At 32.7% G+C, this 123580-nt stretch overlaps 1 protein-coding gene across 1 annotated transcript; it reads left to right on the top strand.

Moving 5' to 3' along the window:
• Window positions 1–4677: 4677 nt before the first annotated feature.
• Window positions 4678–94452, top strand: LOC129226690 (uncharacterized). Its single transcript, XM_054861320.1, has 29 exons — window positions 4678–4785; window positions 13097–13153; window positions 16360–16494; window positions 17648–17728; window positions 17820–17929; window positions 21484–21610; window positions 25140–25349; window positions 25435–25527; window positions 28079–28125; window positions 31342–31778; window positions 32471–32523; window positions 33629–33696; window positions 35850–36026; window positions 36299–36421; window positions 38325–39750; window positions 53865–53957; window positions 60638–60786; window positions 71409–71657; window positions 72633–72729; window positions 76469–76572; window positions 79438–79540; window positions 79882–79995; window positions 82568–82970; window positions 83197–83240; window positions 83319–83366; window positions 87318–87379; window positions 88500–88641; window positions 89414–89671; window positions 94277–94452. Exons 1-29 carry the CDS (start codon window positions 4678–4680, stop codon window positions 94364–94366), a joined length of 5208 nt encoding a protein of 1735 aa, XP_054717295.1. The 3' UTR covers window positions 94367–94452.
• Window positions 94453–123580: the final 29128 nt, after the last annotated feature.

Here is a 123580-nt window from a genome sequence, read left to right as displayed (position 1 = left end):
TTAGTTTAAGGGGTTTTAATAATCTTACCATAATAACGCGCGTAGAAAAAGAGCTTGATTTTTAAAAATCTGTACTTCCTAAGAAAAACAATTCAGTAATTTGATTTTTTCATGATTGTAAATCCATATATCAGTAAACAATTTAGCGTACTTAGATTAGTTTTAAATAAATTATTGTCTTTAAAATAGAAAAATCTGAATGCCTTTTTTTGAAACTGATTGTTTCACTCCACGTATTATGCTGAGCTAAGTAATAGGCTGTTTACAAGAAAGGTCTTAAATTGCACAAATTTATCATAATCAAATACTATACACCTTTTCTTAAAAATATCTAACTTTTTTAATTTTTTTGAACTTATAAAACCTAAAATTTCTTTAAAAACTGAGAATTGAGGGTAAAAATTGTCATAAAAATTTTTTTTCATGTATTTTAAGTCAAATTGCTGTATAAGTTTTAAAATAAGTTACAAATACAAATGTGACGATCAGCAACAGGCTCTGGGCCCAGCTAAGCTGGTCCTAGTCCCCAATGAAGATCAACGGCCCTCTTAAAGCTATCCACCCCCTTGCTCATTACCGCCTCTTCCGGTAAGCTGTTCCAAGTGAATACGACCCTGCTAAAGTAGTAGTTTTTCCTAATTTCCAAGTTAACCTGAGATTTAAAAAACATTTACAGAAAATTTCAAAGCAATAGAACAACAAGTTTTTGAAATGTAATACGCGAAACTTCAAATTTTGCGTTTTGAGAAAAATGCGTTTGAAGTGCCCGTGGCTGTATCCTGTCAAACGCTAATTCTGGAAGTAAGCAAATATATTTTATATTTTATCTCGAGAAGTTTTTCTCATCAATAAAAACTTGGTACTAAAATGTTCAGAATAAGTGGCAGTACAACATTTTTTTTTTTTTCAAAAAATCGATTTTTTTGATTAACACTACTTAGACCCCTAAAATTTAGTTGTGTTGAGTATGTGAATTGTTATCTGTATTTGCATTGGTGCACTTTTCTATTGTAAAGAGAATTCATCTGGGGGGGGGGGGGGGGAACAGCAAACAGATTTATGTCCTTTTTGTAAATTAAAAATAAGTTTTCTCTAAAAAATTTTTTAGAAGAAATCTTGGGGAATTGGGTTTGTTTATTAACTTAGATTGCAAATTAACAAACTTTTTGCAAAATTATACTCTATAAATGACCTTCACAAAATTCTGAATTCTAAAAATGGGATAAAGGGATATCTGTTGCTAAAATATTTTTGGTTTTGTCAGTTAAATTTGCTTGCAATTATAATAACTTTAGTATTGGACCTCCTTTTCAGCAACTACAGGACCAGTACAGTAACAAACATTGAAATAAGCTGATATTTTTATTGCTACTGAAAATTTCAACAGAGCAGACATATAAACTTACCAGATGGTCGCCCTAACAGCTGTTTTAGACAGTTTATAAACTTGTATGGAAGTTATTATATTGCTCATTATATTGCCTGCAGTATGGTGGTACACTCAAATATGGTGTAGGAGAAAATAAAAGTTTTATACAATTCTTAATTGATTCATTCAATAGATGCAAAAAATATATTATGTTACGTTTACTGGTTGATTTTTGTAGATTAAATCATTAGTGTGTATTTAAAGTTTGAAAATTTTTCTTCTGCATTATGAAATTTTAATGACGTCTTACTATTGATTGCATTGTTAATGCATCACAATGCACCTTAAATGTAAATTACTTTACAGGGGTTATACGATAAAAAGGAGCAACAAATTAGATTTTAAATTAATATCGCAAGCAGGGCTCGTACGCTCCGGGAATTCCGGGAAAACCGGGAATTGTCAGGGAAAATGACACTGTCAAAAATGTCAGGGAAAAGTCAGGGAGATTTCAAATTTTGTCCTCCAAAAAATTTTTTTTCCCAAGGAATTAAGTACCATGTGGTCTAGTCTTCGTTTTTATTGTGATTTCACGAAAAAAATTGTAAATTTTTATCTAAACCGACTGGCACTTAAAAACTGCAATCGAAAAATGAACGTTTTTTTCACAACGAAAAATGCGCCAAAAGAGCGAAGATTTTCTTGCATGGAGTCAGTGAGGGGAACGCATTTCTTTCTACTGCCTAAAGTTATAGATGGGTTGCCACAACATTCTATTCGGTTCAGGGTTCGTACGCTTCGGGAAAACTTAAAATTATCATTTAAAATGACATAGTAAAAAATGTCAGGGAATTTTCCAAATGTGTCCCCAAAATTTTTCTTTTCCCAATTTTTCCCCAGGGAATTTGGTTTTATGAGATCTAATCTTCATTTTTATCGATGTATTAAAAAAAATTGTAACAATTTTATAGCAATGAAAAAAGTGGCGACCCAAAAAATCTTCAGCAGCCGCCATTTTTGGCTCTCAGTAGTTCCCAAGGGGAAAAAAAATCAGGTGAACAGCAATTATGCACAAACTCAAAAGGAGAGAAGACAATTTACTGCTTCGGAAGCACAACCTGTAGATGGGAGGGTCGATCGGGGAAAATCGTTTTTATTTATTTTTTTTGATCGAAAATCATTTCAGCTACGTGTGAAACGTAGTCGCCATCTTTGGTCATTCACAAGATGGAAGTAGATACGACCCTAAAATGCCTAAGTTTCTAAAAACAAAGCAGAATTGGATGTTTTCTTTAATTGAAAACTGATGAAAATAACAAAAAATGGTCCACAAATTGTTTTTCTATAGTTATTTAAAATAATTTTCTTGAGAAATGAAAAATTTTGTTCTTAAAACTTAATCTTATCCTCACTGCCTCGGACGCAAATGTGATAAAAACTTTTCAATGAATTGTAGTTTCATGAAGATTTATTATTTTTTAATTGTCTTCATGCGACAAATTAAAAAAGCTATTTCTTATTTTTGGGCATAGCCGCCATATTTGGTCATTCCCAAGATGGAAGTACACAAGACTTTTTAAGTGCCTAAGTTCCCGAAAACGGCATTGGATGTTAATTGCAATGCAAACGAAAACAACACAAATTGTGCCTTTTTTTTCCGGATAATTTGTAATCATTTTCTGGAAAAATGCAAAATTTAATCTTCATAACATTTTTTGTTTTAATTGATTTAGACTCTTATGTGCTAAATACTGACTATTTTGCTTTTATTGTAGCTTTTTAAGGATTATTAATTATTTATTACTACTTTTATACTACAAATCCAAAAATCTACTTATTATTTTAAATTTTTCACTTTGTCGCCATATTTGATCGTTTGCACAATGGAAGTAGACTTAAACTTCCAGAAACAGAATTGGATGTTTATATCAATGAGTAACATTGAAAATAACATTAAATGTGCAAAAAGTTATGAATTTTTGGAAATTAACTATTACTTTCTGGAAAAGAAAATTTGAAATTTTAATGTAAGCGTCCTTTAATATGTGAAAAAAAAAAAAAAAAAAAGATTATTGGCATTGGCCTATGATCGGCGGATGTTGATTTTTGTTACTATGCATTACATGGTATGCCGATTGATACAACAAGTTAACCATATTTATACTGAAATTTAGCTTTGCATTTTGCTCAATATGTTTTGTGTAACCTACTTATAAGAAAATAAAAAGTATTGTAAACCAAAAGCGGATGCTAAAAGGTTGCTGCAGGACTACAGCAAAACGCTATAATATTACGCGTGACATCAAAGAAACGCTAAAATAAGTTGAAAGTACTCTGTTTTCAACAAATAGTAAACAAATTAAAACAATTTTGAACAAAATGTTTAAAGAAAACTTAAAATTTTGACAGAGAAAACAAAGGAAAAAAATTCTTTTTTTTTTTTTAATCTAAGGGGAGAAGTTTCAGTTCTTCTGCATTGCTACTTTAAACAATTTTAATTATTTTGAAAATATTACTATTTAAACTTAAATTTTGAATGAAGCGAGTAACCTGGAATTTTCTAAAAAACAACCTGGAAAACCTGGAAAAGTCAGGGAACTTTTTTTAACCAAAAGTGTATGAACCCTGGCAAGGTGCTGCCCCAGGCACCTCACTTGACCTGAATCTATGTGACTTTTTCTTATTTCTGTGACCGAGAAGGGCAGAAAAGAGCATCCATCGATTTGACAACATTGAAGAGGTCAAAAAAGCACAGAGAAGGAGCTGTCGGCCATTTCTAAAGATGGCTTCGAAAATTGATTTGAACTGTGGAAGCACTGGTGGAAAAGTTGTAATAGTTGTGATGGAGAGTGTTTTAAATGGGATAAGATTGTTTTGTAAATAATTTGAAAATATATTTCTTTAAAAAAGTAATTCCCACCAATTATATTTTTTTCTGTCATAATAGTAAGAACTTACTTCAGTTAGATTTATAATTGTTCACTAAATGCAGAAATGTTTCTTCTGGGCTTTATTAATTTATTTTTTACCTTGCCATTACAGCAATCAAGTTAAAAATGAAAAAGTTATCAATTTTTCTTCCATTATTTCAGTCATTTTGTTAATTCAAGCAGTTGCTTGTTAAAAATCTTTTTTTTTACATAGTTTAAAACAAACATCTTTAATGAGAAAAATCTTGGGTAGATTCATCTTATTTTTAAATTTGTTGTTTTAGATAAAAATGACTACAGATAAAGATACTGAAGAAGAGAAGCCTAAAGATATTAATATTACTAAAAATGAAACAACAGTTACCACTAATGTTCAAGATGAAAAAAAAACTGAAGATTGTTGACAGCAAAGAAGAAGTTAAACCTATGACTGATGTTAGAGAGAAAAGCAATAAAAAAAATGATAAAAAGCTTAACACAGTACAGGTACTCACCAATTTTTGAAGTTTTTTTCCTTCCTTTTATAGCTGTAGTGCATTAATGCGACTTGCTTTATACTTGGTAATCATTAACAGATGTTTTTATAAGAACTGGGCAGAAATGGGGTGTTAAGATACACACCATTTTTGCTTTTGTTAACATTTTTCTGGTGAATTCTTAAGATTCCAGAAGACACATTATTTTTTTTTTCCCTCTTACATTTTTTGGGGGGATCTGTAAAAATTCTTTAAGTGGGGTTAAAAGTTAGTCATCTATCTCTTTAAGATGGAAAAAACACCAAACAATGTACCTATAATAGGAAAAATTATAAATTTTTCTGGTCTATTTTATTTACTTGGTGCAATTTTCACATTTTGAGGGAACTTTTAGATACAGTGCCAAGATTTTGGAAAGCTCACCACCCAACACTCAACTCTAACCCTATCCAAGTTTCCTATGTCATTTCAACTTATAACCAAAAGTTCTTTGCATGTGTTACTGCCATTATGCTCTTGAGTATTTTCCTTAGGCCAGTCCATGCAACTATTTTATTGCATTTGGCGATGATTGAATTTGGTTTTACATTTAGTTTGGCTTTCAGTTAGATGCTTATTTCTGTGGTCAGCATTACATTTAGATCTCCTTTTATTTGACTGAAGAAAGGTTGTAGTCATCAAGAGAGTCATCTTTTGATCATTATAATTATTTATTGCAGCTCTATTAAAAATTTAGGTTAAGGTTGAAAAAACGTGCGCTACTATTCAAACCATAATCGGAAATTTTCAGTTGCCGTTTTTTTGCATTTAACTGTTGCCATTCAACAAAAAACAAAGTTCACACAAGTTAGGGAAAACCTGGAATTGCCAAAGACTTTTGTTTTGACCAAAGAAGTCTTACAGAAGTCAGGAAAAATCATTATTTTGTCAGAAAAATGGAAAATTATGAAAACTATCTGAATTATTCTTCTGCATTATGAACTGCTGCAGTAAGTAGGTTATTACGTCTTTACCCACTATTTTGAAAGAATGAATATACTTCAGTAAGTTACCGCCCTATAGCCAGGGCTAAGGCAGAAATACGTGAAATACACCGCCAGCTCAGTCATTTCCAGCCGAGGACTGCAGTTTCGTGCTTATTAGCACTCATCAGCCCGGCATAGGAAAGTGACTGAGCTGGAGATGGAAAACCTCTTAAGGAAGCCAAGAGTGCCAAACAAACTGGTAGCAAATATAGAATTAGCGCAAACCAGACGAGTGACCGAAACAATGGTTCGGTTCAACTCGAATTTTGAAGGCAAGGCAGGTATATTCAGTAAGTTACCGCCCTATAGCCAGGGCTAAGGCAGAAATACAAATTGCTTTTTCTCAAATTAGTTGTTCAGAACAAAATGAAAATTTGCAATTTTTCTCATACACCATGACAAATATGTCAAGAAAAGTAATTGTTCAACATATTATTTTACACTAAACATGTAAATGATGATGGAAACCTTATCTTTTAGCAAAGCGTAAAACAAAATCACATCTTCTCTAAACATTATAACATATTGATAAATCTTTGAAAAATATTGAATATTTAAAGTACTTTTCCTATTTAAGTCAGCTGAATGGATTCATTAGTTCAGATAGCTTTATTATCAAGGTTTTTTTTGCCTTCTTCATTCGAACTTAAAATTTGAATCAATTTAAGATCTTTTGTTGACTCTCTCTAAGCTGATAAACATAGAAAATTGCCAAATTTTAGGAATCTTTTTTTCTAAAAAGTATGAAAATTATAATTCTAGGAAATAGTTGTACTACTGTTTCCTAGAATTATAGTTGAAGGATTGGTGGTTGTAGCTGGGGTGGGGGGGGGGCATTAAATTTAATTTGAATCATGCATTTGTGTTAAAACTGGTCTACTTAAACTATTATTAAAAAGTAGTTACTGCATGAAAGGAAAATAGCTAAAAAGTTGCTTTTTCATCTATAGTATGAAATATATTATATTAATAAATGTAAAGTAATTAATACCCACAAATTTTTGAAGAATTTAAAAAAATCTGATTTAAATTTAAAAAAAAAATCAAATTTGATTAAAAAAAAAACTTTTTTTTTTTTTTGAAAAATTAAAAAATCACGAACCCTGGTCTAAAGTGAGTATGCCAGTGTATTTCATTATGTTTTAGAAGCAGTATCAAATATGTGACAATCGGATTATAAATGAAATGGAAGTTCAGGGTTCGTACGCCCTTGAAAAACCTTGAAAAGTGCTTGAAAAAAGAAAAATCATTTTCAAGTGCTTGAAAACCTTGAAAAAGTTTTAAAACCTTGAAAAAGTTTCTTAGTGCTTAAATTCTCTCAAAAATCAACGAATTGTGCTTAGAAGTTTTAAAAAAGTATTTCACCAATGCAATTTTCTGAACATGTGTTCAGTATGCAGCATCGCGAAAAATTGCTTCCGTGTTTGGGATTTCAATCCTTTTGCATCTTGTAAATATTTTGATGTTTTTTACAACCGAAAGATATTTTGACATATGGTACCTTAGATTAGTTTATTTTTTGTTTAATTTCATTAATTAACACAGAAATTAATTTCGAAACCATGACAACATTGAACTTACTCGGGTTTCGCGGAAAATTGCTCTTGTGTTTGAAATTTCAATCTTTTTGCATCTTGCAAATATTTAAATATTTTGGCTAATCAAATGTTAGTTTCGCATATGCTACCTTAGATTAGTATATTTTTTGTTTAATTTTAATGAAAAACAAATAAATTTATTTCATGGGAAACATGCCACGTCGAACGAACTCAGACTTTGCGAAAAATTGCTTCTCGTGTTTGAAATTTCAATCTTTTTGCATCTTGCAAATATTTAAATATATTCACTAATCGGATGTTATTTTCATATTTGCTACCGTAGATTAGCATATTTTATGTTTAATTTCAGTAAAATATAAGTTTATTTTATGGGAAACATGACAACATTAAACTTAATTCGCGAAAATTTGCTTCCCTTGTTTGAGATTTCAATCCTTTTGCATTTTGTAAATATTTTTATATTTTTGGCAATTAGTAGTTATTTTGACACTGCTACATCAGATTAGCTTATTTTATTTTTTTTATTTTAATAACTAAAGAGTTAAAGAATTTATTGCCTTGGTCTTGTTTAATTATTTGCTTATTTATTTTTGCAATTTTGAATGATTATCTTTACCTAATTTTTGGTCATAACAGATTTTTTTTTTAAAAAATTTAAATTTCAGCAGTTGAGCACCTAACAAATTAACTTAAAGTTTGTATTTTAAATATAAAGTTGATTTATATAATTTTATTTATAAGTACATCATTTTTTTATGTCTGCTAAAATAAATAAGGTGTATAACAGGGGTGGTTGTGTTATGATTATTCACTTGAAATCCAGTAGTGTTCGTTTTTATGCTTTTACCTCCTTATATCTCCAATTTTCCAGTTTTCCTCAAATGTTCAAAATTACTACTTTATTATGGTTGTGGGTACTTGGAGCTTACTGAAAGAGGCTTTAATCAGCAAAGGGGTAGATAGCTTAAGGAGGGTCTTTCATCTTCATTTGGATCTAATAAATTGACCAGTACCAGCCTAGCTAGGCCCAGTGCCTGTTGCTGGTTATCAACAGGCACTGGGCATGGTATTTCTATGCAGAATATTTTGACTTAATAAACTATTTTATGAATTGTATGCATAGCAAAAGTTATTGTTGTACATGTGTATATTCAAGTCATAGGGGTCTTAGTTTTAAAAATTATTCCCCCCCCCCCCCCCCCCGCCCCATTTTGCTCTTTGAAACTTTCAGGTAATTTTTTATGAACTCACAAATCACAATTACACCTGAATATTATTGCCTTTCTGAATTTAAATTCTAATTTCGACAATAACCCATTTTTTCCCAAAATAAAACTACTTTTGTCATAATACATGTCAACTTCTTTTAAATCTTTTCGATTCCGAAATATGGCTCTATAAATCTGAACTTGCACATTTATTGTCTATTGCAAGTTAATCAATGAAAGCTGAATAGGCTCAAGTTTGCATTCAGAGTATTTATCACTGCTTAAGCTGCTTTTGTATATTTTGAGGTGTAGAGACTGGACTGTGGACTTTCATAAACTTTTCTTACTTCCTAATTTTTAAATTTACTCGAGGACAGTTGAAATGCCTTATTGGCTGAACAGCTAATAAAAACATACGAATAATTGATTTGAATACTTATAAATGATTTGCAAACCTAATATTTTTAGAACTTAATAGTGCTAACTGAAATAACTTTCTGGGTAGTTTTTTTGTCCTAACCACCCTTATATTGTAATAAACCACTGTATGGTACTGGAAATAAATGTTGAAACCGGGGGGGGGGGGGGGGGGGGGGAAGTGACTTCAAAAACTCCTCTCTGGCAATGCCATTGAACTTGGGTATTTTAGTTTCTTCCCATAAAAGTTAAAAACACTTATGAAAGGGTTTTTTAAGTGTTAATTTGCTGATTCTAGAAAATGTACAAACCTCTGACTGCTGCAACCTTTGAAAAACCTCAAAATTAAACCTCTTGGTATCTGCTTCTCTTTATGACCGAACTTTTCAAACATTTTCAGAAAGACTTTCAACGCAGTAGATCTTTCATCAAAGCGTCTCTTGTTGTAGAAAAAACAATTTTGTTTTCCTATACTTTTTTGTATTATTGCCTTATTTCTATGTATTTGTAGTAAATGAAATCTGCATACAATATTTTTAGTACAAATTTATGATATTGCCTTGAAAACAAAATTTTTTACCTTGAAAAGTACTTGAAAAGTGCTTGAATTTTTTTCTGCCTAAAGGGTATGAACCCTGAAGTTCTTTTTCTCAATTTTTCTTTAAATTGAGCAAGCGTACAACAATCAGTTTTGTTTCAGAAATTTCAGCTTCTGTTTTGCTTTGAATTCAGCAGGTAAATGTGCTAGCTGAATTTGTAGGAAATATTTTTATAGCTTAAGGAAAATACTTTTCATTGCATCTATTATGGTTTCTATTAATCATGAGCTTTTCTGTGTTCCAAAATGATTTAATGTAAATGTAGATTGAAATTGAATAGCTTTTCATGAGGGCAGATCAAATATAACCCGGAATTTGACTCCAACGCTGTTGTCAGCAATACATCTGAGGTGGTGCTTTGCCAATATGTTGGTAGACGTTTGAAGGGTTTTTGTGCTTATACACGCATTGGAGATATGGGTTGCTTCAGTATGCCATGACCCACGAGTGAGCAAGGGTTGGATTATCATTATTAAATTCTCTCAAAAGAGGACACCAAACCTGAGACTGCTTTACACACAGTTTGTAGAAAAAACACTTTGCACACTTGAGTGTATGAGTAGTATTAAAAAAAAAAATACGGGAAATACGGGAGATAGAGAAGCTGTTAAAAACGAACCTGATGAAAGGAGAACCACAGACAAGATTCACTGTGGACAACATTAGTGCCTAAGGTAAAGATTTCCTGCAGCATCTGCAGAAATAAGATATATCTGCTTTGCATGAACTCCAATTTATTTCGGGAAAGAAAAACTAGTAATTTTATGAAATTCTCTTTTAATTATCATAGTTTACTAAGGCGTTTACTAAGTTTACATAGTTTACTAAGTTTATTTTAGGATTTTCTCCAACTTCGAATTTTTTGCATTATTAAACTTTTTGCATATTGAAACTTAGCAGCACTTCCTGTGACTTCATTTGAAGTTAAAGGTAAAGCAGGGGAAAAAATTTCTGGTTTGGTTCACATGCATTTTACTACTATTATATATGCGGAAGTTTGTCTGTATGGATGTATGGATGTTTGTTACTCTTTCACGCGAAAACCACTGAATGGATTTTGATGAAGCTTTACAATAAAATAGTTTATGCATCAGAATAACACATAGGCAAAACCCCCTAGGGGGCAATAAAACCCAATTTTCGTATAAATTCTCTAATATGAGGATGAAAAAATACATGCACATATTAACATTATATGTCCATCAAAAGCTCTGATTTTTCTGCTGAAGATGGCACCTGTTCCAAATTTCCAAGTAGAATAAAAAACAAGTTATGAGCTTTTTAGTTCCATGTTCGAAGGCTTTCCTCAACACAATATAGTATTTACGGTATCATCTCAACTCCCTGTCGATAGCGACAATTGTTGTATTGTTGACTATTTTTGCTTTTCGTCTGACTGTTCAAGGCTTTTCTCAAGTCAAATTTTAAAGTAAGGTTTTTTGCACAAGATAGGCAAATAATACATGGATTTGGCTGATTATTTTCCAGTTTTACGCAAATTTGAGGTCATTAATGTTTTTTTTAAATTAATTTATTTGTGTTGACTGGGTGCTTGATCGACCAGCAGGAATCTCACCAAACTTTTTTTGCGGCATCATTTCAATAGCTAAGGCATGTGGCAATTTTTTAAATTGTCGCTGTTTTTGAAGCTAAAAACTACGCGAATACTGTTTCTTGGTTTTCCCCATGTAACCAAAATATTGCCATTTCTTTGAATATTTCTTTCTTTATATCATTTGTTAACATGTAAAATGATCCGCCAGCTAAATTAATCAAATCTATAAACAGCACAAGTTTGCGCACAGTTTCAAACACAATTGCCAAACTTTGCTACTTATTTTGGAAACATTTCGGATGGCGTCATTTCATGGTCACCGGAACATTAAAACTGCTATTAAAATGTAAATTAATCCGCCAAATCCATTTTTTATCTCCAGTCTCACCAGACCACTACGTTGGCACATTGGCGAATTTTTTAAAATTTTAATGAAACTTTTAATTTTCTTTCTTTTTTTTTTTTTTGTGTGTGTGTTTTTAAGGATTAATGGTGCTAATTAGAATTTTGTGGAATTAATATCTTTTTTTTTTAATAGCGACAATAGAGAGTCTTGTTCTTTCTTTCTTTTTTTTTTTTAAATTTGTTTTTGATATTATCGGACCTGTACTGATGAAGATTTTTGGAATTAATCATGAAGGAGATCTTCAGAGGGAGATGTTATTTGAAAATGCTGATATCACCATTCCAATAGAGACTTTAAGGAATGTTTCTCCTTCCGAAATGAGAAGTTTTTTGTACTATTGTCCTCATTTAAATGGGAACTTTAAAAAAAAATGTTGTGCTTACTCTGATTTTAATGGTATTTTTACTCTGAACTTTTTTGATATTTTAACCAGGACTGTTTACGTTGTTAGGAAACAGTTGATTTCCTCCACGTGGGGGATTTAAAGGTTTGATGTTCTCACTCGAAAGGGACATTATTAGAATCTGGATTTGTAGTGATTGTTGACCTTATTTTGAGACGATTTCTCCGGTAAGAAGCTATACAATAATTTAGATAGAAGGTGTAGTACTGGACACCATTTGATGGGGATTATAAAGGAAATGGTTGACTTTATTTAAGAATTGTTGACCTCACTCGAATTGGAATTTTTGAGAATTACCCAAATCAATTTCTTTACAACTACTGAACGTTTTCCTGATTTATGTTGTGATTTTTTGGGTGTCTTCCCAGTTTCGCTGACATTTCATTTACCCCTCCCCCCCTCCCTTGATTTTCAGTTTTCAACATATCTTTTGATATATTGAAGGGGAAGAGGGTATTTTAAATGTCAGTGAAACTGGGGAGAAACCATTTTTTGGTAACTATTTGACCTGTCCCTGTGTTGACCATTAACTTGAATCCATGGAAAAAAACTACATCAACGTGAGCGAAGCCGCGGGTAAAAGCTAGTATGAAATATGTCTTAACATGTGCTAGTTAATGATGTTTCATTTATTTGAAAATATATTTTGTACTGTGGCTATATATGAAAGATCTTCTGAAGTTTACTGTATTTGTTCTGCAAGAAAACTGACCTAGAGGCTATCCCCCCCCTCCCATAAAAAATGCACTATGAAATGTTTGGCTTGTAATGTACACTTGACTTGCTTTTTTTTTTTAATTTGGGGGTGTGAAAAAAAGTTTTAGAAATTCATAATATAAACTCTGTATTACTTGTAAGCAGTATGCACTTGCACATGGTACTGAATGTGCTAAAACATATGCACAGGGGAACAAATGTATTTCATACAAAAACTCAAGAACTGAAAAAATAAATGCCCAAGAAACTTTTTAGCAGTCAAGACTTCTGGAATTAAAATTGATATGATACTTTCAAGAATAAAATGTAATAACGTACCTCTCTGGTTTTGCTATGCATTTAGTGGCATTGTGTATTACAGTATTTCGTTTCAAAAACAATTGTAGAGACCCAAACTGTTTATATTTATTAATTATTGAATTCTCATTTCAGGCACAAAATTCAACTAGTAGTTTTAAGAAAAAATCAACACCTCCCAAGGCTGTTGATGTAAGTATTACCAGTTTAGTCAATATTGACAATTTCCTTTCCCCTCCCCTCTTCTTATGTGTATTCCTCCTTAAACATGGTTTAATCTCTTTAAAAAAATTTACATTATTTTTAAAATGAACTGTCTATTCCTAAACCAATGAAGTTAGTACAAAAAGGTTTGTTAGAAAATGTTGATTGTACTAACATAAGAGCATATATAGTATTTGGAGGCTCCCTTTACGATCTTTTGTTAAATTCAGAAAATCATTATCTATGTATTTGTATTTAAAATCGTATGAATTCATTAAACAGCACTGAATGGAAATTGATTAAAAAATTTAGCACTTTTTTTTTTAAATTCTTTAATTAGTACATTTTAACACTAGAATTACGGAAGGGGTCATTTTGACCTCAAGCAAACTTTTTTTGCTAACTGCTCTTCTATATTTTTACTAAATTCTTGATCCTTTCTTGACTTTTCCTAAATCATTATGCTGTGTAAAATTATATAGATTTCAAGAAAATGAAGTTTTTTTTTTTGAGCCCCAATCGGAAGGTTATACCTAGATTTACGGGAGGTGCCATTTTGACCCTTTTGAGAAAAAGGAAATGCTAATGCATTTCATCGTAGTATATTTTTGCTCTGTAAGTAATATTTGTTAGTAATACTGTAGTAATATTTGTTTTTGCCAACTGAGAAACGAACAAAAAATAATAACGGTGTCTGCATAACATCATACCTGCTTGTCACTTGATTTGTAATGCTAGAAATATACTTTCTAAAGGAAAGAGAACAGTGAAAAGATGAATGATTGTAGGTTCTGCTAGACAATTTGATTTTTATTCATTTTTGATAAACTAGTTTATTTTGTTTATGTGACTTTTTGTTTTTGTAAAAGCATATTATTGTCTCGTAAAAGAGGGCTAAGGCAAGACGAAATTGTAAAAATGCTGCAAGAACTAGACGTTCTAGATCAAATGGGAAGGAAATATTCCCTGAAATTCCCTCATGCCTCTGGCCAGTATATTATATTTCTTCCACAGTATTTTGGACTGAGCAGCTATAAATGCCTGAATTTTGTTTAGGACATGTACAGAAGAAAGTATCAGCGGTTTAATTTTTTAATTAGGTTTAGCAGAAGAACTCAGAGGAGCACATGCCAAGTATAAACAAAATTTTTCTAGCTGTAAGTAAATTTATGCACGTGCAAGATTCAGTGGAGTAAAAAAAAAGAAATGTCAACGAAGGATTGTAAGGGTAAAAAAAAACTTAACATTGTGCTACAGTAAGATATCTGTATGTCGATTTTGTGTATAGAAAATTAGAAAGATTAACTCTTGCAAAAAATGCTGCGCAGACGAATAATTTTGTAAGTACATTGAAACCTGTGTAAGTTGACCACTTGCGGTGCACTACTTTGGTGGTCAACTTATAGAGGGTAGTAATGAAAACTTTTTTTTTTTGTCATTTCTTGTCCCATGCATTCATTTTTTAACTAATTGGTATACTTTGGAACTCACTGTCATTGTTTAACATTACTTCAAAACAATAAGAAAAAAATGTTGTTTAAATATTTTTAGAGATTATTTACCAGAATGATGCGTAAAGTATACAAATTTAAAATTTCTGTGAATCGATCAAAAAAAAAGGCCTCATTGCTTATGAAAAACTACTTACTTGATATTTACAATTCCTAAAAAATCATAACAAGTGAAAAGTGACTCAAATTCTTCATTTGATTTTTTCATTGTACATTTTTAACCATGGTAATCTACTTTTCAACAAAATACCTCCTTATTGAATTTTGGTGCATTTTCTGGGACTTAAGATGAGCCCAATATTTTTCAATGGAAACATAAATATTTATAGGCTTTTCTAAAATGTCTGATTACTTATTTGAGGCACAACTGATGAAACTTTTAGTACAATCTAATGCTTTTGCCTAGCGATGAACTTAGTTTTTTACAATACTCCAAACCAAAGCTGGTGTATATTAGTGGTCAAGATAGACAGGTGGTCAAGATAGAGAGGTGGTCAAGTTACAGAGGTTTTCCTTCATTATATAAGATAGGACTAATTCCGTTCCTGACAAAAGCAGTCAACTTAGACAGGTGGTCAACTTACAAAGTTGGTCAACTTTACAGGTTTTACTGTACTATTATTTGTTATTTTCACTTTTAGTTTTAAAAAAAATCGTCTACTTAAATATTTGGGTTCAAATCTGTTTTCTGCAAAATTTGATGATAAATTATTCACTTAATTTATTGTAGATTTCTAAAATGTTCTTAATGAAACCGAAACACAACGCTAGATATTTCAATCTAACTTTAAAAATTTTTTTTTAAACATTTCATTATATAGATTTAAAACTTCTCTATCCCAAGAAAAAAAGTAATTATAAATTAGGTTATTTTAAATTCATTTAAAAAAAATATGACATTATGTAGAAAACTACGCCGATTTCTTTAGTGGGGGTCAAAGTGACCCCCACCGTATTTCTTGGGGTACAAAAACTGCCGTAATTCTAGTGTTAAATAGTGTCGTGCAATTTTATCCTTGTTGGAATAAAATGTATTTAGTTGTTGTTCTGTTTTTATTCAAAATAGAATATAAAATATTTTGGAAAGCAGGGTATACATGAAATAAAGCTCTAGATTAGCAGTTGCCAACGGCTGACCATTTCATTGAAAGTGGTTACCAAAATAAGTCTGTCCCCATAAGTGGCTACTGTGTGTTTCTTGATTTGGTAAAAATCGCATTGCATATCGAGCGAAGACAACAAAACTTCTCTTCCTGAGACATTCAATTGCATCAATCGACTCCTCCTTAGCAACATAATTTGAAGCAAATACTCTTAGTCACATATTTTTTGCACTGAATACATACATATATCTTTAAATGGCTGCCAAAAGTGGCTACCATTTTTTGTGACTCTGTTTGCCAGTGGCTGCTTTTCAAAATTCCTAGTCTAGAGACTTAACATGCAGCAATTGGTGTTCACTATTCTAAGAAAGGCAATTTCATTTAAGATTTATAGAGTAAATGTATATTTCTACAGACGGGAGGAGGACAGACCAAAATTGAAACCTTTACTTTTCATGGTTGTATTAAAGTTTTGGGTTCAAACACGGCAAAGAAAAAAAAATGGTTCTTTACTTTGCTAAAATGCCTTTAAAAATGTATTTCATTTTTGCTTATGTGTTTGTTTATTATTTTATTTTAGGGCAACATTGAGAACAAAAAAGCTAAAGTTCATTCCCTCTTAAAAGATGGTTCAGAAGTTCTTGTAAATGGTTGTGGTTATTTATCTTCTCGTTACTTTCAAGAAGCTTTATGTCTGATTAAAGAATCTCCACAGGTAAGTACGATGTGTAACTGTATAAGCAGCAGCAGTCCATAAAAGATTCTTTCTCCCCTCTTGATATGATAGCTGTTTCAAAACATTTTGTTTTACAACATAGTAGGGCGAAAACTATATATGAATATGCAACATAAAAATATGCGGTATGACTCCAATTATCCAAACTCCAACTGCCTAAAATCGCTTTCAGAATTCCAAGAAAAAATTTTAAGGTGAAAATGTACCACAATTTTCAAAATAATGATTGTGTCTACTTGCGGGTGTTATCTTTTGCCTCACAAAGTTAATTTAACAGCTAACTTTGACCGAGATGTTCAGCAAGCAATGGGATTCATTTACAGTACCATAGTACATACTGTTCTGGTGGGCTGTGCCGCCGGAAGTTGTTTTTGCTCTCCAGGGGAAACTAAAATAGACTCCCTTTACAAAACTTTGGCAAAGACTTCATTAAAAGAAAAGTATTTTCTTGAGTTTTCATGCCTTAGTAGTTGCATGGTTTTAACAAAATGAATGAAATTCCTAAATGGAAAAAAAAAAAGCAAAAGCAAATGCTGCAGTTGGATCACGTGGCCATGATGTAATGACCATCATAAATTGAAGATTGCTAAAACTTTCGCTATGCTTGGAAGTCGCGTCATGCTCCGCATTAAATAGTTTAAAAAAACTATTGTGTATTTTTGAAAACTTTTTTTTCTGAAGAGTGTGAAATGTTTTTACTATTAGATAGTCAAATTTTAGAAAAAAGGCCTTTATACTTTTTGCGGGATGAATTTAGAAAAAATTTATCTCAGGATAAATGCAAAATAAAGGTTTTTTCTTTCAAAAATTCATAAAAATACAAAAATTGCTCTATCTGCAGAAATTTTTTTTTCACCATACTTAAAATTAAATTTCCTACATTTTAGTACAAAAAAAAAAAATGTCGCAATTGGTTCGTTGGGTAAAATATACTAAAAACTGCTAAAAATCACATAAAACATCACATAAAACAGTGTAAGTTATCCTCTAGAGGGGGGAAGGGAATGTGCTATAAAAGGTTGGGAACCACTAGTTAAAAACATCTAATTTGAAAGGCTCTATACTTTAAATGTACTAAAAAAAGTTCTATGTATTAATGCTAATTTATTTTTTGCTTTTATATATATATTAGATTTATGGATTTCAAGAATGTGACATTGTATGCATTAAGTATGCTTATGCAACAGCATTTTATTCATCTGGAGAATATTCTGTAAGTGGAATTTTGATATAAATATTTACTTTCAACTTTGTTTTCAACCCTTTGAATATTTGCTCTTAAATTGAGTTTTCTCTCTTTTAAGGATTTGCTGAAAAGTATAGAAATTCTTCAAGAAATTTATCAAGAACACGAAAATGTTTCATTCCCTATTGTCTACTACGGTCTTGCCATGGCCTTCTTGAAATTAAATCGGTATTGTATAATTTTACTTTGAGAATAAGTTAAAAAGCTTTGTCCGATGATATTAGTTTTTTCAAAACCTGCATCTATTAATTAATCTGTGTTCTTATTCTTCAATTTGTTGATTTATAAAATGTATACTATCTTGTTACTTTCTAACGATAGTGAAGAAGTTCTGCACTGTATTGGCAGTTTAAGAATTTTTTTTTTTTTTTGTAATAACTCATGGCAAATTCTGTTTTTAAGTAAATTATCCTTATTTTTCTTTTTTCCCCAAATTACTTTCTAAAATGTATTTATTTTTCCAATGTATTCATTATTGAGTTTTGTTAGTAGAGTTGACAGTAATTTTCCCGAGTTGACAGAAAAACCCTGTTAACAAAATTTCTCTGTCATGACCGTTTCTGAAAGTGACTTAAACTTACTTGTTAAAACTCACTTAAGACTTTAAAACATGATTTGGAAATTTATTAAAATGAGTGACATCATTGCTAACATAAGTTGTCTTTACTGGTAGTTCATTAGAAAACAACTTTTAGAAGTTATTCTTAATAGTGATGCACCAAATAATCTGCAGTAATTTCGGTTTATATAATAATTGGCCAGTTTTTACTGATTAATTGGTAGAAAATTTTGAACTTAAATTTGTTTTAATTGTTCCTAGAGTGAGAAACTATGCTGAATAAGGTTTTCAATGTATTTTAAGTAAATGTTTTTTTCCAGCAGTAGACAACATGTAATTATAAATTAAAAATATATATTTGAAAAAGAAAAACTAAACCCTTCATTTTGTAAAAATACTTAATTCTACTGCATATATTAAAAAAAAGGTTACATTTTACTATTTTCTTAAAATCATCCCTGTTTCATTCAATAGAATTTTACGCAAAATGAAACATGTTTTGATTTTTTTTCCTTCAAAAACTGATGTCTGAAGCAATGTTAATTTTTAATTTAATTTTTCTGTTTCATATTGATCTGCACATATATACAATGTTACACACATCTCATGCATTAATACTTTGCTCCACACCTTACTTTAGTATTAGAGTTGGACCAATTATTCATTGGTAATCAGCAATCTGCCTTTTTGCCAATTATTTATAATCTGCTAATTTTCAACAATTAATCGATGGAAAAGTTATTGAGCACAAAACCATGCTAAATGAATTTATAAACAATAAATGAAATTTTCTGCAACAAAAGTTATTATGTAGTTATAAATTAAAAATAATAAAATAAAAGTATAAAAAAAATTTTTCTTGCTTGAGTTTTTCTTACAGAAGTTATAGGTGCATGTAATTTGAGTCTGCTGTGCATCAAAATAAACATTAAAGAATTAGAGCTATATGCCGGATGCCAAAACAAAATATCTAAACAAAATATCTAAAAAAAATATTTGCCATTATATTTGAGTTACTTTCTCTTGAGTGTAAGCTGCAAATTTTTAGTGTTTTCAATTAATTATATTTCAACTAGTACTAGTGAAAGTGTATTTTTTGCAAGGGTATGAAATTTTATTCAAAATTTCCAATTTGCAAATTGTATTTGGTTGTCTTTTTTTTTTTAATGTGTCAAAAAGTCTTTTTTTTTTTTTATTTATTTATTTATTTTTTTTAAACAATAACAAGATAAGTTTCTCAGTTTAAATTTTGAAACAATATATTTTTTAGAAAAATTGAAAATGGAGGAAAATAAATCGTCACTCACAGAAGTTAGAAGAAAAAAAAAATATTAACTAATTATAAAAAGTCGTTATAGTAAAAAAGAATTAAAAAAAACTTTTTGAGATATAGTAGTATTGAAAATCAGTATCAGTATAAATATTCAGACCATTATCTTTTACCGATGAAGCATTCAATTTTTTTTTTTTTTTTTTAATAATTTGTACAGTCTTGTTAGACACCCGGAACAAATGGAAAAAAACAATAGCTCTTTATTTTCCTTCCCTAAAGTTAGGAAATGTTTAAATAAAGAGTGCCAAAAAGAGGAAGGTCAAGGTTAAACTAGCCTTTGCTGAGTCCTTTTAGTATGGTAATTTGGAGGCCACTCTTGCCCTTCTGTTTTGCAAGATATAAAGTTCCTCTTTTACTCTGCTATGAGGATAATATATAAAATTATTAGCAAGCACTAAAATAGGGTGATATTATAAAAATTGTTAAATTACAATACGTTCAGGTAGTTATTTTAATTATTGCAGAACAATCAAGAAAGGACCCCTTTGAAAGGTGTGAGATTCTCCTTTGTCTTTCTATTAGTGAATATTTCTTGTCTATAAAATTAAAATAAAAGCAGTATTCATTTTATGTCAAACTAATTAGTATGTGTGACTTTTAATGGACATGATATGGCCAAGTATCTAACAAATTTAGAGTTCTGTGGAAAAAAAAAAAAAAAAACATAAAAAATGGTAAAAACGTTCTTGAAATATTTCTCATTCTGTTACATTTAATGTTTATATGTATTGAATCTTTATGGTGAAATTTATTTTAAATTATGTAATGGATTTAGATGATTGAAAAAAAAATAAGTACAATGTGTGTATGTATGCATCTATTATATATACAAGGTCTGTTCAGAAAATAATCGAACATTTTGAATTATGGGCCGATGGGGATATTTAGCGTTGTATGGTTGGCTGCATACTACTCTGCTTCATTTCCTTTGTAAACATGTGTTCTTGAATTATTGATATCTTGTTTACTTTTCTTGTTGTGTTTTTAGTGCGACATGTTTAAGTGCTAGTGACATTTTTTGTTATGTGCCATATTTGTGAGCAAAGATGCAACATGAAATTTTACAAAAGATCATAATGTGAAAAGCTGGCTATATGCTATTACATTGAGACAAAAGTGCAATCTTCACAATGGATTGTCAAATGATACCCACTTCCCAAGAAAGCACATCTGTCTCAATCCAATGTCAAATTGATGCTCACTTCATTTTTCACTTTCAACAGCATTATGCATTTTTAACTCTTGCCTCAAGGTGAAGCAGTAAACCCTGTGTACTATCTTGGAGTTTTACAACGGTTACCTGAAATAATTCGAAAAATGTGGCGGGAGTTGTGACTTGACAATTCATTGTTCCACCACTACAACAATGCACCCAAACATTCAGTTTTGTCTGTTCGTCAGTTTTGTGCCAAAAATCAGACGACTGCTCCTTCAGCCTCTGTACTTGCCAGATCTGATTGCTTGCATTTTTTTTAATGAAAAATTGTTGAGGAAAGGATTCCTTTTTGTGATTGTTTATGAAATTAAAGATAGCTTTGGGCTTCAAGGTCTGTGACATATTATCTAGAACTGTTTTGTGAAGTGGAAACATCTTCGGGAAAAGTGTGAATAGTGGAAGGGAGTACTTTGAAGAGGATAAGGATGAATAATCTGTAAAATTAATAATAGAGATTTAAACCCAAAGGTTTAGTTATTTTTGGAACAGACCTCATATATATGCATTTCTATGAGTGTGTGTGTGTGTGTGTACATACACAAACTCATAGAAATGAATATATATGAGGTGTGTGTGTGTACATACACACACCCATGCAAGCATATTTATTTTAGATTTAAAGATAGTTTAAGGTTCGCAAAGATGGTGCAAGATTTTTTGAACAAAGGCTTTCGTTTGAAAGTATACACTTGGCCTGGACTAACCACACCTATTCCTGAAACTAAAGCAGAAATTCTGAAAGTAAGATTTTTTTTTACTAATCATTCGTTGTAGCAAAATTTTGGTATACCTAAATTACTGTAACCTTATGTCAATATAATTTGGGGGTTTCAAGATTTACAACATAATTTTTACTATAAGGTTTCGAGTTTAGTTCGTTACAACAAAGAGTTTTGTCGCAACATAATTTTTACTATAATAGTTTTCGCTGAAGCGTGATTCAACTGTATTAATTTTTAAGAACTTCATTTTCTTTGAATCAAAATGTTTAGTGTTTTCAATATATTTATTAAACTACTTTGATAAAAAGTGCTTTGTTAATTGCTTTGTACATGTAAAATCTTTAACTGTTAAATTTATATGCAAATTAATATTACCGGAGCACAAATTACGAAAAAAAGAAAGGCATATACTTGTTCCAGAGTGTTCTATGTATTTTTTTAAAGATCAAAGATAAAGTTTGAAGAATATATCGAGCTGAGGAAACTAAACAATGAAACAGATAATGTAAAATAGAAATTTATAATCCCCAATGCAATATTTGTTCATATTATAACGTATGGATTTTTGCAAGTTTTAAGCTAAATGTTTTGTTTAAAAATTTTTTTAGTTCATTTACAAGTGTTTGAAAGTTTGTTAGCTACTATATTTTTCAACTTGATGTTTTCTTAAAACATCTTTGATTTTTAACAAAAGATAGAAATAATCAATTTTTTGAATAAAAACTAAAAATATTTTTCCTTGTGCGGGGTATTGAAATATTTTTAATTTGGATCAATGTTTTTATGGTACATGGAGAGATATAGGGGCAACTTTTTATCAACCTGTAATTTCGGAACCATTTTTTTCCGATTAGGCATAGTACACTAGTACTGGTTTCATAATTTGAGCATGAGTTCCTGATCTCCAAATCAGATGATTTTTTTAGAATTGTTTTGATCTAAATAGGAGAAACTTAAGAGGGTATGCAAAAAAAGAAAAAAAAAAAACTTGGAACACACTCTAATGTGCATTGTGCGTACAACATTTCTTGGAATTTGTACCGTAACAATATTGAGTTTGCTGCTTGTTTTTACATGAACACTTACTTAAGGTAACAAATAGTTTGTCTGGAATATCACAATTGACATTAATGTTATGGTAAGATTTCCCATCATTAGATGGCCAAACCCTTATTCTATCTCCCCCCCCCCCAGCTCTTTGCAGAATTTAGGTGACTTAGAAGCTGCTTTAACTTATGAATTTTAAGTGTTTAAATTATAATAAATTAATAATACATAGTAATAACTGTATTACTCAAAAGCATGCAAATCAAACTGCATGCACATGGTTCCAGGTTCTGAGGAACCTTTTCGTCAATCGAAAGATGTGAGTGGAACATCAGGAATCTAAGAATAAGAACTTCATATATCTTTTTTTTTTATTGCTGAGAAAGAAAATAGTGTGCATTATATATAAGATATTTTTGCATTAACAAATGAGATTCTTGTAAACTCGAACATCTGTATGCAGTTGCATTTTCATGCTTGTTTATTATAACATCGTAATTAGTTATTTATCGCACAAAAGCAACCATTTTATTTCTTCATAATGCTTTTTAAATTTACATACATTCAGATTATTAGGTAGGAAATTGATGTGTTAAAATCATATTGATGGTATATGTTCTTTGATTTTAAAGTTCTTCAATTTCAAGTTTTCTGTCCACATTACGGTGCAACCTCTTTAATCTGACCTATATTTGGGACCAGAGAATATTTAGGCTATCAAGCCATTTGGATGGCAGAACATCTGCTCTCCACATAGGCTGTATGTCACAACAGCAAGAACATGGCTAAAATGGATCATAAATATTACAGAAAAGGGAAAAGTGCTTTGCAATGTAAATTATTGTTTATTTTGTTGATGGGTCATTTCACTGTATTTTAGACATTTATGTGGAGTCCGTAACATGACCTTTTTTCACCATAACTTTTTAATTTACTGTTTGATTTGTAAACTATTTTAATTTGAGTTGGTGTGTCGGTAGGAAAAGCTCGAAATAAAATAATTTGCAAATCAAACAGTAAATTAAAAAGTTATGGCAAAAATAGGTCATTTTACGTACTCTACATGAATTTGTAAAATACCATGAAATGACCCTAATATTATACACAGAATGAAAGCGGTATTAAAGTTAAAAAAATATCAATAAGCATAGGATCCAGTATAGTACTGCACTACTATGAACTAATGTGCTAATTAGACAAAGTTTTCAATTTTTGAAATGTCACTCATTTTCTTCTGATGAAGTGCATTTTTTGGCTGTTAAGTTTTGAACTTGTTTCAAGACAAACTTCTCAGCATCATTTAGATTAGTGGACATTCGGGTTATGAGGGTTCAGATTATTGAGGTTCTAATGTATGAAGGCTAGTCAAAAAGTTAGTTGCGCTGTTGAAAAACACAAAACGGGATTGAAATTTTACAATAAGTTTTTTGGTATCTTAAAGTTCTATTCAAAATCTACTTTTCAGTGTAACGACCTCCATTATTTAAGCATTTGGCGATGCCTGGTACAAGTTTTTTGATGCTTTCTGCAAAGAAATCCTTTCCAATGTCAGATAACCATTGTTGGACTGCAGCTTTCTCTTTATCATCCGAATGGCATTGTTGCTTTAAAAGTTCTTGTTTCATGGGACCAAAATCATGGAAGTCATGGAGGGTGATCCCACACTTCCCAACTAAACTTTTTCAGAAGTCTGCACATTTGTTTTGCTGCATAGGGTCTTGCATTGTTATGCAGAAGCAAAATGCCTTTCGACAGTTTACCTGGTCGTTGATTTATAAGTGATTGTCGCAATTGCTTTAGTGTTTTGTAATGCATCATATAGTGCCATATGAAACACTAAAACAACCTTCTTTGTTGAATAGTTTTATGCACTCTTCCATGAGAAATATCCAGTTCATTTGCGAGATTTCGTCGATCTTCTGTTTGCAAGAATACATTCATTCACATTCACTTGATCAGCGATTTTCAAATTTGTTGCAGTTGATGGTTTTCCCTCATGCTCATCGTTATCAATATCTGTATGTCCGTTCTCAAAAATGTTGCACCATTTTGTGATTGATTTACATGACATTGAATTTTCACCATACACTTCATGCAATTGCCCATAAATTTCAGCGCAATTGCACCTTCTTGCCCACAAAACAACCAATCATTGCACACATTTTTTTTCAATGCTACTTGCAGCTGTCAAGGCATGTTTGCCACTGATTATCAGAAAAACTAAACTTTCCTCAGGGAAGCCACTACATCACAGGATAAAAGTAAATACTTGAAGTGTTGCCACACAGTGTCATCAAAATCGTCTTTGACAGAACGCATTTACGAAGTAGTGCGACTAACCTTCTGACTGACCTACGTATTTTCTTATAAATTGTCCATGATAGATGGTAAGACTATTCCACTATTTTAAGAATTTCTGCTCTTGGTAGGGTATTTCAAGTTTCAAAATTGATTACCAATCAAAACTATCCCACCTTTTTAATAGTTAACAATTTTTTCAGAAATATATAAAAGATCTTATTGAAGAATGTGAGAATCCGCCTAAACCTGTTGCAGTTTGTCGTCTTGAAAATTGCTCTCAACCACATATCTATTATTCTGACCCTGATTTCAAGGGCTTTATTTGCATTTCCTGCTCTGAGCAGTGTTCGCTTCAGTACCATGTACCATGTTGGAGAACTATGAAGACGGATTTGTCTTTATCAGATAAGGTAATTTGTCACATATTTTGTTTCACCAGAACACGATGGCTTTTTTCTCGATAGAAATTCATTCAATGCAATTTTATATTTGTAGGATTTCCTTAGTAAAAATTGTTTAACACCAGATTGTTCTGGATCAATCGCTGAAGTGAAGAATATTGATAAACAAGGCAATATTGGGAAAGTGGTAAGTATTTAAGTGATTTTTGGTCATGATAAACTAAGCTCATTTCAAGTCAACTGAAGTCTGTCTTTTCAAAAAACAAACTCCTTCCCTTTCCTTTCAAAATGCAATTTGTCTTTGAATTTGCCTTATGACCTCTTTTATATTCATTTGTATTTTTTTAAATTATTTTTTTTCCTTTAAAATATGAATGTGTTGTGCACACCCCTACCATTGTAAATTTTGAATCAAATGAGGCCTTAGAGCTGGAGTTAGAAACTATTGACGTGTGTAAATTTCTATTTACGGTCCTTTTTCAGGAAAATTGAAAAATTCAACAAATTATGAAAAATGATGGCTTAAGAAATGCAAATAGTTGAAAAGAAAATTATTGTCAGCCCTGCTTTAAACGAAAACTGTCAGTTCCAGCATATATTATTCGATTAAGTGGATTATGTGGGGAAATATTCTTTACCTCACCAAACTGATAACACTTGTCTGAATGTAATAATGCAACATAGTAGCTATTTTAAAGAAGTAACGTTGGTGGCAAAAGGTTTTTCAATTAAGGCTTGATAAACAACAAAATAACATAATGATTTAATATTTATATTCTACTTCATTTCCAGAAAATTTCTTCGTTTTGTCACCATTTTCCTTACATTACTTCCTGAAAAAGTCCGTGGTAAAGGATTGCTTGCTCCAACTGTTTTAAGAACATTTTTGTATGTCCTTTTCTTAACCACAAAAGCATTATTATCCACACTTAATCCTTGGTCAAGGGGACTACTAGCTACTTTAGCTATTTGTTTGCTGCTAGAAATATCACCTTCACATTGGAAAACTTTACTTTTTGAGCTCAGAACATTTTTGTTTAAATATAAATAAATTTTGAAATAAAACATTATGTTTTGTCATTTCATGTTTAAATTCTTTTTCACTTTATTCAAAAATTTTCTCAGCAAAATTATTTACAAAAGCTGAGCTGGCTTATTAGATTATCAGGGGGAAATTATTCGGTTGAACTAGAATCTTTAATATTGCTTCTATGGGGAAAAGATTCAGTTCCAGGAGGTTTTATTCTTAAGTGCAGTTTTTTTTTTTTTTTTTTTTTTTTTTATTTACCTGATTGAGAATGACTGAAAGTATTTACTTAAAAAACAGGATGGTAACACAACCTGGAAAACCTGAAAATCAGAGAATTCTCAGGGAAATTTTAATTTCTGGAAAAAATCAAGGTATTTTCAAAAGTTCTCAAAATATCAGGGAAAATTATAATTTTCAATCTCCAAACCTCTTGATAGTTTTCCATCCTGAAATTTCTTTTCATTTAGACACAAAAGATTTTTTTTTTTCTTTTTCCCAAATGAAACTTGCTAAACATTCAAAAAATGTTATTAAAAACTGCTACAAATCAATGAAACCTTGAGGTCAAACCCGACAAAAAATGATAAAATTTTTAAAAAAATTACCTCAAACCAGATATGTTTCTTCATTTAAAAAAAAATTACTCTGATTTCTTAAGTTCTGATAATCATGTCAGTTATTAATAATAATAATATTTTAATTTCTTTGGTTCATACAGCTGATGATCTCAATATTTATGCATCTGTGTTTGGAATTGTATATATTTTTTTTTTACACTTTCGGTTATTATTAAAAGGCTTGTGAATGAAATTTGTTTACTTTTTATTGTTAAAACTTGAATTCAGAAATGTTGAATTGAAATTCTGTGATCATTTTGAGTGCAAAGTTTCAAATGTCACAAACAAAAATGTTAAATATTGAACCGAACAAAATTTAATTGAAAAAAAGCTTAGTCTTAAAGTATTTTGAATGTTAATCTTACTGCTTTCTCTTTTGTTTTCTAACCTAAAAATTCACTGATTTTTGCATTAGAAACTTGCTTAAACTATTTTTCAAACTAAAATCTACTGTTCATGTTTCTTGCAACAATTGCAGGTATGCAAAATTAATGTGGTTTTATCTTTTAGATATATGTGTGATACCCACGATTTTAAAATCAGAGAAATTTTTGGAGCTAAATCAGGGAATCATCAGGGAACTTCTTTTCCAGGATTTTGTTACCAGCATGTACTTTTGTGCATAAGCATACATATATACGTATGTACATGTACATAAGGGTGCACACTTGTAATATACATGCCTATACATACAGTACATATTCATACTTACATATGTAAGCATACTTACGTGCGTAACCGCACTTACATGTATGAACATACAATGATGCGTGCTAATGCATAGTTACGTGCATACGTAAGCATATTTGCGTGCATAAGGATACTTGAGTGCATAAGAATGGTTGTGTGCGTAAGCATGGTTGCGTGCGTAGACCTGGTACCCATGATTTTAAAATCAGGGAATTTTTTTTAGCTATATCATGGAATTATCGGGGAACTCTTTTTCCAGGATTTTGTTACCACCATGAAAAATTTTGTTCATTTAAGAAATAGAAGTATACATCAATTAATATATTTCAATGGATTTATTGCTTTGAGCTATGATATATTTGCATTATATTCTCTAAATGTTGCTTATGGTTTTTGTATAGTTTGCTATAAGTGAATCCAAGAAGCCTCAAAAACAGAAAAAGTCAAAGTAAGTTTCAAAACTATTTATCATGACTAATTAGATGGAAAGATTAAACTCACTGTCAATGTTAGTAATTCAATCTTAACATATATATAATTATGTCTATTTTAATACAATTTCTTCCCTTTGTATCTTCATATAATAACCCCTCGTTTCATCGCACCTCGTTATATCGCTCATTTGAATATGTCGCTCTTTTCTTTTGTACTCTGAAAAGATATACTTTGAAAATTTTGCTTTTCATTTCACATCACAGAAGAAAATAATTGTTGTAATTTCTCAGAAGAAGATTTTTCCCTTTTAAAGCAATGAACAAATCTGGTATGTTTTCCATACATCTAAGTTCCTTGTGTTGGCCCTAAACCAACTGGGAAAAAAATTAGGTGGAGTGATCTGCCTGGGGGGAGAAAAGAAATAGATACTCATTTTCAAACAAATAACAATTTATTCAAACTGGAGTGTAAGTATAAATAGGAAAAACAAGTACTGAAATACTCACTGAGACCATCACTGATAAATATTACAAGGTTTTGTTTCGTGAGATATCAGACCTAAAATGTTCATTATAATTTAAATAGGTTCACCCTGAAAGATGCCACTACGTTGGTACTGTCCAGAAAAAACTATTTAGAAATGTTCTCACCACTTGCAGTCCACACCTTAAAACTTTGCATACAATGAAAAACACGAAGGCAACATCCAGGGTTGCCAACTGCTCCGCATTTTGCGGAGTTGCTCCGCAAAAAAAGCAAAGCTCCGCAGCTCTCCGCAAAGAAGTTATTTTGCTCCACATTTCCCGCTTGTTCTTTATTCTGACCAGGCTAACAAAGCATTTAATAAAATTTAGTTTATTTTTATTATCTTTTGCTATTTTACTAGGCATGTAAATATGAAAATTAAACTCTTATATTCAAAGCATGACATAGTGTTTACAGTGCGTGAAACGTGTTTAAAGCTAAATAATTAAAATGGTTAAAGTGTTATTAATTTAAAAATAATCATTCTTATGCCAGTGCTTTAAATGATTATTAGAGCTTAAAAACTTTTAGGTAAGAGGGTTTTTTTTTAATTTCTACTATTGATTTTTATATAAAATACCGAACTGCTCCTCAAAATTTCAAAATTCTTCTTAAAATCACCACAGATGCTCCTCATATTGTTTCTCTAAGGTTGGCAATCCTGGCAACATCTGCCGGTCAGATGTTCAAATGGGTTGGAAACACTCGCTCCTTCCACTTGCTCACGGCAGGCCATATCAATTCCATGGTAATTCTATCTCAGCAAAACCCGAGCAACAGCTCAGGACGCCTCACCATATTCTGCAAAGGTAAGCTACACTACTTCCAGGCAAAACAGGAACCATTCAGTTGCAGAGGACACCTCGCCATAAACTGAATCCAGTCTGACCGGCTCTGTAATCGGTTACCTTCCGAACCGGCCCTGTTAGGCCTAGCACACAAAACACAACTCTTCAAATTTTATTTCAGTTTTAAAAAACTCCTTCGTTACTTTAGAACTACCACTGCACTTTTAGGCTAACAAATCTTCTAGCTTTTCACGTATCTCAAAAAAATTTCCACGTCCTCTGCATGGACAAATCAATGTTCTGAACCCATGTGCTCACATCAAAACAAACAGTCTACAGAACGGAACCAAATGATAAGAGAAGGATTGGTTGATTGACTTTTAATTTAAGCACGTTAAAACCATATGCAACGACATGACACCAAAAAAATTTGCATATGATGCATCCCATAGCAAACTCAACTCAGTTAACTTTTGAGTGTTTACAATTTTAAATTTGTTTTCTGCTATGCAGCCAGCCAAAAGCTCCTCAACTTTTGAGCTCTGATGTCATGTTTGCTATGTTGGGCAAACAGGTGATTGACTGTTGAGTTTTTATACACTTTAGGGGGTTTCGCTCACCGGTCATCATATTTAAAACAGGAATCTTTTTCCACATAGTTTGAATCAACAATCAAGTTTACATATTTTAAAAACTTTCTAGCTTTTTCTGAAATTGCTCCAAGAAAACTCTTTCTAATTACACCCCACCCAACCCCCGTACCCTAAATTTTTCAATGATGCAACTGCTACCGTGGATCATATTCCCCCAAATTTCCATCAAAAGACATATTTCTTTGGGTAGACAGGCTGATCACTTTACTAGTAAGCTATGAATACGTGAGATTACAGCTATAAATTTGTTGGACACATTTACATACACATTTTACAGCATACACAACATATGGTTTGAAGTGGAAGAGTGCTTTGACAAATATTGAACTCAGAGGTGATTGTTTATTTGAAAATGAAATAGCCCAGTAAACAAACCCATATATATTCTTTGAACTATGATGTGCTGAGAAGAAATCCCTTCCAGAACAAAGCAAAAAAAGGTCCACATTAATTCCATGCCCTAGTTTTTCGGATCTAAAAATTTGACGCTTGATAATAATCATAATATCAATCATAATATCATAATAATCAATCTTGTCACTGGGGTCAGCTGACCTTTTGACCCTCCCCTGAATCTGCCCTTGCCTGTGAACATAGGTGGTTTTCCACCAATAAGCTCTGAGTGCAACACTGGGAAAGATTTTTTTATGCTTAAATATTAGAGACGTATTCATATAAAAGGTCATTCCTTCTCCTTTCAGAGAAAAAATCGGAAGTTTGTTGAATTCAGTACTTTCAGAAGAAATGAACAATGTTTTACAATTTTTGGAAATAAACATTATTGAAGAAAAAATGGGAACTGAAATTTACAATACAAAATCGGTGGACCCCCCCCCCCCCCCCCCCCCCCCGCATTGGTTCTTGTGTAGGTTTAATTTTGCAATCAAGAATTTCGGTAGGCGGCTTGTGTTTGCAATTTTGATTTTCGTTAGTTACTACTTTTATCCTGATTAAATGTCGAAAAAATTGTGCTTTTTAATTTTTTGTAGCTTTATTGGGTCATAATTTTTAAAATGGGCGAAAATTTCCACGCAATTATACGTAAGATGTAATTTTTTCAAACTACAATATAACATTGCTGTAACAATACCCAATTTAACTATTTCCTCAATTTAAAGATACATTTCACTGGTTCGGATTTGACTGCATTGAATGTCTGCTCCATGATTTAACGATATCCTTGATTTAATAACTTTTTCCAAACCCTTGACAATCGTTAAATCAGAGTTATACTGTACAATAATTTTCAAAAAATCTTTTTAGACTGGAAAAGAAAAGTGATGCCAAAGAAGAAAAAAGAAAGAGACGAAGACATAGTAGTAGTATATGTGAATCTATATCTTCTGCATCTGAAGCACCTTCACATGAAGATTTAAATCCATCAAACTCCTCTTCTAAATTATCGCAAAATGAAACCGAGACTGAAGTTTCATCTTCGGCTCATGTTGAAGACTTGGACAATCCTGAAGCTGTATCGGTTTCTTCAAGGTCATTGAGTGAAGAGAGGACTAATAACAAGACTTGGAAAATGTCTTGTGCAGCGACTGAAAAGAACAGTGATCTTCCACAAATATCTCCTTCTGCAGTGAGAAATGTTAAAACTACACTAACCACTACGACAAATGAACCTCGTGTTGAAATTGCAGGCTGTGCAACTGAAGTGTCAAGCAACTCCTTAACACAACAATCTACATTTTATAGTTAGTGTTTAAATTTTTATTGTGATTATTTCCTTTATAGTTGTGTTTTTATTTTATTTGCAATGAAATCAGAATCCTGGTTGTTGTTTTTTTACTTTAAAAATAGTTCTTATTTATACTTCAGTAAAATTTGAAAAGTAAGCACTGCAGAAAGATCTGCATAGCTTATGCATATCCTAAGCACAGCATTATGATGTTTCCAGTTTAGGTTTGCCCCCAATTATAGTGTCTACCTTAGTAGATAAGTTTGGATACCATATAGAAGAAACAGTTGTCTATTTTATCTTCTATACACATGCAATTTTAAATGTAGTGTTTAAGCAAGCTAAAAATATGTTCCCAGCATAGAGTATGTTCTAATATTTTTCTTGCTTATTGTCTCTAATTCTTAATAAATTTCCTTTTTAAATTATCTTGAGGATGATATTAATTTCACATGCAAGTTAAAACTGCTCATTGTTCGATTAATCACATTAATGTCTCAGCTCATTGATAGCGTCTAAATTGTGCTATAAGTTTTCAAACATGTTTTAGTATTGATTGAGCTGATGCTAACTTCAGAGATCAAAAGTATTTAAACCATTCTACTAATATTTCTGTTTTCAGTATTTTCCACTTTTATAATTTAAATTAATATTGCTTGTTCTTATAAACTGTAAGAAACTTAATTTTCTTTTGAATTCTTAATGTAGCGGACGCTGATCCTTTCCATGGAGCAAAAGGGAATGCACCGCCTGACAATAGCGTATGTATTTATTTAATAACATCCGGTGTAGAATTAAACCCCCATTCATCACAATTTTAATGGAAACTTACCAATTAGCTACGCTCAGTGTAGGTTTTAAGGACTCTTTTTACTTCATAAAAAAGTAACCTTTTGGAAATAGTAGTTCATTTTGAAATATATAACGTATAAAAGACACACTAAAGTGCATATATTCTAATTTTTCAGAATTTGATCAGATTTTCCAGAAATAAGATCAGTTTATTAATTTATGGACTTGCAATCTTACCTGCAAAATGCCTACACTGCTTTATGATTTTCACTCTTTCAAATTTTTAATGACTTTGTTTTTCCTTTTTGTATTTTAATTAATGACATTAAATCTTTAATGTTTTTAATGAAAATATGCTAAATTTACATTATAGCAAGTAATATTAACCATCCGTATAGTGTAAGCTTTATTTTCACTTGGCCACTTTGTAATCTGAAATATTTTATTTTTTGAAATTGATGGGGTTTTCATTTTTTATTTTCACTATTCCTATATATTATGGGCACATCAATAGCTAAAATGCCAAAGAAATACTCTGGTAGTGTTTTCTGTTATATTTGCAATGGTTAGTTGAAATGTAACACTTTTCCTTCTCCAAGCAAGAACTGGTTTTGTCCAATTAGAAGTTTTTAAAGATAGTCTCTAATGTGGGAGATAAAATTTTCATTTTTCGTTCCGCCAAATCTTGAAATTCACTAATATTTTTTTCGGTTGGTCAATGTAAAGAAATCATTAATTTTATAACAAATAGCAAGAAGTAAAAAAATGGCTGCATGCTCACATAGGTAAGAGTACTAGGCTCTGGTGCCATGTACCCTGGCTCGAATCCTGCCAGTGCATTATGGCACATCTTCCAGTCATATCCAAACCATTTTAAGCTGTATATTAAAGATATACTAGAGGCACTTTGTGTTCTGCTTGATTGACCAAATAAGTGTAAAATTAGTCTGTTACAATTGAAATACTAAAGAACTAAAAAATAGTATTGAAAATATTAACTATAGCAATGAAATTTGTTATGAGATACATTTTTATGTTATGGGATAATATTGTAACAATTTCTTTTCCTTTTAGAAAAATGCAGAGATAATGATAACCAAGTCAAGACCTGTTTCAAAATTCAAGGGAAAGACATTGAAGTGGTATGAATTTGCTGAAAAATCTTTTGTTGGCAGGTAGTTGTGTAAATTTATATTTTCCACAAAACTGCTGGTGGCTGTGGAAGAAGCTTTGCATGAGCATATATGCATGTATAGTATACATCTGCAGCTGCTTTTCTGAAAGTATCTGTTTTTTTTTCTTTACGTTGCTTATATTTGGTATCCAATTTATTAAGAGGCCCTTGGAGCAGTGTTTCAGCATAAATTTTCTTCATTTTTTGTGTTGTATATGTGAAAGTTGTGACTCACTAAAGTTGGAAGAACAAATAGAAATAATGTATATGTGTTACTGTGAACAATACTGCATAATGTTGATTGTCATCGGTGATTCACCAAAAATATTTTATTTTTCACCAATGTCTTTAGTGTGTGAATGTTGATATCAACTGGTTAATACAGTAAAACCTCTGCGCGGCCACCCCTCCGTTCCACAAAAGTTCGGCCATTGAGGGGACCTCTTTGAAGGGTTTTTGTCACAGTTGCAATATAATTTCTATAATCTATATAAATAAAACAAAGAAGATGTGTGTATATATTTATGTTCCTCATACAAATCCAGTGTTCGTCGGATCTGAACCAAATTTGGCAGGGAGGTACTTAGGCACCCAAGAAGGAACGTGGGAGGATTTTCAAATGCCAAAAACGTACCGAACTGTTCAAATTTTAATTTTAAGACCCGAAAATGGCATTTTCTACCCGAAATAATTATTCTATTGCTTGTATTACATCATTAAAATTGCATTATTTTGTGAGGAAAAATGAATGCTCCTGAATTACAAAGAGTAGCATTCACAATGAATTAACCATGACTTAGGGTTTATCCCAAAACTTTTTAGAAGAAACTGCAATAGAAAAGAAAGATATAATAATGAAACAAATAATCTGGAACAGTATGAGAATTTCCCTTACTTACATCTGGATATTTAAAATTTAGATGAGTTTTTGCCGCCCTGCTTTTACTGAATTAGTGCTGTTTTATAGCTTGATTAATTGACATGCATGGTTTGTTCGCATTTAATAAACCTCGGGAATTGCTTGAAATAAAAAAAATTTCATGCTTCGCCAAAAATCCCATGCAGTGTATAAGATTTCAGTCTTTTTGCATCTAGTAAAATTTTCAACTATTTTAAATGTTGAAAGCTTTCTTAACATATGCATTTATTTTATTTTTTATTTTAAGCATTTTTTAAAAATTTGATTTAAGTTAGTTAAATAATTGACCGCAGCAATTACATGGTTTGTATTAGTTAAATAATCGACCACACGCTCACATGGTTTGTACACTTGTAAAAAACATAAAGCTACTTGGAAGGAAAGAAAACCTCATTTTCAAGTTGTTGAAAACCTTGAAAAATGTTAAAATGTATTTTTAGTCTTTGAATTTTGTGCTTCATTAAAAAAAAGGTACACTAAAAGAATTCGTTTAAGAAAAATTTGCTACAGTTTTTCGCTTAGCTTCTACACTTTTATTTGTATACTCCAGGAAATCTGTTTTCTAAATTTAGAAAACAGATTTATGAAGGAATTGACTTATTTAAGACTTTGCAATTAATAACTCATTTAATAAAAATCTTAATGTTGGAAACTTTCCAACACCAAGCTCGTGCTTCATGTTGGAAAGCTTGTGCTGAAAATTTTATTCAGCATATGAGATTTCAATTGTTTTGCATCTTGTAAATCAGTGGTTGATACCATATCCAGAGCCTCTCATACCTACCACTATTTGTGGTTTAATCACTTGGAAGGTGTGCCCAACCTACTGATTTTTAAAAAATTATGGATTGTATTACACTAGTCATTTATTTTAAATGCTAAGCTTTTATTGTTATTTTAGGTCATTAGTAGAAAATCTGATCCTTACTGCTACTATTGTTGGTTGATTTTGAAGCTTTTATAGTATAATGAAAAAAGTTTTGTCTGATGCTGCATCTTTTACATGATCTGAAACAAAAGCAGCACATATTACATTAGTATTGTAAAAAAGTTTGGACATTTAAATAGTCCTAGTTCATGAAAAAGCTCATTTTGCCATTGAATAATCCTTGGAAAAAATTTCAAACTATGTATGAACCATGGCATGCTAAAAAATATTTCTTCTTTTCTTTCCCTAAATAATATTTTTATTTTCTTTCTAGCGATGCAGCAGAAACATCTAACAAAATGAATTCCTATGTTCCTAATGAAATACATTCCCGTGTTCCTAATGTTGTATATTCCCGTGTTCCTAATGAAGCAGATTCTATTGTTCCTAATGCAACAAATTCCCGTGTTCAATACAGTGATGCTTTCTGGTCAACGCATGAAGCAGAAGAGTTAGTATTTTCTTTTATGTTATATTTGATTTCTTTTGTATAATTCAAAAGCAAAAATTTCTGAAAATTTTGCTAAAATTCTAAGGTTCTTTCTCATTTTGTTATTTATTTATTTTAAAATTTTGTATTATATTGTACTTAAAGGATCTTTTAAAACATTATTATCTTGTCCTTATATAGAATCTTCATTTAAAATGTATTGCAGGCTTTAATATAAGTTCTGTTTTTGTGTTTGAAAATTGGACTTAAAACATTATTGGTTATCTCCATAGTTTTCCACCTCTTCCTGCTTCTGAAAATTCCTCACATTATGCTGTTGAGTGCCAAAGTTTGAATAAAGATGTGTCAACACCTCCTGATTATTTAGAAGAAGTGCTTGAAAAAAATATATTTACGTAAGTAAATATTCTTACTTTCATTATTGTTTTTCTTTTTTTAGCAATCAAGAAGATTGCTTTTTGATCTTGCTTTGACCTCAGACGCCGTAAGTAGCAAACTATTTTCATGTTGTGGGTCCAGCCTGTCACATGGCCCTTTTCCTTGAATATCTGCTTCAAAAATAATCACATCAACTTGATTTTTACTAGAGATGCGACATCGATGGCAAAACATTGATGTTAGAAATTAAAAAATCGATGCTATTGATACATCGAACCAAAAAACATCAATGTTTTAGAACATCGATCTTTTTATCAATGTATAACATACATATTTTATCAATGTATATTTTGGCAATTTCATAAGTTAACTTAATTACCTAGCTAGAAAATTGGAGCAAATTTTATGATAATTTTCTATTAAAATGCAAAAATGCAACATCGAAACCAAAACGTTGATGGTCCAAAAACATCGAGAGTAAAACATCGATGTTTCCAAAACATAGACATCAATGTCGCACCCCTAATTTTTACGTTACAATTCATTAAAAATTAAGCCCTATTTTTCACAAAAGAGTTAAAATTCTATCGAGAATTTCAATGATTTTTCTAAAAATTTGTTCTAATAATCGGAATTTTCCATTTAACGGGATTAAAATAATAAACAACTACGGTTTGGTACATTGAAAATGTATTACATTAAGCGAGCTATTCTTTTAAATGATATTCTAATAAGCGGGCTTGACTGTAAATAATTTTGTTATTCATATTTCAGTCAAGCTCTTTTTTCTCTTCTAATGGAAATGGGGTTTTTATTTTGTTCTGATCATAGCTTATATTTTAATCAATCTTATTAGCAGACAGTTTAACTTTTAACGAACCAAATGAGATTGCAAAGCCAGCATCAAGGGTTGGTAAGCTGCAGAGAGCAGAGCACCCTAATATTTTTTTTTTTAATTTAGGTGACCACAACCTCATTAGCTGATTTTATTGCTATAGTTGGGACAAACCTAACCTAGCAGCATTGTAATGCTGTGATTAGGATCAGTGTAGCCTTCCCAACGCAGCCAGGTTATCATACCTGCCAAACCTTCCGGATTTCCCAGTAGTTTTACGAATTTTCATGTCCTTTTCCGTTTTTCTGCTTATGAGCAAAATCTTCCGGATTTTTCTCGTTTTGTAGGGAAGAAATTGTCTTGCCAATTTTGGCACTAACAATAATTTTTTGGAACGTGGCACCGCGTTTTAGGACAAGTAGTCAAGGAAAGGTTGCTGTAGGAGAATGGCACAAGAAGTGAGGTAAGATTATGACGTCACTGAGTGATACAGCTCATGACTTCATCGGGATCCAATCAAAGCAACCGTTGCAGTGGGCAACTAGGGGCACAATTTCGGCGCCGATTATCTTCTCGTTCTCTCAGTTCGAGCTGTTTTTGCTTCATTCTTTTTTTAAGATGAGTACGAGTAAATGTTATTTCCAAACTTTAAAAAAAAAACAAAACAAGTAACATTTACTAAACGAAAGTAAGTTCAATTGATATGAAATTCATAACTAATATATTGTTAAATGTAAAAAGGGTAGGTTTCCTGTTTGATTTTATTTTGCGCTAAAATCTTGTGAATAAAAATTAAAACATCTTTCGGATTTTTTTTTCTCAGAGGTTGACAGGTATGGATTATGTTTGCCCCAACTATAGACTATATCTGTTTGAAAAAATTCTTCAAATTGGTGACGTAATTGCTAGATTGTTCATAATAGCCTATTTTTGATGATTTTGTTTTTGAACTAAACTCTCATTCCATATTGTACTTGACTGTTTTATCTCTTCACAGCTTTTATAAAGTTATTTAAATTTATTTTTGATTTTTGCCTTATCTAAGCATTGTATTTCTCAAAAGTTGCATTTTGAATTTATTACAGGTATTTAGAAGACTTTTTAAGCTTTCATGGGCCTCTGAAAATTGATGATCCTATTTTGATTGAAGCATTAAGTGAATTTCCAACACAAGCTAATGTTCTGATAGCTGATTGTGGTGGCATATCGGAATTTTTGAAAAAAAATATTCATTTTGCTGTTGTTGGAGAGTCGTATGTTTGTGTTGTGAAAGATATTGGTTCTGCATATAATTTAGTTAGTCGTAGGTCTTTAGCTCAAGAATCTGACTGCCATGATCTTCTTAATACTGTTTGTGACTTTTCCAACGGTACAGCTGTTAAAAACTCCAACTTTCCAACATATCTGAATCCAGATGCAATGGAATACCAGCCTTTCTATCCTACTGGAACTAAATGTGGTGATTATGCCCAAAACGATGTTAGCCGTAAAGCGAGCGAACATGATTCTGAATCGTTAATGTCTGTTATTAGTAGATTAAGACAACCTCTGTGTGTTGATGAAGATAATGTAGTAATGAATTCCAGCTGTGATAATGTTTCAACACTCGATGCCCAGAGCTTAAATTCAGACATTTCAAGGACTGCTCAGGTAGCTACTAGACCACATCCTAAAAAAGTTGTTACTACTAAGTGTGCCAATGCAAGTGCAATTGTCTCGGATGTTGATGGAGTTGCAGAAGAAGAGGTAGTTTTAAATGGGACACTAGGAGAAGGAAGTATTTCTGACGAAGTTGTAAAAGAAGGAATTTCTAGTGAAATTGTGAAAGAAAGGATTTCAACTGGAACAGCTCAAAAAGTTCTTTCTGATGAAACTGTGGAGAGGAGCATCCCCAAAGAAACTGTGTTGGGTCGAATTTTCAGTAACTCTGTGGAAGACGGAATTTCTGAAGGAAAAGTGGAGGAAAATATTTATGATAAAACAGTGCATGTAAAGAATTTGGAAGAAACAGTAATGGAGAGGAATCTCGAGAAAACCACAAGGGAAAGGAATCTCAAAGAAAGGGTACAGAAAAAAGGTCTTAGAGAAGTAGTGCAAGGAATTTTGGAAGAGGAAAAGAATTTTGAAGGAGCAGTGCAAGAAAGAATTTCTAATGAAACAATGCAATTGGGAATTTCTGATGGAACTGTGCTCAAGATCTCTCAAAAGTTGACTAATGAAGCCATCAGCAATGCTGCAATTAAAGATAGTGCCTTAAGAACTGCCTTAAGTGAGACCTTAAATACTGCTTTAGTCAGGGCATTGTTAAGAGCTTCTGATGAAGAAAATGATATTCAAAATGAAAAAATGGGAAATGTATGCATTGGAGCAATGGAAAACAAAGCTCCATGCAAATCAATGAAAGTTTCTGAAAACTCTTTTCAGAATCAAATATTAGTCAAAGAAAATCAGAATTGTGGACACAGAATTCCTGAAACAGTCGCCAAGGCTAGTCAAACTGAAAATGCTCAGGTAAATTGTTCATATTTTTTTTATTCATATCATTATTTAATCATAAATGTAATGTTTTTTGTTTCTTACTTTTTTTTAATGCTTGAAGAGTAAACAAGACTGCCACAAGCTACTCAAATGCAACTGTTTTTTATGCAACTTTTTTAATCAATTCAAGTCAAAAAGACAACCCTTTTCACTTGAATTACTTTTTTGCTGATGCATGCTTTCATACAAAAATTCATGCCATTCCATTTAAGATAGTATTGAAGATATTAGGCTCATGCACCTAATTTTAAAATTAAGAAACATTTACATAAGTTACAAATTTAGGCCCACGTGATTTATGTGATTAATGGCGACAATTCAAAGATGTCTCAGCCATTTTTTATCAGGGCTGCAGAGTTGGAAGGAAAATGTCAGACTCCTGGATTTTGAAGCCTCCGACTCAGACTCCAGCTTTATTTGTTTATTTTATTTTATTTTTCCGATTCCCACCTCATGGGAAGGGGGAAAAACCTCTAAACAGAGATTGAGGTATTAATTCCTTTTTATAAAATTACTCTTTTTTTTTTTCTTGTAAAATTATGAAGCATACAACGTTAGAAATTCAATTTGAAAATCATTTTTTCTAATAGTTACAATTTCAAAAGTGAGATTTTTTAAAAATCAAATTTAATAAGAAATGAAAAGGAAAAATTTGCTTCCCTTTAATGTTTAACAAATAGATGTTGATCAAATCGTATGCTTTCAATTTTTGAAAACTAACTTGAGCGAACAAAAGCATTTTTGCCAAGTCGGAAAATCTTTCTTTTGAGCCCATCTGGTGGGTGACACCCCAAGTTAATTTCAGAGTTTCTAAAAAATGTACTCTTTAATTCTGAAAAATTTCCCCGATAAGTCTTAAATTATATTTCATTTGTAAAATTTTGTATGAAAATAAGGCACTATTTTGCATAGAGAGGCCAGATACATGTACGGTTGGAGCAAATTTTACTCAAAATGCAGCTGTGTACAGCTTTGTCCGAATAGCTTTTGCTACACCTATGTATGTGTATTTATTTCTTCTTCGCTCAATTTTTAATGTAATTTTTTTTTGGCTGCTTTAGAATTAACCTTAATATGAAGATTTTAAGATAAACTGCAATTGTTGAGTGTTGTAACCAAGAAATCATACACTTATTTTAGTTCACACTTTTTAGCGGGAACCAAGCTTATAGATAAAATCTTTAGATTTAAAAACAGATATATTTTATTGGATCTTTTGGATTTGTGCTTTCGAGCCAACACTTATTTGAATTTACTGAATACCCTCAGAAGTTTCCTCCCAAGCTATGGGCTCCGACTTGCTCAAGAGATACATTCCTTTTACTATTTTATAACTGAGGTAGAAGTAAAAAATAGATTATTATTTTTATTTGAGAGTGATTACTCAGAAAATGTTAAGCAGCAAAACCGTTTGCTGACAATTGCTATTAGTTAAAGAAAGTTAAAAAACAGTTAAATTAGGTGACTGGGTAGGTAGCAAAAAATTTGTTAAGCAATAAAGCCAGTTGGTGGCCTATGACAGTTATTATCTTATTAGTAGGCTTTATACATACAATTGAACCAATTGGTAGTCAATTTTTTTAAAAATGCTAGGAGAGCCAGTGAATGTTAAGGAAAAAAAGGTCGGTGTTGGTGTCTGGCTGTTTTTTAAGGACTCTGACTCCTTTACCCCAAAATCAGTCAGACTCCGACTCCACAGCCCTGCATTTTAGTACTTGCTATGAAAACAGAAAAAGTAAACCATTTGCCCCATAATAGCATGGACTGGGCCCGTCATTTGGATGATCAGGAGTGGGGGTCAATTGACCCTTCATGACGAGTAAAAATGATGGAGCAAATTAGCAGCTGAATATTACTTTTAAAAAAAATGATAAAATTCAACATCATTAAAGCACAAATTTGCAAAAATATTTCATACATATAGCATCCTTTTTTAAAGCATGCAAAGTTTTGAGCTTCTGGTGGCTGAGTAGAGGTGTAGACTAGTATTTTTCTTTGGTAGCCAGTGGCTACCAACACCAAAAACTTTGGTAGCCACTTCAAATTTTTGGTAGCCAAACATACACCCACACATATATATATACAGAAAAGCACCGTTTATACATTTCTCTTTGGTACGTTTTTTGAATTGGTCCCTGCAGAATCCAATACATTTTAATGCATACCCATTGTACGTTTTTCCCCTTATACACTTTTTTTCATACAGTCCCTTTAAAAACGTATAAACTCTGCTTCACTGTACATATATTTTATATATCTATGTATTAAAAATCTTAGCACAGTAAAAATCAGTACCAGTGAAGATTGGTAAGTATTTTCCTTCTCTCATTGAAGAAATCTGAGAATGATTTGGGATTGAAATAGGATGGAGGAACACATTAAGTTTAAAATCTAATATTTGTTTGACCTACTGGTTTCACTTTTCATGGAATCCCCCTAGCCAACATATTTGCAAATTTAAATTTGTAGGACCAAATTTTAAAATTCAAAACCACATAATAAAAACAAACTAGAAAAATATTTGTAGTTTGCGAACAAATGGTTATTTTAAAAGTCTGAATTAGAATTGAACTAATAATAAAGTAGCTATCCACTACTCTAGAAATCTGCCTATCAACATACGACATTTAGTATCGTTTATAGAAATAATACATTTCAAATTCAACAGCAAAAAAAAAATAAGTTTAGATTTAATATTTTAGGATAAAATTAAATTGATTAAAATAAAGCCTGTAAAAATAAATATATGAACAGGATTTATTACTTTTTAGTTATTAAAATATAACTTTCAATTATCAAAACTTCTGAAGTATTTAAAAAATGCAAAAAGATTAGCAAAACTGGTGTGCAATGTCGGCACGTTTCCCGAAAATAATTGCATTTATTATTTATTTAAAAAAAAACTTAAAATAAATCTGACAACTTCCGACTGCCAAAAAAATTAAAATATGTTGGTACAAGATGCAAAAGGAAATCTAAAGCACAAGATGCAATTATCCTCAAAGTGCGATTCCAAAGTTAGCATGACTCCAAAAATAAATTCTTTTATTAAAATGGAACATGAAACAAGCTAATCTAAGGTAGCACACATCAAAATACCTTTTGCTTATAAAAAATATGTAGACAATTGTACAAGATGCAAAAGGATTGAAAATTCAACCACGAGGTGCAGCTCCCCGCGAAGTGCGGTTACAAAGGAAGCATGGCTTCAAAAATAAATTGTTTTATAAAAATAGAACATAAAACAACTATTATAAGGTTGCATTTGTCTAAATAACTTTCGTCTGTCAAAAATATTAAGATATGTATAAGATGCAAAAGGATTTAAAACTCAACCACGTGGTTATAGTTATCCGCAAAGTACGATTATAAAGAAAGCACAATTCCAAAAATAAATCAAGTCTTTAAAATAAACATAAAAATAAGCTAATTTAAGGCAGCCTGTGCCAAAATAACTTCCGATTATCAAAAATATTAAAATCTGTACAAGATCCAAAGGGATTGAAAACTCAACCACGAGGTGCAATTCCCCGCAAAGTACGATTACAAAGGAAGCGTGGCTTCAAAATTAATTCTTTTATTAAAATGGAACATAGACCAAGCTAATCTAAGGTAGTATACGTCAAAATAACTTTCATTTGTCAAAAATATTAAGAAATGAACAAGATGCAAAACTATTGAAAACTCAACCACGAGGTGCAGTTCCCCGCGAAGTACGATTACAAAGGAAGCATGGATCCAAAAATAAATCCATTCATTAAAATCAAACACGAAATAAGCTAATTAAATTTAGCTTGCGCAAAATAACTTCCGATTTTAAGAAATATTTTTAATATTTACAAGGTGTAAAAGGATTGAAATCTAAATCACGAAGTGCAATTTTTCGCACGAAGTACGATTTCAAATTTAATATGGCTCCCTAAATAAAGTCATGAAAATTAAACATTAAATAAGCTAATTTAACGCTGCATCTGTCAAAATATTTTCAGATTGAAAAAAAAAAATAATATATTAAAATATTTGCAAGATGTAAAAGGAACAAGGGAAGCAGATTTTCGCGAAGCAAGTCGAGAAAAGTTTCATGACACCGGTGTAAGTCGGCCACTTTAAAGTAATTTGGTACTTCTAAAAATTGATTTTTAAATCAATAGCGTATTATACAGCAGAAAAATAATGTATTTGATGCCATGTTTAGTTTGTCACACTCGTTACAGTAATCTTTCCAAAAAAAAAAAATTTTTTTTTTTCTATAATAATGAAAAATGAACTGACTTGATGCTGGTTGTCTTCGTTTTGAAGAACTGAAATCAAGTCTGCAGATGCTGCGGTGTTGACCTTAATTGGGTTCGGGGATCATATCTGCTGGACCGCGGGGGGGGGGGCAGTTCCACCCCCCCCCTCCCCGATCAATGCTCTAAGCCCCTAACGCAGTGTAGGTGTAGCAAACGGGAAGTGGTCAACGAATCAGCGAGGAGAGGGGCAACATTTCAACTTTTCTTGAAGGTCAGTAAGTGACGTCGCGTCTAGACGTGCTGGCCTTTGAAAGGGGCACTTTTTAAAAAAGGGCACTATTTCAACGCGGTGTCCCCCCCCCTCCCCATCCAAGACCAATGATGCACCACTCAAAAAGAACTGAGCGCCCCTCAACCCTCCCCCCCCCCAAAAAAAAATTAAGAGGAGAAATAACACTTAAAACACCTTGCAAAAATTCAAACAGTCTAGTCTGCACCATGACCTCCTCCCCCCCCCCCCCCCACCTTGATCGCCGTCACCACTGACTTTAGTATTAAATGTGATTTCATCCTGAAAACGCACTTGTGTTCAGAATAGGGTTAGCTCACCCCCCCCCCCCCCTCCACACACAAATGCCAACTAAGCTAAGCACATTTTCCACACTCCATAGGAACATTTAGCTAATGCTGAAACTTGGCTTTGGGTGTTTTTCAACACTTTTCAGGCCATAATTTTAACTACCTATAAGAGTAAAAAAAAAAAAAATTCTAGGCATTTCAAAACCCTTTGAATTTTAATTTAAGAAGAACAGTATTTAATAACTGATCCCCCCCCCCTTCCTACCAAAGAAACTGCCTAGTAATGTGTATTGTGCCATTAAGTATTTTAGTAGACATCAAAATTGTGATGAGTATAAATTCTTCTTTTTTAAATATATTACACTTCAAATAGAATAATTAACTTAAAATACTGTGTGCAGTGCTTCAAAAATGCAGTGGTAGCAAGTTGCAAAACTAAAAAGATTTTATTTGAGTTCTATTTCCTAGTCTTGGAGTTGTTCAAATTCATAATACAAATGTGTTCGCAGATGTATGCGCTCCTAAATGCAATGCATAAACAGCTTGGGCCAAGTTAAGATTTTAATCTCAGACAATTTTTGTGAAAATTTAATATTTTGCCATTTTAATTTTGTGATTTTTTTAAAAATCAGTTGTATAATATTTATGAATGAAAAAGAAACAGTGCAAGATTATTTCAGTTAGAAAAAAGCACAAATAAGTCAAAAGTATGCTTTTTATTATGCCAATAAGTGTTTTAAATAATCTGTTGTATGAATCATATACAAAGATAATTAAAATACTTAGCAAAAAGGAAAGAATTGAATGAACGTCCTGTCAATGCGATGTTTCCATTTCAAACGGTTTTGGGGGGGGGGATGGGGTTAAAAATCCGAGATGTTAAAAAAATACCCTTGTATTTTAGTCCAGTAAGCTTTGTACTATGTTCTTCTTAGGAAACAATCAGAAAGTTAACTTTCCAGAAACAGATGTTAAAAGATTGCTACACAATCACTAGCAATGCGCTATAATTAGCTAAGCCTAATTTCCACGTGCAGACGAAAAACGGACACAAAGGGCTGAAATGTTAGGAAATTGTCCTATTCCCTTTCTCATTGTTGATTCTCAGAAGATCAAGGATGGGAAGGAATGAAGCAAAGATCTCTCCCTTCCCAGAAGACCCCACTCCTTCCCACAACCTTACAAAAACAAGCCCTCAGTAGAAGGGAAGAACATGCCTTTGTTTCCTACTGATAAGCCTCTTTGAATTCTGAGAATCTCATCCCTTCTTCCCCTAGGTATTTGCTTCCCCTTTTGTTTATGGGGCCGTTTTCAAGGTGAAATTCTGGGAACAAGGATAAGACATTGGCGTTTTTGCAGACGATCGCTGGACAAATAAAATTGCCCCGATATCGCGGCAGGTCGAAACGATGGTTGAGGCATTTTTTAAAAACAAAAGGTGCAATTTCTTATTTTTGAAAAGGGTAGGGCGCATTTCGCGATCTAAAAGAAGGGCATGGCGCTGCGCCCTTCAAAAACGGCCTAGCGGGAACACTAGTGATTACCACAGCATGAAAAACTGGATCCGAAAGCAGTGCAATCGATAAATTCAACTTGGGGGGATTTTTTTTCCCCTTTGGTCACCCGGTGGCGATCGGCGCTGAAATCTTTGGTAGCCATTGAAAATTTTTGGTCGCCAATTGGCGAGTGGCGACCGCTAATCTGCGCCTCTATGGCTGAGCAGTCATAGAAGAAACTGCTAGCATCAGAAACTCAAAATATTTTTTTTTTTGAAAAAAAATTTACTATTTCTCTTTGAATCATGTGTATGCAATATTTTTGCAGTTTTATGTTTCAATAAAATTATTTCTTTTTTCTATGAAGTTCTTACCGTATATACTCGCGTACAAGTCAATCTCACATATAAGTAGACCCCCCCCCCCCCCCACCTTCAGAGAAAAAAATCGGAAAAAATTTGAAACCAAAGCATAAGTCAATCCCCAACTTCCGAAAGAAAATCCCAAAATATTTTCAAATAAATTCAAACATAAAAACACATTTATTTACAAAAGAAAAAACAGCAAAATATAAAAATCTATCAAAAGCCTTCAAACTCAGATTCCGAGTCAGATGCACAGTAAAGTTCGCGGAAATCCTTCTCTGTCATCGTATTATCATAAACATCGTCCGTGGCAGCGTCGGAATCTAACTCCGTGTCGCAAAGTGTTGCCACTAACAAAGCAAAAAAGTATTGTTCACTTATTTACAAGGGGCGATTACAGAGGACGTGATTGTTCACAAAATATTTTTTGATACGTTGATTGAAAATAAATATTTAAAAAATAATGAAAGAGAAATGTAAAATTTTCATACATCTGTAAGGAAAGTTTTCCGTGTCAACAAACGTGTTTTCGTATTTTTAATTACAATTTCTCTTAATTGTTGATTTTATTCTTAATGAATATAAAAAAAATTTCTTGTTTTGTGAACATTTTTTAGGTTTGTTTTATTATTATTATTTATTAAATCCGTTTAATTTGTCACACGATCAACATTGCGACTCATACCTGTAACCACACGTCGCCGTTTCGCATTGTGTTTTGCTCGTAAAAAAATTTCGGAAATTTTTACTCGTGCATAAGTCGATCCCCCCATCTCAAGGCTTATTTTTGGGACAAAATTTCTCTACTTATATGCGAGTGTATACGGTAAATAAATCGGGGTTCCCACGTGCTCTCAAAAGCCCCTATAAAGGCCCTATTTGTAAATATTGTTTGTAGGGGTCCCTTTAAAGGTCATATTTAGTAGTCAAAAGCCCTAAAAATAAATCAAAGGCCCTTTTTAGGATTTGTGACATTCCATGTCAAATCAAAAGAAAAAAAAAATCAACCTGACTTCTCAGATTTTCATGAGTCTTTTAGAAACTTTACTTTTTGATGTCTTGAATTTATGTATATTTTTATTATTTTAAAAATATATCATTCACTTAAGTGATCTGTAATTAATTTTTGGAATGTGTTAAAAGAACTTTTAACTTACCAGCAGTAATTAAAGTGTTTAAATCAAGTTCTATGGGAGCAATGGAGTTATATAATACCTCTTTTTAAAGGTAACTAGCAAAAATACCCGGCATTGCCTGGGTTAGTAATAGTTATGAGAAACAATCGTTACTTGCCCTTGTTTTCTGTTTTAAGCGAAAGAATTTAAAACAAACCTTTTTGACATGATTAAAAATCGAGCTTTTTCCTTACTCATAAAACTAAAATAGCAATATGTATAAAGAACAAAATAGTATTCATTTAGAAACGAAAGCACGACATTTAAGCGTACACAAATTTGAAGAATTTCCGAAATATGAAATTAAACTTTACATGTTTAAAAAGATTTATCTGTTAGTACTTTTTTTTTACATCTAAAACCTTCTCTGTATGTCTATTGATATACGAACTGTTTTAAAAAATGTAGCCGCCCGTGTTCCCCTTACACTTGCTTTAGTTTTTTTTGGGGGGAAATTTCAATTATTGTGGGCACTTAGTGCGGTTTAAAATGTTACCAAATTTGCGAGAATCATTTTGTGACACCTTCGGTAATACTCCCCCCTCTTACTAGTTTTTATTATTGAAATATTGTTGTCAGATGCTGAGATACTTTTGGTCAAAATAAAATGGCGCTAAATGGTTTCATTCGAAATGTTTCCAAAATGAGTGAAATTTGGCAATTGTTTGAAATTGTGCAAAAATAAAAATTTATGGAAGTTTTTTTGCTCTTTATGGATTTGTCTAATTTAGTTGCTGGATTATTTTACACAGTAGAAAAAGTTTTTAAAAAGATATTTTGATTGGCAATATTTTGTTTACATGATGTAAGCTGAGAAACATTAGTACGTAGCCTTTGGCTTCAAAAACAGCGACAGTTGAAAAAACTACCAATTGCATCAGCTACTGAAATCTTTCTGCAAAAATGATATATTTCGGCGATACTTCTGCTGGTTGATTGGATAGTGAGTAAGTGTCCAATCCGCATAAATAATAATAAAAAAAACGTTAATTACATTTAAGTTCCGTTTAAATGGAAAATGATCAGCCAAATCCATTTATTTTTAACCAATCTTGTGGGAAAACGTTACTTTAAGATTTGACTTGAGAAAAGCCTCAAAAAGTCAGACGAAACGCAAAAATATTCAACAATACAACAATTCTAGCTATTGATTGGGAGTTGAGATGATACATTAAGTAATGAATTGGATTGAGGAAAGCCTTCAAACAGGGAACAAAAAAGCTTAGAACTCGTTTTTTATACAACTTAAAAACTTCGAACAGATGCTATCTTCAGCAGAAAAGTTAGCGCTTTCGATGGACACATAATTTTAATATGAGCATGTTTTTTTCCACCCTTATATTGGGGCATTCATGCGAAAATTAGGACTAAAATTGGAATAAAAAAGGAACTATCAATCGGATTTTTTTCGAACTGGTCTATAAACCTTCCTAGTACCAAAATGAACTAATGATGAAAGTTTCAGCCAAATCTGCCGCGTAGTTTCTGAGATCTTAGGGAACAAATTTACCAACATCCATTTATATATATATAGATTACATGCATTTAAATTTTATGTATAGTTAAATAATTTTCAAGAAAAAACTTTTGAAAAAAATATGATCTTAAATGTATTTTAATGAATACATCGTAAAATTTTTCAGAGTGGGATTATGAATGACTTAGTAGTTAGTGCAAAAAAAGGTGGGGGGGCGGGCAATTTTTGCTAAATTTTATTTTTAAATGTTATAGCTGATATTTTATAAAAGCAACAGAGTTCAGCTCAACAGGTAATAGCTCATTTTGAAGAGAAGTAAGCACTTTAGTTTGTAACATGAATAATTTTTTAGAAAAAATGTTTTCCACAAAATTTTTATACATAAAAATTCAAGAGGAGTGAGGGTAGTGCCCTTTAAATTTTTTAAAAATACTATTTGATTTTTAATGTATATTTATAAAAACGTCTGAAATTTTTCTGAGATGGACCGTGAAGGGGTCAGTAGTTACTAAAAAATTTTAGCAAAAATTGCAGTAATGTGTCCTACATTATTTGTCATAACTGATGATCCTTTCATGGTCCCACTCTGACATTCTCTGTACTCAGTAAAATACAATTTTAAAAAAAATGTTTTTTCCAAAAATTTCAACTCTTTTTAAAATTTTTGAACTTAACATTTCATGAAAAAAATTCTCGTCAATTATTCAATTGCATAAACATATTAAATTAATGTGCATGTAATTGTCTTTAAAATGAGCTATTATACAAATCTGTTGCTCCCATAGAACTTTAGTTATAACATTTTAGAGCACTGTTGTCAAGTAAAAAAAAAGGGCTTTTTAACAAATTTCAAAATTGCTCTTCAGAATAATAGATTAAAAAAATAATAATAATAAATTAAAGACATTAAAGAGAATTGGTGTGCACCATTGATGTGAAGTGGTCCTATATAGTTGAAAATGTACTAGAAAAAGGCCATATAAAGGCCCTATTTTTTAATCTGCTGGAAGAGTGGGAACTCTGTAAATGATTCATTTTTCAATAATATATGTAAATTTTTCATACATTAAACATCAGCAAAGGTACTTTTCTCCGCACACACCCCACCTCTTAGCCGTGGGCCTTAGGTTCCATCTCACGGGGTGGGGGGGGCCGCGTAGCGGGCCCCCCGCGGGACTGAGTGCGGCGGTCGACAGTCGTCTGTGCTACAGACGGGCTTGATGCTTATTGCGCCGGGGAAGGTCACCATACTGAGCTTCCGCTCAGCTGGGTGTTTACCCCTTAATGTGTGGGTCTTGCTCACCGTGAGATACGGTATATCTCCTCGTACCTCGTTAATCAGCAAAGGTACTGGTGCAGCTGTCCAAACCCATCCCTTCAAATTTTTCTTGGGGACAAAAAGTACTTACTCAATGCAAAACGGGGGGGGAGGGGAGCGTTCCCACTTATGCATATAATACATTAATTCTTAAAGCCGAGGGAGGGGAACATTGCCTCTCCTCACCCCTCCAAATGATGGCCTGCATGCAGTCCTTCATTAATGCACCTGTAAGGTCAAAGGCTTTTCTCTAAAAAAGGTTGTGCTATGCCAACTTAGGGCTTACACAGGGTTCGTACGCTCCGGGAAAACCGGGAATTGTCAGGGAAAATGACACTGTCAAAAATGTCAGGGAAAAGTCAGGGAGTTTTCAAATTTTGTCCTCCAAAAATTTTTTTCCCAAGGAATTAAGTACTATGAGATCTAGTTTTCGTTTTTATTGTGATTTCACGAAAAAATTGTAAATTTTTATCTAAACCGACGCTGACACTTAAAAACTGCAATCGAAAAATGAACGTTTTTTTTTCACAACGAAAAATGCGCCAAAGGAGCGAAGATTTTCTTGCATGGAGGCAGTGAGGGGAACGCATTTCTTTCTACTGCCTAAAGTTTTAGATGGGTTGCCACAACATTCTGTTCGGTTCAGGGTTCGTACGCTCCGGGAAAACTTGGAATTATCAGGGAAAATGACTTAGTCAAAAATGTCAAGGAATTTTCCAAATGTGTCCCCAAAATTTTTCTTTTCCCAATTTTTTCCCAGGGAATTTCGTTTTATAAGATCTAATCTTCATTTTTATCGATGTATTTAAAAAAAATTGTAACAATTTTAAAGCAATGAAAAAAGTGGCGACCCAAAAATTCTTCAGCAGCCACCATTTTTGGCTCTCAGTAGTTCCCAAGGGAAAAAAAATCAGGTGAACAACAATTATGCACAAACTCAACAGGAGAGAAGACAATTTACTGCTTCGGAAGCACAACCTGTAGATGGGAGGGTCGATCGGGGGGAAATCGTTTTTTTTTTTTTTTTTTTTGATCGGAAAATCATTTCAGCTACGTGTGAAACGTAGTCGCCATCTTTGGTCATTCACAAGATGGAAGTAGATACGATCCAAAAATGCCTAAGTTTCTAAAAACAAAACAGAATTGGATGTTTTCTTTAATTGAAAACTGATGAAAACAACAAAAAATGGTCTGCAAATTGTTTTTCTATTATTATTTGTAATAATTTTCTTGAGAAATGAAAAATTTTGTTCTTAAAACTTAATTTTATCCTCACTGCCTCGGACGCAAATGTGATAAAAACTTTTCAATGAATTGTAGTTTCATGAAGATTTATTATTTTTTAATTGTCTTCATGCAACAAATTAAAAAAAAGTTATTTCTTATTTTTCGGCATAGCCGCCATATTTGGTCATTCCCAAGATGGAAGTACACAAGACTTTTTCAAGTGCCTAAGTTCCCGAAAACGGCATTGGATGTTAATTGCAATGCAAACTATTGAAAACAACACAAATTGTGCCATTTTTTCCGGATAATTTGTAATTATTTCCTGGAAAAATGCAAAATTTAATCTTCATACCATTTTTTTTGTTTTAATTGATTTAGACTCTTATGTGCTAAATACTGACTATTTTGCTTTTATTGTAGTTTTTTAAGGATTATTAATTATTTATTATTACTTTTATACTACAAATCCAAAAATCTACTTATTATTTTAAATTTCACTTTGTCGCCATATTTGATCGTTTGCACAATGGAAGTAGACTTAAACTTCCAGAAACAGAATTGGACGTTTATATTGATGTGTAATATTGAAAATAACATTAAATGTGCAAAAAGTTATGAATTTTTGAAAATTAACTATTACTTTCTGGAAAAGAAAGTTTGAAATTTTAATGTAAGCGTCCTTTAATATGTGGAAAAAAAAAGATTATTGGCATTTGCCTATGTTTGGCGGAGTTGATTTTTGTTACTATGCATTACATGGTATGCCGATTGATGCAACAAGTTAATCATATTTATACTGAAATTTAGCATTGCATTTTGCTCAATATGTTTCGTGTAACCTACTTATAAGAAAATAAAAAGTATTGTAAACCAAAAGCGGATGCTAAAAGGTTGCTGCAGGACTACAGCAAAATGCTATAATATTACGCGTGACATCAAAGAAACGCTAAAATAAGTGGAAAGTACTCTGTTTTCAACAAATAGTAAACAAAATAAAACAATTTTGAACAAAATGTTTTAAAAAAACTTAAAATTTTGACAGAGAAAACAAACAAAAAAAAAAAGTTTTTTTTTCTAAGGGGAGAAGTTTCAGTTCTTCTGCATCGCTACTTTAAACAATTTTAATTATTTTGAAAATATTACTATTTAAACTTAAAATTTGAATGAAGCGAGTAACCTGGAATTTTCTAAAAAACAACCTGGAAAACCTGGAAAAGTCAGGGAACTTTTTTTAACCAAAAGTGTATGAACCCTCTTACAGACACTTTATGTTGACAGGATTTAGCCTTTCAAAATGGACACAAAATGGTTCAGTCAGCTCTGTCATGACTTCACGAATAGAAAAAAAAAATATATTTGGATGCATGTATTTGATTTATTAAAAATGGCACCTAGGTTGCTCATTTTGATGCCAGAAACTTTGAGGGGCAGCTTGGCACCATCATGTTGCCTGGATTTAAATTCTTATTTCCAACACTGAGTAGAGTTTGTTGTTAAGTAGAGCTTTGTTAAACATATAACCAACTGTATTATTGTTTATCTTTAGAACTTTGCAGCATAGCTAGTAACAAAGCCAATAAGATGCTTGGGTTTATCAACAGATCTATTTCAAACAAATATAAAGAAGTTCTTCCTCCCTTACTTAGAAGTTTGGTAAGACCTCATTTGGAGTATGCTGTTCAGTTTTGGTCTTTATCTTAAAAAAGATATTAATGTTTTGGAAAGGGTTCAAAGGCAGGCTACAAGGCTAATAAATGAACTTTCTCATTTAGACTATGATTCCAGGCTTAGAAGGCTAAAAATGTACAGTCTTGAGCAAAGAAGGGACCGAGGGGACATGATTCAGTTGTTAAAATTTATTAAAATGAAAGATGTTACGGGGCTAAAATTTAGCACTGAAAACAGGACAAGAGGTCATTGTTTTAAGCTATTTAAATCTCAGGCTAACATGGATATTAGGAAAAATTATTTTAGCAGGGTAGTGGAACAGCTTACCGGAAGACGTGGTAATGAGCAAGGGAGTAGATAGTTTTAAGAGGGCCATTGATCTTCACTGAGGATTGTAAATTGACTAGGACAGCCTAGCTGGGTCCAGAGCCTGTTGCTGGTCGTCACTTTTGTATTTGTATTCATAGAATGGGAGATAACATGCATTGAATGTAGTAAAATAATTTTGTTTAGTTTTGTAGATTCTGATGTCTATATAATTTTCTTTTAGCAAGGTACAATGGTATCCAAAGGTACAATGAAAACTGACGAGTCATTGGACCGTATGAAAGAGATAATTGGATTGTTGCAGGATAAAGAAAGAGTAAGTTTGGAGAAATATAAGCTTATGGAAATAAAATATAAAGCTTGTTTGGAGGAAATGCGCAAGCGTGATGCAAATTTTAAGAGCAGAATTGAGTGTGCTGAAAACGAGTTATATGCTTGTAAAGTTAGTATGTTTCGTATTATCAGTCTTCGTTATCTTGTGTTGTTAGTGTTATTATTTTGATTTCAAAACTTTTAAATGAGCAGTATTTTACAGAACTTCGGTTAGGTTTTAAAATGAGGTTTCTAAATTGCCACCTTATTTAGTTCCAGATGTAGAAAAAAGAAAATTGTAATAATGTCATTGGTAAAAGTATTCTTTAGTTGCAATTTCCGAAGCTCACTTTTTTTTTGCAGGATTTATTTTTAAAAAAATTATATGCTATTTATTTAATTACTTTTGTGAGGTAAAAAATGTTGAATAAATTTAACATCAGTCATTGTTACTAAAAAGTAATTGTATTAAATAATCTTAAGAACTTTTGCTTAAAACTCCTAAGAAATTTTTTGTAACTAGGATTGCTGTTAAAGGCTTTTTTTTACTGAAACACATCAGGCATTGAGTATCAAAACCAGCTAAATCCGTGAACTTTCACTTCTTTGCATTTCATAATTTGATACTTATTGATTGTGCTGCGAAGCAATTTCAAATGCATCCAGCTCATTCAGTTTAAAAGCTGTTGTTAAAAAATCTGTTTTCTTTGAAAATAATCTTAATCAGTGAATATTTTTTGTTTCTCCTGTAAAAATTTGAAAAGTACATTGAGCTGGTTTTGGTACTAGACTCCGCAAATACTCTTTTCTGCTTTATAGTGTGATAAAAATGACTTTAGTTATGATTACTTTTATTGTCAGGGTTTCAAATCTTATGACTGGAACCTGTTACTATAAATATGTTCTGCATTGTGTTCTGACTGAAAGATCACATTCCAATCAAGTAACATGGAACTACAAGTAATTCTTAAGCATCTTATTAGTCCTAGTCATCAACAGAGTTAGAAATTTCGTGATGCTGTCGCGTTGGAAGATATAAGGAAGTCGGAGCTTGTGCTTCTGAACTAGTGGGAACAAAAGGAATTTCTACTGGTTCATACACAAATTTAAGTGTCTGTTAGCTTGGCCTGTTGTTCACTAGAAAGAGCTAGTATTCATGCTGCAGAAATCATTAAAAATTATTTCTTAATTTTTCAAATAACTTAAACAAATATCCAATGTGTGATATTACAACTCATTTGTCTTTTTGCTGTAAATTGGATCTATCTGAAGTATTCTAAATTTAATTTAAAACAAATGGAATAATATATAACCGAGACGTTTTATGTGTTAAGTTTGAAACCAGAATTAATTTAAGTTATAAGGTTAAAGTTATGGGGATTAGTTATCCACCTTCAGGGCTCAAAATTGACAGTGGTCTGTTGGTCCCGCACCCCAAAGCCATCCATCAGACCAGCAGAATTTTAATTTTAGTGATAAACTAAGTTTAAAAAAAAAACTACTTAAGTTTTTTTCTGGTTTTCTTTCCGAAAGTTTTAAGCATTATCATTTTTTAAAACTGTTGAGAATGTTTGCACTTTATTTGCAATGTTTAGGTCTTCTTTGCAAAAAAAGATAGATTAAGAAATATTTGCTGCATTATAACAAATTGATTTTGCCACCTCTCTAAACTAGCACACATTCTTGCCTGAATTCCTTTACCAGGGTTGTTGAACAGAAAGATGTGCTGTTTTCTTCCTCAGTCACTCAGACTGGGTATACGCACAAAATGTCGCGGGCCAAAATGTCGCCGTCCCAAAATGTCGCCGTCCCAAAATGTCGCCAGTCCAAAATGTCGCCAGTCCAAAATGTCGCCAGTCCACAATGTCGCCAGTCCACAATGTCGCCAGTCCAAAATGTCGCCAGTCCAAAATGTCGCCGGCCCAAAATTTGCTAGTTCAATTGGTACGAAAAATTTAAATGTACGTCGATGCTTTTCAGCATAAAAGTTGCGAAAGAATATTAATTGCCTTTCAAAGTAAGTTCCTTCAAAAATTCCAAACGTTTTCTCCTGTCTTAATTCGTAAGCATCAGATTAATTCCAGAAAATTAATAGTTTTCAGAAAAACATACGTTTTTCTGTATACTATTAAGAACGTAAACATGCGAAAGGCTGCTGCAACGGATTTCTCTTTCTCGTTTAATCTGATTAATAATAATACTCAAGATGTAAAGCAAAGGATCAAGATGTAACGCAAGGATTCAGACAAAAAATTAGTATGGAAGTAAAACTAAACTGTTCTAAAGGCGAATGAAAGAATAGTGAGGCGCTATGTGAATATGGCAAGAGAATAGGCGGTTTGTATTTTTTGGCGTAATGAAGTAAAAACAAATAACTCCTTCACTCTAGCATATTATTACCTTAGCGACAAGTCAGTAATTTAGGGGATCAGGCGGAATGGCCCCCGACTTTGAATTTTTTTTTTATATATACAAGTGGAAGTGCTTTTTATAGCAATCCTATGAAATTTGCATTGGTTATATGCCCGTTATCCTCCCTCTCCCCTTTCACTAGAAAAATTCGAAATCACGGGCCAGGGTGGAAATCAAGTAGAAAGGTATCTTAATGAAATTTAATTTTCTCATAGATTTTTTAACATCACCCTAAGAACTGTAAAAAAGAAAAAAAAAAAAAACTGTACGTTTTCAGTGAGATATACGTTGGTTAAAGTAAGATCAAAACTGTTCTGAGACTTTTTCTGGAAATGAAACTGAAGAAGTTTAACTAGACTGCTCGAGACCTTCCTCTGAGAGGACATTTGTATGTCCTTTGCGACCGGGATTTTGGGACAGTAAAACAAATGTTTAACAGAGATGACAGATTATTGCCGTGGAAACTGTCTTATAAGTAAAATTCTGAAATTACGTCGAAATCTTCACCGTCAAATCTTTTGAAATCAATGAAACCCGTAATTGCTAAAACAGGTGTCTTTCACTCAGATTTTTGAAAAACGACTCTACGCGATGACAAATATTTTCAATTCTCAACATTCATGAAATTTATATATTCGATAGAACATCAAGGGGGACAATTTCAGAACAGCTATTTTATTGAAGGTTTTCAAGAGGATACTTTCATGCTTGCGAAGTAGCGCTTGTCAGCTGAATCACATTTTCCAATTTTAAATAGAAAAGAAAAAATTTCACAATGTAGGGTGAAATAACTGATATCAATGAGATTATTCAGATCAATTTTGACCTAGACTTATTTTTAAAATGAGTTTCAAAAAGTAATAGTTCTAGCTCAATATAGCTTGGTAATTCAGAAAGAAAAGAATACTGATAATAATAATAATAAACAAATAAGTTTTCCCCTCTCAGAAAAAATGCTGTTTTAATTATTGAATTTTTACTACGCAAATTGTATAAGAATGCAAACTCAGTTTTTATTTAACACCCACGCTAGTTAAAGTGCTACAAAAATGAGAGGAATACACGGCTAATTTAGATTTTATTGATATCTTGCTCAACCAGTATATTTTTCATTGTTTATTTAATTACACTAACTCACGTAAACGATTACGAAACTCAACTTAGAACGAAAATAAGGCTTGTTTTCGTTTAATTTCACTTGCATACTACATTTTTGTATGAATCCTTGCATTACTTCTTGAGATATAGCAGTCACATAAAACGATTAAAAATATTCGGTGATCCATCCTTTTGGGATGACTGAAGCCAAAAATAAATGAGCAACTCGCCCTTTAAGATATACCTGTAGACCAAATTTTGTCTTAACCCTTGTACAGTAGACCCTCGTTTTACGCGGGTGTTATGTTCCACGGAAATGCTGCGTAAATCGAAACCGCGTAAATTGAGACCTAATATCAAAAATAGGGAATGGGTTCAAAATAGGGATTAGGTTCCGTAGATAAAAAAAATACTTCATTCTAGTGATGACTAATTGTATGAAAAGTTTAATGTGTACTTATATCGATTTTTATGCACAATATGCATAAAGAAAACAAACTAATTTCGTGTTCTGTTTATGAAGAAGAGCTGGCTATGATAGTCTTTTGGTAGTCATTAAGAATTTTTCCTCTAATTCTTTGCTGAGCATTAACGCATCCATGACCACTTGCGTCATTTCCTTGATAAAATCTTCCTTTACTAACAAATCAGAAAAAATATTATTTCTATTGTCTACGAATGGTTCAAAATTTTCAATGTGAGCGTTTTTGGTTGTTTGTCACCGGAGTCGGTATCCTCGTTGGTTTTGACCTCCTTTGTCACTCCTAAAAGCTCTTCTTCCAGTGAGTTCTGAACTGTGTGAGTTTAATCACTTTACTTCTATAATGGAAAAAGCTCTGGAACCAATCGCATAAAATGTCTCCAAGGACCCAAGTTCGATTATTAGCACGCCAAAATGCAGTTAGTTACAAGTAATCTGCAATCTATAGGAGCTTGGGTTTTGAAAGAGAGGAAAATGTAAAATGTTACCTGTTTGCATTGCCGCATCAGCGTAAAACCGAAACTCATCTGCGTAAATAAAATAAAGGTGTCAAATCTTCAACCGCGTATAATCGAAACTGCGTAAAATAAACCTGCTGAAAACGAGGGTCTACTGTATTACTTTTTGAGATATATCAGTCACAGATAAAAAAAAAGAAAGGAAAAAAAAACATTCGATTGCTCCACCCTCTGGTGTTATTGACCCCAAAATCTGTCCCCCTGCTGCTTCCTAACATTTTATTTGATTCCGTTCATCATTTTTTGAGCAATGACAGTCACGCATATCGATGAAAACGTTCAGTTTCTCCACTATCTTGAACGAATTGACGCAAAAAAACCACGCAGCCCTAAATCATATATGGGTACTTGCGGGTATCGTTCGAATTCTTACCACAGGTTTTGACGTAGAATGGCCCCAAAAAATCGGTCACATACAAACGCACACTATTCTTGAAGAAAAGTTTTAAAAAATTTATCGAACGTCAGAACTGAAGGCCGTCAGAACGTTTTACAGTTGGTAGATAGCGAGTCACAAGAAATAAGATAACGTAACGCTTGTATTCTATTTGTTTGCTGAAAAACAGCCGAGAGTTGGGAATCAAAACGGAGTAATCTTTTTAGAATTCATCAAGAAACTCGGTTAGTTCAGTCCCATTTTTAACGAAGACATTCATTAAAGGCAGTAATCATTTATTCTGCAAATTTGGTGTTAAACAGCATTTTTGTACATTTGCATTTTTCTTACCAACTGAATGAGCGAATTTTGGTTCTACGACATTTTGGCCCGGCGACATTTTGGCCCGGTGACATTTTGGACCGGCGACATTTTGGCCCGGCGACATTTCGGCCCGGCGACATTTTGGATCGCCGACATTTTGGCCCGGCGACATTTTGGACCGGCGACATTTCGGCCCGGCGACATTTCGGCCCGGCGACATTTTGGATCGGCGACATTTTGGCCTGGCGACATTTTGGACAAGCGACATTTTGGCCGCGACATTTTGTCCCGCGACATTTCGGTGGCGACATTTTGACCCCAAACCCTCAGACTGACTCTTTGCCTATTGAAAACTGCTTAATGATCTCATTAGTTTATGTTGATTTTTTTTTTAATATTTTTGTGCTTTTTTTTTATAAGGTTTCATTATTTAAAGCCAGGTCACAAAAATGAACCACTAGAAATTTGTACAGACCAACAAAATTTTGTAGTTATTGGTTAGTTGGACTAACGACTTATTTTTATAAATTTCTGCCCATGAACCTTGAATATATTTTATCAAACACGTGAATGTTTGACAAATGAAAATATCTTGCGCTACGTATGAAAAGCGTGAAGTTCTGGAAACATAACTGAGGTAAACTGAAGACCCTGATATTTTCTCCCAGCTGTGCAGTTTTACTTCAAGTATATTATAATAGGTCTCAACTGGTCCCTTCTTTTCTCTAAAAATCCCTTTTTTAGTTTCAAATTCTTAAAAGTTTGTTTTTTCTAGATGTGGTTCCTTTTTTCTTTTTTTTTTTTTTAAATTTCAGGCTTATTTTGAATTTTCCCTGTGATCTCTGATTAATTTTCCTTTTTTTTTCTTTGAAAAAAATGAAGGAATGTGATCACACTCCTATTACGATAATTTGATTCAAATGAGGGAATCAATTTTCAAGCATCACTAGAGTTTGAAAATATTGATTACATGTAATTAATTGCTTCAGTAGTTTCTCCTTCAAGGCAAAAATAATTATTTTGTTAAAAAAAATTTTTAAACTAATTAATCTCAAAAATTTGACCAATTAAAACCAGTGGTTAAGTGGCCAATTACTGATTATTGTCCATCAATCAATGAATCCGTAAATTTAAGCTCTAAAATTTAAAATAAAGATCCCTTTTGTCCCTTTGTCTTTTTAGAATTTAGGTACCTTTTCTCTCTAGGGACAAATTAAAAATATGTTGAGAACCCTGAAAGTACTTTATAAAAGTTGGCAATAGTTATTTTCAGGATTTGACAAAGCCCGAGTGGCTAAACAAATTAATTTGGTGACTGAAATTTTACTACAAACACTTGGAAATGATTTGTCTCATGCCTAAAAAAATTTCTGGCACCTAAGATTTTCGATTTTTTATCAGTCTCTTGTTATGTTTTCATTCTATACTTGAAGATATTTCCAGCTGTTTTATTAGCTTTTGTTATAAATTTTTAGCTTGCAAGTGAAGAACTCCATAAGAAAAATGTAGAGAATGAAAAACTGCGAAACGAAGTTGAGTCTCTTCAGATGTCTTTAAACAAAGCAAATGAAGTAAATGCAATAGCTAAAAAAGAGATTGAAAAAGTTCACCTGGATTTGCAAGAGTAAGTACATCTTGGCTTTTGCTTGAAATAAAAATGTTCCGTAAATTATTATAGATGCTAACTAGAATAGGTCCCCCATTGATGAGCCGAGTCACTTTCTACTACAGGCCCAAAGGCAAGCGAGAACATTGCAGGCCTAGAAAATGGTGGTTGAACCAAGAAGCCAAAAGAGTCTTTTTAGCCTAGTTCTTGTAGGTGATGATGATACTTGAAAAGCAATTAAGCTTCATGTTAGTTACACGGAACCTTTCTTTAGTGCAATAAAAGAAGCTATGTGCGAGGAATTTGGACTGGGGAAGAGCTTCCTTTTAATTCTGAAACACATATATACAGTTTTCTTGGAAAATTCGAGCTTGGATCATGTTGCATTTATTCAAACATATTCTCAGCACAATTACTACCAATTATTGAAAACCCATTTTCATTGTATTTTTATCACCATTTATTTTATTAATCTGTTTATTTATAATGTAGTAAATGTAAGTTTAACCATCAATACTTATCAGGATGTCAACAATTTAAATGAATTGATTTTAATCAGTGGTTGCAATCGTGATTTAATTTAAAAAAAAAATCTTTAAATTATTGATGCTTTTTTTCTTGTAACTTAAACCTTGAAATGCTTTTGAAAATTCGAAACTTTACTAGTTTTGCCTTTTTCTCAATAGAAACTTTTCCTTGGGGGCTGTCCATTAATCATGTGATTTTTTTTTTTTTGGCATTTTTTAACCCCTCCTGCCCTTTGGCGATACATGGTGAGGTTGAAGACACCCCCCCCCCCTTCTATATCACGTGTATTTTTAGAACCTATGAAAAATCTTATTATTCTTTTTAAATATTTAAAATACGGGTATAAGTATCATCTAATAATGAAAGTCTACAATAATAACAACAAAGACTATATTAATGAAAGGTATGCGAAAAAAATATTAAAGTAGAGTATCCTCGGACCACAGATTACCAAGACTTTCTTCCATGCCAACAACTGAAAAGCAACTCCAGTTGTAGTTGTAGGCACAGTACTCATGGGCGTCGCGACCCGTGGGGTCCGAGGGGTCCAGACCCCCTCAATAATTGAGAATCGACCCCCACAAATATTGAAATTTGTTAAGATGAAATCTATTATTTTGGGAGAACTTGTTACTGTTTTAATTCCAAAAAAGTACTCTAATGCAGCAGTTACACAACACATAATTTATTATGTGAAATGTTTAATTATTATGTAATCAAATAAAACTGAACTTCGCTGGTAAAATAGGAAAGCAACTGTCTGCAATGAAAGCTTAAAAGCAAAGAGTTGCTGCTAATTATAACCAGAAGTCTAAACTACCTGACTACCTCACAAGCCTCATTTTGAATTTTTACGGAGGAGAGTGGGGGGCAAAGGGTATGCACTTAATGTAAATTATACCAAAACAAATACAAGAACCACACCCTTTCACATGTAAATACATTATTTTCTAAAAACTTGGGGGCTCTTAATGACGGGCCTGCTCACACGACAAGGATTAGCTAGCCTCAAAGACATAGCAATGGTGAAGAAAACCTCATGCAGCTATACTGAGGGTTTGCTGTGAAGGAATGAACATAACACAATCATTATGAGAACGTAGACTACTTTGAAGCTTCTGCATTAGAACAACCCTAAAGCAGAAGTTTCAAAGAGAGAAAATGTACTCAACCGGAGATTCAAAAGGTGAGTGTATAAATGCTAAGGTTATATCTCATTGAGAAGATTAATAGAAATCACTTCTTATTTTCTCCGTGATTTGTGATGGAAGAACAGAAATTTCAGGGTCATACATTATGTCGAGGTTAAAAGACACTCAAGATCTCTACAAACCTTCTACAAAATTCCTGCAACAGCGGAAGAAAGCCGCCTCTTATAACTGATATGTTGCCCCCTCCCCTTTTTTTTAGAAGTTGGGCCTCCAATTTCATTTTAATGATAAAAATAAAAGAAAAACCTGCAGTCTTAAAAATGAACAAGTAGATGTGATAAAGGAACAAATACAATAAAAGTGAAACAAAAAAAATATTTTTTAAATTTTTATAAATGCAATCTTAAAATATAATAGGAACATTGAGATTCTTTTATTATTCAATTACCTTACCGCGCGACCAAAATGCATTTTAAATAGAAAAAAAAGTTGAATTACAGTGAACCGTTCAAATTTTAATTTAAGGACCCGAAAACAGCGTTTTTCTGTAATATGAGGGCGATAAAATGCTTGCAAAAATTAGAACAAAGATAGAAACCCCCTGACTTTTCTCCATCAGATAAAATTTGTTCCAATGCTCCAAGAAAATTAGAATGGGAATTATAACTCTGTCTAATTTCATGCTAAACTATAAGAAAGCCTTCAACTAGAAATAAATTGTTGAACAATGCTTTTATTTAAATTTGTAGCATGAAGAAAACCATTGAAAAGAAAGATCTGTGGCCTTTTTTTTTTCTTGCATATGAAAAAATAAAATTCTGGCTTTTGTTTTGAGGTTTTTCCTGTACTCTGGATTTAAAAATTGTCCTTTTTGGTTATTTTTTCCCAATCTGTCACTAAATTTTAGATTTTTTTTGGTTCAAGCCAGATTGTTGAACATGCGTCACTTGACATAACTTTTATTTGCGAGGTGTATCGTACAAAACCGAGTAACGCAGCTAGTATTTAAAATAAATTGATTTTTGAACTTCTAAATTTTAATGAAAACAGAAGACTGATCACATTAACAAAATATTCTAGGAATCCAACAAAATGGTGACAATAAACAGTTTTGTAGAACAGCAGATTAAAAATTTCTTTTTTTTTTATCTATAATAATTGAATTCATTCCTAGGACAGGAGAGTGACATGAAAACCCGGGCACAAACTTTAAAATGATGTATCTTGATTATTTAAATAATTATTTTTATTTAAAAATGCTATTTTACACCTATAAGTATGCATAATTTTGTACTACAAATTAAGTTTGTGAAATGTTGATCTAAAATTTTAAAATAATTTAAGTATATTTGAGAAAGGAATGGGAACACTCCAAAAGAGCGATTTTCTGGTTGTTCAAAAATTTTGTTGGGGAAAATAAATGAGTTATTGTTTTAATAATAATGGAATAACACTAGAAAAGTTATTTCTAACTATTAAAAAAAAAGAAAAAAAAATTCTATGTCAAACAATCCTTGTGTTAGGCTCCTGGGACATAATAGTGTTTGCATTTTGGAGAATCACCCACTTACAACTACACTCAGGAATATTGAAAATAGCACCCCAAGAAGGAAGAATTGGATTAGAGTGAAATTTAATATACATAAAAATGCATGTGAGAGAGACACTTGATCCGAAAATCCAGGCAGTTAAACAAATACAGGCTAATAAATGAGATACAGTGCTACTTCAATGGCGCATTGGACCCCTTTTTGCTGCAATACATGCCGTAACACGAACCGACATTGAGCTAATTAAATGTCTGATGTTGTCCTGAGGCAGATGATCCCCCAAATTTTGAGCAGCCACTTCTAAATCTTGCACAGAGAAACATGGTGGTGTCAGACGCTTCAGCTGATTCCATACATGCTCTATAGGGGACAAGTCTGGGGAGCCGGTTGGCCATGGAAGAGCCTCAAAAGGACGTAAGAAGTCTTAAGCAACTCTAGCTGTGTGCGGGCGGGCATTATCTTGCTGGAAAATTGCCCCTGGGAAACCATTTAGGAACAGTCCTACATGTGGTTGCAGAATGTCATTAAAATAACGCTGGCCGTTAAGGTTCTGCGTACCACTGCTAGAGTGGATCGACTATCATAAGCTATGTCTCCCCAGACCATTATGCTCGCTGTTCGGGCTGTTTGTAGTGCTATAAAATGGGTTGAGTGGTACCTTTCTCCAGGGCACCTCCACATCCGTTCGCAGTTATCATCTAACCTCAAAATGAACCAGGATTCATCACTGAACACCACCTTTTGCCAGTCAGTGACATCTTACATCGCACCAGTGTAGACGGAGTTGCCTATGCTTTGGTGGAAAACGGAATATGTGAAAAGGGTGCTTGGACTGCAGATTCAGTGTCACAAGACGTTTAGAAATGGTTAGAGGAACAACTGCTACCCCTATGTCTGCTTGTATGGTGAAACGAGTCACTGCGGGATCCACGAGTGCTTGCCGCACAATCCTTGGATTATCTCTCCTTGTCGACTTCCTAGTCGCTCCAAACCCAGTTTTTTGCATGTGGGTACCTTCTCGTGTCCACTGCCTACAACAGTTTCTAACGGAACACTCCTAACGATCCACGTGAGCAACAACACGGCTCATCGACCAACTTGCAATTTTCATGCCGATGATCAAACCTCTCTCAAACGTTTAACTGTAAGCAAAGCTTTCTAACTAATCGACCTGGCATCCTTCACTCATTAAGGCTCTCCAACAATCGTGATGTAATCGTAATATTTATAAATCCCTAATTATGCACTGGTTTATACAGCACCTTTTTCCTGGTTGCATCGATACTGTAGGGTAAACGGTCATGCGCATTGACACCAAACTTGGATCATTCGCACATCAGATGTCACTCTTCTCATGGCCTGATTAATGCACGGTCCATCGGGTCCGCGGACCTAGGCACCACACATTTAGGGGCACCAAAATGGCCTAGCCTAAATTCTTTTACTTATTTCCTTTTTCAAAGAAAAAAAAAAGCTTATTTTACTTTTTCTCAACTTTAAGGGAGAAGGGGCTCAAAATGTTTTAAAAATCGGCTCAAAAACTCATAAAGTTAAAAAAATTTGCGTAAAGAAGTCGTTGTTCCTTAGCTCTAGAATTTCAAAAAAATTACTCAGATGACATGGATGAACATATTCCAGAAGAATTTTCAAATTTTTGCACACATTTCAAATTTTTGCAAACGTAACCCTTCTTCTGGAGAATGTTTAAAAAGGATAAGAGCAGTAAACATTACACATACATTTTCGAATGTGGAATCGCCCCTGCAGCTTCTTACCTTGCCTATCAGCAGCTGTTCCAGTGAACGTTCCTTTTCAATTTTGAAAAGAATCAAATCATTTGAGAAGCTGCATTTCTCAGGATAATTTACAGTTGTTTTCCTTATTGACCATTGAAAATTCTATGACATCAAACATAGATTTCGATTATTTGATCGACACATTTGCCTCTGTTAAAGCCAAAAAGAAGCCTTTTTAAAGCTTGCTGTCAGAATTAGTAAGATTTTTTTTTTTTGCAGTTTTAAAATGTTTTTAAACTCTTTTTTGCCTTAAGAGGCAATTCTAACTGTGATTAGTTTGGTGACTATCAAGTGTTTGGTATTCAAATTCCAGGTTTCCATTTTTAAATGTAGTAATGTTCCTTTAAAATGTACACTGTAAAAAAATTCTGAATCGTTACTGAGTATTTCCGTGTAACGTTTCGGGATTTCAATGGTTTTATTGACTTCCTGGAAACATTCAGTATCCAGAGATGTGATTTTTCAGTATTTTTACTCAATTCAGTATTTTTTGAGAGAGCAAAATACTGTGTGCAGAAAAAAGAAAGCATTAAAAGCTTAACTCAACGTGTTCCATTTAACTTCAAGCATCTGATAAAAATAGTGTGTCGAATAGATACTAAAATACATAGGAAAGCTTTCAGGTGTAGTAAAATATGCAGACAGTATTATGTTTGTTCACAAAGCCATGTAATTTCAGTATTTGTCATCCTGTTTGGGTCACATGTCTGCGTATCATTGTCAAAAAGTTTCCTGAATTGCTACAAGTTGTCCAAAAATAGACTTCTCTCTGTTTTAAAGAAATATTTTTAGCTCCCAGTTCAAAGATTAACTGAGAATATAAGGTGTATTTGTTTGAGTTCAATTATAGCTAGTCCATGCAGAAAAACTTCCAAAGGGAGCGAATATGTATGGACTAGTAGCTTTGCAAGAATTGCAATCAAGTGAGATGCTTGACTCTTACTTGCAATTCTGGCTCAGAGGTGGTCATGTTTGCAATGCTGCTTTTGGAGCTGTCTTGGATACATTAGGTAGGCGCCAAGCTGTTATATTAGCTCTACCTAAGATTACTCTGAAGTCCCAGTGAAACGACTGGCATTAAACGGGAAGATTTCTGGATTTTTCAGGAAGGTTACTGAATATTCGCGGTAAATGTTCCTGGTTTTTGCGAGCTATGTTACTGGCAGAAAGTGGGCACATCAGCTGCCTATTATTTTCCAGGAACGTTTCTGAATCGTTTTTTACAATGTGGTTTCTAGTATGAAACATTGACTTTAAAATTATGCAGATTTTCTCATGGGGGGGGGGCACCAAATTCTACTCAGGACCTGGGCACCAGTTTGGCTTGATCGGACCCTGACTCTTCTTATATGCAAAATTTTGCGATTGTACCTTTCTTCTTTCTTGGGGCGTTATTTTGAATGTTCCTGAGTGTATAGCTATGTTAATTTAATAAACCCATGCCTCGTAGACTGTCGGGTCAAAATACCTGCTTTTTTAAAGTCCTGCGAGCGGTGAAAAGTAGCCAATGGGTACCTTCACTTAATCATGTTCTGCTTTTTAGCACTTTTTAATGGAATTTAAAATATTATTCCTAAAGACCTAAAAACATAAGAGATTAATTTAATAACCTTTTTATGCGTAAAAATAAATAGAATATGTTTGGATTTAAATACTTAAGGTTGGTAGGTAAGCTATGCATATTTTATTTATGGAATAAGTATATTTGTTTTCTCAATGTTATGAAAAACTGTAAGATTTAACAATAACATCTACTGCAAATAAAACTATAAGTGAATTTTTATTATTTGAACAATGTTCATAAAAAGATATAGTTAATGTATACACATTTTAACTTACCTTTTTAGTATTAGAACAATAAAAGAGGATATTAGAAGACTTCTTTGCTTGGTGCTTTTGGCAGTAATCTAGTAAAAGATCATTTGCCCATTTCATAGATTCTTCTTTCCTAGTATATTTTTATTTCGCACAATTCATTAAATTCTTTTTGAGCTACACCAGGTTCTTTCCTATCTTATATTCTGCTAATAGGTCTTTATACAGATCATCTAGTTTAGACATTGTTTTAATGCAAACCTATGAGGTTAAACAATTGACTCGTGTATTCAGTGCCAAAACAACAGAATAATGGAGTCGGGCGCGCGGGCGGTTGTAGCGGCTTGTGATCGAGAACTTCACTTTGCTGGTTTGGCAACAGCGTGATGGTGAATCAAAGTCGCACACTACAAGCCACTTTTTGGTTGAATGTTGCGCATTTGTCCAAAAAATAAATACACATGATATATTACTACAACCCTCCCTCCCCCTATGTGATGTTTCGTGATTTTTTCTGGACCCCTCCCCCCCCCCCATTCGAGCCTCACATGATTAATGGACAGCCTCTTGTATAGATTTTGTCTCTAGGGTTTGAACGCACTTGATCATTTTTATCTACTTATGTTTTCTTTCCTTACTCAACTAAAAAATTCAAATTTTCATTCAGTGGTTAGTGAACACTTAAAAATTAGTTGCTACTTTTTTTATTAGTGGCCACTGTATTCAGGATTTTTTTCTTTTAATAAAAACAATGAGGAAATTATAATGCTCTACACTAAAAGCTGGATGTAAAGAAAAGTGCTGGGAAATGACGCCTGTTGCTGTAGTGTGTGCTTATACATACAAAATATTTTAAAAACCTAGAAATTAATATTGCTTCAACCATGACTTCTTATTTACAAAAATTAAAGCATGTACAAAAAAGTTTTGAAAAAATCAGAAATAATATTTAAAAAGATATTTAAATTATAAAAAATATGAAATTTATGTGTGTGTGTGTGTTTTTTTTTTTTTTTTTAATACATATACTTTTACGAGAGAACAAAAAAAAAATAAATAGCTGTCTGATTTTATGATATTACCCTCTGTACATTAAGTGTAATAAAACTTATATTTAAATATCTGACAACTGTGTTCTTGAAAATATATTAATGTTAAAATTAAAAATAATACTTAAAATTTAATTTGGCTTTTTGTTCATTTCACTCCCATTTGTATCATTTAATGCTACCTAATTTGTTTATTTCCCCCATTTTTTTGTATTTATAGTGTAGTAGTATACCATATCTTAATATATAAAAATCTTCTGTGCGTACGTTTGTCACCATAAGGCTTTTAAACGGCTGGACCGATTTTGATCAAATTTTTTGTGCATAATTAAGTTGTGGCAAGCATGGTTTCGAAGCGCAATGGGTTGAATCGGAAAAGTTTTTGTTAATTAATTAATTTAAACATTGGATGGCAAAATCTCCCAAATGATTAATATTTATTTTAACCTATTGTTGAGCCAGAACTGAAATAAATATTTAACCTGTTGCCAAAGGACAATAAGAAAGCCAGCTCTGCTTTTTATAATGAAATTTCCTACTGTGATATGTCAACTGAGAATAGATAAAATGTAGAGAGTGAGAGTGAAGCCTTCATTTCTTGAAAGCAACGATTTTAGGTCCAGTGATATATTTTAAAGTAAAGTACTGCAAGGTTCACATAAAACGTGTATTCTGTCGTCGTAGTTGAACCATGTGACCGGATCGGTGCTTTAGATTTTCCTAACCAAATGATAAAGTACTGTACCTAGCAACATTTGTTTCTCAGCAGAAATCCATCTGATTTTTGGCACCAATGTCAAGAATACTTTAAAGATTATCTAACTAATCAGTTCATTATTTAAAGAAAAGATGATGGAATTTAAAGATGAAACAAATTTTATTTTCGTCCAGATAAATTACAACAGGGTAGTTCAGTACACAAAAGATCAGTCCAGTGGAAGATCTTTATCTTTGGTGGAAAGAACAGATTAGGCAATATATAAAGCTTAAAAAGTTTTGGTTCAAAAGATCGGACCACTAATCGGTCGGAGTCGGCTTCTCTCACTGATTGGTTGGATTACAGTAACATGGTGGCTTGGCGCCTTTGGCTATAAACAATCAAGTTGCGCAATCATTTGTTTACATTTAAAGATACTGTTAATGTAATTTATTGTATTTTTTGTTTATTTGGCGAAATATTTCAAATTGCAAAGAATTGTTTTTCGTTTTTAAAAAGTTTTTCGTCATTTTAGTTGAAGAATGTTTATTTTACATCGGGAAGAAGTGGGAATTGAGATATGAGTGATTTTCGCTTATTCAGAGAACTGTTTTTACCTTTATCATTTTTCTAAACAATATGCTTTCGATTGTTTTATTCTTTTTCATATGGGAGATGTTGCAGCGGGATTTCCCGTTTGTTCTAGATGGGTAGGTAGATTTTTACACTTAATATCTGAGGACGCTTTTTATCTTTTGAGTATGGCTGAAAGAACAAACCATCAAGTACGAGAGAAAAAATAGTTAATAAAACAGTGGGCATTAGATAAATCAAGTTGTAATAAATATACAAATTCTGACAGCATATCAGCTTAAAACATTTTTTTTACTTCTTTTTTTCAACAGAACAGTTCAAATACTTCATAGTTTATTGAAATTTTGTAACTTTTCAATTTATAAAGTTTGAATAGAACAATGTCTGTGGATCCTCTAGTATATATTAAATTTTGATTTAAATCCCCTATGCATTTATATTAATTTTTCAATGACTTTTTTCCTGATTTTACAATATATTATGAATATATTGTAAATACAATACATTATTCTGAGTTGACAATATCAATGTTATTCCGTATTTTTTTTACTGTCTGGCTTCTATTTATATAATTTCGTCTTTGTTGTCATAATTTTTTTCTCTTTTCTCATCCTTTTTTATCCATCTTGTTCATTTTTTATTGTTTTTTTTTTCTATTCAATTTAATCTGTCTTGCTTAATTTATTTCATACATGTTTCCATTTTTGTTATGCAGTTGTAATTTTTCCTTCTCTATTTGTCTTTATTTTTATTTTTCCGAAATTTTTTTTTGTTTTATTTCCTGAAGGTTTTCTTTCAATCTGCCTTTTTCTTTTCTTATGGTTCAAGTTTATTGAAATTCCCTTTTTTATTTCAATTTTAGTGGCTTAACCTTCTAGCAGTAAAATTATTTCTTGCCTAGGTTGTATGCCTGTGAGAAAACTCTTGCTCATTGTTTGCATTCCTATTAGTTCTGATTTATAATTTTCTCATTGGTGTTCAGTTAATCCATTATTTTACTTTTTACTCTGCTTGCTCTTCGACCTCTTTTTTTTTTTTTTTTTTTTTTTGATGTCTTTTTATCCATAAGCTCAGTTGTTGTGATTGAAAGAGGCTTTCCTTATGATGCTGAAGCATGTGTCTGCAGTAATCTAATTTGTGCAAATTTATAAATATGAGCAACAGTCTTTTATTTAAAAAAAAAAAAGAAAAATCTAAAAAAATCATGATTTTTCCACACCTGGTACTTATAGTTAAAATCATTTGTCTTTTTTATTATAAGGTTTTATTATGATGCTGATTCTGTTGTTTGTGTGTGAGGAGAAGTTCCTTCATATGAATGGGGCCCAGGGCTGGCAATTTCCGTGGGATTCATTCATTTGAAAGGAGGTAGCTAGAAATTAGCAGCATCTCCGTTTGAGTGACTGAAAATTAGGCTCAATGTATAATGGATATTATATTTTTCTGTACATTTCAAATAGGTTGGAGAAAAATCATATTGATATTAAAAACTGGCAAGATAATATGACGAAATCTCTTTTGGAATCTCGAGAGGATAGTAAAAGCCTTCATGAAACATTGTTGAAAACTGAAGAACGGTGTAAAAAAGTATCTGTAGAATCTGAAGAAAAATGTAAAAAATTGGCTGAAAAATTAGCTGAATCTGAAGAGAAGTGTAAAAGAACTAATGAAAAATTGCAGTTGCTGGAAAAGAAGGAAATATCACTGCGGTATGTATTTTCAACCCTTGCTTATGTCACTGTTCTGATAGTGTGTGCAATATCAATTCCAAAATTTTCTTTCTTCTACATTATTAACATTTGAAATTTTATAAAATATTTCTGCTCCATGGAATAATGACTTGGATTTTTGCATTTCAAACTAAGTTTTGAATTTTTAAGAAAGTTGTTATACTTATATATTGTCTTGTTATGTAAGTTTATAATATAGGATGAAGGAAATTAAACAAAGGTGGATAAAAGTGAGCTTGTTCAATGTGATTATTACTTAGTAATAAAGTCCTCCTACATAAAATTAAAAGGAAGTTTAAAAAAAATTAAACGATATATATTCTTTATGCACTTTAAGAGAATCAGCCCTAATAATTTTGATCACAGTATTATGCTTGTTCGCTATGGTCAAAAATTTTCTATGCACCTTGAACCTTATTCACATAACTAAGTTTTATGTGCTGTGCTTCCGTCTGTCATTTTTGTCCACAAGTATATCGACAAGATTATGGTTGCCAAATTTTGTAGTCTGTTTGGCAGTATATTGCCAAGTTGAAATGACAATCACGATTTAAAATGAACCAAGTAAAGTACTACAGAAAAGTGCGCAATTCTATTTCTACACTTTTATGTGTGTAGAAAAATGTCTAAAAGGCTATTTATTGAAGTATTGCCTCTAACATGCATACACTCACCCATTCTTTAGAGTTATGAAAACATCTATTGTTTAATAGACATAAAAGAAAGTGGGGTGTCCACATCAGATTTTTAGCTATTAATTTTCATGTTATGTGCTATAGAAAAATTAATTATCCAGAATTTCCTTTGATTTTTTTTTTATTTATTTATTTTATTTTGTTTTATTTATTTATTTATTTTTTTTTTGTCAAAGGTTTTATTAATTGATTTTCTGATGTAAAACTTAGTGTTTGTTGTTAAAATGAAAAACTTTTTTTTTCTCTCCCTCAAATATAGAACTGAATCACAGGCTGCATTTGAGCATCTTAATGAACTAGTGGCATCTCTTACAAATGAAAAATTTGAAAGCATTAAACGAGCAGTCAAGGCTGAAGTGAGTTTTCCTTTTTAAAAGTCTAAAAAAATTAAGCAGCTCTTTTTGTGTGTAGTAAATTTTTGGCGTGTAAAAAAAAAAAAAAAGATTTTTTTATGCCTTCAGTGATGGTGGTTTTTCGTGGCAAACAGAGTTTCTACCCGTTTTGCACCCAGTAGTCAATTTTTCTTAGTTTCTTAACCCAAACTAAACTAAGTGTTCCAAATCAAGAAAATCACTTCAATCTGAGGGTTCTTGTAAGTGTTCTTCACAATCACTCTTCCTCCTAATTACATGTTTTTCCTGGTCCTTCCCCCTCCCCCCTCCAAAACCAAGATTTAACTGCTCCAAAATTATCTCTTGTTGCTGTACCTACTAAAGTTCTGGTTTTGACAAGAAGTTGTGCACTAAATGGAAAAGTTTCTTTCTTTTGTTTCAAAAGATCATGACCACGACACCTTGCCTTATACCAATGTTTCTTTTTTTGCTTTGCACAATTTTGTTCAATTTTGAATAGCTCCAAAAAGTTAAGCATTAATCTGCACTGGTAAATTTGAATTGTCAACCAACAGGCAAATTTAGCTTGAACGAGCAATGATATGACGAAAGTGCAAATTAAAAAGCCAAATTAAAAAACATATCAAAAGATTTTTTGATATGATTTTTAATTTGGAGGATTAGTTTCATTTAAACATTATTTATGGTTGGTTAGGGGAAATAGATTACTCTGGGGTAATGGGTCCGCCCCCTGAAACTGAAATACACATATGACTTTTATATTTTTTACATTGATCACATCAGATTTCATCACATTATTGTTTTTGCAGTTATTTGGGCTTTTTGGAATTCTAAGAGTCATTATTTCAAACTCATAGAACTTTTGTCAAAAAAAAAAAAATCAAAAAAATATTTTTTAGAAGTTAAGGCAGCATTTTTCAAAGTGTGTGACATAGTAATCACATACAGGATGTTCCGTTTTAACCTGCAAGACCTTTATTTTGGCAACTGTTAACCCTAAATGTACACTTCCAATTGCAAAAATGTTCTAAATCAGATGCAGAGTTGGGATATTGGAAGTTTGAAGAAAAAATAAAAATGAGTCAAAAAATACAAAATTTAACTTTTTATACATGCTCTAGGTCCCTTAACTTACATTTAGGGAAATAATCTCTGTTAAAAAATATTACTAACACAAAAAAATTGAAACTTGTGCGACCAAAACTCATGGAGATATTCCAATTTAAAGTTGTAAGGGACCATTCAGAAGATGAGATTGGAACTTATCGCCCTTACAGAAGAATGCTAGGTTGTCGAAGTAAAAAAAAAGTATTAATATTTTTCATTGCTATTCAAAAATAAATGCAAATGTTACGCCATGATACGCAAAAAACACAACAAAACTTCGAACAACTTGAAAAACCACTTTGTGCACACTTATAATTTTAAACACCTCTTAACCGTTATATTTCCCCCCAAAAGCTGTTATTGCCTGCAAGTGAAAAAGTAGTGTAAGTCACAAAATGCTGCGTTTCATATCTCGGTGAATATTGGTCATACTAATTTCAAGTTTTCTGTGTCAGTAATAGTTTTTAACAGAGTTTATTTCTCTGAATATTAGTTAGGAGACCCAGGGCCCATATAAAAAGTTACATTATGTATTTCTTGAATAATTTTTATTTTCACTTCAAACTTTCAATATCTAAACTCTGCATCTGATTTTGAACATTTTTGCAATTGCAAGTATACATCTAGGACTAACAGTTGTAAAAATAAAGGTCTTGCAGGTTAAAACAGAACACCCTGTATATTTGCATCAATTCACGTTTTTTTTTTGTTTTTTTTTTCTAAGTTTCGCATTTTCCAATTTTTGGTAAGTTAATGGCGTCATCTGAGATTTTGGTAGCCATGTTTTGCATTCTTCTTCCTGCTACATTGTTGTTTTGCCGCCTTTTCGCTGCTTGGCTGTAGGCACAGTCGCCGTTCGGTGATGTCATTTTTCTGCTTTCCCATTGGCTACGCTGACGACGTCGCGCATGAGTACGTTTGTTTTCACGCGACGGCGTGGGGTTTTTGCCAGGGTTTGTTGGTGATTTCAGCGGGAGTAGATGGTTGGTCTTGAAACAATGTAGACGTGTTTCTGAAGAGCTGCAATGCTTTTACTTGCGAGTGGAGAGGAAGGAAAGATGGAGCGGATGATCATTCCCACTTCATCTGCTTTTTGCAATCTTGCATCAACAATGTAATCGTTACTGAGCGATGAAGTCCTATCAGGCCGTAATGTGGTATATTTAGTTTGCAACGTTAATAGGTAATCTAGAGTATATGAAAAGAAAAAATGGCGGTGTCCACATGATTTTTAATTCAAATTACCATACCAAAGAATGCAAGTATTTATTTTTTTCATTTTCCTCTATGCATAATCTCTGTACCCTGAGCTCATTTTATGTGGTTGAGAATCATATGCATCTGGATGGGCGATTCTAAGCTGGGGATGTGTGAGGGGCGTTCTGTTTTTGCACCACCTTCGCCATTTTTGTCGACCGAACTATGTAGCCACATCTATGACCCGCTCTAGCCACATTCATCTCCATTTATCATGTCGGCAGTTCAAGGAGTATCGCTGCCGACCTCCTCGCTATTGCCGCTGTGAAAAATTGTTTGCCACACTTTTTATCAATATCATCCAAAACCAACAACTAACTTTCGCCAATTTTTTTTAGTGTTTATCATTCTGCTATGTAAGATTAAGTGATTATCTTCAATAGATTGGATTTTTGAACTTAAAATTTTTCCCTTTTTTATTTGAATTACTTGCAATCTAATCTTGAAATCTTTTAAGAGTGTACCATGAATACTTTTTCGGGAGTCCCCATGACCCCTGTGCGTAAAGGGTTTATGAATAAAGATTGTGTAACCCTGCCAATTAGCATGATGTGTGTGTGGTGTTTTTTGTGTTGACAACATTGGGGTAAGTCCTTTGTTAATTCTTTCCTTGCTGGCACCAAATAAAACATTGTGACGTCCTGGAGTTGTTGCGGTAACACTTGAATGTGACTGGCCAAAAATTATTTTTACTTAGTCTTTTGATTGTGTCCATTTATGAAGTTGGTGATTTCTATTTTCCCCCACAATATTAAAGTACTTTTCCACCAAAGTGTTTCCAGGTTAGTTTTTATATTTTTTGTATGTTCATTAAACTATTATGTATAGTTTAACCTGAACTGTATACTAAAATAGGAAATTTTCACAATGTATTATTAATAAGTATCTAAGAGAAGAGGCCTCACTTATCCCATACATTTTCCTTATAAGGGGTAAATGGGTCTCCTCACTATGGGGTAAAATGAATCCCCTTGTTATTAACACACACTATGATTACTTTATTTTGTTCTGGTTTTCCTGTGTTGAGAAATTTAAATTTTCCATTCACTTTAGGTATAAATACAAATTCAAAGACAAATGTGATGACCAACAACTTGCTCTGGGCCCAGCTAGGCTGGTCCTAGTCAGTTTATTAGTCCCCAATGAAGATCAATGGCCCTCGACATTTTATTTTTGCAGAAAATATAATGATATCAAGTATTATTCTGTAGAATGTATATTTATTTTATCTGAGAAATAAGAAAACTATTTTAGGGTTTTTTTTTTTTTTTTTTTTTTTGAAGTTCTGTGTTTTTGTCATAATTTACAAAATTCATTTATTTTATTCTGCTTCCGCTAATTTCATTTTGTGGTACATATATATATTTTTTTATTTCAGTTGAGTGTATTGCAGCTGAAAAAAGCAGAAGTGTTGAATAGAATTGATTTGAAAATTGCTGAGGCCAATCAAAAAGTGAAGGAACTGAAGGAAGGAATGTCATTGTAAGTACTTTGTCACTATGTGTCAGCCATTTTATTTGTTAGTTATAGTTGGAGCAAAACTAACTTGCAGCATTATCAAGGCTATGCAGATCCTAATCACAACTTAGATCAAACACTGCCAGGTTAGGTTTGCCTCTTATATATTAGTTAATCTATCGAGTTTCCCAGATAATTCAAAACTTAAGTTTTAAATATGCTTAAGTACTCCTGAATTTTTATTATGTTGAAATAGTTGGACAGAATAAAAACTTAATAACTTAAGTGTTGATGTAATTAAACTCATGAAAATCAAATAGTGACTATTGTTATTCTTTTTGTCAGAAAGGAAAATCTTTAGGAATTATTCAAAAAACTGAGAAAACAGTTGGCTTTTCAAAATTTTCTTAAATTTACGAATATTGTGAAATCAGCTGCTATTTTCTGCAATAGTTGCATGAAATAGTTGAAAATTCAACTCCTTTGCAATGAGACTATAACTAGAATTCAGTAAGGTATAAGATTCTTCCAACTTGTCTTGCAGCTTTTTTAAAAGAATTCATACTTAAACCCACTTTAATGCATGCACTTTTTTTTGTACATTTTTGTAAGCTGAAAATTGCGCCAAAAAAGCAGGCTAAACTTAACCAACAGTGTACTTCAAATCTCACGCATCTTAAATTCAGGAATAAGACTTTTCTGGCTTTTTGTGTGTGTGGGTTTTTTTTTTTTTTTTTAATTGACCTCCCGGTTTCACTCTTTCAGGCCTGAGAGCGATCCGATATTTTTTATAAATCTGGAAAGATTCTTTTTTCTTATATTTTCGGGCCTCATTTCCTTATTTTAATTTCTCAATCTTCATCCATCGTAATTTTTTCTTTAAGCATATGTTTTGGAAACATGTCAGCATATAAACAAGTGCCTTGTCCAAAATTACACACCTTATTGGAGATTTTAATCTTTTTGCATAGTGAAAACATTTCAATTGTTTTGAAAGATGGTATGTATTTTATTATATGCTACTTTAAATAGGTTTATTTTATTTATTATTTCAGACATTTATTAACATATACCATGCAAAATTAACCAAAAAAAAAATCCAGAAATTTCATCAAACCCAGGCTGGAATTTTGATGAAACTTTTCATATTTGCATAAATTGTCAACTTTTTCTATTAACTTTTTAGTCCTTCCTCTCAATTACAGATCCAGAAAATCTTCAAGGAGGGGGCGATTGATTTCTACTTCTCGCCTTTATATGAATTCCCAAACATCTGCTCCTAACATCATACAAAATCGTCTAAAAATCCTTTTTTTTAAGAACATTAATTTGTAAAAAAATTCCAGTGAAATGGATTAAATCCCTTCCCTTACCCTAGTGTCATCAAAAATGTCCTACGATTGCCATTTTTGGACTTCAATTTTGCACCATTTCCAGGAGAACTCCCCAAAACCCTGTCTAATATTATCTAAAATAGTGAAAAATTGAGTTTTTTGTATTTCAACTTCAAAAAGTTTCTGATGCAAATCCCTAAAATATTTTGAGATAGATTACAATTGCATTTCCAAAAGTTCAATTCAGTAAAATCTCTGGTAGAAAGCTCTTTCTCTTAACCTTATTAAAGTTTATTTAAAGTTGTGTATTTGAGACATTAATTTTGAAAATAAGTTGAGAGAGAATTCCTTTACCTCGGCTCAAGGAGGGGGCGATCGCCCCTCCCTTGTATCCGTCCTTGCCTCCTCGACACTTTACAGGGTTTGTACGCTCCTTCAAAACTCCTCCAATACTCCTTCATTTTGGAAAATTTTTGAAGCGCCCTTCAAACTCGTTCATTTTGGTTTTAACTCCTTCAAAACTCCTTTTTTAGTTCAAGAGTACAGAATCTTTCTCTACGACAGTAACTTAGAGTACTTCTATCGAAAACTGAAATTTTTCTCAAGGGCGATTTTAATGTAGTAATATTTATTTTTTTCATAAAGATGTGATTTAAAAAATTGAAAGTGAAAATATTATTAGATGACTCAGACATTCCATAAGTGAAGTATAAAACTTGCTTAAATGGGACTTTGCTATTTTTTTTAAGTTTTCAGATTGTTCTTCCCTCTGCCGCTCTCAGCAGCATAAGTCAGGTTGTCTAATTATTATTTAAATGTTTAAAAATGCATAAGTAAATGAACTATATTTAAGTGATTGTGTTTAAAAAAAACAATTGTTTAGTAAATTGCAGTTATTATATTGTAAAAAGGGTCATCTGCAAGTGATGTCACGCCTTGAGGGAGAGACGGGTTCATGAAATTTGATTCGGGCAGGAGAGATGGTGACATCACACAGTTATTTTAACAGTTTGTTTAAAAATATGACATAAGACAAGAGGAGGAGTAAGGTGAAGTGTGACACTTAGTGACAAAGGAGCAAGGGTGTCAAATATGTTGAAAAAAAAGTGTGACATCGTTTAATGACAACAAATTAGTACTCCTTCAAAATCTCCTTTTACTCCTTCAAAACTCGTTCATTTTGTTTCTGAAATTAAATACGAACCATGCTTTACGTACTTATGTCTAGAAGAGAAAATGTCTAGATTGGATAGAGATAAGATTTTTTTCCTCTCTCTATCCTTTATGTAGAATTTTGCCTGATGTGTTGTATGGAAAGGGTTTAAAAAATTTCCAACTATTTTATTTTGAAGAATTACAATTTTTTTTCTTTTCTTTTTGCATAATCTCTTATCACTAGGCACGTATTTCATTTGTTTTTTGTTCATTATAATTTCTTGTTATTGTTTTTTAATTTTTAATTATGAAAAGAAAATAACCGTATTATGCCATTTGAGTTATTTGCAGATCTATGCTTTATTTCTTTTGTTGCTGTTATTTATTTGTTTATTTACAGAATTCCACTTGATCCAGTCAATACAAAAAATATTGAAGCCTTGATCTCCCAAATTGATAACCAATATGTGAAGGACTTATGTGCAATACGTGATGACTATGGGGTAAGTACTTTTAGCTTTCTCCCTTAAAAATATTACATAAACCTTGTGTTGCAGAAAATTTTACATGATTTGAGGTTTTGAACTTTTGTAAGGGTCTGTCCGCAAATGACGTCACGCTTTGAGGGGAGGGGGATTCATTAAGTTGTGACAAGGGAGAAAAGATGGGTAACAAGGAGTGTGACATTGCTAAGTCAGTGCAAGCATCTTTAATTGAGTATATTTTCTTAATATTAAGATCTCGTTTCAAAATTTTCATTGCTTTTGTTCAACCTCATTAATGTGCAGGGGAAAAAACTAATTACAGCAATCTGTATACATGCATGAACTTTATCTGTTTTTAGGCCAAAATAGACAAGCATATCAAGGAAGTTGAATCTGGAACTCCTCTGGAAAAATTAAAAATTGATGAAGTGGAAAATCTGCCTGAAATTCCTCAGGTTACTGTTCCTAGTCCTGTAAGTAAACCATGACTTTTATTTCTGTAATTATTCGGAGCTAAATTACTCCAAAATGTTTCCAGGCAAAAACACCCCAAAGAGCGATTGTTAGCAGTAAACAAGTGACTCATCAGGGGAAATGCGATCAGCAATTTAATATTTTAAAGAGTTGCTACTGCTTTGTTGAAGTGCAACTGCATGTTTCACACTTCTTTTTCAATATATCCTTACTAGAAATCTTATAGATGTCCAGTTTCTTAGCAGTTTTCTAGTAAACTGGCTGCCCCCCCTCAGGGTTCATATGGGTCATGGAAATCCTGGAAAGTCATGGGGAAAAAAATAAGCAAATTTTAGACCTGGAAAAATCATAAATTAAAATTTTCATTCAAAGTCATGGAAATTTATTAAAAGTCATGGAAAAATGTCTTGGACTAAGAGAAAGTAACAGTAGCTAAAAGAGCATTAGAAATCTAGAGTGATTTAACATTATTGCACTTATAAAAACTATTAAAACTGGAAAATTGAACCATCCCAAAAACAAATCTGAATTTTGCAATCTCATTACATTTACTTCTGTAGCAGCTGCTCGTTCTTTTTCCAATGTGATTTTACTTCTTGGATATCACTCATTTCGTATTTACCATTATTTTAAACACTTTTTATATTTTATCTTCCATAGTAGAGAACTTGCATGTTCTTAATTTTGCCACGCCCACTCAAAAAACGCAATTCAATTGCATCCGAGTTCGTTTCCATCACTCGTAAAAAAAAACTTAATTACTAAATTTATCAGTTTATCTCAATTTGTTGAAAGTTTTAGAAAATGAAGATCTTTAGTCAGGAGATATAATACAAAAAAAGGGGAATTCTAATATTCTAAAACAGTAGTGCCCAACATACGACCTGCAAAACTAATCCATGCGACCCACTGCTACGTTCAATGTCAGGAATCCAACACTATTAATTTATATGCATTTGAAAATGTGCAAATAAGTAAACAAGTACATTTGAATCGGAAGATTAATTCGCTACTGATTTTTTTTTTTTTTTAAATAAATATCTGGTTTAGAAACATAAGTTTGCTGAAGTATGTGGGTTTACTTTAAAGAACCAAAATACTGTGAAATTATGTGGATGATTAAATGCACTGTTGACACTAAAATGCAGCTTTTGAAGCAAATTTATTGAAACTTAGTAGTGACTCATTTAACCTTTCTCCCATTCATTATCATTCTGCCCTTTTACAAAGAAATTTTTAGACATTTAATTATCATTGTATTGCTTTTACTGTATTTTACTTTACTTAAATTTATGTGACATTACTTATTAAGACATTATAATAGTTTAGTTTTTTAGGTGTACACCAATATTTTTTCAATCACGAGTAAGTGCTTCAATAAGGTAGTGGCGTTCACATAGAAGTTTTGCTAATGCTCATTGACAAAAATTGGCAAGTTTGATATTAAATAGTCTACTATTCTCTCCATGTCACAATGTCATGAAAATTTTTATGAAGTCATGAAAAAGTCTTGGAAAAGTCATGGCATCCAAATAGAGTATGAACCCTGCCCCCCCCCCCCCCCCCCCGTTCTTTTCTTTTCTTTTCTTTTTTTACATTGTAAAAAATTAGATTTTGAAAACACTCAACATCAAAAAAAAAAAAAAAAAATCATAGTAATACCTTAAATATTTTTACTTTACCACTAATAGTTCAGATAAAATAAATAATTTTTGAACACAGAAATCTACATTACATTTTAAATTATAAATGATTGCAACTGTCTATTTTTTTAAAATACATTCTGAACTTAGATCATATTCAAGCATATACTAACCTATATTTCTAAATGTTTAACTTACTATTCCACATACATGTGTAATCTTATATTTAATATAGTTCAATGTACTGCCAAACTCAATATGACACCACCAAAGAATGAATCTGATAGTAGCGTTATATCAGTTTAATTGTAAATAAATAAAATGGAATTGTTGCAATAAAATAATTCTATTTAATGTATTAAAATTAATTTTTAACTCTCAGATAATATTTTTAACATTCCATTTCTAGGCTGGTTGCAAATTGAAATGTCAAAAGGGAGAATCAATTGGCAATCTTGATTGCCCAAAAGTTTTTAATAACACGTTTCATGTTGTAAATATACAGTGGCTGCCGCTTATATGAATCATATTTGTTCTAAACAGTTTTGATTCAATAAAGTGACTGGTTCAATAAAGCGACTAATTCAATAAAGCTGGATTTTGTTTTGTGTTTGATGATTTGATTCAATGAACCAGCGTCCACTGTAATAAAATTGTAATCCGTTATTTCTCTGAATTGTACAATGAACATTTCTAAGATTTATCCTCAGATGGTTAAATACTAGAGTTTCCTTTTGGTATTTTCAAAGAGAAATATGTCATGACTTAAACGTATTATTAATCACTTTTTCTCCATATTTTTCTATTAAAAAAATAACTGATCAAAGATAGGCCTTAAAAAATGAACCAATTTAGTTAAGGTAGCATTTCAAAAGTGAGATCATGTGTGCTTTCAAAGTCTAAAATTAATTCCTTAAATATTTTTCAGATATTTAATCCTACTGCTACATACACTGCCGCAAATGTCTCGGTGGATCCTGCATATCTTAAAATGGCCTCTGCATTTGCTCCTGTCACAATGCCTCCGACTCTGCTCCCCATCGGAGCTACAAACTCTATTGCTAGTGTTCCAATAGCACCAAATGTTCCTACAAACATTGCTGCTGCTGTTCCGGAGGCTGCTGCTCCTGCACCCACCTTAAAAAAGTTACCTCCCGGGATAAGCAGCTCTTATGTTAATTTACCAAAAAGTATTCCTTCTCGCTCATTGGCCAGTGAGGCAGTTCATGAACTGAATTCACTTGTCCAGTTGAGTGAAACGAGTAAAAGTGAAAGTACCAAGCCAAAAATCATATCAACTGATTCCTTATCATCCTCATCTTCTGCTGAAGGTATGTCTTTCTATGCTTCATCCATATTGACACTTTTTTTTTAAATGAGAAATAGTGCATAGTTTTTTGTTTCTACTAATTTGTGTTATGTTTAATTCTGTGTATTGAAAGAATTTATGTGTGAGATCACAATTAAATAAAGTATATTCATATGACATTTGCATTCAATAACTTGATGATTCTCTATATTATTTCTTAAGTTATAACTTTTTTTTTCTTCTCGCAGGAAAGGCTGCTGCTAAGTTTTCAGATTCTTCTTTAGAGTTAGGAGTAAGTGATTTTTTTACCCCCCTCCCCTTATTATAAAATGTTTGTTACAAATGTTTTGACTTTTAATATTCTTTTCAGTATTCCATAAAAGGAAATTCTGCTGGCAAAGGATCCTCTGTACCTCAGGTATCAAAAGATGATTTTCGTATTTTGGTGTACAGTAGAATACCTTTATAACGCCAACCTATATAACGCAATTCTATATAAACCGCAGAACGTTTCAGAAGTAAACAATAGGTTTTGAAGTTTAAAAAATTCTTCTGTTTTGCTTTGCAATCATAAATATTAATCAGAAAATTAAATTTTGATACTGTTTTTTTATCTTCCTATCTTAATTCAAAGCTTTTAAATGAAAATAATACACACAGTAAACAGAAAATACCAGATAGCTCTTGAAAATGCAGTTGTTATGCAAGTCATAAAACTAGCAGAAGTGCAGGATAATACACTTGTGAAACATATTTATTTGTGAATGACTAAATGTAATATTAGTATTTTAATACTCATTGCAGATAAAACCCATTCTGAATTGCTAATATATAGCTTTATTCTGAATATTAGTTTCAAAATTTGTGCAATGCTCTATCAGGGTTCGTACGGGTCATGGAAATCCTGGAAAGTCATGGAAAAAAAATAACAGAATTTCAGACCTGGAAAAGTCATGGAAAATTGAAATTTTCATTGAAAGTCATGGCACTTTATTTCAAGTCATGGAAAAATGTCTTGGACAAAGAGAAAGGAACAGTAACTAAAAGAGCATTAGAAATCTTGAGTGATTTAACAGTATAGCACATAAAAGCTATTGAAAGTGGAAAATTGAACGTTCCAAAAATCAAATCTGAATTTTGAAGTCTCATTGCATCCACTTCTGTCGCAGCAGCTTGCCATTTTTTGCCATGTGATTTTATTGCCTGGACTTATTTTGAATTTTCTGTTATTTTCAACACTTCTTATGTTTCATATTCTGTAGTAGCAAAATTTCACGTTTTTAGTTTTGCCACGCCCACTCAAAAAAAAAGCAATTCAACTGCATGCAAGTTCGATTCCATCACTCGTAAGGACTTTATTATTAAATTTATCAGAGTTTATCTTAATTTGTTGAATGTTTTAGAAAGTAAAGATCTTAAGCCAGGTGATAGAATACAGAAATAGAGGAATTCTAATGTTCTAAAACAGTAGTTCCCAATCCCAACATACGACACGCAAAATAATCCATGCGACCCACTACTACGTTCAATGTCAAGAATTAAACATGTTCTGGAATTTCTGAACCTATTAATTTATATGCATTTGAAAATATGCAAATTTGTAAACAAAACAAATATACTTTTGAATCAGAAGATTGATTCATTACTGAATGTTTTTTTCAAAAAAGATCTGGTTTAAAAACATAAAAAGAACTAAACTATGTGGCTTTACTTTAAAGAACCAAAATACTGTCAAGTTACGTGGATGATCAAAGGCACTGTTGACACCTAAAAGGTAACTTGTGTAGCAAATTTATTGAAACTTAGTGATGACCTTTGTCCCATTCAATATCATTCTGCCTGTTTAAAAAAGAAAAAAAATCAGACATTTAAGCATCATCATATTTGTTTCACTGCATTTTTACTTTACGAAAATTTATATGATGAAGACAAATAAGAATAGTTTAATTTTTTAGTGTGCACTTATATTTTTTCCATTATAAGTAAGTGCTTCAATGAGGCTGTGGCATTCATATACTAGACGTTTTGCTAATGCTCATTTCAAAATATTACCAAGTTTGAGATTAAATAGTGCTATTCTCTTCATGTAACGAGGTCATGAAAATTTTCATTGAAGTCATGAAAAAGTCTTGGAAAAGTCATGGAATTTTTTCATCCAAATAGAGTATGAACCCTGTCTATGTATCGCAAAAACCTGTATAACTCAAAAGCTCTGGTCCCAAGGTGGGCGTTACAACGGTCTTCTACTGTATTCTATTTTACATTGCAATAGGTTTTTCTAAAATCATTTTGTTGAATTTTTCTAGAAAAAATATTGAAATTTAAACTGCAAAGTATTTTTTAATTTCAAAAAATACACTGTGTATTAATCCATGTGAAATTAATAGCAGGTTAATATTATCTTAATTCTCATTTCTTAATCTGAATGCAGTTAATCAAACATAAAACTTTGGAAGAATTTTAAACTACTATACATGAAGTACAAAATCCTCCATCGAGTTTTATAAGCCAGAAAACTGCGTTGATAGAAATTATTTTTGGTTCTTATTAACTATACTTTATGCAGTGGTGCTTTGTTTATGCATTACATGTTCAGACACCTTTAACATTTATCTGTAGCTTCAACTTGATTTTAACACAGTTAAATGCAGAAGGACAAGGGGTCATTGTTTTAATCTATTCAAATCTCAGGCTAACCTGGAAATTAGGAAAAACTACTGTGTGTTCTCGAACTCCACGACTAGCAGCTGCGAACGGTTCCAATTGAAAAAGGGGTGATGACTTGAGGAAGTACACTTCCTGATGCATTCAGTTTTTGCCTACTCGGTACTTCATTCTTGCTATCACCCCTACCCCTATTTTGATAAAATCAGAAGAGACCTGACGCATACACAAATTTGAGTAAGGTTTTGCTTTAAAATATCGGACAGTACTTACTTTAGTAGGGTTGTGGGCACTTGGAATAGCTTACCGGATACAACAAAGTAACTTCTTCAGGGCTACAAAGCAAAACTCATGAAGGTTACAGCTATTCATCAGTGCCTCTCTTTTCCAATCGGGTGGAATGCTTAGAAAACTTGCTCTTTAGGCTTAGTTTTTCTCCAAATGAAGCGTTTCTTGCAAGACGATTGAAAAATGACTGTTGAGTGGGAGAAAAAATATCTCAAAGTCCTAAACTTTCCACATTCCATGAAAATCCTTGAAGCTTCTTGAAATTTGCTTTTCCAAATAGGAACACCAGAAAAATACTTGATTTTCTGATGAGCCCTTGCAAAAGCTTAACACGGGAAAGATGCAGGAGCCTGTTTAAGCCCCTCGCGTAGTTTGTTGCTCAATAACTTTGATAATATCTAACGGAACTTAATGAAACTTTCTGACTTTTCATTATATGACACTATTTGAATGCTTGTTTAATCATTTAATGATTTGCTTCATAGTACTATAAATATTGATTCTTATACCTAGAAAGACGGGAGGGGCCACAGTGGCCCCAAAGCTTTTTTGCAATTTAAAAAAAAAAAATTTCCTTTCTCCTAGTTGTTGTAGCATAAAAATGCCATTCTCTCTAGTTTAACCTGTAATTTCCTCCTTTATACAGCCAGTTGGATATCCAAATGGTATAAACTGTACCGACTGCTTACCAGCCTAACAGTAGCCATTGCTCTTGGAAAGAAACTAATTCAACCTTTTGGCCAGTATAGAGAGAAAAACTAAAAATAATCACATTCTAAGTTTTTATTTAGTTATGAAAGAAGGTGCATAAGGTATGTGGACTCACTCAGGAAGAATTTTTAAAAATTCATCCCAAAAATGGGTGGGGGGCCACACTGGCTCCTTCAGTCTTTCTAGGTACACAGAACATTTCAGTCGTTCTAGTGTTAAATTCTGGAATTTTTCTTATAGGTACTTAAAAAGTTTAACTTAAAAACTAATCCCTTTTCATGCTCTCTGATTTTTACAAGCTACATGTAAAATTTACATACCTTCCATAAGGGTGATGATTTCACCATAATTACTTTCAGTAAATCAAATAATTAAATTTAAATTTTTGTAATTAATAGAATTGGGATGTTATGCCCACTTGATTTCTTAACTAATGAGCCAAGTGGGCGAAAAGGTATTGTCCTGCCAAAACAAACTGTGTTTACATGATAATAGTCTGCAAATAAGTTATCATTTTTAATTGCAGCAAATGAATAAAAATTTAAATTTTTGAACTTGTTATAATTGAAATTAAATATCTCAATTCATTTATCAACAACTGCTTTACAAATGAATACATTTATGACTGCTGAGTTGTTATTTGACTTATTACTTCTATGTTTTGTCTGAAAGATATGTTTGTCTTACTGAAATGTTTTATTTACAGGGTAAAAACAGTTATGAAAAACTTCTAATCAGACTTGTGGAGAAGTTTCCTAATTATACACAGTAAGCATCACTTATATTTGATCTAACTCTTTTGTACATTTTCTTGTATATGTGTCTGAGAAAAAATATATTATGCATCCTTAAATGCTGCTTAGGTCTATCTTAGTTTGGATTAGCAGTCGGAATCTAATCAGATTGTGGCCGAAATTGACCCTCTAATTGGTTTCTTTCTCACTGATAACTACCAATTGCCTTACTTTCATTAAAAAACAAATTCCTTGGAAAGTACAAGTGTTAAAATTGTATGAAAAATGAAGCAAACCCTTATTGGAAAGTAATTAGAAATGAAATAAACAACGGAGCACAGATGTTGGGGGGTTGCTATTGTATAGGAAACATGGTTACCCCTAATATTGATCCACAGCTCCATATCACCCCTGGAGGCCTCCTGTTCCTATTACCCAGTGACTAACCAAATGGGAGTCTCTCAGAAAATCGCAAGTCCGTCGCAGTGTAACAGTAGGTTAGTGTCATGCTTCAGTCAGATGTATTGGCACTCACGGCGGAGCTTTCAAGAAACATTTTTCAACAGGATAACGTTCAGTCACACACAAGGGTGTCAGGAGGCTTCCTCTTCCGCATTATCACCTTCTCTGGCCTTTAAAGTATGGCAATCCACTAGAAAAGACTAATAGTTTCATTAAAATATAAAAAAATCCACTAAGCAAGTGACTAAGCCACTAAATATCTAAACTTTGGATGTATCAGAAGTTCATGTAACTGTTGGGTGTGTTTCAGCCTTGATTAATTATTTTTTTCTTTCTCTCTGTTGTATTTTCATTTTTAATTAATTTCCTAAGACTATTTTTCTATAACTGTTAGATCTGTTTTGGCCTTGTGTGTGTGCAAAAACAAGACTTCGTTCATTAGCAATGTGCTCTGAGAGCAAGTACATAAGAATTTCAAGATAAAAAAAGGATTTAACTATCAAATGTTTTTAGAAATTGTCTATATACCTTCCCAGAGCTAACTAACACAAACTGAAAATCTCTACGAAATCGATTCTGTAGTTTCTAAGTTTAACCTGGACACACTCATTTGGAGTTTCATTTTTATTTACATAGAGAAGATTGTGTATTAACGATTGTCATGCACTTATGATATTTTTGGCGTTTTTCAGAGTGCAATTAATGTCATACATAAGAGAGTTCAGAGAAAAGAGGCAAGGGAAGCTATCTGGACTTACTTTGGATGCGATTGTTACTCAAGTTGGTGCATTGATCCAATCCAAACAAAGTGCTGCAAAAATAGAGTCCAGCAAAGTAAGCTGCATCATTTTACTCTTCCGGAGTATGTTATGTAAAAATCGCTTTTTTAATATTTTCTAAATTTATCTGAATTGTTGAATTTAAAATTGAGTCATTTTCAAAATATTCATACATATATTGTCCTACAGTGAAAAAGTTTTTTCCTAATAATGTGTTATTTAAAATTGAATGCAAATGTTATGTTTCTAGAGATGCCGAATGCTATGGATTAAAAAAATATAATTCAACTACGAATAATGGAAAATAAAATAAAAATTGCAATATTAATTTTGAACACTTGGCGGGATTATGAAAAAAGAAATCTTTGGCAAGAGCCAAAACGAGGGTTTGCCGACTATCATAGTAGTCGACAATGTCGGAGGTTGGGGGAGAAAGCCTCAGTAGAAACTGGTTCTAACCAGAACTTCTCCCCAGGTGGAGTTATTTTGTAACAACCCTGTGTTAATCAAAGAACAAAGAAGTTTCGCATTTACTTTGGAGTGTAGCACATGTTTCTGTGTTTGTTTGTGTGGACTACCCTCTAAGTGCTGATTTGACAGAACTGTGCCAACTCATACTTTCCCATCATTTTTTTGGCCTCTGTTTAAAAAATAATTTAATTTCAGTAAATAAAAAATGGCTTATTTGTGGTATTGTAGGTTGTAGCATTATTTTAAACCTTATTAAGTCCTCATTTTAACAAGCAAACAATGAGTTGGAATTCTGAAATTAAACTTATTTCTTTCAATGTATCAAAGTTTGAACAATATATTCTGCTTTTTTTTAGGTGCCTGAAGTTGTTCCAAAATTTCGTGCTGTGCAAAATAAAGTGTCTGGAAAAAAGTTAATCACAGATCTGAAAGCTAGGGAACCACCTGTAGAAGTTCCACCCATTAAAAAGGGAAATCCTTGGGGTAGCGGTGCAGGTGAATCTTCTAAAAAATGGTCAGGAGATACATTGGAAGAATGTGCCATTTGTTGTGAGGAATTCGCTAATGAAAATGCTGCTTATAAAGTTGATTGTGGACACTGCTTTCATCTTGAGGTAAAGCATTGTTTCGTATTAAACTTTTTTTTTCTAAGCTGAGTTTAGTTAACAATGAGATAAAAAATCGAAAGAAAATTAAAAAATATATTTAATTTTACTTCATAAATTGTTTCAGAAATGAATAAGTTAGAACAAATAAAAAGGTATGTTTGTTCTAGACAGTGGCGCTGACTCCATGGGGCCTGAGGGGGCCCGAGCCCCCTCAAAAAAAATTTTCGAGGGGGCAGAGTCCCCCCAATAAATCAAGAAAAGTATTAGTTATATTATGTTTTCTAAACTCATAAATTTATTCTTTATTTTCCTGAAATACATTCAGTAATGAGTTAAAACAAATAATTATTACGGTAGTAAGCAGGTTAACTGAAAACGAGTAGTGTGAATAATGATGGTGTTATAGTGCTGCAAGCACTATAACACCATCACGAATTTGTCCCAGTGCGCGAACTTACGGGTCAAATCTGTTGCCGGCGGGCAGCGCTGCAGCGAGCTCATCTAAGTGTTGCTGATCTGGAAAAAATATATGAGGGTTTGATTTGTATATTAAATGGGAGGTGTGATAATTTTGAATACTTTTGGGAATTGTGTTTAAAAGAAAAATCTTCACAAAATGATGATCCTTTGCTTCCTCGGAATCAACGTATACCATGAAAACAACGAAGCCAGCTCACCGCACGCTTTCAAAATCCCAAAGGCACTTTTCATTGAGGTTTGTGAAATTGGGCGGTTTTCATAAACTGGACTCACACCGATCATTGCAGTTTAACAAGAGTGCTTGCTTTTATTAAACAGAGGTGAAACAGTTTGAAAAATCAATTGAGTTTTCAAAAATAATCTAGACATTGAGAGACTGCGTTTACACTTGAATATGTTGGCCAGTATAACTAATGAAAAAACAACTGGTCTTAAAAAAGCATGCGTAAATTAAATTACCTTTTTACGAAAATACTGTGCGTGTTTGTATTTATTCTTTCCTTCTTTCAAAGCCAAAAAATATGTGTCAGGCTTGTCGAGTTTTTGGGGTTCTAATGTTGATTATATAACTTTAAAATGCTTAAAAAAAACTTTAAAACTCTCTATTTTTCATCTCAAATTTAAAAAAATTCCCCCGGTCCCCCCCCCCCACCCCATTTTTTTAAAAGTCTGTATCTGTAAGAGTGCCTTTCCATTGAAGTCAAATGTCCATCCTACTTTATAATATTAATGCTTAGCTACGGCACTGCACGGCTCCCCATAAAATAGAACAAAAAAAAATCTCTTACTAAGACAAGTGATATGATTTAAAAGTTGAACCAGAAAATTTGTAAACCAATTTTTAGATTCTTTTACTTTGAAAACGCCGTGTCACATATTGTTTATTTGTTAAAATTATACACACCAGAAAATATGGCATTTTCAAGGTACAAAAATCTGACCTTTATTTGGGGTGGGGGACCTCCGAGGGATTACATAACACCCTAAACCCCGGTGATGTCCGACCCACCCAATAATGTTTGCAAGTCGGCGCCCCTGGTTCTAGACAAGATTAATATGATGCTTAAACAACTTTTTTTTTTTTTTTTTTTTTTTTTAAGTGCTTGGAAAGTTTTCTAAAGAGCTGCATTTTTTCCCCCATATGAATAATGTATTTAAAAAAAGCAAATAAAACTTCATCTTTCCTAGTGCAGTATGGACTGGAATCCCTCAAATTCTAAACGTTTTTTGAACTCTATTTTAGTTTTAGAATTATTGGGCAAGCTAAAACTAAATTTCAGAATCTGAACATTGTCCTTTTAAAATGTTCAGCTGAATAAGCTGTAACTGTTACAATCTTGATAATTTCACATTTCTAATGACCATCCTAAATGTAGCTATGTTTGTGGTATCCATTTCGTTTAATTGCCAGTGAGTTGACCTAACTCATGCAAACTGAAGGTTGGTTTTATTTTGTATATTAATAGATTTTTTAAAAAAAATCTCTTTTATACACAAGAAAAGTATATTTGTGGCTTACTGTGATTAGGAACTGTGTAGCCTTTTTTTTTTCTTTTTTTTTTCATGTAGCTTTCAAACATAACCAATGAGAAATATTGAAATTTATTTGAAAAATGGATTGTGTGTGTGTGTGTGTTTTTTTTTTTTTTTTTTTTTTTTAATATGAAAGGTGCTGAACATATGCATAGCCATCCTAAATGTAGCAATTTTGTTCTTATAATGTCACTAATCTTATTGTAACTTATTCATTATAACTTGTTTAACCCTCCTAGCTACAGGACCACATCCCTTTAATGTTAAACTCCATAGACAAACCTTAGTATACTCGGCTTGCCAATAGAAGGATTAAATACTATTTTGCTTTCTTAGCTCTCCTATCTCAATTGCCATTCAAATTAGTATTGCATCGAAGTTGTGAGACTCCATTATCAGTGTTGTAGTGCTAAACCTCTTCTTAACGGAATGCCAGAATGAAATATGATTTAAAATTTTTATTTCAACTAAATAAAAAATGTCTTAGTTGTACGCATTACTGATGAAATGTGCTACATGATCATTTTAAAATAATTTGATTCTTCATTGGACAATTTTCGTTACAAATCTTAATTTTGGTTTAATGTTTTTTATATATTTACATGAGTTGATATAGAAAAATTATTCATGTGAACTATTAAATTTTAATATATATATTTACAATGGTATTACAATGTAAAGATGTGTCGGCATTGGAACCACCTGTTTTCCCTTCAAAATAAAGTTGTTGCTGTCCCAAACAGTGTTGAATTTTTTTTTTTTTTTTTTTGATCTCCTTCATTTATAGATCTGCTCCTCCATGTCTCTTTTGTTCCAACACGGATGAAGTTATATGTACAAATTTAATACTAAAGTACCCCCAGTCTTTTTGTTTGTAAACCAATATTTCAATGTCTTCTAATAAAGGAGTCCTGGCCTGCATTGCATGATCTACCTAAAAAATAACTTTTAGTTCACAACTTCTGTTGTGATGGATCAGCAACTTAGTGTTCAGCAGTTAAAGTTTCTTTCATGGTTTGTACACTTTTAAAAGACCTTTGAAAACTGCTTGCAATAAAATGTTTTATTTTCAAGTGCTTTAAAAACTGTTAAATGTATCTTTTTATCCTTCTTTGAAATTAAAAAAAAATTTAAAAAAATCTTTATTTATTTATTTATTTATTTTTGAAAAACCTGCTTCAAATTTAGTACATTGAGGGCATTAACTTAAGACTTCCACTTAACTTTCACAATGAACAACACATTTAGTAAAATTCTTATTTTTGGTAACTTTTCACTATCAAGCTCATGCTTCGCCGAAAAATTGCATGCAGTGTTTGAGATTTCAATCCTTTTTTCACCTTGTAAATTTTACGATTATTTTGAAAATGGGTAGCTGTTTGAACAAATGTTCCTTATATGCTGTTTTTTTTTTATTTTACTTTATCAAATTATTTTTTAATTTGATTGAGTTATTAAATAATTGTGTACTACAATCAGCATCGTTATTTGCCAAATCAGCAGCTTCAACTTTTGGCACTCTTAAATTGCATGCAACTAAAAACAATGTATTATATTATGCGCCAAAGCTTTATGCATAATCATGACTTAAAAGTCATTGCTTATATATTAAGCAAACTAGCATTGAGAGAATTGTTCATATGTATCTTGATCAGGAGTGTATATAGATATTTATTTTGGGAGTGGCCCAAGCTAAATATTGTGAAAAGTTTCCAAATTTAAGCTTAAGGAATCCTTATTTTCAGTGAATGCTTTTGGAAGTATTTTCGTAATGGCTAAGGCTCCTTCTGCTCCCCCCTCAAGTACGCCCTTGTTCCTGATAGCTCAATGCTGCAAAATTTTGAAATTACTTACGAGTTTTTTTTTAATTACTTTTTATACTACATTAATCTTTAATTTTTAAATATTTTCCTTTTATTATTATTTTAGGTCAGTGGTAGCTAGTGTGATCCTTACTGCCCATTTATTAAAGAGATTTTTAAGCTTTTACAGTATGCTGAAAAAGCTTTTGTCTAATGCTTAAACTTTTATGTGCGCTGTAACCAAATTGGCATTTATTTTATTATTGTAAGAAGTGAACTGTTTCAAATAGTCTTAAGTAGTCCTTGAAAAGGCATATTTTATCCCTTAAAAAAAAATTCCAATTTTGCGTACAAAACATGCCTTTCACAGACCTTCTAAGAGAGTGAAGATGACCTTTTTTTACCATGTGAACTAAGCTGCTGTTTCACACTGAGTGAAGTTAATCAGACTGAATAATGCAAAATTAAGGACTATCTGAAAAGGATGTCAAACTTTTTTTTTCTACATATTTCACCCCCTTCCCCTTGTCAAATGTTACTCTATATTACATAAACCTATTACTTTTTTTAAACCAACCATAATGCATGATGCTGCACTTCTTGTTACTTCTTCCCTCCACCCTTGTCACAATTTCGCGAAATTCCCCTTCTCAAAACGTGATATCCTTTGTGGATGAACTTTTAGGGCTCTTGAAGTCAGTTTGTGCCCCACATTCAAATTGCCCCAACTCAGCTAGGAATAAGTGAAGGATTTAATTTTATATGTTGTACACAATTTTTTTTATTTTGCTTTTAGTGCATTCGTGAATGGTTGAACAAGAAAAGTGACTGCCCAATCTGCAGGGTTCATTTACTGCTTCCAGAAGATTATCCTTCTTTGTCATAATCATTTTAAAGATTATTTTTGATCTGTAACGTTATAATGTAAAGTGTATATTTTTTTGAACAAAGAATAAAGAAATCATAATTTTTGTTATGTGGTTTTCTTTTATTTCATTTTGTAAGGCAGCGGTGTGACCATTTAAGTACTCCATAACAAAATATCTGAAAATATTCAGAGAACTTTCTGATGTGGTTATTATGAGCTTTAAAAACTAATAAGTTAAACGAAAAAAAAATTAATATAGCATGGGAGCTGTCAAGGTACAACGAGGGTGCATTTAAGGGGGGAGCCGCCGAAGGGGCTTTTGCTGTTCCCAAAATAAATTTTAATCTTCTCCATTGTGAGTGCGGTTTTCATATCTTCAAACTTAAATTTAGAAAGCTCTCATATTTGCTTTAGGACCCTTCCAAAATAAATTCCTGTATACCAATGGTTCTTAATGCCCTGTAGGGGCGTAGATGAATTTCAAGGGAGGCATGAATGTTTTAAAGAAATAAAATGAAAATTGAAAATATTAGTTTAAACAAAGGATATCCCAGGAGAGGGAGGGGGGGGACTTGAAAAAATTTCAATTTTTTTTTCAGAAGACAAAGTCAGAGAATTGCAATTTCAGACAAATTTTTCAAAAATTTGGATAATTAAGGGAAGGGTTCAGAATTTCTCTCTTTCTCTTGGATTGTTTTGAAAGAAACTGAAGTCTTTAAAAAGTTTAGGCTGCCTTTAATAGGTGGTTTTTTGAAAAAATTACGAAGCTGGATTCTTCAAAAGGCAAATTTAGGCAGTCTTTAGTGAACTTGGAAGTTCTTCAACTGCTCTAACTTGAAAATTTTTTATCGAATTTGAGCCATTGAAACTGAATTTTAGGCTACATTTGTTTTGTGGGCTCTCTCCAAAGAAATGTTTGAGACTGAAGCTATGTTTGGTTAATTAGGAGGGGAAAGAGTTAAAAGTTCTCTCTCAAACATTTTTTGAAGCTGAAGTATTTGAAGCCCTGTTTTAGCTAACTTTGGTGCATGATTGAAAGAAATGGTGATTCTAAGGCTCTCTCGCGAAACATTTTGGAAACTGAAGTTTAAAAACTTTAAATTTAGGCCATCTCTGGTTAAAGTAAGGGAAGGTGTACAGGGATTCTCTCTTCCCAGAAATGTTTCAAAATGAGTGGTTTAAAAACAGTTTTAAGCTGTTATCTTTTGTAAAGTTAAGGTTTGCGTGGATATCCCCTGAAAAATTTCCATTGTTGAAGTATGTAAGAATACTGTTTTAGAAAATCTATAGGGTGGGCGACTTAAGGGGTGGGAGGGGGAGTTTTCTGACCTCTGAGGGGATTGGGTGAGCTAAAAGTTATGCTCTTTGAAATTTTCCGAAACTTGGGTGTTAAAACACAAATTTAGAATTTTTTTTGTGAACTTAAGAGAGTTTAGGGACTTTCTTTCAATACTTTTTCGTAGCTGAAGTATTAAAAACATTATTTTAGGCTATCCAGTAGGTATTTAAAGCTGATGGGATTCAAAGGCTCATTAAATTATCAAGTAGACTGTGAAGTATTTTCTTGGCGATTTCTGTTTTATTAACGGTGGTTTTATTTTACTTACAAAACGAAGCATTTTTCATCATTATTAATTGTTCACTGTATATTTGTCCATTTGTAAATTCCATAGAAAGATCAAGGGTTTAACGTTTTCATGGAGTTCCTGATTTTTTAAAGTTATGTATTCCGGATTTCCGGTGAAAATTTCGATATTTCCACCATAATTTGTTAATAGATAACCAAAATGGCAATTTGAGAGATCCAATTTATTACTTTAAATAAATCAGCATGATGGGTGCTCAATATTTTCCAAGTAGCTATCAAGAATGTTCCTGTTTCAGAAAAAGTAGGGGAATGTGGGGCAAAGTGAAATGGTTAAGATGACTGAATTTTTTCAAAATGAACAAATCGGAAATTCGTTTTGAAAATTAGTTCTTAAAGAACACTATTCTACTTTATAATAATAATTAGGTTGAAACAGTATTTTTTATTTTTGGCGGTAAATTTGAGTCTTTAAAAAAAAGTGAAATTTTTACTTTTATTTTCATGGAGCAAAGTGAAAAATAAAATATTTTTCTAATGAAATATTTTCTATTCGATTATAAAACATATTTTTGATCAAATGAATCAGTAAATAAAAGGTTGAATGAATAATTGAAAGATAATGAAACAATAAACGAATAATTAAATGAACAAATCAATTAATATATGAAGAAAAATAAATGAGCAAGTAAAAGAATGAATGAATAAGTGATTTACTAAATGATGGAATGATAAATGAATTAATAAATGAAAACGTAAGTGATTTATATAAATGATTGAGTGAGCAAATGAAATAAACTATTTCACTTTGCCTCGTATGTACTTGACTAATTGTACAATTTATTTAAAAAACTAATAAACTTAATATTAACTAAATTAATACTGCATTGAATATTAGGAGGTCTCGATAAATATTTAAAATGTTAATAACATAAACTATCATTGTATAGTAACAAAAATAATTTTTGACTTACAACAAAATATTACAATATGAGTATCCATTTTTTTAAATTGCCTGTATTACCAAATGCGTTAATCTTCGGCGGTATTTTTTTCCTGACTAGAATAACTCATATGGTACTATGTAGTTAAAATAATACCAGATAGGTGGAGCTAAAAGCCGATTAAATACAGTAAATTCTGTAAAGTTGACCACCTGTCTAAATTGACCGCTTTTTTCATGCACGGAATTAGCCCTAATCATATAAATAAACCTCTAAGTTTGTTTGTTTTTTTTTCCTAATTTTATTTAACTATGCAATTTTTTTAGGGGTATTTTCATAAGTTTTATGCTGATGATGCCATAGCATGATTAAAATATGATTCAGCCAGTTAAAAGTAGATTGTAGATCAAAGTTACTCTAAATGACTAATAAAATATTCATATTTTTACTGCATAATTTTAAAAGAAGTTCAACTATCTGTACCAATGAGTTAAGTATATTTGTGGAATAATTTGCTTGTCTTTATAAGTCCTATAATGATTTCCTAGAGAAATGCTTAGCCGGGGGTGTAATGCATTAATTTGTAAAGGCAATATTTGAGACCATTTTAGATTAAAAATGATGGAATTGAATTATTTTTTTTTTGCATTGCATTGTTGATTTTTTTAAGTTCAATATTGTAAAACCTCATATTTTACTCACATTTATTTATGCTTTCTTCTGGTTAATTTTAGTGTCCAATCATAGATTTTATTTACTTATTTGTAATTGAAGTGCTTTTATTCGTTTACTTTCTTAAAGAAAGTGAAAGTTGCCCGTCAAGGTATGGCAGTTGAAAATTACTTCTACTCTTCTACATTTGGATGAAGCCATTGCATGTTTGGTGATATTTTGATAGTTGAAATTGTTATCCTAACTCCAGTGGATTAACCCTAAACTCCAGTAGGTAGCGTTCATTGTTGACCATTTTTTTGTTTCTTCATTCCCCTGAAATGAGTCTTACCAGTAAAACAGTGAAGTTACCGGATCGAGTTCAAGTGACGGGTTGACTCAATCATTGTCTATTAACTATATGAGGATGTGAACTTGAGCTGATTATTTATTTTTAGGAAGTCGTCGCGAATATTAACGTGGCTTTCAATTTGTTCTAAAAGACAATTTGGGTATAATGCATGTTAATTACGTTATGTGGTTAAAAGAAAAAAAATGTATATAGATTTTTTTTTATTGAGTCTAATCAAGAATGAACAATGCAGTACGCATTTACTGCTATTATATTATTATACATATTTCATACTATTATAACACAATAATGATTTGATACACGTTTTGCGTATTGCACTTTCTTTGTCCAAATCATGAAAATGGATTTCATCATGCCTGCCTCAGTATGATGTTTAAAAGCTATACGCCCTATATAAATTGACGCAACTTATGCAATACATCTTACAATATCAGTGAAAAATAAGTTTTAGAGACTAAGCTAAAGAATTTCAACAAAGTTTTGCAAATCTTCTTCGCTCAAATAATGTATAACAATATCGACACAGATTCTTGACAGAGGAGGCCAATTTCTATTCAAGATAGCAAAGCCCTCAAGACTCTGATCGATCAGATTCTTTCTTATTTCGGCCTTCTGCACTTTGAAGGAAATCAGGCTCGCATAGTTTGGAAAGTCCTGAAACGCATCCTGATACAAAATGTTTTGAATGTTCTCGTTGTAGAGGTATCGTGCCACCTTGTCCACCGACACCCTGGCCAGGTCATAGTAGGAAATTCTAGTTTTGGGCAGCTTTGTCTCCCGCATCCGCTGAATCTCGACATTAATTGCACCTAGTAGCTTAATGCCGTACTGCATGGTATCAGCATCAAGGGTCAAATCTTTCCAGTCGATTGCAATCCCTCTCAAGGCGCATGATGAAAGTATAAATCTAACAATTTCGTTCTTTCCAAGTTGCAGAGCAATCCAGAGTGGCTCTATTCCACTGGCTTCCTTTGTGTGCGGGTGCACGTTATGGAACAATAGCTTCCTCACTACTTCTGGAAGTTGTTTCCGTACCGCCCAATTCAAGGGACCCCAGCCATAGCAATCTGTAACGTGATTAACTGTGTCCAAATCGACGAGAAATTCTGCTACAGACGACCTTTCAGCTAGAATAGCGCTGTGCAGGGGAGTTTGGCCAGATGCATTTTGGGCACGGATATCAGCTCCTGATTCCAGCAGCCTCTGCACGATTCCCAAAAATCCTTTTTCGGCTGCAAAATGCAAGGGAGTCTCGCCATTTGTGTCCGGAATGTCATTTTCGCTGTCAAAATCCAGTATGAGTTCTGCAGCTTCGTCCTCACTGAGAGCAAGGGCATAGTGGAGGGGCGTGGTGCCGAGAAAAGTTTGGAAACGGGTATTGGCCCCTGCAGCCAACAGCTTTTTTACAACTCCTAGATATCCCCTTTCTGCAGCTAAATGCAAGGGAGTCTCGCCGTACGAGTTCTGTAAGTCATTTTCACTGTGATTAACCAGGACTTCTGCTGCGTCTTGAGCATAGCAGACAATAGCTCTGTGGAGGGGCGTTTCGCCCTTAATACTTTTGAGACTGGTATTGGCCCCTCCCGCCAGGAGTTTCTTCACTATCCCTACGTAGTTCTTCATTGCGGCCAGATGCAAAGGAGTGTAGCCATCCGCATCCTGAATGTCGTTTTTATTGTCCAAATCAACAAGGATTGTTGCGACAGCCTCAGCTTCGTCACCAAGGGCGCAGTGAAGGGGTGTAGATCCCATACTGTTTTGAAGACGGATGTCAACACCTTTGGCAAGAAACTCGTGAACCATTTCCTTCAATCCCAGCTTGGCAGCCAAGTGTAAGGCAGTTACCTGGTAGCGATGGCCTCTTGTAAGCATCTGGTCAATAAGAGTCGGTTCTCTTTGCAGAATTGCGCGGACATCACTGAGATTGTCACTTTTAATGGCGTGCACAAATCTCAAAAGTGTAAAGGTATTTTGAGACATGGTGCTCTGAAATATAAAGAAATATGAGTTAGAATAAAAAATAGTGAAATACAACAGAGTGTTATTGTTAAAAATTTCAAAGTTTTCAAAAACAAGACATGCATATTTAAAAAAAAAAGTCAGTACCCGCTTAAGTCAAGCTTGCACACGTGTGTGGACACAATATTTGTTTGTATTGCTTTGAAAGCTAGAGATGATGCAAATCTGAAAGCTACAAATTTTAACAAAGTACTTGCTGCGTTGCCCGGTCCATCTCGAAAATAAAAGTTTTTTCAAGTGACACGTGTTCAACAATTACGCTTGAAAAAAAAAAAAAATTTTCAAGGTTAAGCTATGTTTCATTTAATATATATATATATATATATATATATATACACATTTGCAAATGTTGATTTGAAAATATGTTTGTTAATAATTTTCGAACTTGATATTTTATTGAAATTTATATGTAATTTTTTAAAAGATAGTCAGAAAAAAAAAATCAATTTTTTGAAGAAAATAATGAACTTGAGGCCAATTGTAGGATATCTAAATGTTTTTCAATTTGAATGATTGTTTTTGTTTTACATTTGGGGTATGGGAGTATAGAGAGGCAATGTTTTACAGGGGTCGAAGTAGTCCTATATCTCCTATATTTCCTATATTTTCAAAAAAAGCATCAAAATTGTCCTATATTTCCTATATTTTTCAAAAATGTCCTATATTTTCTATATTCCCTTTTTTTACCCTATATATCTTTTACAAAGAACAGTAAATAAACTTTCTGACATCGGATTTTTCGCTGAAAGTACGTGCCCGAACGAATTTCAAATTAAAAAACGCAACTGACTAAATTCTGCAACAGGCATCTTCTCTCATTGGCTACAGCAATGTGACATCACTCTATAGTTGGTGGAGTTTCGAGAACTAAGTCTGAAGTTGGTTTTAGAATTTTGCGTTTGGGGGGCAACAGCCGTTTGTTTTGTTTTCCATCATGGGGGTTTTCGTTTTTGTTGGTATAGGGGCCTTGGTGGCCGTGTGGTTGCGCCAACTTGCTTTGTAAGCAGAGAGGCGCAGGTTCGATTCCCGTCTGTAGCCATGAGTGTTGTTTTATTCCTATGTAATGTACATCTTTCATGTGTATTGTCCTGGAAATAAAACATGGAAAAAGGTTGTGGATTATTAGAGGTAAAATCTTCTCCGCTGAGAATAGCTATATAGTACCCCAATGTGTGTTACCATAAATCAAATCGTTGGTATATTTTTGTGTTCAGTGCATTTTCTAATTGGAATTTTCTAATATTCTTCTTGCAATCTTTTCTTTTCGTAAAATTTTGGGATCATCGAATGTTAGTTCCTTATGACGTCAAAACGTAGTTTGTTGTATTAAGTGGAATTATAATGGCGAAATCGCATCGCTTAATACAATTTCGTGTGGAGTGGTTGAATCAGGAGGACATTAATTGTACAACTTTTGGTGCATGTGCACTAAAGGAAAATATGATTTTACCGCTTTTTGCCATTTTTGCAACTGTTTGTCATTTTGCAACCATTTGAGGCAGCATGTTAAAACATTCAAGCGTAAAGAAAACTATGAAAAACGTCAGGAGGATCCTCCTCAACCTCCGTTTGTTCTTAATAGAAGTGGTAAAAGGTTCAGTTTAGATATAAAATCAAATAATATTGGAATTTGTACTTGGGTCATGAATGAGGAAGAAAAATAAAAATCAGCTTTGTTTAAATTTTGTTCAGTTATTTAGTCTATAAAGTACACTTTTTTCAAAAATTATTCTTTCAACTACAGAAAAGTCATTCAAGATTTAAGTTATAATTTTGTTTGAGTTTTTTTTTTTTTTTTTTGAAACAAAAACATTGATATGTATTATTTCTTTTTTCATAGCAAAATTATTCATATAATGTGTCCTATATTTGTCCTATATTTTTTGTGGAAAATGTCCTATATGTGACAAGTCGGTCACTTCTACCCCTGTGTTTTATCAACAGAAATTTCCAGTTTCTAAAAAGTTTTTTTTTTTTTTTTCTATTTGGCCTAACATACAAAAGCTGGTTTATACTTTCAGACGCTGGTTTATACTTCAAATCGGCAGTTCAAATCATGCGAAACTTTTTTTCATAATTGTTTTGACATAGGAGAAAAAATATAGGAGGGTATGCGACTTGAAAAATCGACTTTCCTTTTTTGTGGGACGCCCTAGTGTGTATGCTTTTTATTTAATTATTTTTTGAAAAGTAGCGAAGTAGCGACTACATTTCAATAGTAGTTTGTAGTTGCTACATTTAAAAAAAAAGTACTTGTAGTTGTAGTTAACTACATTAGTAACAATGTAGTTGTAGTTCGCTACAAAAAAAATGTATTTTTTCCAACCACTGACTTGGATTAACCAAGATAAGTAACCTTCAATAGACTTCAGTGGCACTTACTGACCGGGCCTGATTACTGAATAGGCCAACTAGGCCTTGGTCTTTTGGGGGCCCCCGCTCTTTAGGGGCCCCCAAATGGCTAAAATTGCTTCTGCTAATGGCTTACATTGCTTTACCTAACGAAAAACGGCAATGTTTGATTACGGGGGGGGAGGCTGAAAAAGGGTTTGGCCTAGGGCCCCTAGACATCTTAATCGAGCCCTGCTTACTGAGCTCTCCACAGCTCGGGCGCTAACTTTTACATCACTGGAGGATCCTAACAATGTTATTTTAACTACTTTTAGGGAGGATAGACACATAAATAGTTTGCCACAGTGAAATGATTGGCATTTACTTCATTTTGACGAAAAAAGAAAAAAAAATGGGGGGGAGGGGCATTTAATGCGCTTTCCAATTTCAGTCTTCAATTCCTCGGACCCTCCCCCCAAACCCCTCTCAAAGCGTGACATCATTTGTGGACAGTCCCTAAGAATAACTGTTCAAGATAAAAGGAATCTTACCTTCAGAGACAACAGCAAAAGTAACCTGGTAATTTCAATTTCTCGCAAAATTGCAGAAAATGCTCCAATGATCGCTCGCTCTTTTCTTTGGCCCTAGAAAAGAACAACAAAGAAATGACAGATAATTGTACTGACAACTAACAATTAAGTAGGCACGAATGCAATACAATGAATCAGTAATGATTGATCAATTAAAATATGAATCTTACGTATTCCTATTACTGTATGAAGGTTTTATAGCGACAGAATTTTAAATTATTTAGCTTTATTTAGTTACACTAAAACATTTGTCAAAGTAACAGCATTCAGTGCAGTTCAAAACTGATATATTTTCAATTTTTATTATAAAAACTTTGAAACATAATTTAATGAGTTTGTTGTTTTTGAACCAAGGCGCACAAGAGCACAAAAGAAAACCCGCCGGAGTTCTTGTGTAAGGGAGCAGAAGGGGAAGAAAAACGAAGTTGCACGGAGGTTTGAGAGAGCAAAAAAAAAAAAAAAAAAAAAAAAACGAAAGAAAGAAAACTATGGCGATTACGTTAGAAAGCACAAATAAATTAAAATGTAAAAAAAGAAAGAAAAAAAAAGTCCAATAAGCTAGCGAGCCAGTTGCCTCTGGGCTCCTTGTAATCCTGAAATACGTGTATTACAACAAACTTGCAAACAAAACCGTTTCTTACTTAGTTCTTCTAAAAAATGAAATGAATAATAATTTTTAAAGTATACTGAACGATTTTTTAACTAATCAAAAATAATGATATTCTATAATTCCAGACGGTTCATGAATGATGCCATACTTTGTTTCAAAAAACCTTGATCCACCTCCCCTCTTGCCACAAAGTCACACTTCGCCTTACATCCCCCCCCCCCGTTTATTACGTGTCACGCTGTTTTTCATAAGCATATTTTTATTGAAAAAATGTGATGTAACATTTCTTGCTACCCCCCTCCCTCCCATTTGTTACAAAATTTTACGAGCCCCTTCAAAGCGTGACCTCATTTGAGTCAGTGAGAGGTATGTAAGTGCCGAAATTAAAAATTTGGGGATGAACAGTACCAGGCCCGCGCCAAGCCTGATTGGCGACATCGTGCAAATGTCTCTTGAGCGCCTTTATGCAGTAACGTTTAGGCAAAACATAGTTAACACCTGGGGTTAGGATTTGTAGACAAATGTAATATGGAAAAAAATACGTTTGGCATTTAATTTAACCAAAGAAAAACAATCTGTAAGTTGGAACGCAGTGTACGTTTTTACTTCATGTCTCGAGGTTATTTCAAGTAAGGGCGTATGTAAGGGAGGGGCGATCGAAATTAACTTTTGAAATCGAACTTTTTCTCTTGGAAAGCTTGCATTGAGCTGCTGTTAAAAAAGAGGAGGCCAGTTTCATTTAATAAAAGCATTTTACCCCCAAAATTAAAAGAAAAGAAATCTTGGAATATGATTGAAGTAGTTATTGTTAATTTTTTAGTCTAATAAGTACTTCAAAAAAAAAAAAAAAAAAAAAGAGAGAGAGAAACGGCTATTACGCAGCTTAAATTTCTAATATTTCATATACTGTCCAGAAAGCAAGATGTCTATTTCTGGACTTCGTATTGATCAATATTTAGTTTGTTTCTGAAGTAAATGTTCCAAAATGTAGAAAATTATGAAAAACCCACTTCATCGAGATAGTGAGTTTTTTCAAGTATGCCTGCCCAAAAAAAGGCCTTTTTTACTTTCTTCTATTCTATGAAATTGAACGAAATTTGGTACACATACAGTGACTCCCAAAAGTCTTCGTACACCTACGACTTTCAACGAAATGAGCCCCAATCCATTGTTTAGAATTAATATTTCGGAATGGGTATTTAATTATAAGATCTATGATCAATTTTTAACAAAACTGCATGAAAAGTTTTTAAAAAATATTAAAACTTAATTTTTAAAAAATCAAAAACCAAAAAGTGCCGGAAATTTCATCTCACAAAAGTTTTCGTACACTTTATAAAATGTCTATATATTATTGAATAATTTAACTTTTGATTAAGTTATTAATTAGTAGAATATCATACAGTATTCATAACACCTTTTAAACGTCTGGGAATAGATTTCATTCTTTTTCTTTCTTTTTTTTTTTTTTTTTTTTTTTGCGTAATTTCTGAGTTAGTGTTCATCCACACTTCGAGTCTTAATGTTTCTAGCTCTATTTTCGTTTTAAAGCCCTATTTTTGTAATCTAGCCTCCAGATATCTCTAAATACGTTACATTAAGTTAAAATCTGGAGATTGAGGAGGTATTTTCTAAACTTTAGGATAATTTTCGAGGCACTAGACGCAAACGTTGAAAACCGTGTGCTTCTTATCGTTATCTTGATAAAAAACAAGGTTGTTTCCAATAGCCAAATTTTTGGCTAAGAGTTCAAAATTGGTTTTTAAAATATTTAAAGGAACAGCATGATTCATTATTTTATCAAAAAATTACAAACTACCAAGTCCTGATGCTGATATGCACCCTCACACTAGAACACCTCCACCGTCCTGATTAACTGATCCAAATAAGTTCTTAAGATTAAGTTCCTAATTTTTTCTTCTACTTACAGTTACACAACAATTTAACCAAAAATGTTAAATTTATTTTTATATGTAAGTAAGACGTGATTCTAAAACTTTTTTAGCTTATTTATCATTGATTTTTCGACGAAAAGCGTAAGCTTTCTGTTTTTCGCACGACCAAGAAAATTTCTGCGGGAAGAGGTCCCATTTAATCCAGCTAATCAGAGAACTTGGCGAACAATTTTAGGTGAAAATTAAATGTAAAATGTTTCATTTAACTCTGCAGAAACTTTTACGGCACTCAAATGTGTATTTTTCATAATTTTTTTAACTTTAAATCTTTGATCACGTTTTGTCAACTTTGCTGGTTGACCTTTTCTTACCTTCTTTTCGGTCCGATTCCTTTCTTGAAAGCATTTTATCAAGCACTTTACTATACAAACAAATAAATTAACTAATTTAGAGTCATTTCAAACCAATTTACCACTACTGTGGGAAAAAAAATTCAAATTTTGAATGGTGTTTGCGGTTTTTTACGAATACCAGCCATTTTACAGTAATAAGCACAATATTAAGGAATAAATAAACAAAAAATTAAAGTCAAATGACTTATAAGGGTCAACACAATGCAAAAATATTAATAAAATGGCATATGATAATTTTAATCATGAATTTATTCGAAAATATTTGAGTGTACGATGACTTTTGTGGCGTGTTATTTCTCTGTCTCTTCGCTTTCTGACCCATTTCAAAAAGAAGATCCGTCAATATTTTGAAAAAACCAATGGGTTGTATTTAGAATGACATAGGAATGATGTGAAAAAATATTGAATTTCATATTCGAATTCAGTTTCGAGTTATTTTGGTTTTTCTAAAAAATTTCAAAGTGTACGAACACTTTTGGGAGCCACTGTATGTGCCCCTATGTGAACTTGTGCCCATTGGTTTTTGGCGCGAATTCCTCCAAGGGGGGTGGAGCAATGGGACGTTTTTTGAGTTACGCGTGCTTGCTATTCCTCAGGAAGTAACTGGCGGAATCAAACAAAATTTGGTCCATATGTTGCCCCTAACAGGAGCAGGTGCTGATTCAATTTTGGTGTCAATAGCTCAAACGGGGGGTTGAGTTATAGAACGTTTTTTGTCGTCAATTGTGACTGCTGTATCTCAAGAAATAACGAACGGAATCAAACAAAAATTTTTTGACAAGTAGCCCTTAGTGGGTATAAGAGCTGATTTTATTTTGGTGTCAACAGCTAAAAAGGGGGTAGCGCAATCGCCCGTTCTTTTTTTCCATTGTGAGTGCCCTATCTCAAGAAGTAATGCTACGTTCTGGTTGAAACTTGGAATATATGTGAATCCATACGTAAACAGGCTTTGGTTCAATTTTGACTCCAATCGCTCCAAGAGGTGTTGATTTTTTTTTTTTTTTTTTTTTTTTTGCGAATAAAAATAGTTTTATTAATGCAACAATAAGAAAGATAAATCGTAATAGATTGTCGTCTGCGTATTTCTCGTGATTTTAATTGTATGGAAATGATCGGGAATATTCTATTCAAGAGTCACAACTGACTACAACTGTATTTATGTCGAGGACTGCATACAAAGTGCCTTGCCTCCATTATTTTATATACCGATAGATGGCAGCACCATCACCGGATCGAACAGTTAATGAGAATTTAGAACTAGTCCAAGAGCTAATAGCTACCTGGTACTAGCACCCCCAGAGGTATCGTTTCACTTGGAGGACATTGAGACCACGAGCATATCGGGAATATTATCTCAATGATTTAAAATTTTTAACTGTTGCCATCTTATGTTTGTTTATAAATAAAATATTTGTAATTAATTCAAGTAAGGCTTTTAAAGTAACTTTCAATTTTCGCTCTTTGTTTTGTTTTTACAATAATTCAGACATTGGGATGGTCGTAAAGTTTTTGCATGTGTAATTTTGTTTTTGTTAGAAATATTGCTTCCTCGTCAAGCATGGGGAGGGTTCAGAAAAAGGAAAAATATAGAAGAAAGTTTCGTGATGGCCACAACATACTAGTTTTTTTTCGTGGTGGGTCCGGTTTGACCAACCCTGCCTTTGATATGCTAATGCGTTTTTGGGAAAGAAAGTATTTTAAATATCAAAGTTAACGCCGCTCAAAATATCTCTCTAATCTGTAATTGATAAATAATTATTCAAAGTTTTATGCCTGTCAAATCATGACAACAGAGTACTGAATAGATTTCTAAATTGAAGTAGAGGATATTCCTCCTTAAAACCTAAAAAAGAAATCATTTCCAATAAAATTAAAAATTCTAATACACGGAACCGTTAAAAAGGCATTAAATTTATTATCAGAAACAAATACATAGTCTCCCCAAAGCTATTTTTAAAAATTTAATGCAAAAATAGGTTAAGAAATAAAGGGGGGTGGGAGAATCGAGTAATTATGGTCAGGTCGTTACTTTTCGAAACTAAAAAGTTAACCTAAATTATTGTCTACAATATATAAATATTACTCAGATATAAATAATATGCAAATGTGCTTACCGTATTTTGTATGTATGATAACACGAAAAAGTAGAATTACTACGAATTAAAAATCACAAAAACACTACAAATTGCACAAATTATAATACAAGGTATTTAACCGCAAGAACCGAAATGGGTAATCGGTAATAGCAAATTTCTTGCGCCTCGTATGCTCAACCTTGTGTACTATAGACACACCGAAATAGCATTCACGGCTCCACATTAAGAAGGAGAATGCTAATGTATGCATTTATTATAGTCACTTGTTTCCAGTGCAGTTGTTTTCAGATTGCGCTTTTGAGCAGCATGTTTAGACACAAGTCAATAATTTTTCCTTTTAGATTTTCAGCTAGACGGATTAATTGTTTCAATAAGCAGTGTAACATGAACGCCACCATTGAACATAATGAAGAATTCAAATTTATTTTTTGGTTAGAGTTTAGTTTTTCCCTTCATTTGGAGCACTTTTGATCGGTAGAGCTCGGCGCCTTTTTAACTCTGGCGCCGTCGTGCCTCGCACGACCTTTCACATAGGGACGGCGCGACTATGAACAGTAAGTACAATGGTAGGTGAACCTCTCTTCTGTCTTTGGGCAAAAGATAGTAAGTAGGGGAACATGGGGCAAAGTGAAATGGTGAAATATTCACTCTGCTTTTAGTTCCACCAATCTGGTATTGTTTTAACTACACTGCTTGACAATTGCTAAGGAACAATCACGTTTTTTGGAATAGTTATGAATAGATAATGATTAAAGAAACAGAACGAAATATATAGTTAGTAGGGAGGATGTGCCTTTATTATAAGTACAAAATAATACAGATAGTACTGCATCAATGAAGTAAAAACTTAAAAATAAAATAATAATCCTACTTAAATGATTTTCATACAACCACAAAAAAATGATCTAGGTTAGGATGATAGAGACATGAGTATCTATTATGATGTATGATTACCAGGGACACTAAAGCACAATTTACATCTGTTTTCCATACTCCCCACTAATTATTAAAGGGGTGCTTGGGGGATGTTTTCCTACTCCTCTCTCAATGCGGATTTGAGTTCTTGTACTGTTCTGGGAGGTACGGTTCTTCGCGCAGCACGTCTGCCAAGAGCCTCCCAGCTAAGTTCAATTGGATTTAAGTCGGGAAAGTAAGCAGGCCAATGCTTACGGAGAATGTTTTCACTTTGCAGTGTGTCTGACACTTCAATGCTCCAGTATGACCGTGTATCGTCGTCCGTAAAGAGAAAGTCTGAACCTACAGCTCCCCTAAAAAGACAAACATGGTCCAGCATAACATCTCTGCAATGCATTTGCGACGTATCGCTTTCTTATTCAAAAATGTGAAGCGGTGTTCTGTCATTGTGCATGATGCCTGCCTACACCATGACGCCTGGGCCGTACCGATCACGTTCGCAAACAAATTTTTGTGCATAACGTGTTCCACGCTCTCTCTACAGTAGTTGGAGACCAGAATCACTTGTCGCACTGAAACAAGATTCGTCAGAGAACATCACTCTAGACCAATTTTGATGATCCCACCAACATGTTCCTTACACCAGCGTAATCTCTCTCGACGATGGCGTGGTTGAACTTGGTTGCAACGTACGGGCTTCCATGCATACAAACCGACATTATTTACTCGCCGTGAGATGGTTCTTGCAGAAACATGCGTACCGGTAGCGGTTGTTAGATTTGCAGCTATCTGTCCAGGAGTGAAATTTCTGTTCCTTTTTGTCACGAGGGCTACGTAGCTATCATTTGAAGTTGTGGTGCTTCTACCACGACCCCCGGCATGCTTTTGCAAAACATTTCCACCTTCAGCGGCCTTCTTTAATCTGGAGATGGCACTTTTTGATACACCCTTTGCAGCAGCCACAGTGGTGACACTTTGACCTGCTTCCAGTCGTCCAACCGCTCGTCCACGATCGTAGATACTCAAATGATGTCTTGCTGACATTTTACTCTTAAGTATTTCAACCAAAAGAATTTAAGAGAAAAACCTTTTTTAACATCCAGCACTATTTTTGTTAAAAACCAAACATGGTGAATTTTCGTACGAAGCTTGAGCGTGTATGCACTGTCTTTTATACAGATAACGAGTCTTGGTCTACCACGCCATCTGAACTTGAATTTGTTTCCATTGGCCAGGTGGTTGAGGTACAAATTTGCATAAATCACTTGTTCCTTAGCAATTGTCAAGCAGTGTATGTAGTACCATATGTAGTCTATTCCAGTCAGGAAAAAAATACCGCAGAAGATTAAAGCATTTGGTAATACAGGCAACTTTTAAGCACTTTTATTATACTTCACCCGATTGTCACGGAGAAAACTGAGGCCTGGTTTTGCTTATATCTCTGCAACTAGACCACTTAGAGACTTCGGGATTTCACTAAATGATTTGTTTAATCTGAACGTACAACTTAGCGCTGAAAATTAAAATTCTAAAATAAAATTATTATTTGAAGTTAGGATGGAAAACAGTAAATTTCATGTAATTTCCCTATTAAATGTTTAAATAATAAAACCCATTGTTACAAGTTTTGTTGCCTTGCAACCGTAATGTTAAAAGCAATCATAATGAAAATTATGAATCAAGGTTTCTCCGAAGCAAACATGAAATTAGCCAGCATAAATCCTAGAGAGGAACAAGGATTAAATTTTAATGCCAACTGCTTAAAGTTTTAGACACTTATATAGGTTTTTTCCCTTTTAGTACCGAGCATTTATATGAAAAAATAAGGTGAAGTTTGGTGAGGATAAAATTATTCTATTTCTGAAATACATTTACACCAAAAAGAATAAAATAACAGAATTTTTTTTTAAAAATGCCAAGCTCTTTTCATAATGCACTCAAAAGGACAAAATAAATTTTCTGTGTCAGAAAGGACAATTTAAGAATTCCTGTAGTTTTCGAAAATTCCAAGAAAATGACACCACAAACGAAGAAAAGTGCAGTTCTAGTCATTTCAAACCAAACTTTCCCAATAAGAAAAATATGCATGTATCAACACTCAAAGTTATGATTGAAAACTAGATAATGGTAAGAAATTCTCTTCATGACTTGAGCCGCACTTTTGTTCGTTTGTGACGTCATTTTCTTGGAATTTTCGAAAACTACAGGAGTTCTTAAATTGTCTTTTCTGACCCAGAAAAGTTATTTTGTCCTTTTAAGTGCATTATGAAAAGTGCTTGGTATTTTTTAAAAAATTTTGTTATTAAAAATTGATACTCCGATTATAATATTTTGTTGTAAGTCAAAAATTATTTTTGTTACTATAAAATGATAAAGTTCTTGCTGTTAACATTTTAAACATTAATTGAGACCCCCTAATATTCATTGCAGCATTGATTTAGTTAATACTAAGCTTATTTGTATTTTAAATAAATTGTACAATTAGTCAAGTACATACGGGGCAAAGTGAAATAGTTTGTTTCATTTACTCACTCAATCATTTAATATAAATCACTTACATTTTCATTTATTAATTAATTCATTCCTTCATTTAGTAATTCACTTATTCATTCATTCATTCACTTATTTTCTTATTCAATCTTTCCTTTACTCGCTCGTTTATTTTTCTTCATAATTAACTGATTTATTCATTTAATTATTCGCTTATGTTTCATTGTCTTTTCATTCATTCATTCAACCTTTTATTCACTGATTCTTTTGATCAAAAATATATTTTATAATCGAAAAGAAAATATTACATAAGAAAAATATTTTACTTCTCACTTTGCCCCATGAAAAAAAAAGTGAAATTTTTCCACTTTATTTTGAAGACTCAAGTTTACTGCCGAAAATAAGAAATACTGTTTCAACGCAAGTTGTATAATAGAATACAATGTTTTTTCTTTCTGTACTGTAATTTTTAAAAGGGATTTGCGATTTTTTCATTTTGAAAAAACTCAGTCATCTTAACTATTTTACTTTGCCCCACATTCCCCTACTAGTAATCCGGGTAGGAACTTCTCATGATTTAGAAAAACTTTACATTGAAAACCTACCTAAGACCGCAACTTAAAACGCGTTTTTCTCAAAACTTGAAATACCCTCTACCCACTACTTACTCCTTCATTTGTGTGCACCATTTGCTGCATAAAATTTCAATTCATCCCCGGAAATGGTAAAAATCTTTGCAATCTCAATTTTGTTTTTACGGGACGCTTTTTCCTGGGGGGCTTTTTCAGAAATGGGGCCGCCAATTTCATTTTAGTAATACAATGAAAAACAGAAAAACGTTGGCAGTATTAAAAAGTTAAATTACTTTTGCCCAATTGTCAGTTTCAGTTACGAATGACAATTCACATTAATTAACAATGGTTATGAATTGTATTTCATAGCAATTGCAAAAAAAGTGACATTTTTCAATAAAATGTTAACATAAAATGAAATCTTAAAACACAATTTAGAACATCCAAAATACTATATTATTAAAACTATTCAAGTAAGACCTCCAAAATGTGCGTTTCTAACCCTCTTTACGAAAAATGAAGCATTCAGTTTCCCTCAGTATCCCTCGAAGGATTCAAATCCACAGTTTAAGATCCTTAGAGACCCTTAGTTAGGACAGTTAAATTTGAAAGTGATTACATTTAAAATAATAATAATAATAATAATAAAAACATGGGTCTTTCGGATCGCCGACAAACCTACCCTTTCTACCATTTACCTTTCCTATTTTTTTTAATAAAAAATATCATCCTGAAAATCAGAGTTCAAGTGGAGAAAAATACTCAGGCTCCTGAAATATGGTTTAACTAGGAGAAAAATTAAAATACAGCGAGAGAGATTGGAAATATTTAAATAAATAGTCACACCAGTGTTCTAAGTGTTTCAATGTGAAACAAAACTTTATCAAGAGGTGAAAAAGATTATGAAATTAAAATAAAATGTAGAGTGGAAAAAAAGGCCTATGGTCATTAAAGTTATTTAAGATCACCAAAGCATCAGGTCAGTTCAAATTTTTTTTTTTTACCTGCGGCCGCAGATAGCTTGCATTTCAAGCAAATAAAAATAACAGGTTGGAAATTGAAAATTTTACTATGGAAAATCTAAGTCTAAATGGTTTTGAAAGAGAAAACTGTAGGATGGTGATTCTTTCTTTTATCAGTAGTTAAAATAAATAGATAAATAAAGATTGGGGCGTAGCCAAAAGGGGGGGGGGAGGGGGAGAGGGATCCAAAAGCTTATATTTTCATTTTTTTAGTCACCACAGCTAGCCTAAAGTGCGTTTTTAATACTTTGCTTTTTAAGAATTCTCGGAAAAACGCCCTTAGTTTAACGTCATAAAAGATGGCCCACAACAGCGTAATTGGGATTTCAGCTTCGAAAAACTTCGAGGAGAGCGTTTCCGGTGCATCTAACCTAGAAACTTCCCCTCCCCATCATTGAAGAGCGTCAGAAATTAGGGTTGAAAAAATTTCGGAAGTCCCTTGAACATTTTCCCATAACATCATCGAAGATTGTCTAAAATTACCTTTTTTGAACTTTAATCTCAAAAAAAAAAAAAAAAAAAAAAACAGGAGAACCCCCGATCTCCCCTTTCCCCATAACAACATCATGGCAGAAGAGTTTTTGACCTATTCTCCAAAATTAAATTAAAACCTCAAATTAAGTCTAGACACCAAACAATTTTTGTAACTGGCCATAATCATTTCCCTTTCTACGTACTTCGTTTCGCACTTTCAGATTCTGTACCAAGTAAAAGTTCATGTCATGGTGTCATGGACTCCCAGGTACACACCAAACCTTTATATCTTCCACTAACCTCATCTTTTCACATTAAATATAAACCCCTCTCTTTTTCCTTCCGAAAATCTTCGCACAGCTTTCTTTCATCCTTATAAGAATAAATTAATACACACCCTCTTTTCATTCTTATTTAAAGGGGGTTATCTTGTTAAGGATTTTTAAATTTAAATTATGAACTCATGTAATAAAAAATTACTGGTGTTTCTAAAATTTAATAAACTGTTTTGTTTTAGTCCTCCCCTCTCCCCCTCACCCCGAGAACATAGTCATTCTCATTGTCTATGTTTGGTTTAACAGAATTATTTTCATTTAGCCCAAATTTTACCACATTATGAAAAACTTAATATTTTTCATAAAAATTACTATTACAGACAAAGGAGATCTCAGGAATGTACATAAAATTTTAAGCATTACCAAATATGCATTCGTTTCCATTTTACAAGCTGTCCTATAAATAGGACGATGGTACAATCCACTACTGTATAGTTAGTTTTTCACTCGAGCTTTCCTGGTACGTGTGAAATGGTAGAAAACACTTTTTTATGAACTGCCAGTTTTTCTTAGTACAATGTTTCAACTTATATCGGTGTTATTTCCAATCTGAAGTTTTTGCTAAAACGTAGTCAGTCTGCAGCTTCAAAAGGCTCTTCCGTATGGTAAGAGTCCCTTTTGATGAACAGACAGTTGCTTTTCTGCAATGTTTAGAGGTACACACAAACCCATTTTAGCAATAGTGACTTTTCTACAGTCTTCAATACATGTCAAGGCTTCTTCTGAAGCAAAGAGCTTCGATACTTTCCAAGCAGCATCCAGTACTGCATCAAGGCATTTCGAAATTATAGTTGGTCGTTTCCATTTTGTATTACGTATGAATGAATCATGTTTCCATATTATTTTTATACTCGTACAAATTGAAATATTTTTTATTTTTGTTTCAATTCTTCATTCTTTATATATATATATATATATATATATATATATATATATATATATATATTGAAAAACTTTGTATCTTCGAAATGGCTCATGAGTGATACTTCTTTGTCATCGTTTCAACGAACAACTGCGATCTTTTGATTCATGTGAATGTTTAGATCCCATAATTTTCGAAATTTTGGATGGTTCTTAGGGGCATTTTCTCATCCCAATTTCCCTTACTGTTTCCGTTGCAAATAGTGGTTTGTTTCTGAGATGAACAAAAATATTATAAGACAAAAAAATGTATGTTTTGTGCCTTGCTGGAGTTTTTAATAATGTAAAGCAAATTATCAACAACTGTATTATTTACTAATTGTTGTTACCTGAGTGTAATTCTTTTCATTTTCATCTTTTCAGTTCTGTTATGACAATCGAAACAATTTCCAGAATCAAACCTCTATTTTTGTGCTCCTTGAAATAGTATTAAATGGAAGGGGTAGCCATCAAAAGAGTTTACTATCGAGAGCTTACTACCAAACTTCACGAGTTTCCTATTTGCGTAAATTTTTCATCACTATTTTTCCAAATAAAAGACCATCATTTCAACAATGATTGAATGCTCAATTTTTTGAAAATCTTCATTCAACAAATTATAAATTAGGCGAACTTTACATTAGCTATCTAAATCAATAGTAGATTTATCATCAAAATGTGAAAACAGCTTGATATGAAAGAACTATTTTCATGACATAGTTTGACGAACAAAAGTTGTTCCTTTATCGGAAGCATCTTTCCCATTTCACTGAGCATTATATAACATCCGCTACATAACAGTATACCCAAAAAGTGTTTCACGTTTGATGTTTGCAAACAAAAATTGTTGTTATTCTTAGGACAGGAATACTTATTAATTTTCTTTACTGCTTTCATCATATTTTCGACCACAATCTCAAGAAGTTTCATAAGTGTTTTCCTGAAATTATGTCCAGCAATATCTTATGACGATTTTCATTAGAAAATTATTCACAAACCTATGCAAACTTTGGTACACGCTTAGGCCGTTTTTGTTTTGATATATTCATTTCTTTATTAGTGTTGATTCCTTTTGAAATGTTTATTGCTCAAGGAGTCTTCATCATCAGTGACTATATTTGGATCAGGTGGCAATATTTTCAAGTCAAGGTCACTCTCATGGCTTCATCCTCCTATGACCTTACATATTCAACAGCTATTTCAGTTGTTAATAATTTCTTGCTCAATATGCCACATGTACTTGTCTTTACATTATGTCTTTACATTATTTGCTTCTGAGATCAGCGTTCACACTTAGAACTGCAAATATTTTTACTTACTCCAGAAGGTTGTATCACAACGTGCTCATGATAAATTAGTCAACAAAAAACTCCCTACGACCCCCAAAAACCTGCTCTTTCAACTCTTGTTGTGAGAAAACTACATAGTATTGAGTTTTGAAAGAGAACAATCAAGTTTTCCACTCTATTTTCCAAAAGGTCAGCTAGGTTTGTATGGAGCGCGCATAGCAGGGGATTTTACCATCGTCCTATTTACAGGACGGCTAATAAAACCTTCATAAAATCTATTTAAATGTAGTTTTATCTTCGCAAATTTTACTCAGTACTAATGTACATGATTAGTAATGATAAAATTGAAAAAGGATTTTGGCTTGGTTTCCACACACTTATTTTAATTAAATATTAAGTTATGTATCATAAAACTGCAAAAAATCGTCAAATTCAAAAATAAAAATAAAATAAAAATATTTATAGTTGAACTCTCAAATTTTGTCTACGGCACTTATCAAACGTAGGAATTATAAAAATACCAAACCAGTAGTTAAAAATGTGATAACATTTGCCAAAATGCAATAAATATGAGCTGTCCTATATATAGGACGATAGTAAAATATGGGTTAGTGCCAATTTTTGATTTTTATGCCATTTATCACGCAAGTTTTTCATTATAATCATTCTGCACTTTTAATGTATTGTATTGCGCTTCTTATTGTGTTTTGTAACATTCAAGTTCTAATTGTGACCGGCAACGGGAGTCTCTAAGGTGTATGTATATGCATAACAAGAACAACACCCAAGACCGTCTGCAGTGTTGCGTTGATAGGATTTAGTTTCGAAAGTTTACCATCGATCTTCTCTTTTTATTAATATTACGAAAGATATTTAAAACACCGTTTCAGAATCTACAGCATCGAAAAATTTGAAGGAAAGCCCCCCCCCCTTCCCCATCATAGTAACGTACGTCAGAAATCTCGGTTTTAATGCTTCAATTTTGGAAAAAATCTCGGGAGAGCCCCGCCATTACTCCTCCTCCTAAAATCATAGGTCAGTTAAAATTTCGTTTTTGGAACTTAACTTTTGAACAACTTTCTATGCCCTAGTTTTTATCAAAGAAAGCTTAGAATCATGTTTTTAAGACTTAACTTGAAGCAAATTCTTGGTGGATGCTGCTCGAATCTCTCCTTTCACTAACATCGCTCAAAATCTTCTAAAACCGCGTTTTCAGAGCTAAGATTTTGAAACTTTTCGAATTTCCACTTTGCCACCTCGTATCTTTGCCGCTAGCGCGGCCATATTGAAAAAATGGCGTCTAAAAGCGGTATTTTGAGGATATCTCCGTTCTGACTTATTTTACATCAAAAATATATGTTACAAAATTAAACTAGAGAAAATTTCCTACAATTTATGTCATGACAGTTTTTTTGTAAAATAAATAGTTTCGACATACGAGCGCCGCAAAGTATTATTTAACACGCGTTATCGCAGAATAAGTCGTTCCCACACTAGTTTGAGATCTCCTCTGACTTATTTTGCGACAAAAAATCATATACAACATTAATTTATGCATTATATATATATTAATTTACATACAAAATTAAACAAGAAAAAATGTCCTACAATTTATATCATAACATTTTTTCTTTTTGCAAAATAAATAATTTAGGCGTACGAGCGCCGAAAAGTGTTATTTAACAACATTTTCGCGTAGATGTTTTTGATAGACCAGAAGTATAGTGCCTCTTTCTAGGCACTATACCAGAAGTTACACCGGTTCATCATCTTCAGTATTGATTGAGACGCAGTGGCGGATACAAGGGGGGGGGGTCATGGGGGTCCTCCCTGCAACCAGCAACAGTATTTGAATGTTTGCTCGAAAAAATAAAAAACTTGATCGAAACCGTAAAAAATGCATACAAGGAGGGGGATCTTGGGGGGTCGTGACTCCCCTCCCCATCAAAATCTGCGACAATACTTTGTAATCTGTTTTGAGGCTCATTGCATTAAAGTAGTGAACATGACTGCTTAAAAAAAAAAAAAAGAAAAGAAAAGCCAGACCGAAACCACATAATAAGAAACAGTAAATAGTTTTCGAATTCTTTTTTTTGGGGGGGGGAAGGGGGGTATTTCCTGTCTTTTATAATATATGTATTTAAAATATGTAGACAGTAAAATAGCTTTTCTTGAGACAGTCTGCGGCGCTGTGTTCAGGAGCCAGTATAATGAAAAGCAACAAAGAAGTGTATGACTCCCGATCGCTTTTTTTTTTTTTTTTTGCAACAAACTTAATCAACGATAGTTGATTAAATTTGATGCATGGTTAAAACTGTATCCATAGCTGCAGGCATCGCTTCAATTGATAAAATCTTTGAGTGTGTAAATGTTTTATTTTATGTAAAGTCTCTGTAGATTATAATTTCTTTCTGTTGCAATTTTTAGATAGTTTCGTTTTTAGCTGTGCTGAGTTTATTTTTAAATGTGCTGTAAATAGTTAATTAGTTTAAATCAGTGTTTTTGATTTAGTATCGTGCAGGAAATGTAAAATTCGAGTGTCGTGTTATCGCAAAACCTCATTATACCAAGGGTCTCGTAAACTAACCCACCGTATTAGGCGGAAACCCAGTCGAAAAAAAAAAACCGCGCTTGTTAGAAAAAACTACATATGACAGGGGTTCCCAATTTATTCCGAATCACTGCACTCTTTGACGAATTACAATTTTTTACGGCACCCTAATCTATTTCAATTATACACGTATATTGAAAATGTGGACAGCTTGCAGCACTCTTCGCCCCTCCTTGCGGCACCCACTTTGGGAACCCCTGACCTATTACAAAAACACTGAAGCGCTCGGGTGACAAAGCAGTGTAGTCTCTTTTTTTGGACTGTTGAAAAAACTGATGAACCCAAAGCCCCCCCCCCCCCCCCAATGGAAACATATCTGGAGTTCCTGTATCAGACTCTGAGACTGCGACGTCTTCGTCAACCTCCAATATTCACAATTGGAATTAATCAGTCGGTCAGTCATTTATCAAGTCTGAATTATATTTATAGAATATTTAATTTTTTCGATTAGATTTTCACCGCATGTTTTACTTTTATTTTAAGCGTTGTTTTACTATTTTAAGTGATGTTATTTTTCTTTATACAAGATGGATGTGTCGAGTATCATGCAAATTTATAATCTAAGATGGATATGTGTCTAGTACTATACAAATATTTAATCAACCAGGGGTGTTGTGTTCTGAAATTTCCTAAAACTGAGTTGTCATTTCTGAAAATTTTCGGCTTACATTCTAAAACTGAAAAATTATTTTAATTGAAAACTTTTAAAATGATTTTTATTAATGATTTCGATGGTTTTTGTAAGCATATTTGAAGAGCTTTTACGGGGGGGGGGGTTGTTAGTAGAAGGAATTTTTTGTACGTAAGACTACGTTCTTGAGCATGCCCCCCCTCCCCTAAAATGAAATCCTGTGTCCGCCCTGTCATGCAATTTCTGCGGTATCATCTGCGATGGGAGCTTCAAATTCATCATGAGCTTCTTCGTTTTCTATTGCATCATTCGTTTGCTCGAAAACCGTCTCCATTTCTTCCTCTTCACTACTATCATGTGATGAACTTGGCGAATTCTTACAATCACCACCTGTACAATTAGTACACATAACGGAGCATTTTAACCCGGCTTTTCTGCATCCACAGGCTTTTTGACATCCTTTTTTGCATTTGCAAGAAATAAAGTCTTTATAAGGATTGTGGAGCTGAGGATTCAAGCGTCATAACAGAGAAATTAACCAATTCTTATTTCTATTTCACCTATACACACACACACACACAGCTCTGGGTTTTTTCAGTCCCACACTACTGCTGAATCTGGTGATAGGATCGAAAAGAATGTTATCTTGCTGCTGTTTCTGATGGAGGTAGTGACGAAATATTAAATTTACTTTTATATGCGGATTTTACAAAGCATTCATATCTGTAGGCGTTTAAAGTTATGTTTTTCTTGCTTTTTTTTTTTTCACTTCACTGTAACCATATAAGTCGAGAAGGAAGTGTTCTCCAGCTTTAGCAATGATCTCTGGATCAGCATTTGGATTTTTTCGAAGTACATTAATAAATTTCGTTTTTCGTTGATTGAAAAGGGCACATGTTGTACCACAGCCACAACCACTAAAGGCATGCAAGAATAAAATATGATCTGCGGCTGTCTTACTGTCATATACTGTCAGTTGTATATATTTGTTGCGAAATTTTTCCTTTTCCTGGTTTGATCATATATATGTTTGATCGCTTAAATAGAGCTGTCAAAAGAATAAGAAGATCTAAATCTTCGCCTATAACAATTACGTTGTATACTGATGACGCAGACTAAAATATTCTATTGAGTTCTACCGGACGAAATTTTGGAAAGGGAGAGAGGGGGAATCCACGTGGGGCGCCTGGTTGGAAGAGTCTTTCGGTGTTTAGTGCAGATAGGAAGAAATGACTGAAATGGAATTTGGCTTCTGTATTGCTCCGTCGCTCATTTATACCACAAAAAAAATTTTAGTTTGTGGATTGTCAGTTTTTATGCAGTAAGTAAATTAACTTGTAAGTCGATTGAATTGTGTTTATACTATATGCTTATTAATTAAACTCTGCGTTTCCTCGATGTGTTACGATAACTAAACCTCAAACTAGTGTGGGAACGACTTATTCCGCGATAACGCGTGTTAAATAATACTTTGCGGCGCTCGTACGTCAAAACTATTTATTTAACAAAAAAAAAAAAAAAACTGTTGTGACATAAATTGTGGGAAATTTTCTCTAGTTTAATTTTGTAAAATATATTTTTGTCGTAAAATAAGTCAGTACGGAGATATCCTCAATAATACCGCTTTTAGACGCAATTTTTTCAATATGGCGTCGCGAGCGGCAAAGATACGAGGTGGTAAAGTGGAAATTCGAAAAGAGCACATCAAAATCTATAAAATTACCAATTTTCAAAGCTCCCTTAAAACTTTCCAGGTAAAACTACCAGATGACTGGACTGTTTGGATCGGATTTGACCGAGCATTAGGCACTCGTTGTTTATTCTCCTCGTGCGAAAATGGCACCGTCGTGAAACACGCTGCGAATTTTGATTCATAGTTGGAATTTTAAATTTGTTTTTGTATGAATATTGAAGGAGCAAAGGTGAAATTGTTTAAAGATCGAAGAGGGGCGATTGACAATCCTAAATGACAGGGGAATGGGGCTAAAGTTAGGTCCGGCCCATCATGGTGGCGACAGAGCATGGGTCGGAGTCCTGAGTTGGTTGGTACTTAATAAAACGAACGGCGGTGTCTATGTTTTTCAAAAAGCAACGAATTATTATAGATGAAGTATTTCATTGGAATCTTCATGATTAGTCACATGTTATATTTCAGACCTCCGTAGAATTTTGTTAAATGTGTTTATTTCAGATCCGACCCATAGCAGAGGCGCAAGACCACGGGAGATGGTCGGTCGGTGTTCCATTATGGGTGCCTGCAGGAGGCAGGCCGGTCATTTAGACAATTATGGGCCCTGGCTTTTGAAAAACAATGCATTTTTGCATGTTTTTCGTGCTTTTTTTCCCCATAAAATGAATTAAATTTGCCCCCAACCTGGAAAACTGACATGCCGTGCACTTGCCTCCCTGGCTTTCAGGGTAAATCAATTTATAATTCAAAAATTGAATAATATGTATACTATTTTATTAATTTTAAAAAGAGGAAAAACTAAAGTAGCCAGACAAAATGTCCAGGGTAGGCCAATAATTTCATTTGAGTTTTGACGTCTTTAATACATTGTTTTTCGCAATCACGAATTGCGATAAGACCATTCGTCAAGATTTCTTGTTTCTACAAATAGCTCCTATTTCAATCAAAAAAAAAACATGCATGAACCATAATTTAAATTCAAGACGTGAATGCCAGGGGTTAGACACTGGATTGTCTAAAGAAGATTTATGTATTATCGACAGGGTAATAGAGTATAAATTAGGCGATTCCGAGGAACACGGACACCGCCACTCAGAAGGAGGGACATGGTCCCGAGGCTTGTGAACCAGATGAGTTTATTATAAGCATAGACAAATTAAATCGAAGAAACGTCAACTACGGGCCAATGATAGCAATTTGTGATTGCTCAAAATACGGGGAAATAATTTTATAAACCAATTAATATATAATACTACAATTTTCCATTTTAAGTTATGATGACGTTAGAGAACGGAATGGGGGTCGGAGGCCCTTCCTTGGAAATTTATTTTCTGATTTTAAAATGCAATTTTAAGTTATCTTTAGACACAAAGTGAGGGTGGGGAAAAACTTTTAAAAATGCTGTTTGTTGATGACAACAGGAGAAGGGTCAGAGTTCAGAAGGTTGTGTGTCTCCGGACAATCATCCGGAAAGATTTACAACAGAAGAGAAGGAAATAGGTCAATTTCCGGCCAGGGCACCGGCGGGAATTGAACCCACGATCTCCGGCTTAGAAGACAAAGCTTCTACCACAGAGCTACGGAGGCCCCAGAGCCCAGATACATTTCCAACATTAGTCAATGAGCAAAAAAAAAAGCAACTTTTTGACTTCTCATGGTCTGCCGCCAAAACAAAACATGCAAACCAAATCAAAATGAAAACAATTTTGGCATTTGCTGCCACATAATTTTCTTTATTGCTCATTATGTTTCACATTTTTTGTTTTATTTTATTTTTTTCCCTTAAAACGATGTCTCGTTCTGTAAAACATTGTTATCAGCTAGAATACGGGACTTTAGCCGTCCCGTACCGAAGTTCCTTGGGACGCAGAATACTTTTTCAAAATATGGGACTGTCGCTTCAAATCCCGAGACGTGTGGCAACCCTGATTGTAACGTTAGATTAGGAGGCATAAGCTCTCCTGCAGAACTTTTTAGAACTTAACAGCCTAAAAAAACTTTTAGGCTACGTTTGGCAATGTCAGGAGAAAGGACGAAAGACAGGATGTAGGGGCTCTATCTGGAAATTTCTTGATATCGAGTCAATAAAAATGCAACTAGAGACAAGAGAAACCGGGATAGGTTCCTTAGTGAGAACTATATTAAATTGCAGAACCATAAACTCATTTAATAAGGTTTTTTTTATACAATACTGATGGTATAATTTAGTTTCAAATCATGAAACGCCACAATAGTAAAGAAAAGACTACACCAAAGCTGTTAAGAGATTCTCAAATACACTCTCTAACAAAAACATTGACGCACCAAGAAAGCAAGCGTAGTCAGAAGTACTACTTAAGAGTAAAGAAATATTTTTTAGAAAAATCTTGAAAAAAACCATGACACAGAAAAAACTATTCATTCATAAGGGTATTTTTGCTTGGAGAAATTGCTAATATTTTTCTCAAAAATAAAGAAATGAAAAAAATTGCCCCCCTTTCCTCTATAGTACTTGAATGTTTACAAACAATCTTTAATATAACATAATTATACGTCAATAGATTTTACCTTTTTTTGATATTTTCTCAAAAAAACATTCAGGTTTATATTCATATCTGATTCTAGTAAATATGACCTATTTCTCTTTAATGATCAATTTTCACTAGTTAGAGTTTTTGACATGTCATACTGAAATCATGCTTTTGACATCAAAAACCCAACCTTGTATTTAAGTCATGAGTGGTGGCAAGGTAAAATTCTGAAAATTGTTATTTATTATAATAATAATTAAATAAGGGAGAATGGAATTCATTTTAA

This window comes from Uloborus diversus, chromosome 7 (genome assembly GCF_026930045.1).
Source record: "Uloborus diversus isolate 005 chromosome 7, Udiv.v.3.1, whole genome shotgun sequence".
Classification (NCBI taxonomy): Eukaryota; Metazoa; Arthropoda; class Arachnida; order Araneae; family Uloboridae; genus Uloborus; species Uloborus diversus.
This window is presented reverse-complemented; position numbering and strand designations above follow the sequence as displayed.

Coding starts and splice junctions, on each gene's coding strand:
- LOC129226690 (XM_054861320.1), top strand. CDS start 4,678: ATGAAAAAAAAACTGAAGATTGTTGACAGCAAAGAAGAAGTTAAACCT. Junction 33,697..35,849: donor AAGGGAAAGACATTGAAGTG/GTATGAATTTGC, acceptor TTTTCTTTCTAG/CGATGCAGCAGAAACATCTA. Junction 76,573..79,437: donor CTGAAGGAAGGAATGTCATT/GTAAGTACTTTG, acceptor GTTTATTTACAG/AATTCCACTTGATCCAGTCA.